The following is a 144,179-nucleotide window of genomic DNA, read 5'->3' as shown; positions in this document are numbered from 1 at the left end:
TCTTCCTGTCCTGTACCTCAGTCTGAGGTAGGCAGCATTCTCTCCGCTACCACTGCGCCTCCGGCAAACCTCTCCAAATCCCTGGTTTTCTTGAAGGTGCCCCTCAAGCAAGATACCATGAAAGGCACCTTAATTGTTCATTTAGCACTTAGTATATAGAGAGCATTTTTTTATATTATGGAAACAAAAGTTAACTCCTTTTAGAAAATCTTGAGATTCAGGGTGCAAACTCTTTACTGCACTTACTTTTCACAACTCAGTGTGGTTAAAATGTCCCACGACAGCTGCAAATCAAGCGAGCTCTCCTCTTCCTGTACTGTCTATAAAGATTAGGTAGGAGAAGGAGTCCAAGTCAGTAAGGATCCGAAGAAGGGAATCATAAAGTTGGAAAGACCCACAAAAATCATTCATCCAGTGGTTTCTAACCCTGTCTGAGCTTTTAATAAAATGCCAATGCCTGGGTCTTATCTCAAAGGAATCTGACTTAGCTTGTCTAGTGTGGCCAAGCAATAGTATTTTTGGAGTTCCCCAGATGCTTCCAATATGCACCCAGGATTGAGAACAACTGATATAATCCTACTCCTTCATTTCATTTGATGAGGTTAACATGACAGGTAAAGTCACTTGGTTGGGTAGAGAAGAGACAAAATGAAAATAACCACAGCGCCTCAACATACAATATAGTTCTTTTTCCACACCCTTAATAATAAATTATTTCTGTAAAGGTGAGGAAATCAACCCTGTAAAGTCTAATGATACTACATGATTCATTAGAGAAAGCATGATGAGGAAATCAACAGATGTGTAAGAACCCGCTTGCTTAAGATGAACACTATGGGTGAATTAGCTGGACTGAAAGTAAATCAACCACCAGCTGCGTGTGGTAGCACTTCAAAATAAATGTAATGAGAAGCAATTTGAAGCAAGGAAAAAAAAAAAAAAGATTCCAACTGCCAGGCAAAGGCAGATTCTGTGCGGGAAATAACTTGGCTGAATAAACAGAACTAGCTAAGACTAGATTATACAAATATGATTTATTTCTAATTCAGACAAAGCTGAACTCTACAGCAACTCTATCTACTTATAATTTCCTCTCTGTGTAAATCTGTTGCTGGTAATAAGCATGTATATACAGCTTTCTACAAGCCTTATCCTTGACAAAGAGAAATGAGAGAGGGCTTTCAGGTTCGCGGGAACTGAGAATGAAAACTACATAGGTGCGAGAGGTCAAATTTCTCTCGGATTTATCTTCCAAACTTAGAGTATTTAAAAAGTTAAACTGAGAATGACAACGAGGAAGGTCAATGGAGGAGACAGATTAATATTTATTGGCAGAGGAGCAAGGGACAGAGGGAGCAGGTGGTGATGTTTTGTTTCCCCACTTCAGCTCCCATTTCCATCCTCAAGTCAACTCTATTTCCAGATGGTCCTTCAGTTCCAAGACTTAAAGAAGTAGTCTTCTCCAGGATAAAAACTGCTTGCCTTATTGCTTGAGTTTTATTTTCATAATCATTTTATACTATTTATCAACTTTTTAAACATATCTTTCTTCTTTCCAATTTTTAAAATGTATTTTCTTGAGAAAGAGTGAGAGCAAGGGAGATCACAGGGAGAGAAGGAGAAGCAGACTTGCCACTGAGCAGGAAGCCCAGCGTAGGCTCCTGAGATCATGACCAGAGCCGAAGGCAGATGCTTAACTGATGGAGCCACCCAGGAGCCCCAAGCATAAATTTTTTTTTAATATATGGTCGTCCTTTCTCAGTTTGTGATCCTGATCATATAGCAAGTAATATAATTTTCTGATCCATACAAGCTTTTAGAATATTTGCCTTAGCTTCCTATTTTTATACACACACATACATCATAAATTTCCATTTTTCATTTCAAGTTGAATTTTAGGGCTAAGGATATGTGATACTTGGCCCAAATTAGTAAAACTCAAGAACTAAAAAACATGCTATAGTCCAGGAAGGATAATGCCATTTGGGTTCTTATCATGGTCTAAACTAGTACAAAGATCCATATTTAGCCATCACAAACAGAAGGATAAAACAGTGTAACATAAAGACTGTTATAAGAAAATAGGTTATATATATCACAGATAAGTTGTAACCTTTATTTTCACTGTATTAAAGTAACTTCTAGTTATTTCAAAGGTGGCTGGTTACTATGTAGGTTGTGAAGACCCTTTCCAGATCTGCCTCCTTTCAGTTACTTCTTCATGAGACAAACAGGAATGGAAGGAAAGAGGAAGTAAATCTTTAACCCATCTCAGATGTCTCCTTTTAGCAGCTTTCATAGATATTAGAGTAATTTGGATGAAGGATACTAATGCTTGAGACTTAGAAATTATTCATAGATGTCAGGGCACCTGGGTGGCTCAGTGGGTTAAAGCCTCTGCCTTCTGCTCAGGTCATGATCCCAGGCGCCTGGGATCGAGCCCCACATTGGGCTCTCTGCTCAGCGGGGAGCCTGCTTCCCCCTCTCTCTGTCTGTTGCTCTGCCTACTTGTGGTCTCTCTCTGTCAAATGAATAAATAAAATATTAAAAAAAAAAAAAAAAGAAGAAAGAAATTATCCATAGATGTTACTTATCCAGGTTCTCATAATGGAAAACTGCCAACTTTAAGAACAATTCAAGTCAATATATTTTGTTACTGAGCCATGTGTTTCACAAACTCAGATCTCAAAGCTACAGTTCCGTTTTAGATCCATTTCAAATGTCAGCCACGCAGAAATACCCCCCACCCAACGTGACATCCCAGACCCTTCATGATAAACCTGTGAGAAAACAGAGGCATAAAAGACTTGCAAGATTTTCTGTACTCAGTCACTTAAATATTAATATTTAATTAATGAAAACACAACTTTTATGGTCTAAATAAATTTTTCTTAAATAAAAAAAAAAGACTTTCAATCCCACTATCTACCATCCACTTATCAGTTTGTTTTGAAAAATTCAAATGGTTCCAGTTTCAAAGTGAATCTGATGCAGTGATAGTCAGGGAAACTCACCACCAAAATGCACTCCTTCACTTTTATGCCTTAATCCGTAACTTTTCCATTTTTTCCTAACAGAATCCAAGGAAAACTCTTAGGTTTGTTAACACTTATCCTCCTGTAATCTCCCCCTTCCATTCACCCCACAAGTTACAATGGTACCTAATAATGAATTGTGAACTTTTTTTGTTATTTCCCTTTTTACGTATTTGGAGGTTTTTTTTTTTTTTTAAAAGATTTTATTTATTTATTTGACAGATAGAGATCACAAGTAGGCAGAGAGGCAGGCAGAGAGAGAGGTGGAAGCAGGCTCCCCACTGAGCAGAGAGCCTGATGCGGGGCTCGATCCCAGGATCCTGGGATCATGACCCTAGCCGAAGGCAGAGGCTTTAACCCACTGAGCCACCCAGGCGCCCCATTTTTGTTTTTGTTTTTGTTTTTAAGATTCTATTTATCCAGAGGGAGAGAAAAAGAGAGAGAGCACAAGTGGAGGGAGCAGCAGGCAGAGGGAGAGGGAGAAGCAGGCTCCCCACTGAGCAGGGAGCCAGATGTGGGGCTCCATCCCAGGACTCTGGGATCATGACCTGAGCCAAAGGCAGACACCTAACCGACAGAGCCATCCAGGTGCCCCCCCTTTTATGTATTTGAAACTTGTAGGACCTTCCCAATTACTAATCTTTCAGCAAAGTTTACACCTTTAAAGTAAGTATATTCACCTCTGACTTGTAAAATTGTCAAGATCTGTGATAAAGTAGGCAGAGAGGCCTGACTATATGAAGCACCAATCAAGTGTTAGCTATTATCTTTACTGTTCTCCCTTATGTTCTCTATATTCAGTGTCTAACACAAAGAGGCTCAAGGAATTAAGTAATAAATGAAAGCTTCAAAAGAGTAGTAAAAAACAAATAAACAGGTGTTCATTTCAGTACTTCCTTTCTAATTAAGCAGGATCCTTAAGCCATCTTCTCTGAACCTTGATTGCACTGCACTTTTAGTTTGTGAAGAGGTGGCTTAAATGAGTCCATTTGAACTATTAAACTTACACCAATTGAGAAAATTCATAACCCTAGAGAGAGCTCTTACAGGCATGAACTAACATAGCAAGGATGTCCTCAAACTCCAGGGGTGTGAAGTCTCGTTTGGAAGAAAGTAGAGGGTCTCTCCCGCCTGTGGTGGAAACACCACATGGGAGGAAAATTAAAGCCTGTGTGACAAACAAACAAACAAACAAACAAAAAAATCGATTTGTAAGAGGGTCTGGAAATCCACTATTCCAAATCTTCATTTAGTTTCTAAAACATCTGGGAGCCACTGAAGACTTCAGAGAACAGTGATGTGATCAGAATACTATCATGAATAAATGTAAGAAGGTAAGCCTTGTCTCTTGGAAGAGAATCGATGGAGAAGGTAAATGATAAAATGTTCATTACTTGAACTACTGCTAAAGCTGTTCACTGGTAGCTATTACATGTCTCAAATTGTTGTAGAAAGTGTAGCTTCTAATAGGAGATGGAAAACCAAGTGTTTCATTGATAAATCAACTAAAGAATAAAGAATTTACGGAGACATAACACCCAATTGAGAATGCACCAATTTTTTGTTCTCACACAAACACACTATCTCCCAAATGCACAATTTTTTAGGTGAAAAATACTTTTTAAAAGATCTTATTTAATTGAGACAAAGGGAGAGAGCAAGAGCGAGCAAGCATACAAGTCGAGGGGGGAGCAGAGGGAGAGGGAAGAACAGACTCCCAGCTGAGCAGGGAGCCCAACTCAGGGTTCAATCCCAGGACCCTGGGATCATGACCTTACCCGAAGGCAGATGGTTAATCGACTGAACCATCCAGGTGCCCCCAGATGTAATATATTTAAAATTCATTTTATTTTAGGTATTACAGACCCTGATCTAGGACTTGGGACTGTGTGACTGACTTTTTGAGTGACCTCCAGCAAACGATGTAATTGACTTTACTCTAAATCTTAGGTATTTCAGAAACAAGCTTTGAAATCACTGGCACACGCAAACGATCTTTAATCTTTAGGATTCTTGCTATGCTCCAAAAAGGTTTCTCTTGATTCATTCTGATTCGTTGTACAATTAAATGTTGTTTTCCCAGATCTTCGAGGGAATTTTTTTGTAGATTGCAGTGCTCCAGATAATTGTATGATCATTTCTTTAAGAAATACCAATTTTTTAAAAAGTTTTATCTATTTTGTATAAAAATATGAGTTGCATTAACTACTTCCCTGCTTTCTTTTTGTTTGTTTGTTTTAAAGATTTATTTATTTGAGAAAGAGAGCAGGAGCTTGTGAAGGGGGCGGGCAGAGGGAGAGAGAGTCTTAAGTTGACTAGGTACTGAGCACGGAGCCCTATGTGGGGCTCAGCTAGATCTCACAACTCTTGAGATCTTGACCTGAGCCGAAACCAAGAGTTGGATGATTAACTGACTGTGCCACCCAGGTGCCCCGCTTCCTTAAGCAGAGTGTGCTGAATGTGATTTAATGCTTTATTGATGACTCAGAACCATAATAAACACCTTCATTATCATGGCGAGCTGAGATTCAATGATGTGTGACCCAACCACCAAAGGAAGAAAATGTAAGAAAAGCCTACATACACATACACATAAGAGATTGTTTGCTTTCCAACTATTCATTTCACCACTGAACAGGATGTCTCACTTGAGGAAGAACAGCAGCAAAGTAGAGCATCTAGGGAAGCCAGGATGGTGAGTGGCCTTGAAATAGGGTCAAGTCAGGGGAATGACTGAAAGAATTAGAGACTTCACATACAGAGAGAAAATTAGAAAAGATAAATATTTAAATGTTGGTAGTATTATGAAGAAACCTTAGCTATAAATCGCAAATACCTCAATCAGAGAACCAGGACCAATGGGTAAAAATTATTACAGGGGAGCATATTTTGGTTCAATATAAAAGGAACTCATCGGGGCACCTGGGTGGCTCAGTGGATTAAGGCCTCTGCCTTCAGCTCAGGTCATGATCTCAGGGTCCTGGGATCAAGTCCCGCATCGGGCTCTCTGCTCAGTGGGGAGCCTGCTTCCTCCTCACTCTCTGCCTGCCACTCTGCCTACTTGTGATCTCTCTCTGTCAAATAAATAAAATCTTTAAAAATAAAATAAAATAAAATAAAAGGAACTCATCTTTGTAATTTGTTTTGTTTCACAACTTATATGCAAGATCCTATTTAGTTTCACAGGTAACGGAAAGATGAGCTACATAATAAGCACCGGCTTCCCAAATGAGGCAATAGCCTGCTGCAGTTAGAACACAGAATATGTGAGGTGGGAAGCAAAGAGAATGGAAAAGTAAATGGAACCAGACAAGGAGGAACCTGGAAAGCTAAGTTGAGGATTCTAGATTGTTTTAAATAGGCAACTTGGGGGGCGAGGGTGGGGTGGGGGGTGGGGTCGTGGTCACCTGGGTGATTCAGTCAGTTAAGCATCAGGCTCTTGATTTAGGCTTAAGTCATGATCTCAGGTTAATGAGACTGAGTCTGGAACTGGGCTGTACACTCAGTGGGGAGTCTGCTTCTCTCCCTCTCTCTCTCCCCATTTCCCTCTGCACCTCCCCACTCCTCGTACATGCTCTTGCACATTAGTAAATAAATCTTCAAATAAATAAATAAATATGCAATTGGGAGTGATAAAGCATTTTAAAATCCTTTATAACTCAAATTTTATTTAGAAAAATAATTATAAAACAAGTTCATTATTAAAAATTCGAAGACAGCAAAATATGGTACGTAGAGAGTGAAAGCTGACCATCAAACCCAATTCCCAGGGGTACACATAAACAATTAAGCTTGTATCTTTACTTAACCTTTTTGTGGCTCAGGTTCTTCTTCTACAATAACAGGTAATAATAGTAACTACTTCACAGCGGTGTTATAAGGATTAAATAAATAATAGCCAACTCCACGAAGGCAAGGATTTTGTCGAGGTCAGGGATTCTCAACCTTTGCACTACTGGCATTTCAGACTGACTAATTCTCTGATGTGAGGAGCTGTCTTGTGTGTTGTAGGGTAAGCAGCAGCAGCCTTGGCTTCTACCCACTAGATGCCAGCAATCCCCCTCTACATACATTCTCGTGACAACAAAAAATGTTCGCAGACATAGCCAACTATCCCCTGGGGGGCAACATCACCCCGAGTCAAGAACCACTGGTTTCATTTACTGCTGAATGCCTATCACTTAGCACAGCATGTAACACATATCTCCTGAATGGAATGAATGATACATGTAAAGATCCTTAAACAGTGCAAGCACATAGGAAGCCCTCAGTTAACTGCCAGGAATGCTAGCTATTTTTATTATACCATTTTCCTGTAAGACTATGCCACATATAACTATTTCAGCATAAATGAGGTCATATTATGTGTACTTCACTGCAATTTGCAACTTTTCACTAATGATACGTATCAGACAATATTTTATGTCACCATGAACAAATATGGCTCTATCTCAGTCATTTTCTTTTTTAATTTGAATTCCAGTATAGTTAACATTGGGTGTTATATTAGTTTCAGGGGTACATTACAGTGAGTCAGCAGTTCTACATACTACTCAATTCTCACCAAGATAAGTGTACTCGTAATTGCCTTCACTTACTTACCTCAGTCATTTTCAATGAAGTTATAGCATTCTCATGTATGGGATATATCCTATCTTACCAATTCACTTGTTTAATTCACTATTGATGGATATTTAGGTTAATTCCAATTTATTACTATGATAAATAATGCTGCAAAGAACTTTGCCATCAAGAATTTTTAGCAATGTGATGATACAATCTGAACTATGCAATATATTATGTTCCAATTTTAAAAGAGGTTCTGCATTTAGGATTCTCCAAAGAAACAGAAACAGAGAGAGAGAGAGGCAGATTTTAACAAATTGGCTCATGTCATTATGGAAAATGGCAAATCCAAAATCAACAGGGTGGGCCAGTAAGCTACAGACCCTGAGAAGAGCCAATGTTTCAGTTCAAGTCTGAAAGTCATCTTCTGTGGAATTCCTCTTGCTCAGAGAAGGTCAGTCTTTTGTTCTAGTCTGGTCCTTCAACAGATTAGATGAGGCTCACCCACATTCTAGAGAGCAATCTACTTTACTCAAAGTCTACCACTTAAATGTTAATTCACCCACAGGGTGCCTGGGTGGCTCAGTTAAGCATGTGACTATTGGTTTTGGCTCGGGTCATTATCTCAGGGTCATGGGATCAAGCCCCACATAGGTCTCTCCCCTCAAGGCAGAGTCCGCTTGGGAATCTCTTTCCTTCTCTCTCTGCCCCTCCCCCTGCTTGTGCTATCTCTTTCTCTCTCTAAATTAAAAAAAAAAAATTTAAATAAAACATTAATGCATCCAAAAACACTCTCACAGAAACATCCAGAATAATATTTGACCACATATCTAGTCACCACCGCCCAGCCAAGCTGATAGATAAATTGTTGACAGATTCTTGTCAACCAGAAAGAATCTCCTAAGTGGCAACATATAAGTAGAGGTTACCTAAGAGAAAACAGCAGAGATGAACCATGAGCTGACTAGGGTGCTGGACTGGATGGCGTGAATGCTCATCTGGGGTTCTGAGTCAAGACTGGGGAGATACCTGCTAGGAAGAGTAATGCATGTCTTCATGGCCGTAGACTAGTGTATTCTTGCAGTTTACGTGCCTACTATTTAGAATTCTTCTATCGGGAGCCTGGCTGGCTTAGTCGGTTGAATGTCCGTCGGAGGTAGATCCCTGATGGGGGGCCTGGGACCGAGTTCTTCATTGGGCTCCCTTCTCAGTGGGGAGTCAGCATCTCCTTTTCCCTCTGCTCCTCCCTCCTGCTAGTGCTCTCTCATTCTCAAATAAACAAATTCTTTTAAAAAAATAAAAATAAAAATAAAAAATAGAATTACTGGGGCGCCTGGGTGGCTCAGTGGGTTAAATCCTCTGCCTTCAGTTCAGGTCATGATCCCAGGGTCCTGGGATCGAGCCCCGCATGGGGCTCTATGCTCACCAGGGAGCCTGCTTCCTCCTCTCTCTCTCTCTCTCTCTGCCTGCCTCTCTGCCTACTTGTAATCTCTGTCAAATAAATAAATAATATCTTTAAAAAAAATTTAGTTCAGATTCATGAATTAAGTTTAGATGTGCAGGGACAGGAAGAAATCTACTATTTAAAAATGTACCACTGTTTATTTTTAGCTACCACTTTTTAGCATCTAGGCATTAAACTACACTATGCTTAGGAGTTCAGGGTATTCTATAACCTGTCATCATTCTCTCACTGCAGGAGGCCCATCATTAACCTTTCCATTAATTCTATATCTTTCAGGTCTTTCTAAATCAACACCTACTCTAAATTACTACTTAAATTAAACCCTACTTTTACATCTACATTCTCTCTGTTTTAGTCTGAAAAGCCTACAAGCTTTTCTGTCTAGGCCCCATTTCTGCCTCACTCCAGGATCTGGCTCGAAGCCTGGACTTTCTCAAATCCAATCGCTTGCAAGCAAATCCTCTATCAAACAGCTCTCTCACATGTCTGTGTATTAAAAATAGCTAATATGACTCACCAACACATCTTACTTACTCAAACTAAAGGGCAGCTCTTGTGCCCCAGGGATGGAAGACTGGAGGAGGGAAATGTGTGAAGAAGAGCACCCAGTATTCCAAAACAATTTTCTAAATTTTATACTGATGTTGAATTTGTCCCTGGTATTTCCATCAGGAAACATATCTACAAGTGATTTAATGTGGAATTATTCTTTTTTTAGCTGATTTTCCTGGAGAGTTATATTCTTCTTAAACGTCTGGTTTGGCTAATAGGGCGCTGGCATGTTTATTCATGGATCACCCTGTTTAGACTAATATGAGAATAATGGCCTTGGCTTCAAAAACGGCTTTTGTCAAGCTCTCTTCTGTCTTAACATTCTGAGATAATAACCTTGTCGTCTGTTCATTCCTTCATTCAAGAATCATTATTGAATACTTTGTATGGTGTGCAGGGATGCTATGTTCCCCAACTCCAGAGAGCACCATCCTCAGACTCTCTGGAGTTGAGTTTGTGGGAAGGAGGGCATTCCCTGCGGTTGTATATTTACTGTAGGGAATAAAAAAGGTATATATGACATAGTCACCTAGCCTAGGCACCCCACGAGGATTAATAAATCTTTTTTTAAAACAAGTAGATTAGTCTGCATTCATTGCATTATTTATTCATATAGGTTGGTCATTTGTTTTTCTGTTTTTTTTTTTAAGATTTTATTTTATTTATTTGACAGACAAAGATCACAAGGAGGCAGAGAGGCAGGCAGAGAGAGAGGGGGAAGGAGACTCCCCGAAGAGCAGAGAGCCCTGATGAGGGGTTCTATTCCAGGACTCTGAGACCATGACCTGAGCCGAAAGCAGAGGCTTTAACCCACTGAGCCACCCAGGTGCCTTAGGTTGGTTATTTGTTAATGAATAGTCTAAGTTTTGGTTTTCTTGGTGCAGAAGCTCTATCCCTGATGCAAAAGTACATATAGTAATTAACATAAGCACAAAACAGGCAGAGATTTGAAACTAACTATACACTAGGCAATAAAAACGCTGACTTTCACATGAAGTTTCTATGTTATAAAGTGCTGATAACTCTATCAACCAATGGAATAAAGTCCAGCCCTGTCCAGCTAACATAGCTGATGGCGTGACCTTCATAAATGACAGCTGATGACGTGACCTTCATAAATGACAAAAAATCAAGTTTGATTGTCATTTTCATTCCTTGTATTTTTTTTTAATCAAGCTATAACAATAGGAAAGTTGCTTTTCTTTAATACAAACAAGCTGGGAAGGTCATACAATCTAGTCATGAGAGATTTATTTGTAATCATTTGTAAAAAAAAAAAAAAAAATTCCTTCAGTAAGAAAACTTTTTTTCCTTATAGTAACTGACCTTTATCTTAATTCTTTTTCACCCCTGTCAAACATTGCTAAGACTTAACATAACTACTTCTGTTAGTTGCATCAAAAATACCTTGTGACTCAGGTAGAAATAATTCTTCAAGCAGAACCATTTATATGACTTGCCTTTTACCATCCATTAAAAAGCTTTTTATGTTGGACCTACTTGTAATGTGTATTAATATCAGCTTGTAAGAGGAAACGACATTCAGCATTTTCACTGATTTATAAGAAGAAATGACTCTTCATGGAGCACCTAGGTGGCTCAGGGGGTTAAGCCTCTGCTTTTGGCCTGGGTCCTGGGATCAAGCCTCACATTGGGATCTCTGGTTAGCGGGGAGCCTGCTTCCCCCACCCCCTCTGCCTACCTGTGATTTCTGTCAAATGGCTCAGTGAATTAAAGCCTCTGCCTTCAGCTCGGGTCGTGATCCCAGGGTCCTGGGATCGAGCCCCACATCGGGCTCTCTGCTCAGCGGCGAGCCTGCTTCTCTCCTCTCTCTCTGCCTGCCTCTCTGCCTACTTGTGATCTCTCTCTGTCAAATAAACAAATAAAATCTTTAAAAAAAAAAAAAAAGAATAAATAAAATCTTAAAAAAAAAAAAAAGAAATGACGATTTCAAATAACCTTCACTCAACACTGGTCTGTACTGAGTGCTGGAAGGAGGTGAATACAAAGATGAACAGACCTTATCTGTTCTCTCTATATGCACACTCTGGTGCCTGACACCCATGTAGGCTCAAAAGCCAGTCTAACAGGGGTTATAACCACGGATTAAACAGGGAGCCTTAGGCACCTGGGTGGCTCAGCGGGTTAAGCTTCTGCCTTTGGCTCAGGTCATGATTCCAGGGTCCTGGGATCAAGTCCTGCATCAGGCTTTCTGCTCAGTCCCTCTCACTCTCTCTCCCTGCCTCTTCGCCTACTTGTGATCTCTCTCTATCAAATAAATAAATAAGATCTTTAAACCAAGAGCCTTGAGACTATGGGAAGATTAATTCCAAATGGGGGATTCAAACGTGTGTGCAGCAACCACGTGGGGATATCAGAGGAAGGAGAAAACAAGGAGATTAGAGGATGAAGAGAAAGTTTTGAGAAATTTAAGAATGGAAGTCTGGTTGTGGCAGTCAGACTTAACCCACGTAAATCTTGTATCCCCTTGGTACAGTTTCATGCAGGTTCCTCCTGTTTCATACAGGGTACAATCTAAATTGTATGATTTCAGTCTACAAAAACCTCCCCTGACATACCTTCTGTTGCTGGTCCTCTTGCCCATTCCATTCCTGTCTGAGGACTTTACTTCCACCAGACTTTCACCCCGACCTCACAACATGCCTACCACCTTGATTGTTTCCCATAAATTCTACCACAAAGCTGGAATCCTTCCCCATTCTTCTCCAGATACGCAATTCATACATTCAGCATTTATTCAAATTATGTGTGTTTGCATGACTTACTTTTTTTTTTTTTTTAACTGTAGGCCTAGTGTGTATTAAGCAGTGTGTAAGATACAAAGTTACACCAGATCAGGTCACTAGTACTCAGGGAATTTATAATTCATTTAAATCCTATCTATCCTCTGAGAGATCTCCAGACCAGCCTGGCTCCTGAAATTCTATATGTTCAGAAATGTCACTACCAGCTGCCTGGGTGGCTCAGTTGGTTAAACGTCTGCCTTTGGCTCTGGTTGTGATCCCAGGGTCCTGAGATCAAGGCCCACGTTGGGCTCCATGGCTAGCTGGGAGCCTGCTTCTCCCTCTCCTTCTGCCCTTCCCCCTGCTTGTGATCTCTCTGTCAAATAAATAAGTAAAATCTTAAAAAGAAAGAAAGAAATGTCAGTACCAATTACATGAAGGATTTAAACTGTTTCCAACAGGTCTCCTTTTTCTTGAAATGTTATATGAAATATTTATTGTTTACTTTTCATCAGTTAAATAATTCTGAACTCTTTCAGAAGGAGCATCTGTTTCTTTAGTAGCAATAATTAAAATATTTTCTATATTATAGTTACTTTTTTAAAAAAAGATTTTATTTATTTATTTGACACAGAGAGAGAGATCACAAGTAGGCAGAGAGGCAGAGAGAGGAGGAAGCAGGCTCCCTGCTGAGCAAAGAGCCCCATGTGGGGCTTGATCCCAGGACCCTGGGATCATGATCCTAGCTGAAGGCAGAGGCTTTAACCCACTGAGCCACCCAGGTGCCCCAAAATATTTTCTATATTATAGATGCTATAGGTGCTCAACAAATAATTGGCACACACAAATGAAATTAATGACCACAAATATTCTATATTATAAATATTATAAGTAAAAATCTATATATTACAAATACATAGAATAATATATATACATAAACATAATGAACTAGTTAAGATATAGTGATTTTATCTACATTTCCAATTTCATGAACCAGTAATTTCTTTAATGCATATGTGTATGTATATATATAACAAAAGTCTATTTTCCTAATTAAGATTCCTTCAAAAATCCATCGTTATATAAACTATATTGTCATGAAGTTGTGTGAAAAATTTGTTAATCTGCCATCAGATTTTCATAAAGCTGAAAAAGAAAAATAAATTTTCCTTAAAGTGGAAACATTATCTCAGGATAAAGAATAAGCTTTTAAATTGAATAAACATGGAAAAAATCACTACAGCTTCTTAATTACATTTATTTTGCCATTTACTTTTTAATTTTACCATTTAAATCATGTAAGAAAACTACAGAAATTTGGAAGAAAGTAAAAGCTAGAACCAAAAAGGTCAGTATTATGGGTTGAGTGATTATTTTAATATTCCTTATAAAAATCCTATACAGTAGGTCTCAGTAAGCTCCAGTAAGACTCAGGGAAGTTAAATAACTTGCCCAAACAAGGTCCCTAAAATACAATATTTAAACCCAGGGGTTTGTGACATCAAAGTCACTGCTTTTTTTTTTCTTCCTCCCCGATACCCCAAGTAGTACCCCATGCCCAGCACAGAGCCCAACACGGGGCTTGAATTCACAACCCTGAGATCAAGGCCTGAGCTGAGATCAAGATCCAGAAGTTAATCGACTGAGCCACCCAACTGTTCCAGAGTCCAGGCTTTCTGTCTGGTAGCAGAGCAGTACAGAGAAACTTCGAGAAAGTGGTGGCATTTTAAATTGAGCCTCTAGGGAGTGCTCAGTTTCGAGGGACAGACAGGGTCAAACACTCCTGCGTAAAGATGAAACTGTGCTAAGACGTGCTGCAGAGAATATGGTGGTTGCTGTGGTTAAGTATCCCCTCTCGAGACTGGAGGCATTCATTCCCGAACAGCTGGCAGGTTGGTGGGTGATGGCAGCGGGGGATTTGTTATCAGAACCACCTCACCCAGGGGCAGCTCACACAGATAACTGCTTACTTACTGCAGGGTGAAGGCCTAAGGCTCTTGCCTCAAGGTGGGGAAATTCTAAAGGGTCACCCAGCTCCAGAACTCTGTTATAACTGCATCTCCCCCATTTTCTGCCCAACGCTATTTCCTTTGCTCCTCGATAAACTTTCTACATGCAAGTTCCCATCTCAGGGTCTATTTCCCAGGAAAGTAGGCTAAGGCAGTAGGAAATAACAACCATAAACAAACACAGTATGGTATATAACAACGGTAAGAGGGAGATCAAGTTCTGCTTGGAGAAAACCTTGAATTTCACGCAAAGGAATCTAGACTTTATCCTGTGGAATACTGGCTTCCAGAGTGGGAAGGGGTCACACAATGACCCCTCTTACTCTTCCTAACCAGCTGATTAAGAATACTCAGGGGAACAGGAAGAAGATATTCATTCATTTATTTACTTATCTGAGGGAGAGAGAGAGAAGAAGATAGCAAGAGCAGGGTGTGGGGTAGAGGGAGAAGCAGGCTCTCGGCTGAGCAGAGCCTGATGCAGGGCCCAGACAAGGGGCTCAACCCCAGGACTCCAGGACCAAGACCTGAGACTAAGGCAGATGCTGAACTGACTGAGCCACCCAGGCACCCCGAAAATATTTATGTGGAGGCCGAGAAAAATCAAGGCCATTCCACCTCAGGTTTAGCCTTAGCTAAGTACAGCCATCTTAGCTCCTGCAGCCATCTCAGACCCTTGTGCCCTAGGGCTGAACTTTCCCCCACCCTGCTTTAGTAAGCCACACCCCACTTTGGTTCCTGAGACCCCCACCCTGCTTTGCTTCCAGAGACCTCCACCCTGCTTTAGTAACAGGAACCCATAACTACCCCTGCCTTAACTAAGCTCGGGGTCCAAGTCCCTACTCCGCGATGCCGGGTATACTTGGGCCCAAACTTAAGCTTGTCAAATAAACCCTCGTGTGATTGCATCGGTGCTTGTCTCCTTGGTAACATTTATTTACTGTTAGTCCTATTTTTATGAATGTCTATTCTTCTCTGTTTTATGATACAGATGTATTAGTAAAGTAGTACGAACACAGATACTTTGGTATGTGCTCTAATTTTTTTTTTTTTTTTGTCAGAAATAGAGGGAGAGAAAGTGAGCGAGCACAGGGAGACAAAGAGGCAGGCAGAGGCAAAGGGAGAAGCAGGCTCCCTGCCAAGCAAGGAGCCCGATGTGGGACTCGATCCCAGGACCCCGGGATCATGACCCGAGCCGAAGGCAGCTGCTTAACCAACTGAGCCACCCAGGCGATGTGCACAATCAAAAATTGAAACCAGTTATTAACATTGGGAATGTCAATGAAGTTTTGTTTTAGTTTTTGTTTTTTGTTTTTTAAAGATTTTATTTATTTATTTGACCAGCAGAGATCACAAGTAGGCAGAGAGGCGGGCAGAGAGAGAGGGAGAAGCAGGCATCCCACTGAGCAGAGAGCCCAATGTAGGGCTTGATCTCAGGACGCTGAGATCATGACCTGAGCTGAAGGCAGAGGCTTTAACTCACTGAGCCACCCAGGTGCCCCTCGTTTTTGTTTTTTGAGTTGAATTAGAATAGTGGGTCTCAACCTCCAACCCAGCAGAATTACCTGGGAACTACTAAACAATTAACATGACCAGACTCCACCACAAACCAATTGTGTCCTTCTCTGGGTGCAAACAAGCATCAATATTTTTCTTTGCCCTTGATGATTCTGAAAAAGGACAACTACCTCTGTGTTGACTTCAAACTCCCTAATTAAGTTTTTCCTTCCAGCTTATCTTCCAACTCAGGCAAATGACCCAATGTGCAAAGTGTCCTCTGATGGGACTCAAAGCTACCACCTTAAGCAGTAAGAACTGCCCTGAACCAGCAAGACCCAGGTGGACTGACCCCAGGACAGTGATGGATTTGGCCTTTACTGCCCACCTGCATGTACCCACCCACCTACACCACACATTTTCCTTATATAAACCTGGAAGTGTCCTCAGCACTTTGGAGACAATCTTTGAGATGCTAATCCACTGCCTTCCTGGTGTTGGCCTCACTGAAATAAATCTCTTTCTTGCTTCACTAGCACCTGCTTCTCTGCCTTTGGATTTTGCCAGAGGCAAGAGATGGAACCTGGTCTGTTTGGGAACACGCCCCCCACCCCCACCCCTGCCCGGAGCCAGGTACTCCTGCACCCCTGCGTCCCAGCTACAATTCTAATGTTCTGGGGTTAAGAACCACTGAATCAGACCTACAATCAAGTTTGATGTGAATTAGCCAATAAAACATTATAGTTACAATTTCAAACTGTTAAAGATCCTAAAAAATCACCATCTAGTTACAGAGGAATACAAGCTGAAGATTTAAGGAATGCTATCACCTTAAGTATAAGGTCTGTATTGGAAATAAATGTGGTTATTCTCTCCACATTTTATGTTTACTTCCTTATAAAGCCCAGCAGTCCTGCGAGTGGAAAGAAATGAGTAACACCTATTAAGAGACCTTTCACGTTCAACCACTTTCTTATCTGCCAGACTAGGAGTGAGTTCTCAGCCTCTCAGCTTGTTTTCCGACTTTACACAATAATAAAATACACACAATGACCCCTCTTACTCTTCCTTACCAGCTGATTATTTAATACTGATTAGCTTTGAAATGCAAATAGCCCTATCAAATCGCAAGCTACTCGCCCTTGCGGGGACTAAAGCCATATTAGTGTGAAAGCTAAAACCATTTTAGGCAGACAATATAGTCCGGCCAAAGGCTCCTCAGAGATCTCCAATTTTTTCAGGATTATATTCAGGATATGAAATTCTTTGTACTGGCTAACACATAATCTTTTCTCCTAAATGCATTAACCCTTCGCTGACCATTAGCTGAACTTTCAAAGCAAACATAATGCTTTCAGCATTTGTGTTTACATAAAAAACGACGGATTCCAGTATGAGAGAGAATTTGTACTGAAGAATCTTATCTAGGTATTACCTTAGGACCACCACTTGTTTGTCCTAAACAGAGAGGAAAACTTGAAAGCTGCCATCTACCTTTGAGATTACCTAATTCGCCCTGTTCAGTTTACAGATAAGCGCTAAGGGCTAGCCTGCCTTTACTAGGTCGGTATTTGGGCCGGAGGAAACAGGGTTGGGTTGCTCAATGGTAAATTCCTGGTGGGGTGGAAACCGAGCTGGCACGGGCAGGCGGGTGTCAAACCAGCTGGAGTCCCTGGCCTGAAATTCAAGGCTCCAAAGGAAGAATGAGAGGCTGAGCAGGGCCTAAAATAGGATATCAAGACTACAGCTGATTTCTCAAAGCCCCAGGAAGGAATGAGGCTGTTGCCCGGTCTCTGGGCGGCACACGGAGAGCCCTTGACTGTCCCCACCCTGCCCCCCACAGAGTCAGGTGCTCAGGTCAGACTGGGCATTCCTCTGGGGCTACCCGTGCCAAGAAACCAGATTAACATCTCGGTGGGATAGCTTAGAAATGACATAGGCTTGCGGTAGAAATGCAATGCCTGCCACACACTAGGGAAGCCCCATTCTGGTCCTTTCTCCTTAAAAATATCTACTATCGGGCGCCTGGGTGGCTCAGTGGGTTAAGCCGCTGCCTTCGGCTCAGGTCATGATCTCAGGGTCCTGGGATCGAGTCCCGCATCGGGCTCTCTGCTCGGCAGGGAGCCTGCTTCCTCCTCTCTCTCTCTCTGCCTACCTCTCTGCCTACTTGTGATCTCTCTCTGTCAAATAAATAAAATCTTAAAAAAAAAAAAAAGTAATGGTTGCATGACACTCTGACGGTACTTGCTGCCACCAAACTGTGCACATAAAAAATGGTTAAAATGGTAAATATTATCTATATTTTACCACAATAATAATAAAAAAAAAATCCTGCCATTAGTTCTTCACTCAACAACATGAACTTTTGAATAAATTTCTTATTGTTGTTTATTTAATTAAAAAACCTCCAAGAAATTCAGGAATTCTATGTTTGAGGAAATCATTAGCAGACTGAAAATCACTTGATATAGAGAGTCAAATCGCTGAGAAAAATCTATTTTTTCTTTTTTTACATTTTGTCAGAAGCAGTTGGTAAACAAAGAACAAAAGAACTGTAAATTTCAGAGAGCTAAAGTGTTCTCACAACCCTGAATAAAAATATTAGTTCCTAATATTTCCCAAAAAGATTTTTAAAAATAAGTAAATAAATAGCAAGGAACTGTCTTGTAAGTTTTCAAAACTTGCCAAAGAAGGGAGAGGGGGGAGGGCTGCTTTTTTGTATTTCTTGCTGGGTGTCATTTAATTGTCATTTTACAGCCAAGGAAACTGAGGATTAGAGAGGTTAAGTATTTTGCCCAAAGTCACACAGTTAGGAAGAACAAGGTCCAGACTAGAATCTAAAGCAATCAAACTCCAGCTCCTCACTGTTACCGATTGGTTCTTCACATGCAGATGTATGTCTTGCTTCAAGCTATGTGATAATCATAAATAATGCAGTAGGGATGCGGGCAAGGCAACGACATTGAGTAATGCCCCAGACAACTGAACTAAATTGCTTCTGAATAGTGGGAGAGTCCTCATGAAGCACTCCATCTGGAACTCCCCTCTAAAAGCAGGCCATGAATAAAACCCTCCCACCACAGCAGTGGAAACAAAGGGAAACCACGTGCAGAGAGCAAGAGACTCATACTACGTACACAGAGCTGGCTGGAGCAAATAGAAACAAATATCTAGAACAATCAGCATGTCCTGGGTGTAAACTGAGTGTTTCAGCTTGAACCTTGAACAGCTGTACACAGACAGCATTTATAGTTTCTATTTCCTGCCCCCAGCCCCGTTCCAGGAAGTTCCCAGCCTGGCGTGAAACTATGATACAACCCAGGGTGAAGACTGGTATGAGAGTTTCAAAAGGATCAGCAGGTGGATGAGAGCCAGATCGAGAGAGCAAGTAGAGAGCTGCTTATCTTACTTTCAGCTAAGGCTTTTCCAACACCCTACTGCAGAAGGGTTGAGTCAACCCTTTGTGACTAGACATAGTCTAAATAACTTCATTCCGCATATATTTACAATTAGGTGAGCCGGGCCTCGGGTAGAACTATGGGCAACAGCAGCCATAAATTTGTATTTCCCCAGATCTGCTTTTATTTCTTGGGGAAGTCCAGTTTTCTCATATTCTCCAGAATTCGTCTAAGGGGAACTGGAGACTATTCTTCCATAAGCAACTCGGTCAAGTTCTTGGGACCCTGTTTGTCCTCTCCTTCTCCACTTCACTGCCCGTATTAGACAGGACTCTGGTCACTCCCCATCTGCTGAATGGCAGCAGTGATGCCGGTGTTTGCTGAAGGTGCTGTCATTGCTACTGAGTGTGCAGCTGAGAAACCGACACCTGGATGTAGAAGACAACATTTTGCTTTGCCCGATCTATGAAGTCAGAGGGCCTGGCTTCAAATTCAACTCTGCCATTTACCAGGCATATTAATATGAATGCGTGTTTGTGCATTTAACAAATGGGAATTTTAACAGCCCTTACCTGATTGAATTGTGACGTGATGCATATAAAGCCTTTAGTTAACATTACTGAGTGCTTATTAGAAACTGTCTCAGTCTGTTCAGGCTGCTGCTCTACCAGAACGTCATCGTTGGGGTGGCTTATAAACAACACAAAATTACTTCTCACAGTTCTTGGGGCTGGGAAGCCCAAGATCAAGGTGCTGGCAGATTCAGGATCTAGTGAGAGCCTGTTTCCTGCTTCAGAGAATGCTATCCTCTCTCTGTGTCCTCGCGAGCTGGAAAGGGCAAGCGAGCTCTCTGGGGTCTTTTTTAGAAAGGCATTAGCCCTATTTCATGAGAGGCTCTGCTCTGATGACCTAATCTCCTCCAAAACGACCCACCTTCCTGTACCATCACATCTCCTCCAAAACGACCCACCTTCCTGTACCATCACGTTGGGGTTTAGGATGTCGGCAAAGGAATTTTGAGAGGACAGAAGCATTCAGTCTATAGCTTGAGCTAAACAAGGTACTAAGATTGTTTTTACTGGTAAGAAGCAAGGGGAAGATGCTGCTTTCTGCACTCCATACAGTAAGTAGCTCTGCCCCTTTTTACCTTCATCTTGAAGAAGAGAACCCAAAAACGAAAAAAAAGTTTTATTCAAAGATCTGATTTAAAAAATATCCCTGAACTGAAACAAAAGCTGAATCTCCAGGAAAAAAAAAAAAAATCACCTCTAAGAAAATCCGATATAGAACATTCAACTCCCAAACTAAAGAGCTTCAAAAATAAAGATTTTTTTCTAGCCATCTAGTTTTTATAGGTAAACTACTAGCAAGGGAAGGAATTCAGGCTGCTTTCTAACTTCTCTATGGTAATACTCAACCCCAGAAGGAAAAGAACAGTATTAGCCAGCTTCCAAGATGATCTTGCATGATCCCCATTCTCCTGGTGTGCAAACTCTTGTGTAGTCCGCTCTCTCACATTAGCAGGGTTGGACTGTGTGACCAATAGAATCCTGCAGAGTTAGTGGTATGTCACTTCGAAGACTGGGTGATAGAAAGGCACTACGGCTTCAGTCCTGGGTGTACTCTCACCTTCTCTTGGGTAGCGCATTCTGGGGTAGGTTATGCAAAGGTGAAGGCAAGGAGGAACTGATGTCGAGTGCTACCAGTCAGGGAACAACCAATGAGAGAGCCATCTTGGAAGTAGATGTAGGGCCTGTGAACCCTTGAGATGACACAGCTTGAACACATTATCAGGAGATCTGAGCCATAACGACCCAGCCAAGTCACTCTCTGATTCCTGACACTCAGAGACTGCATACCACAACAAAGGGGTGTTGTAAATAGCTCAAATTTTGAGTGACTTGTTACACAGCCATAGATAACTAAAACAATCCTCAAAAAGAGCAGTAAAGTGTGACCCAAGAATAATCGATTCAGAGAAGACAGTATTCAAAAATAGAAGTAACAGAGGGGGGCCTGGCTGGCTTAATCCGTGGAGCAGGCGACCCTTGATCTCGGGGTTGTGAGTTTGAGCCCCACTTGAGTATAGAGATTACTGAAAAATAAAGTCTTAAAATTTTTTTGAATTAAAAGCGAGGAACAAAGTAACAGGCAGATATTGTTGTAAGTCAAAAACATTAGGCAACACAACACCCGTTAAAAGAACTACTTGGTAAGAAAAATTAGCCAATTATGAGACTGAAGCAAGGAGCTCAGAAACAAGAGAAACTGGTGAAGAAAATGACAGTGAGAACTGGCTCTGTTAAAACGGAGAAATGACACTAAGTCACTATGGAAATTTTGCTAGACTGGACAATAAACGTTAAAATCATGAAGTGTCTAACTATGATAATAATAGCCTAATAAACAACACTGGGAGGATTCGCAGGAGTGCTAAGGTTCTTGATCTTCTCTGAGCAAGATGCTAATTACTGTCAGCTAAAATATAAAGATTTTACTAAAAAATAAGCACAATTCCAACCTTGTTATATTTTTTGTAAGTTCTTTTCACAAGTCTTTTAAAAAATATTACCTCTCGAGGTACCTGGGTGGCTCAGTTGGTTAAGTGCCTTCAGCTCAGGTCCTGATCCCAGGGTCCTGCAATTGAGCCCGTGCTCCAGCTTCCTGCTCAGTGGGGAGCCCGTTTCTCCCTCTCCCTCTGCCCCGTTGTACTCTTTCTCTTGCTCCATCTCAAATCAATAAACAAAATCTTAAAAAAGAAAAATATTATCTCTTGTTGTGAAGAGCTCTGTCCTGATGCCCAGTTTCAACAATTCCTTTAGTTTCACTTCTTTCGTTTTTTTTATATTGCATTTCGGAAGTAAATGCTGCTTAGAAACGGGACTTAACATTATCTCTCTTCTTTCACTGAAAAACATCGTAAGGTTCACTACTGTGAACTTCTGGTTCAGGACAGACTTGAAGGGCCAACTTCTCCCAGTCCCGCTTCCCCTTTTGACTGAGGGTCAAGCCAGAGTCTAGCTCCCACAGTCTCATTTCAGGGCCCCCCGCTGCATCACTGGCACCTGGGCCTCAGATGGTACTACCTAGTCCAAATCTATGAATCTACCTGAAACCATCCTCGGGTAGAAAACTTGGGGGCAAGGATTGGGGCAATTTGTCTCCCTTTTCGGAAGACCTCTGGGCTCCTGATGTAAATGTTTTCCTTCTACTTCTCAGTTCAAGAGCCGGCTTTAAACTAAACGCCTCTTTTTACCTTTCTCCTATAGTCAGTCCATGCCTTCTAGGATACACAAGGTATAATGGTTTGTTCAAAGATGGTCTTCCATCTTTATCCATACAAAGACAGAATGGCAACATCTTTCGCATAAAAAGAGGAAAGAAATATTCATGTAATCCTCCCATGGCATAAATTTGACAGATTGTCCTACTAGACAAACCAATAAAAGCTTATATTCATATACTTGAATGCAGTCGAACACTGAAAACAGTGCTGAGAATTATCATAATAATGTGATACGCTAGCAATCTAATACATTTTAACTAGTGGTGTTTCAGGAGAATATGTATCTCTATTGTTTGTCAAGAGTATTCCCTTGGGCCATCTGTACCCCAATGTTTATAGCAGCAATGGCCACGGTCGCCAAACTATGGAAAGAACCAAGATGCCCTTCAATGGATGAATGGATACGGAAGATGTAGTCCATATACACTATGGAGTATTATGCCTCCATCAGAAAGGATGAATACCCAACTTTTGTAGCAACATGGATGGGACTGGAAGAGATTATGCTGAGTGAAATAAGTCAGGCGGGGGGGTGGGAGGTTGGGGTACCAGGTGGTGGGTACTATAGAGGGCACGGATTGCATGGAGCACTGGGTGTGGTGAAAAAATAATGAATACTGCTTTTCTAAAAGTAAATAAATTGGAAAAAAAAAAAGAGTATTCCCTTGGTAGTTTAATAGTGGTAATTCTTGATTAATCCTGGTGTTACATGTTGAACGCTTGTCAAAATGTCACCACGGAAAGGCAACCATAATGTGTACATCTTTCAAGAGGAGGATACAATTTCTTCATGCTTTTTAAAGTTCTTTGAAATTATTATTATTTTTTAAGATTTTATTTATTCATTTGAGAGAAAGAGAGCACAAGCAAGGGGAGAGGCAGAGGGAGAGGAAGAAGCAGACTCTCTGTGGAGCTGGGAGCCTGACATGGGGCTCCCATCCCAGGATCTGGAAATCATGACCTGATCGAAGGCAGACGCTTAACTATCTGAGCCACCCAGGTGCCCCATCTTCACACTTTTAGGGAAGACAAAATGAGTCTGTATTTTTATTTCTTTTATATGCAGATAGCATATGTAAAGAGGACATTTTTACTGCTTAGGATACAGACTCTATGCAATCACACTGTAGAAGACTTTAAAAAAAACCTTTATTATTTTTATTACCTCTGTTTTTTTCTGATTAGAGAATATTCACTACAGAAAACTTGGAATATATAGAAAAGCACAAAGAGAAAACTAATAACCCATACTTCTTCAGCCAGATTTAAGCCTATTCACATTTTTTTAAGTTTATTTATTTATTTTTTTTAGTAATCTCTACACCCATCATGGAGCTTGAATTTATGACCCAAAAATCAGAAGTTGCAGGCTTTTCTGACTTAGCCAGCCAGGCACCCCAAACCTGTTAATATTTAATGTAAGATATATCAGTTTTGTTTTTTTTTTACAATATATGTATATACCATTTATTTCAAAAACTGAATTCTTTGCATACATTTAATTTTATATTTTGATGTCTTTATGTACCATATTGTAATTTTTTTCATCCTATTCAGTATTCTTCTGTGATGTTTTTTAATGGCTGGAGAAGCTATACTCTGTTTAACCAAACTCCTATTTCAGATATTTTAAGTTATTTTTTGTGTTTTACTATTATTTACTTCAAGCAATTTCTAGAAATAGAATTTTATGGCAAAAGTGTCTAGGGGTGCCTGGGTGGCTCAGTGGGTTAAAGTCTCTGCCTTCAGCTCAGGTCATGATCCCAGTGTCCTAGGATCAAGCCCTGCATCGGGCTCTCTGCTCAGCGGGGAGCCTGCTTCCTCCTCTCTCTCTGCCTGCCTCTCTGCCTACTTGTGATCCGTCTGTCAAATAAATAAATAAAATCTTTAAAAAAAAGTGTCTATACATGCTGCAGGCTCATGGTACCTACCTACTGCGAACTGCACACAACCACTGTCCCTTCCCCTACCCCACAGTAACACTAAACTTCACTCGTGCACTCACTAGAAATGCATGCAAAGGCCTATTTCCAGCACCTTTTTATCATGGGGTGTGATGTTTTTAGTATAGCCATTTTCTTTAATTCCCAGAGAAGGATATTTTTTCCCCTCATATTGCATTGCCTCCTGTGTACTTTATTTTATAACTAGGGTATTCAAATTCCTTAAAGATTTTTTCTTTGAAAACAATTAAATATTAAGGTAATTAGCCTTGTCATGTATTTGCAAACATTCTTCCAGTTTATCACTTTCCCTTTTAATTCTGTTTGACATTTTTTGACATACAGATGTTTTAAATTATTTATGTTGTCAATCTTATCAATCATTTCCCTTATGCTTTCTTCCATTGTTTTTATGTAATTACACAGGAGTGTTCACTCAGTGAAAATTCATCCAGCATACTTATGATTTGCATCCTTTTTTTGTATGCATATTTCAATAAGATTTACCCAAAATAAGTCAAAAGTAAAGGTCTTTGAATTGGATTAAATTTCTAGCCCCTAAATATGTATAGGCACATGTACACACACATAAACACACATATATATTCCTTTGGTTATTTTATTCATTTTTAAAAATTCTTTAATCTATTTGGGTATGTTGGCTATAAGTGAACTAAATATATTATTCTAAACTGTCAGCTAGTTTTAGCAAAATAATGTTCCTCTGACTATGGATAGATTAATACCTTTTACCCCCCTAAAACTCAGCATCAACATTTGCAAAATGAGTAAGATGGACTGAGCTCTTGGCTTCTCTCTGTGTCTACCTCTGATGAAGTTATATAAATGTTAAATAATAATCAATAGTGATTTAAAACCATTAAGGGGGGAGAACACTGAATCTAAATATACCAACCGGGCACTTCATCTAACAAGTCCGGGCAGACATGAATAAACAACCTATTAATGGCAACTGTGTTCATACAAGCAAAGTTCAACATATTAAAAAAAAAAAAAAAAAGATGATGAAAATGAAGTACAAAAGCTGTTTCTTCCAGACTTGTAAATAGTCTGGAGAAGAAATTACCAGAAGCAGCAAATCTAGCCATATCCAGAGCTGAGTGCCCTCTTCCACCTTCTGTAATGGGAGATCCATTTGGCCCCATTGTTCCTGCACATCCATATAACCCTCCATCACCTCCTGATATTGATCTTGGAAGCTTTACAGACATTGACCTAGTTAGGTACAGACTCAAAACTGAATTACCATTTTCATGTTCATAAAAGTCAATTATCATTTGCCCCTGAGCTCTTCAGGAATTGACACATTCAGTGAGTAAATTTTGGTATTGAAGATTTTTTTTTTTTAGGATTTTAATACCAGAAACTGGACCTAATTGGGTTAGCATAGGAACAAAAAAAAAGGTAATTCTATTCATTATTACTGAATCACCATTCTTTCTAATGGTTCTCATAGTCTCCTCTTTGGAGAAGCATATGTTGCCATCACCTAGCCTAGCAACTATATTCTAGAATCTTTAGCTCTTGCTGTCACTGTCATGACCCCCCTACTGCCAACTAGAGTAGGAAATTCATGGAGGCACCTATGTTTCCTCACGATTATGAGGACCACCACCCACCACAGTAACCTGAGGTACTCTCTTAATTCTTTGGTCTTTAGTACATAGGGTTTCATAAAATCAGAATATATCCCCTGTGATTCAACATCCAAGTGCTCTTGGAATTCTGGATATTAATGTTCATTAAAGGCTCATAACAGCTATTAACATTATTGACAAGACAACCCATGTTCATTGCTAAGGGCAGGGGTCAGTAATGAGTTGTACTTTGTACTTACTATCAGGCACAGACTGCCATTATCAATTAATATTTGTTTTCTGTCTCTTTAATCTCAGGACATTTGCCTGGGGCACCTGGGTGGCTCAGTTGGTTAAGCGCCAACTCTTGATTTCAGTTCAGGTCATGCTCTCAAGGTCATGAGACTGAGCCCCATGTCCTGGCTCTGTGCTCGGCAAGGAGTCGACTTGAGATTCACTCCCTTTGTCACTCCTCCTGCTTGAGCTCTCTCTCTCAAATAAATAAAATAATCTTCAAAAAAAATTCTAGGGGTGTCTGGATGGCTCAGTGGGTTAAACACTCTGCCTTCGGCTCAGGTCATGATCCCAGGGACCTGGGATTGAGCCCCACCTCGGGCTCTCTGCTCAGCGGGGAGCCTGCTTCCCCACGCCCACCCCCACCACCTGTCTCTCTGCCTGCTTGTGATCTCTGTCTGTCAAATAAATAAATAAAATCTTAAAAAAAAAAAAAAATTCTAGTATGCCTGGTTTGTACGTCTGCTCGTACCTCATTTTGAGTAAGGGAAAGTCAGGAGTGAAAAAATGAAAACTGCCTTCCACTTTAATACTGACCATTCAAACACAGTCATGCCATTTTGACTGTGTTACACTCCAGATATCTTATAATGAGTTTTATTTTCTACTAAATCAAGGCCTGATTTACTCCAAGGCTAAATCTTCTCCAAGAGCAGAGAAACCTGTCTTCTTGCCTGAAAACTATAATGGTATCTATCACACATTCATTAGAAAAACAGAGAGTATTTTAAAATCCATTAATTTTTGAATAGGTAATACATTCATATAGCACGACTTTCAAAAGACATAAAAGGATATAGAGTAAAAACTTACTTTTCCTCCTATTTTCTCTTAGCCACCCAAAAATCCTCCTCAGAAGGAATAACTATTCTTGCTTTTTTCCTTTATCTTTCCAGGAATAATGATCATATGCGTACACATAAATATTTCACACAAATGGTGGTATATGCTAGATATAGTTTTATATCTTTTCTTCAATTAACAAAATATCCTTATTTAATGAATAAAGATATATTAGGGCAACCTGGGTGGCTCAGTCAGTTAAGTGTCTGCCTTGGGGCTCTCTGCTCAGCGGGGAACCTGCTTCTCCCTCTCCCACTCCCCCTGCTTGTGTTCCCTCTATTGCTGTGTCTCTCTCTGTCAAATAAATAAATAGAATATAAATAAATAAATAAAACTGTGAGTGCTAAAAGCCACATGTAGAAAGCACCTACCAAAATTAAGCAGACCCAAAGGAGTTGACTCATGCTGTGGTCATCTGAACCTCCGGATTCAGTTATGGGTCAGAACTAAGGACAGGCAAGTGAGGCACTCATCTCAGGAACAAAATTTAAAGGGATGTGAAAAAAAGAAAAACCTGTCATTAAAAAAAAAAGTATTTTAAAACACATTTTTAAAAAATCAAAATTAATGTAAAATAATCCATGATCGAAAAAAATATTGACTTTTAAAATAAAAATAGGATCCTGCTGTGCACTTACATCACCTACCTCACTTGCCCCCCTTTAATCCTAGCTCTGAGACACCTTGGTTATGAGAGCAGATAAATTCTATACATTTTTTCTTTTCCCATCCAGGTAAATTTTAGGTCTGTCATTTCCAACTGAGAGAGCTCTATCTACTACACTACTTCACAACATCATCACAGCAGTGCATGATTTAATGCATGTATAGCACTTAGCAAGAACTTGATGCACATGTAAATATTGGTTGTTTAGGCTGCTGTTATTCTCACTGAAATGTCACCACCCCTCCCCTACAATTTTGAAATATTCCAAACTCCCACACAAATTTTTGCAGGTATCTTCAAAATTATAAAAACAGTCCTATCTCCATGAGTCCCGGGGAACAACCCCAGGTGTTGGGCTCTGAATCCCCCACAACATGGGTTCCCAGGTCAAGCTGCCCATTAGCTGCTCCTGGCAGATGATCAGGTATGGCAGGGAAACAAAGGCAGGCTCGTTCGTCACTAGTGACTTTGGCTTGAGGACTCCTCATTGGAGTCCTTGCTTGAAACATTTAGAACTGCTCTGCATTCTAAGCCTCTTCCCAGCCTCCATTCCTTCCTTTCCTCTCTCCTTCACAGGTGTCAGAAGGGTGTTGTGACCTGAAGCTCTCTCAGCTCCTCTATTCCCTCTCTCTCCATTTATCCCCAAAGGCATTTTCCCCAGGAAATTTCATGTACTTCTAATCCTGTCTTGACATCGGCTTCTTGAAGGACCTGAACTAACACAGGTCATAATTATCTTTTCGTTCCTGCGCGCACTTCTCTCCCTAAATGACTCAGACCATGTAGAACTACCAGCCTGTTAAAAAAAATACAGACACAGAGAGACAGACAGACACACACACAGAACCCAAGACCAAAACTTCTTGGGCAGCAAGTTAGTCTTACAGACTTGGCAGTATTCCTTAGGGGAAGCTGGGCTGTGGTGAAAATCACCAGAATCACAAGCCTGGCCAATAGGCAAGAAGCTCAATCATGGACAACCGTTTCTCCTCTTCACCCACCTCCCCACTTTTTTTTTGGGGGGGGGGGGCATCATTTATTTATTTAAATTACTTAAGAAATGGAAATGATCCCAGTATTTTCTTGCTTTATTTTCTGAAACACCTATATTCTTGCCACTCCAAAATTGGAGTTTTTGGCACAAAAACCACAGTTCCCCTTCCCCACTATTCCCAATGATTCAGGCAACCACATAAGAACCATGTAAATCAAAGATGTTGCCACCACATACTCTCTTTTGAATTAATAGGTCCTCTTGGAAAATAAACAAAGGAAAATAATTCTCAGGCCTTTACGAGTTGCTTCATGATACCTACATTGACCAGCTTCTGTTTAAGAGAGAGGCTCTGTCTTGGTAACAGACCAGACTGCTGACTGTCTTGACCCACAACATGGGCAAGAACCAAAAACTTTCACACTACATCCCCACCAGGGAGTTACCAGGCATTTTTTAAGACATAACTCAGTCATAAGAGCTATCCGGTGACTCTAATCCACCACAATGAGAGAAAGTATTCAGGTCAAAATATAAAAGGTCAATGCCATGCCAGAAATCTTGATAAGCCAAAACCAGTAAGCCAAAAAGCCTCCTTCTCAAAGTGGAGCAGGCCTGGGGGACTATGATGGTTTTTTGATACTGCTTTTGTTCCAAGGTCATGATGACATCATGGTAATTATGGCTACTGTTTCAATACTGGTTAATTTTCCTAGCTACTGTTAATCTCTCCCACAACCATCAACACTCCTGTGCTAGAAATTGGTAACAGTTACTGCTTCTGGAGGAATTCAAGATGACTGGCAGGCCATAAGGAAAAAGTATATATATATATATATTTATATCCTTTACTTAAACTGAAACCATACAATCGCATTACCCACTCAACAAACAAACAAAATATAAAATAAAACAGACTGTTTTGAATTTTAGATGGCCTTACCAGAATCAAATCAAAGTTTGTAATTCACCTAATTAGGGAAGATACTTATCTTAGGCTGTTCAAGCTGCTATAACAAAAATACTACAGATTGGGTGTCTGAAACAATAAACATTTCTCACAGTTCTGGAGACTGGAAAATCCAAGAAACAGGCACTGGCAAATTCAGTTCCTGGCAAGGAACTGCTTCATGGATAGTCTTCTTCCCACTGTGTGTTCACATGGTGGAAGACACTAAGGAACTCTAGGATGGGGAGCTTTGGTGTCTCAGTGGGTTAAGCCTCTGCCTTCGGCTCAAGTCATGATCCCAGGGTCCTGGGATTGAGCCCTGCATTAGGCTCTCTGCTCCAGGAAGCCTGCTTCTCTCCCTCTCCCTCTCCTTCTCCACCACCACTAACCCTCCACCCCCACCCCTGGGGCTTTCTCTCTCTCTCTATTTCTCTGAAATAAATAAATACATATTAGATACATAATTTTTTTTTAAAAAAGGAACTCTAGAGTGTCTTTTATAAAGGCACTAATTCTATTCATGATGGCTCAACCCTCATGACCTATTATTTCCCAAGGGCCCACCACCAAATACCATCACATCAGGAGTTAGGATTCAACATAAGAAATTTGAATGTCACAAACATTCAATCTCCAGCGATACTATTCTTCACAACACTTTTACAATGGTATATTAGTTATACCACCTGCCCCAAGAACACCTGGACTTCTCTCCTTCACATCCCTGAATCCTAATAATGTCACCATTCCTCCATCAGGAACATGGTATTTCAATACAACTATGGAATCTCTTTCATAATACTTTCTTCCACAAGGCTGTCTAAGACTGGGAACTCCCCAACTGGCCTCGACCAACCTGTACTCACTTTCCAGCAAAATGGGACAAGGTCAAAATTTCCCATAGATCTCGAAAGACAGTGGCTCTTTGGCACTTCAGGTGTTAACTTTAAATTCCAATAAATTCAATACAAAATCATATATATGTGCACTTATTGTTTTCTCTAGTGTGACAATCTATAACTTTAATCATATTGTCCATGTAGTTAGTAGATAACCAAAAAAACTTAGGAACCATGTAGCAGATGTTTTGATGCCAGGCATAGATTTACTCAGCATTTACTGTTCCCATATTTCCTGTGGGGAAAAAATCAGTGACTGAGTGATGATCCTGTCTGAGGGCCTTCCCAATGGCATGAGTGTGCTGGACCCCTGAAGGACAGATGGAGAATGCTGGGGAGTTAATACCCCAGGCACAGCCTCCAGCCATCAACAGATGGGAGTTGGTAAATAAACACCCAGCTCCTTATCCTCAGATTCGAGAACTCAAAGACTTAATCTGTATAATCTACCAGGATCTCCCACTGGGATTGATCCATTGGGTCATTCTGCTCATCAACATACCTTCTGTTGGCCTTTTTCCATGGTTGTCTCACTTCCCTATTTCCTCACTTGTGTTTCCTGAAATCATATTCTAAATAAAAACTTGCACTACATCTGTACCTCAGGGTCAGCCCAACTCAAACCACTACTCTACTGGTTCCAATATAGATCATCCATTCTGGCTATCACTTGGTTCATCTATACTCTAACCAACCAATAAAATCACAATGCTTGCTAAATGGGTCAAGTTCTATATTCCTCTTTGGAAACCAGCTATGTTTTACTGATTCCCCCCTGTAATGATTACATTAGACCCTCGTCAACAAAAAACATCCTGGAATGCAAGGATTTCACTAGACAAGGAAAAGCTTTATTGCCATGCAGCTTACAAACCAGGGGAAGGACAACCTTCAGATGCAAACTGAAAGTACACTCAAAAGGGGGAAGGATTAGGCTCAGGGTTAAATGGGCAAAAATTGCAAGTTCTGTGCCCTTTATGACTTAAGTCCCAAACTGCAAGTATCATGAATGGAGTAACGAGGATAGAGTTCATTATTTCTGGTAGCACTTTCAGGATGTGGCAGGCGTTTGAGAGCATGACAGGATGTGTTGCAGAGGTCATTTTGCAAATTTTGCTGAATTTTGTGCAAGCTTGCCACCTTAGGTTGTGCTGACTAGTTTTGTTCCACGTGGTCATTCAACCTGTTTAAAAATTTTGTCTATCCGTTGTATTGTCTAATTATTGGGGTCTTTTGTTCTAACCTGACTTTGTATTTAACCTCATTACATTCCATATTGCACTAGAGGTAGCTGATGGAGAAAATACAATATTCTTCCTAAAATCTTAGGCTTCTGTGTCTAGCACCACACCACATATGATCATCTCAACAGATGCAGAAAAAGCATTTGACAAAATTCAACACCCTTTCATGATAAAAACTCTCCACAAAACTGGGGATAGAAGGAAACATCCTCATCTGATAAAGAACATCTATGAAAAACTCAGAGTTAACATATTTAATGGTAAGACATATTTAATGGTTTAACATATTTAATGGTAAGAGACTGATTATTTTCCCCCTAGCCATCAGAAACAAGAGAATTATTTCCACTCACAAATTCTGTTGTAGTAGAGGTTCTAGCCATGAAAATTAGAGAAGAAAAAGGAGTAGTATCTAGATTGTAAAGTAAGCAGTGAAACTATCTCTATTTCCAGATGACATGATCTTGTATATATGAAATCCCAAGGAATCCACTAAACAAATAAACAAAAGACAGCAACTACTACAACCAATAAATGAGTTCAACAGTGTTGCAGAATATAAAACCAACATACAAAAATCAGTTGTATTTCTATACCCTAGCATCTTTGACCTTTAGACAATATTTCTGAGCCACTGGTTCCTCAATCAGAAAATGAAATTAAGAAATCAATTCTATTTATAACAACATCAAATATAATAAATTTAACAAAGAAATTTAACACTTTTATCACCCTGAGAACTATAAACATTGTAGAAAGAAATGAAAGACCTAAATAAATGGAAGCACACCCCATGTTTATGAGCCAAAAGACTTAGTAATAAGACAGCAGCATTTCCAAAATTGATTTAGAGTTTCAATGTAATCCTTGTCAGAATTCCAGCTAGTTTTTTTAGAAGAAAATGAGAAGCTGAATTTTTAAAATGCGTAAGGAAATGCAAGGAACCTAGAATATCCAACCCAATCTTGAATAGAAGAACAAAGTTAGAAGACTCAGACTTCCTGATTTCAAAATTTATTAGAGCTATAGTATATAAGATAATATGATACTGGCATAGATATGCCTTTATTAGAAAAAAATTTAAAACGATAGACTTCTAGATCAATGGATTAGAAAAGAGCCCAGAAATAAACCTTTACATTTTATGGTCAATTGATTTATTTTTATTTTTTCAAGATTTTATTTATTTATTTGACAAAGAGAGAGAGAGCACAAGCAGGGGGAGCAGCAGAGGGAGAGGGAGGAGCAGACTCCCAGCTGAGCAAGGAACCTGACATGGGCCTTGATCCCAGGACCCTGGGTCATGACCTGAGCTGAAGGCAGACAACTGACTGAGCCACCCAGGCACCCATGGTCAATTGCTTTTCAACAAGGTGCCAAAAAAAATTATATGAGGGATAAACTGACTTTTCAATAAATGGTGTTAACACACTGGCTATCCATATGCAAAAGAATTTTGCCAGCCTGGCTCATAAACCTAAGTGCAAGAGTTAAAGCTTAAAACCCTTAGAAGAAAATGTAGGAGTAAATCTTAATGAGCTTGGATTAGGCATCGGCTTCTAAAACACAGCACCATAAACACAGGGAGAAAAGAAAATCCTCAGCAGCCCTTTGGGGCCTGAGGGGAAAATGAAAAGGGTGTGAAAAGGAGCTGACCTAGGACATCAGGAGGCCAAATGTTTATTTCCTCATTCTGTTGGAGATTATAACCTACTTTGGTTTATTTGTTTTTCAACTTGAATTGAGACCCTTTTTCTTGCTGCCTTTACTGAGTTCTCCACCTTGATAAGGAACTGGAATCTTAGTACCCCTCGAAGAAGGTAGCCCCTGGAATCTGCAGGCATGTCTTTGGGCAGATGGTTTTTTGCAGTCCTGCAGACCAAACCTAATTACCCATTTTGAATTGTCATCTGAGTTTCTATTTGAGTTGCCAATGTTTGTCCATTTGATTCTTCTCCTGTCCATTAAGCAATTTTAGTGCATGAAAGAGCATCTAAAAGAATGTCAGGAAACCAGCAGCCGTTTGTTGAGAGCCATATGGGATATCCTGGCACTAGTCACCAGAAGTCCATTTCTTTCCTTAATCAAGCAAGTAGGAAATATATACTATTGGAATAAAAAACTCAAAAAAGATAAGGCCTACCACATCTGCAGAACAGTCTGCAAAATTCCTATCATGTTAATAGAGGCCAACATACATAGTGAATGCAATTCTATTTGGTCAAGAAGGAATGTACTTAATCTCTATCAGAAATTACAGAAAACTAAAATACCGTGAATTGGAGCTAATAATTTTTTAATAAATAATTATTAAATCAAATATGTTTAAACATTCTTTCCTCAGTTTTCTTTTTTAAAAAAATTTTTAAAAAGATTTTATTTATTGATTAGAGAGAGGGAGAGAGAGCGAGCACAGGCAGACAGAATGGCAGGCAGAGGCAGAGGGAGAAGCAGGCTCCCTGCCGAGCAAGGAGCCCGATGTGGGACTCGATCCCAGGACGCTGGGATCATGACCTGAGCCAAAGGCAGCTGCTCAACCAACTGAGCCACCCAGGTGTCCCACTTTCCTCAGTTTTCTTAAGTTTCTACAAAGGGTCAAATTCCACCCTAACTCCCAGAGCTACATAGCATCTCTTGTCAAATGTGAGATTTGTCTGATTCAACAACAGAACAAGAAGTTGATATCCAGTGATACTCCTTATATTCCCCTCTTGTTTAGCAATAGCAACAGAAGGGAAATCAAAGAAATCAATCAGCCAAAGTTTATTTTTTTACATGCAATAAAGTGTTCATAAAAGTGAAATCATAATGTTCAGTGACAAGAATGCTTTTTAATGATGGAGCTTCTTCAATCTTTTAAGTGCTTTTGAATCAGGAATGAGTAATGGACTTTTTAAACATATAGAAGTAGGGGCAGGTAAGAGTACCTTGATAGCAAGTAACCATCTACACAATAGTAAAATTCTTCCTCTATTGAAAATTTACAAGTTTCCTAGTCCTTTAGAGCTTGGGATATGTTCGCACTACTAGTGATCTGAAATTAGAAACATCCAACGTACCTGTGAAAGGCTGTCCTAGACAGGGAGTCACCTGGTAGCCCAAAGAATACCCTTTCCTCGCCCACTGCCACTGCCCCTGGGGACCCCCTCCGTTTCATCCTCCTTCTCTTCTTCACCACTGATTAGCAGAATGAATGGCTGATTAAGGTTCTGCTCCCCAATTTTTTTAAAAAGATGATTTCTTTACTTTTTAGGTTTTTTAAATGTTAATCTCTACTCTCAAGATTAAGAATCACACGTTCTGACTGAGCCAGCAAGTCACCCCTTCTGTTCCCCAATTTAAATGTGTGTATGGGGGAGTGGTTCTATCATGAAACAATTCTCCAACACCAGCAGGTGTCCTACAATTCAACCGAATTCTGACTCGCTCTACCCAGAGACTGCATCAGATTCCACAGGTTGAGGGCTCAGTTCTACACTCCTCCCCCACATTACCATCTATGCTCTGACCAACCAGCTATAGATTGGGGGCTCCAAAAACTTCCTCCTTGAGCTTAATTTACTAGCGTGGACCTCTGACACCAGGTATTGAGTCTAGGTTGTCATCTGTGCTTCTGACTGGACAGCTGTAGACCAGAGGTTCCCACAACTCCCTGTTTGGGTTGATTAATTTGCTAGAGCTGCTCACAGAACTCAGGAAACCCATGTATCCACTCAAGTAGGAGTATATTACAAAAGATATTAAAGGATAGAGATCAATAGGCAGATGAAGAGATACAGAGGGCGAGGGCACAAACAAAGGGGTCATTGTGGAACTAGGGGCCCAGCATGGTAGCACATGGAAGCGTTCTGGGTCACCAACAAAGCAGCTCTCTGATCCTACCTTTTGGATTTTTATGAAGGTCATTACATAGGCATGACTGACTGAATCACTGGCCACTAGTGATTGAGTCAACACCCAGCTCCTCTCCCCTCCCCCAAAATCAGAGGGTGGAACTGAAAACTCAGGTTAGTTCTCTTGGCAACGAACCCCCCAAAGTTAGGGAATTTCCAAAAATTATCTCATTAACAAACTTAATGGTGATGGAAAGGGGTTGGTTATGAATAACAAAACATCATTTCATCTTTATGGCTCTGTAGCATTTTCGTGAACCAAAAAGACCAAATATTCTAACAAAAGAAGTTCCCATTGCTCTTATTGCTCTAGAAATTCCAAGAGTTTTGGCAGCTATGGGCCAGGAACTATACGTGAAGATCAAATATATATGAGAAATATTTCTCATATATATTTTGTCATTCAGATGAACAAAATACATATTTTTTAAAGCTTTTATTCACTTGACAGAGAGAGGGAGAGAGAGAGAGAGTATGCACAAGCAGGGAGAGCAGCAGGCAGGAGAGGGAGAAGCAGGGTTCCCAATGCAATGCGGGGCTTACTCTTAGAACTGTGGGATCATGACCTGAGCTTAACTGCTTAACTGACTGAGCCATCTAGGTGTCCCTAAAATATTTTTTTCCCAAATGACCAAATACATATATATGTATATATGTATGTGTGTGTATATATATATCACACATCTTATAAATCACAATATCACAGCTGATACCTTCCCAAACTTATTACTAAGGTTGCCAAAGTTATCTGGGATCTGTGGTCCAAGATTTCTTTCTTGTTGATTCAGCACACCTGCTACTCACTCACTCACTCTTTCAACTCTAACCAGGGTCCTTTATTCCAATTTTCCACAGTATCTCCACCAGCATCTATCCATGCTAGATCACTGAATAATCTACCAATTCTCCCCTTCACTTCTTGGATACTCCCTTCTCCCTAAAACCATAAACAATATTAGTTCTGTACCCTAAATATATATAACCTGCCCTCCAACACTCTGTGCTCCATTGTTCCTGGGAAAATAAGGTTTGGCAAAGAAGTCTTGGCTCCCAGTCTCTGTCTGATGGACAGAAGTTGCTTTACTGGAGTGCAGAGCAAGCCTTGTGAAGGCAAGTCCCTAAAGAAACATTTTTATGAAGGATATTTCATCATGTTGTCAGGAAGACCACAGGCTACGGTGTTTGTCTGCTTCCTTGGGAAATACACATTTACAGCATGGCTGCTATGAGATTTGCAACTGATACAAAAAAACAAACTAATTCCTCAAAGGAGTGTAATCTAGGTTCCAAAATCTGGCTCTCCAGCCAGGTCGTCTTTCTTTCTGGCATCTTCACTTGGATGTCCCCCAGGTGCCAAAAACCTAACATTTATACTCCACTAAACCTGCTTGTCCTCTATTCCCTATTTAGTTAAGAGCACCCTTATCCACTGATTGCCCAAAACTAGAAACCTGAGCTGGCTTTGTTTCCTGTTCTTCACAGCCCACATCTAATTGGGCTCAAATCCTCCTAGTCCTGTCTCTAAAATATCTATGATTCCTTCACCACAACTGGAGTTCAGACCCCATCAGTTTTTATTGTAACTATGACAATAACTGTCATATCAATTGTCATGTCAACGATCTCCTCCCTTGTTTCTTCCTACTCTCTTCAGATCTAGCTTTGTACTGCCTCTAGAATTTCTTTCCAAAACAAAGACAGAACTATGAAAAGCCCTCTTTATTTTTTTTATTGTGTTATGTTAGTCAACATAAAATAAATACATCATTAGTTTTTGAAGCAGTGTTCCAAGATTCACTGTTTATGTACAACACCCAGTGCTCCACGCAATACATACTCTCCTTTATATCCACCACTGGCTCACCCATCCCCCCACCCCTCTCCTCTCTAAAACCCTGTTTGTTTCAGAGTCCACAGTCTCTCATGGTTGGTCTCCCCACTCCAATTTCCCCGATTCACTTTTCCTTTTCTTCTTCTAATGTCCTCCATGTTGTTCCTTATGTTCCACAAGTAAGTGAAAACATATGATAATTGACTCTCTGCTTGACTTATTTCACTCAGCATAATCTCCTCCAGTCCTGTCCATGTTGATGCAAAAGTTGCATATTCATCCTTTCTGATGGCTGAGTACTACTGAAAGGCCCTCTTCAAAAAACAACAAAATAGGGCGCCTGGGTGGCTCAGTGGTTTAAGCCACTGCCTTCGGCTCAGGTCATGATCTTGGGGTCCTGGGATCGAGTCCCGCATCGGGCTCTCTGCTCAGCAGGGAGCCTGCTTCCTCCTCCTTCTCTCTCTGCCTGCCTCTCTGCCTACTTGTAATCTCTCTCTGTCAAATAAATAAATAAAGTCTTTAAAAAAAAAATAACAAAATAACAACAACAACCAACACATACACACACCCACCGCTTGGATTGCTCTTCCTGCTAAATTAGGAAAATCTAACTTCAAAAGAAGAAGTACATCTCAGGCTTCTGCCAGCAGGAATTCCGCAAGTCTCACACGTGAGCACTTCTGTAAGGCCCGGGAAGAGACAACCTGAATACAGCTGTCCTATCAGTCTTTATCCTCAGGTGTCCTAGAATAATCTACAGTCAGCCCCTCCTGAGCACTCAGATTAACATGTGAAGATGACTGGAAGCCAAAGAGAAATAGAGAAGTCCATTTTCTCAAGTTCAAGTGGGGACTCCTGCTATAGAAAAAGTCCATGGGCTTTCTGTCTAATCTCAGAATTCCAAAGACCAGAGAAAAATTCTGTCTCAAATTGTGGTAGCTCCCCCTAATCACTGATGTTAATAATGAGCACCTGACTTTTCTCCATTTTCCTAATTGGGCTCTTGTCATCGTACTAGTTTAATAATTTTAGCTTGAATGAAGTTGTTGAGGCATTCTAAGTATTTTCCTATTCAAATACTAGTCTATTTTTTTAATTAAAGACTTTATTTATTTATTTGACAGAGAGAGAGATACAGTGAGAGAGGGAACACAAGCAGGGGGAGTGGGAGAGGGAGAAGCAGGCTTCCCATTGAGCGGGGAGCCCGATGTGGGGCTTGATCCCAGGACCCTGGAATCATGACCTGACCTGAAGGCAGATGCTTAATGACTGAGCTAGCCACCAAGGTCCCCCTAAATATTAGAAAAATAGTTTAGAATGCCAATTATTTCCTTACTGATTATAATTCCAAACCAAAGTTTCAGGATCTGGGTTCAAATTCTTAAAGAACACTTCTCCTAAAATCTAAAGTAATTCAGTCACCAAATATATTTTGAGCCCATATTTAGCACAAGCACTAAATTAAGTGTTGGGGCTAAAATAGTTCAGAAGAAATGGACACGTTCCCTGTGCTCATGGAGCCTACAGCTGCATGAGTAGGATAGGTATCAATCAATCAATCAAATAATTTACACATTTAAGTATAAAATCTTAACAATGGCAGGTGCTCTAAAGGGGCAGTGCTTGGTACTTTGGGAAACTATTTTTCTGGAATTTCATTTAATCAGGGGGTCTTTTTAGGAGGAGACACTTAACTCTAAAATGGGAATGATGACTAGGAGCTACTTGATAGGTCAGATGTTCTGGTCACAGTGACAGTATCGCAGAGTGCCTACAGCTATGGGAGGGGTCTAGGAAGGGTAGGGATAAGGAGATGAACTTGAAGAAGGAAGTAAGATCTAAAATCTTCATAGTTGAGAAGTATTATCTCTAAAAAAGGAAAGTATTATCTTTATCATAAATACAAGTGAAGTCCTTGTAGAACTTACCTTTATGGGGATGGAATGTTAAGGTCTAATCGAAGAAAGGGGGACTTACCTGAATTCTATCTCTGACTCCTGAAACACCTTGTTAACACGTTCATGCCTCCATGACTCTAGTTTCTTTATCTCAGTAATCAGTGTACCTCAAAGCATGTCATCTCAAGTTTTGTAGCGATATTTTAAGGAACAATGAGTCATAATTGCTGAGTTGTTTGAACTCCTTGGATGAAAGATGTTATATGGTCTATAAATGTAATAGCATTGCTATTATCTATCAGACAGAAAGCTGTCTCCAGCCGAAAAGAAACCGGCAAAATACAAAGTATGAGTCTCCGTCCACTTCTGTCAGAGTTAAATATAGAATCTGGGTATAAATTAAATGGGCTTAATGCTAGGTAAGCTCAGCATCTTTGATCTAAAATGCCCAGAGCATTGGGCAAACATGAAGTCATCTGTTCTCAAAATGCCCCATGTACATGTCATAAACACCAGCCATTAGACTTCTTCCTAGGATTATGATAGAGTTCACAAAGTTTAATTTTCTTCCCAAAGGTCACTAGCAAGGTTAGTGTAAAATCCCAGAAAGAGGATATAAGATCCTGATTTATTCTGCCAGTCCTACTTATTTTTACCTAAACAAGCAAACAAACATAAACACGTCAAAGCCAAAATATAAACTACAGAACATGGAGATGAAGAAAGAGCTTAAATAAAACAAGCAACATATTTTTATTCTTAGGTAAATATTGTATCTCTTTCTTATCTTTAGTACAGGACAAATTTAGTACTTGGTGGATTGCTTTGGCATAAAAAAAGTAGAGAAAAGGGACTGAAAATGAACACATTTTTTTTTTTAAAGATTTTATTTATTTATTTGACAGACAGAGATGACAAGTAGGCAGAGAGGCAGGCAGAGAGAGAAGGGAGGAAGCAGGCTCCCTGCTGAGCAGAGAGCCCGATGCGGGGCTCGATCCCAGGACCCTGGGATCATGACCTGAGCTGAAGGCAGAGGCATTAACCCACTGAGCCACCCAGGCGCCCCTAAATGAACACATTTTAAGGGACTTTCGGCAAGAGGTGAAAAGAGACAGGGATGGGGCACCTGAGTGGCCAGTCAGTTAAGCGTCTGTCTTCAGCTCAAGTCATGATCCCAGGGGCCTGGGATCAAGTCCCATATCGGGCTCTCTGCTCAGTGGGAAACCTGCTTCTCCCTCTCCTCCCTGCAGGTACTTTCTCTCTCCTTTTTTCTTTTTTTAAAAACATTTTTATTTGTTTATTTGACAGACAGAGATCACAAGTAGGCAGAGAGGCAGGCAGAGAGAGAGGAGGAAGCAGGATCCCTGCCGAGAAGAGAGCCCTATGTGGAGTTCGATCCCAGGACCCTGGGATCATGACCTGAGCCGAAGGCAGAGGATTTAACCCACTGAGCCACCCAGGCGCCCCTGCTTTCTCTCTCTTACTCTCTCTTTCAAATAAATAAATAAAATCTTAAAAAAAAAAAGAATGCTTTAAAAAAAAAGAGAGAGAGAGGGATGAGAGGAAAATGTGTTAAGTTCACCCTTTTCCTTCCCTTTCCCATTAAATCTTTAATATTATTGGTACAAAACAACAAACAGGGGAATTGTGAGGGAGAGACAAGCAATGCTCAGATCTAGTTTATCTAGGGTCTTTTTTTTTTTTTAAGATTTTATTTATGTATTTGACTGAGATCATAAGTAGGCAGAGGGGCAGGCAGAGAGTCAGACAGAGAGGGGGAAGCAGGCTACCTGCTGAGCAGAGAACCCAATGTGGGGCTTGATCCCAGGACCCCGAGACCACGACCACCGGAGCGGAAGGCAGAGGCTTTAACCCGCTGAGCCACCCAGGCACCCCTATCCAGGGTCTTTAAAAATATTTTCATTTCTTTTTAAAATCAGATGAAATAATGCCACAATCCAGGCTGGATTAAATGTCTTTATACCAGCAGAGTTGTAAAAGATAATTTTATTTTTATTTTTTAAATTCTTTTTTATTTTAAGTTTTTATTTAAATTCTAGTTAATATATATGGTAAAATTGGTTTCAGGTGTAGAAAAGACAATTTTAATGATCTTTTGTGGTGGGAGGGACCCACAAAGACAAAAATAAAAAAGTGCACCCAGGGCCCCTGATGGTCAGAATGTGGCCCTGGAAACTTGGATATTTTGAGGAAAACCTGCTGAGGAAATGCTTGACAAGGATTTGTTTACTCCACCCGGACAGCAGAGAATCCTGCAGAAGCAACTAAATAGAATGTTTTTCGAGTGATTCAACAAACTGACAGGAGAGAGCTAAATGAAAAACCCTGGGGGGCTATCAATACAGGAAGATGTGGTTTGATTTCTTCATATAGCCCGCCGTCTATAGAGCACAGGAATGTTGTTTTATTTAAAAGGACTAATGAAGATTTGAGAATGATGAGCCTCCTCTGAGCATTTATAATGACTAGTATCCTCTCATGCTGGTTTCTGATCCGAATTTATATTAACTGTGTCATTTGGGAACTTAATCCCCAAAATTATTATTATTATTTTTTTAATATATATTTTTTTCAATTTATTTATTTTCAGAAAATCCCCAAAATTATTTTTAAAGTCTTCCTGTATTGGTAGTGCCCCTGGATCCTGGCAGAAGTTAATACAAACTTTCTCTCAAGGAAAATACTTAAAGGTCTCAAATACTTCACACAGAGAAAGTTCCACAAAATGCACTTGCAATTAAAAAATAATCATAAAACATGAAGAGGGAAACCTAATGTTAAGAACCTGTATAAACGACAAAACAGAAAATATGAGGGGTGCCTGGGTGGCTTTGTTGACTGAATGACTAAATACTGGTTTCAGCTCAGGTCATGATCTCAGGGTCCTGGGATCAAATCCTAGGGGAACTCTGCACAAAGCCAGAAATGAGCTTGGAATTCTGCCTCTGCCTCTGCCCCTCCCCTGGCTCACATAAGCAGTCACTCAGTTTCTCAAATAAATAAATCAGGGTTTGATAGCATCAGGCATATCTGAGAACGGATGAGGGGAACCAAAACAGGGTGATTGGTTCAAAGTTAGTTTAAGAAAAAGTTAAAAACTGAGATTCCCACCTTCACCCCTTCTAGCTGGCCTAAGATTGGGTGAGTAAAAATGGATCTTTGGACCAGATAACAAACAGAGATCAAACAGATAAACTAAACTGTAGTTATATATGAAAGTTGATGCCCTCCGTGCTATTCCAGTCATCCTTCCAGAAAGCTGGCCCAGGGGTGCCTGGTGGGCTCAGTGAGTAGGGCATGCGACTCTGGATCTCAGAGTTGTGAGATGAAGCCTCACGTTGGGCCTGGGGCCAGTTTTAATTAAAAAAGAGAAAAAGGGGGTGCCTGGGTGGCTCAGTGGGTTAAAGCCTCTGCCTTCAGCTCAGGTCATGATCCCAGGGTCCTGGGATTGAGCCCCACATTGGGCTCTCTGCTCAGCAGGGAGCCTGCTTCCCCCTTTCTCTGGGCCTGCCTCTCTGCCTACTTGTGATCTCTGTCTGTCAAATAAATAAATGAAAGCTTAAAAAAAATGTTTAAAAAAAAAAAAGAAAAAAGGTGGCCCACCATGTGTTTACACTCAAGTGTTAGATAGCAGGTTGGTTGGTTTGTTTGTTTCTAAAAGTAGGGGCGCCTGGGTGTCTCAGGCAGTTAAGTGTCTGACTTTGGCTCAGGTCATAATCTCAGGGTCCTAGGATCAAGTCCTGCAAAAGGCTCCCTGCTCAGCAAGGAGCCTGCTTCTCCCTCTTCTTCTGCACCCCCAACCACTTGTGCACACTCATGACGTCTCTCACTCTCTCAAATAAAATCTCTAAAAAGAAAAGCAATTAAACTGGTGATCGCCTGTGACTGACCCAATCACCAGCAAGCCCAGAACTTTCAATATGCTTCTTTTTCTCAGCCCAATTTTAACCTTTGAGCAGAAAACAACGAACTAGCAGAAATCGGAGGAAAGCAAACAGTATGAAATGACAGTGACGAAAACAAAGAAACAGAACAAATAGAGACTGCTCTTGGATAAAAAAGCTAAAAGGCCATCAATAAAATCTTCATTTTGGCCTGTATAAACTAGTCATCTTTAAAAAGATTTTATTTGTTTGACAGAGAGAGATCACAAGTAGGTAGAGAGGCAGGCAGAGAGAGGGGGAAGCAGGCTCCCCACTGAGCAGAGAGCCCGGCGCCTGGCTTGATCCCAGGACCCTGAGATCATGACCTGAGCCCAAGGCAGAGGCTAAACCATGAGCCACCCAGGCGCCCCTAAGATTTTATTTTTAAATAATTTCTACACGCAATGTGGGGACTGAACTCACAATGCTGAGATCAAGTCGCCCACTCCACTGACTGAGCCCGCCAGGCACCCCTAAACTTATCACTTTTGTGTATTCATTCTGGAATCACATTATTAGCGATAAAGGATAATTGGAAGGAAGGCAGACAGGGACAAAGTGCCACCCCCACAACCAAGACGAAGCCACCCTTAAAAGATTTTTACACCACCCTGGAAGGTGGCCTCCAACCTATTCCAAGTGATACATGACAAAAACCTGATTGGATGACAGGCAAAGGAAGGGTTAGATTAAAACAGCTCTCCAACAAACCCATAAAATTCCCTAGACATAGAACCCCAATGGTAACCCTCTCCAATCCCCTCCTTCCTCGGGAGCCTTGTACTATCACTCAGTAAATCTTGCTTTGCTGCCCACCACTCTTTCTGGTCTACCTCTTCATTCTTCAAAGTGGCATGGCCAAGAACCATGGGCACTGGTGGAGAAAAAAAATCCTATAATATTAGGAATCTAAAAAAATTCTAGGTCACTGCCTGAGAGTTGATTCCAAATATTATATACACGGCATAAAACTAAAGTACTTATAAATTCACTTGCACAGGGGTAAATAGATGACTTCGATGGTATTAACCCATGAAACCCATGCTCTTGGTATTGTAAGTAGAATACATTGTGAGAAAACTTCTTCTTCCCTTTCCTTACTTTTAAGTAGGCTCCATGCCCAACATGGGGCTTGAACTCATGACCCTGAGATCAAGAGTCACATGCTCTACTGACTAAGCCAGGCAGGCACCCCAGAAACTGTCATTTCTTAAGAACAGCATTATCATTTTCCAGAAAGTATAAAAATCAGCAGCGTCACCTATGAAAAAGTTTCCTGCTTTACATGCCTTTATATGCCAGACTGTGAAGAAGTAAAAATCCTTTAATTTTTAAGAATTCTTAAGAATAAGTCAATCTCTGAATGTGATCACAAGATTTTAATCATCTCTTGGTGTATTAGCAAATCCATTACTGCTGAGAAATCCTTGTAAGAACAAATGCTATATTAAACCATTGTTGTTTGTGTCTCTAAGAGTATCACCTTCCTGACAGACCAAGAATCACCTTTCTGCTGGTTTAGAAGCTATACAATGTGGAGTGCTTGGTACTTTACTAAGATAGGACAATTCATTTAAAGGCTGTGCACTACTGTTAGCTTGGTTTAAAAATATCAATCAACTTGCAGGATCCAGAATTAATGGGATTATTTCATTATAGCTTTCAGGAGACTTAATTTCCAAGCTAACTATAGTCACAAAGGCTTTTTAAGGTATCATTAAGGAGTTTCAGAAATTTGCATAATTTTAGCTGCTGTTTATACAAAATAATGTAGTTACAAACCAAAATCTAAAGATGACTCCATTTATTTTTTTTTCTTTTTGCCCCAGCTTTAATAAACCCAAATCTAACTTTAATATAATTGTATAAAGAATTACTTTCCCAAAGAAGATAAATTGCTCCTTTCAAAGTTACTTAAATCTTGGAGATGATACAGTTGGAAAAATTTGTGTTCGGTAATCTAATGAGGTATAAAACATTAATTTTGTAGAATTTACATTTTTAAAAGTATATCCTAAAGAGATATACCAAGATGCAATGATTTGTTATTGTATACATATTAAACGCTTTTTAGTAATATGTCAATATATCATATATGAATTGAATATATTCAGTTCAACAAATACTAGAGAACCTACTAAAGTTGGTTTCCAAGAGTGACAAAGATGAATAATGTGCCTTTTTGGCCTTCCAGAAATATTGAGAGTAAGGTAAGTGATTGATAGGTATGAAAATGCCTACCACAGAAGGAAGCAAAAGCTAAGGATTGCAAAAAAAAAAAAAAAAAAAAAAAAGTACTACAAGCAAAGGGATTAAGATAAAAATCCTTCTGAATAATTTCAAAAGATTTCCTGTAGTAAGTGGTTGAGATAACCCATGAAGGTTGAGTTTAATTTCTCCTAGAGGAGACACTTACAATAAATGTGTGCTGCTTTTAAGTGATTAATAGTAGAAAAATATTATGTAACAGTCTGAAATAGATATGAATAACTTTAATACTTACCTTTGTCTAATTTCATGAAATATAATGTGTTGAGTAAAAATTTAAGTTCTAAATATTTTATACCTTTAGTTATATCCAGGAGAATTTTTGTTTCCTTAATAGGAAATACCTAGCATTACTCTGGACCCTCCTTAGATCAGTCAGGATTCCATTGGAGACAAGTTAAATCAGGATTCCTGGAGTGGGAGTTCAGATACTGGTATTTTGCAAAAGTCCTCTAGATAATTTTAATATTTTAGAAAGATTTTATTTTTAAGTAATCTCTATACCCAAGATGGGGCTCAAACTCCCACCCAGATATCAACAGTCCGACCCTCCACTGACTGAGCCAACAAGGCACCCCTGTAGGTAATTTTAAGGTGCGGTCAGGATAGCAGACCACCAGGCTAAATTTCAGTTGAGAGACTTTGGTCTTACTAATAACCGATTTACTTTCCTTTGCTGGTTCAGTAAATAACAAGAATATTCCCAATAACACTCTTTTATTAGCTACCACTCAACTTAGTATTTACTCTGCGCCAGGCACAGTGCCAAAATTCTTTTGTGCATTATCTTACCTAGTTTTCATAGCAAGGTGTATTTCCAAATTACTTGCCCAGTTAACCGTACCATTCCGGGACCCAAGAACTTACCCACTGCACCACACTGCTTCTCTCCTCTAATTCACTCCTGATATGGAACTGTCCAGAACACCAAAGTCTATCAGCAGTTATAAATAAATGTTATCTGCAAAGAGCGACCAAGAATGCAAATGACACAAGAAAGAGTATGGAAGATACCAGGAAGTGACACTGTAGGCTGATGAGGCGATCCAAAATCTCTAGTTCCCAGGTCCTCCCAATACCTCTTCCAGCCTTCAACCACCCCTAAACCCCACTTTTAAAGCTCACTGGTCCTTGATGGCCAATGTTAGGGCGACAATAACCTTTGAATACAAAGGGTCAAAAAGCTAGCCCAGGCATTTCCCAAACCCGAAGCTGCAGTCTAGGGGTTCAGTCATTACTGGTGATGGGGAAAAGCCTTCTGGAGCCTTCCACAGCAGCCCACCAACTTAATGAAAAGGGAGGAAATGCGGGGCGGGGGGCGGGGGGCATGGAGCGGAGGCGGCGCTGATCAGTTCGCTTTCCCCAGAGCCTTAGGTGGGAGACCTCGCAGCAAACCGCCGAAGGTGGGACGCTTGGCTGGAAACTAAGCACCCACCCCTACCCCGCATTCTCTACTACCGCGAGGGGAGAGCCGGGTGAGTGCGCGCCAGGCCACCCGTATTCGCCGCGCTTCAGGATCCCAGGGCAGGCGGGCGAGTATTGTCCCGTGCCGCACCCTGGAGCAAGGGCGCGACCGCGGTGTCAGTTGTTTGGGGAGAGGGGCTGGCCCGACCCTAGTGCACAAACCCGGATTTGACTGAAGGCACTGAAGCAGGGACCCTGGCTCTTGCTTGGGGCGAAGGGCTACCCGCTCACCGCAACGCGGAGCGCAGCTGGCGCGGGAAGCTTCCTACTCCGGAGGATCCCTAGGGCAGCCCGCGCTGGTTGCCGTGGCAACCCCACGCTCCTGGCGGAGCCGGCGCGCGCCGCGGGGCTCAGTCACTACCGGAAGTGACGTGTTTCACCTGCCAAGCGAGGGTGGGGTGGGACGGGGGTGCTGAGGTGCCGCCGCCGCCAGCCAGTCGGGAGCGCGCAGGCACCGGCTGACTGAGACCCCGGGTGAGAGCCGCCTACCTTCAGTCACCGCCCACGGCCGGGCCGCCACCATGGCGCTTCTGCTGCGCTTGGTCCTCTTGTGCGGAGTCGCGGGTGAGTAGGGGGGCAATTTGGTTCCAAGGGTTCCTATTGCCGGCACCGCCCTGGGGCGCTCTCTGCCTGCGGCCACCCGGGAACAATGAGGCGTGGGGGAGGGGACGGGTGCGATTTGGGGGCGCTGCGGCAGTGGTGGCTGTGCGGGCGGTATTGCACCGGGGTGGTTTTGCGGAGCCCGGCGCGCGAGCCGGGAAGGTGGAACGCCTCGGAATGGAGCCGTGCGGGGGCGTGAGGTGCGGGGGCGGGGGGAGCTGGGGGTAGTAGGGACCGATCCCGGTGATTGAGGGGCGGCGGTGGAGGGGCTCCCCGGGCGCGGCGTGCCGGGTGCGCCCGGCGTCTTTCCCGGACCATTCTTCGCTGCGGGTGCGAGCTTTGCTTTATTTGCTCTTGCCCTTTCTCTTGATCGCTCGTGTCGAGTCCGCGCGGGGTTACTCGATTTCAGGAGCCTAGGGCTGCGACTTCCCAGGTGTTGAGCAGTCCAGGCGGGGAGGCTGAATTACAAACGCCATGATTAAATAGACACTGAGCTTTTCAGTGCCGCCGTGCGTCCGAGCGATCTCTAGGAAAGAGGCGCTGAAGGAACAGTAGCTTGAGCATTCTTGGTCTCCTAGAAGAGGCGAGCCCAAGCACGAGACGAACAGTCGTCGCTTGAGCATTCTTCATCTCTAAGAGGCGAGGCCAAGCACAAGCTGTTAACTAGACGGTGGCTCGACGGAGTAGACGGTTGGAAATCCAAACTAGGTTCCTGTAGAAATGCAGTCGTGTAATTTCTGCAGTCCCGGAGCGAAGTGCAAAGAGGAAATCGTAAGCTCGGTTTGCGTTTATGATGAGTTAATTCATTTCGAAGATAAGAGGGGATGACTTATACAGGGTAATTCCTGAAGGATTCGCCAACTACATTTTTTGACTGCGCCTCTCTCAGGAGGGGAAAAAATAGGCATTTAAAAAAATGTGTGGACCATTAGAAGGCATAATCATTTGACGCTTTAAAAAAAAAAAGATCAGTTTTCATGGCAGTGTTTTAACTAACTGATCTTGTTTGTCAGGATAGGCATATGTCACGTTTAGAACCAAATGGCTAATTTTTAAAAATCCAACGGTGCGACCCTCAGGAGGCATACTCTGTGTAGTCTCCGGAAGGACTTTTTTTTTTTTTTTTTTTTTTTTGAAGTGTTGGAAAGGAGCGGGTGGCCCTTTTTGTTGGGATGGCTCTCTGCTTCCTGTTGAAATGTTAATTCCATTGTTGGGTGCCACATCTGTGAGCATTACTCATGGGATCAACATTCTATTAACAAGTCTAATCTTCAATATATAGCACCACCTCCACCTCCACCTTTTTGATACATATCATTTAGACTTGGGTGAAATTTCCAAAGTAATGCTTCTGGAAAGGACGAAGGGTGAGTAACCAGTTTACATGGTACATTCCCACCTTTGTTTTGTCAAAGACTAAACTGAAGTTGAAGTGGGTAACGCATGTTCTCTCTGGGAAAAATATTTGAAGCTACATCTAGAGCAGAAAAGTGGAATAACACATGTAGAGGATCACCCCCCCACCCAATGCCAACCCCCACCCCGGGGATTTCCAGATAATTGTGTGGATTTCATTTTTTTCTGGACACCTCACTTTGTTAGGAGCAATCTCAACAGGATATTTTTGATACAGAGTCATTCTACTCATAAACGGTATACTAGGATAGTGAACTTCTCGTGAAAGCACTGTTGTCTTTAGCTTAACAACTATTTTTAGGTACAGTTTTCCAGCTTAGGGAACAACTCAAAAAGCTATGTAATTGATCTATGGCTTTGAGTAGTTCTTCAGATAACTCTTGCCATTTTAGGCATTCATTCCTATGAATTTGATTTGAGTGGTAACATGATTGACTTCTACATTTGGCAAAACAAAGTGGAGGAGACTTACATATTAAAAATTGCAGTGCTATTTTTTCTCTAGATCTGTTTCCATATGGGTTGTAAAGAGTTTTGTCATATATTCTGGTTGCTAGTGGAAGTCCTTTTGATGTATTTTATTACCTATCCAGTATCAAGTCACACTACCAGTAGCAAAAGTGGCTGTAGTAGAACAGCTGTAGCAATGGTAGTAATATTAGAGCCTTGATTGAACAGTTATTAAATGCCAGGGCACTGTTAAGAGCTTTATATATACTCCATCTACCTAGCAATCTTGGAGGGTATGTATTGTAATGATCCGTGTTGCACATGTGAGGAAACTGAGGTGCAGAGTAGTTATATAACTTAATTTGCTAAGGTCACAGATTTCCTCCTTAATCCTTGCTCTTACCATTTGCGATTTTTGCCTCTGAAACAGCCATTTTCCTCTTTGATTACCTCTAATTGACCTCCTAAATTTCTTTTTTTTTTTTTTTTTTTTAAAGATTTTATTTATTTACTTGACAGAGAGAGATCACAAGTAGGCATAGAGGCAGGCAGAGAGAGAGAGAGGAGGAAGCAGGCTCCCTGCTGAGCAGAGTGCCCGATGCGGGACTCGATCCCAGGACCCTGAGATCATGACCTGAGCCGAAGGCTGCTGCTTAACCCACTGAGCCACCCAGGTGCCCCAACCTCCTAAATTTCTATCACTGGTTATCTGTCATGTAGTAAGAACCTGCTGTTGGTTTGACTATGTGCCAAATACTGAAGACTTTCATTTTAGCCCTTTATTTTCTTAATCTTAGTTCATGCTCTCAGACACTATTACAATAACACAAGGAACCAGGGCTTAGGCGGGTGTTACAAACTCATGTGGCCCGTGTATCAGCATCAGCATCACCTGAGGATCTTGTTAAAGTTCGGGGTGCTGTTGTTTCTCACACACTGTCAACATGAGTGAAGCTAGCCTCTGTCTTCAGCTCAGGTCATGATCCCAGGGTCCTGGGATCGATTCCCGCATCTGGTTCTCTGCTCAGCTGGGAGCCTGCTTCCTCCTCTCTCTCCCTGCCTGCCTCTCTGACTAGTTGGGATCTCTGTCTATCAAATAAATAAATAAATAAAATCTTTAAAAAAAAAAAGTACTTGTCTTCCCACTACTTGTTAGCCATTTGATGGCTGCAGGCCTCTGTCCTTTCTGTGTGCCTCAGTTGCTTTGTGTATCAAGAATAGGGTTCCTACCATCTCAGAGTCATTACGGAGCAGAGTGAAATGTTTTATCATTTTGCTTGCCGGAGTCTTCCTTTGCATAAAAAATATGAAGATTAAATGTGAACTTGATCCCCTCCATATACCTCTCTTACTGTCTACATTTTTTCCATTATACCAACCACCTAAAAAAAAAGCTGCCCCTCCTCCAAGGCAAGCCACTTTATAATGGCTTCTTACCCTATTTGTTGTGGGGTGTCCATCAGTTACTCAGTTTATCTAATTGCACGAGGGGCATTGAGGGAAATTACTTGTGTTCTTATTATAGTCCCAGTGTTAGCTTATGGTATGTGGCAGAGAGCAAATGTCTTATGACGGAAGGTTTGCAGCTTTTTAAATCGCTAGGCCCGTGCAGATGCTGTAGCTGTCATCAGTTCCAGCTCTCTCTCCCCTCTCATCAGATAAAGACGGTCCTTGGCAGTGGTCATTCCAGTTGCCTTGTCTCATTCTGTTGTTAGTCTAAAGAAGTTCTAAGCTTTTGCTTTATCTTTGATCTCATTGTTCTATTCCACTTCAGTTGCCAGAGAGAACAGTAACCCTTTGGCAAATCCATTCATCTTTTCGGAGCTCCTTGATACCTGTTTTGGTTCTTTCCACCCTGCTAACCTGCTCTTCATCAAATTCATAGTAGGTGCCTTAAATACCAGCCTTCCCCATGATTTGTCCCATAGTCTTCTTCTCTCAATCTTAAATGTGGGTGGCCTCATTTATCCATTACTATAACCTCCAAATAGTTGTTCGTGACTTCCAAGTGGTGCCAGCTCAGCCCACCTCTCCTTTGAATCCTGCGCCACTATTTCCAACTGCCTAACATTCACATTCATCTAAATGCACTTTAATACCTCAGAACCTGCATGTCTGGAGCCAAATTCTTCCATTAATTAATTGATTACATGATTTAGTCATTCAGGTATTACACTTGATCTTAGCCAAAAGGCCGAGAAGTGATAGTCATTCAGGTATTTATTGCTTACTATGTTCTGTGCTGGGCGAGGTACCCTTACAGTAGTATAGAACTTAGCAAGGTGCAAATTTTGATAGGACACATCCAGCAGATGATACAGGTTTTGCAAAGGCATGGAGATCTGAAAAGGGTAGAATGTGTCATGCAAGGTGAGAAATTCAGTTCATTAAAGCACCTAACCAGCACTTCTCAAACTTTTGATGTATCTGAATCATTCTCGTAAGATAGTTGGGTGAGGCCCGAGATTCTGCTTTTTAGCAAGTTCCTCATCATGACACTGCTGACCACACTCTAGGTGAGTGAAGCTCCAAGGCTGTGCCAAGAGCTTAGTAGGAGATGAAAGATGATTGACATTTGTCAAGTTATACTACTCTCCGTGGTGGCACTGAAAAGCTTGTGGAGCCATTAAAGAAGTAAGATTATACGCTGAGATTATTCGCTTAAATGATGAATTCGGCAGCAGTCCTGGAGGCAGGTGGAAACAATGAGTCCAACGCTAACACAGGAAGCTGTCTAGGATGGTGTACACAGAAGCAGCCCCTATGGAAAAACAGTGGTGTTGGGCCTCCTCTCTGATCTAAAAAGTTGTTTTGAGAGAAATGCACTGAAGCCTGATATCTGGTTAGTTGCAAGAAATTCGTTGGAGAGAAGCAGTAGGATTCCTGGCTTTGAGTGAATGGGGAAGTCACTGACCTACAGAGGAAAAAAAGAGGAACGTTTTAGAGGGAACAACCAGCAAGTTTGAGTTTGGACAGGTGGTGTTCGAGGCATCTGAGGGGAATGGAAGTATAAAAAAAAAAAGTGTCTTGTAGGAAAATTGAAACAAAGGTCAGGATCTTGGGAAAGACAGATTGGTGGTAGAGAATTGAGAATCGCTGCTGAGAAGTACCATCTGTGTCGGGTTAGCCTGGACAAGCGAGTGGGACTAGGGAGGTGGTGCAAGGTGACATTGGAGCACACCAATGGGAACAGTGGGAAGTGTGGGGGATGTAAGACGACTGTGGGAGGAGGGTGTCCCAGAAACTGGTGCAAAAATGAAGTCAATAGGACTTACGATTAGGAAATTACTGGGAACATTCAGGAAGTTCTGAATTCCACAGGGAAGATGGTTTCCGTAGTGGGTGAAGCTAGATTTTCATAGATTAAAAAGAGCGGGCATCGGGTAAGTAAAGAAAGAAAAACATACTAGCATTTGCAGTTGGCTTGACAGTGAAGCGTTGCATATATGACTTTCATCCCAAGGTACAGTAGCAGACCGAGGGGATAAAGGTAGAAGCCAGCAGAGAGGGACTCCTGTAACTTACAGCCACCAGACCCAGAACCTTACTTTTTCATTTTTCTCCTCCTTGCACCTTAAATGTTGGGGTTCCTCAAGTTATGGCTTCAGTTAGCATTTATGTCTTGACAGCTTCCAGTCTATTTCTAGTCTGTCTACCAAGCTTCTCCCCATCATTTGAAACCCCCACTTAGCATCCCCTGCTTAGACTGCCCACAGGCGCCTCCAGTTGAACCTGTCTACGTAAGCACTGCTCCCTCCCATTAGGTGGCTTTTTCAGCCATCAAAATGCCCAGGCAGAAATACGGGCACCCTACCTTCCTATTCCTCTCATCGGCTTACATCCATCAGTTTCTGAGTCGCTTGTATCCCTCCAGCCACCACCTAGAGCCCGGGTTGTGCCAGCAGCTCTTAAGATGGTTGAAATCGCTTTGTTGGCATCTGATAAGTGAATTTTCCCCGCTCTGAACATATTACATTACTGGAGCGTGTTCTAACGGTTATCAAGTGGGCCTTTATTATAATTGTTTTTCCTCAACAGGCTGTACATTTCATGATGTGTCAGGGATTATCTGTTTATTCCTTATTTTGTTCGCAGTGTGTGCACAGTGCCTGTTAATGATATAAATGGGGAAAGTGTTCCAGACAGGAATTGATGTATATTGACTTGAGGAAAAGACCCAGAGGGAAAGAGCATTTGAAGGTCAAGACTAGGTACATCACAACAGCAACAACAAAAAAGAATAGGTACATTATGGAAGAGGTGAGCAGGGCTGGGCTCAGTATTCTGCCCAGACCAGCTTGGTGTTTGGGGTTTGTGTCAGCTTTGCTCTGCATTCAGTAATGGAGTGCATTCGTGTTACAGTCAGTCTCATTTTAATTTCCTGTCGCAGCCTGTTCTCCCAGTCCCCTTGTTTCTGTCTGTCCTCTCTTAGGTACAAATCATTATCAGGTGTAATTAAATAAAGGCAAGAATTGTTACTGGGAACTTTTAATTTGGTTCATTTGTTCATTCAGAGGCCAACAGGGAATGGATGTGGACTTTAAAATGATAAAGTAACCCAGACATAATTAAAAATTATCTAAGGAAAATGAACTTATGACTTTATCCTATTGTTTTTCATCCATCTACTATTTTTTTTAAAGAAAACTAATATTCTAGAATAATTGTTAGATTGGTATTGGAATTAGATTGGTTTCTGTTAAGAGTGTGCTATGTTTCAGTAAAAAGCAGTAACCTTTTCTGTTGCTGGTTCCCTATCTTATTTTCTACCCAACTCTTTTGGGGGGCTGAAATGACGAATTGTAGAATGGGAGGGAGTTGGGAAAACGTCACCCCAGCATGATGAAGTGATCTGTTGCAGAAGCTGATTCGAAGTTCATGGTTTGGTTTGATGATCTCTTGGGGCTCCATTATTGGCATTGCTTTGTGGTCTGTTCACTCTGTTGAATCCATCACTGTCTCTGTGTAAAAATGTAAAGGAAGCTGAAAATGTTTTTACATTCAGTGGTGAAATGGTGACTTAAAGAGACAGTTTCTCTTTTGTGCTTTCCCACAGGCCTTTTCATTTAAAAAAAAAAATCTTTTTTTTAAGATTTTATTTATTTGACAGAGAAAGAGAGAGAGAGCACAAGCAAGGGGAGCAGTAGAGGGAGAAGGAGAAGCAGGCTCCCCGCCGAGCAGGGAGCCCGATGTGACTCGATCCCAGGACTCTACCCTAGGATCATGACCTGAGCTGAAAGCAGAGGCTTAACCATCTGAGCCACCCAGGCGTCCTCCCACAGACCTTTTCTGTCACCTTTCTTCCCTCGCCTCATTGACTCACTCTTCCAGGTTTCTAATAAAGAGTTAGCCAATTAGAGTTTAAGCATTAAAGGCTTTAACTTTGACTCAGGAGTATTTGCAGTGTATTTTAATTGGCAGTGTGCTGTAGAAGAGAAGACTGTGGCCTGTCCTGTTGACAAAGAGAAGGTAGGCTAAGGGAGGAAGATAATAACAGTCTATTTTTAGGGTAGGTGTGAGATCAATGGCATGGTTTAGTGTGTCTTTTGATAGTTGGTGAGAAAAAGGATTAACAGTCAAATTAACCAGTGTTAATTGGTTAACTGAGACAATGCAAATTTCCTTTGAAACTATTAAATCACTTTCATTATTCAAAGGCATTTTACAAGTTGGAATGGGAATGACTTTGATTTCATTTACTTGCAAGAAATAAAAACAAACTTCGATTACAGGTAACCAATTTTGGTTACTTTTTCACCATCCCATAGTGTAAGTGTATGTTCTGAGTGAGTTTTAAATGTTTCTCCAGAGGACCGGTAGTTTGGCTGCACAGATCACATGCTCTCAAGGAATCTCAAGAAACACTCAGAGTGAACCAAATTCAGCCACATCTCTGTTGAATTGTTAGAGGACTGTAGCTGACTTTCAGTCTCACTTGGATTCCCCAGTGAACAGAGCTTTGAACTCTTGAATACCAGATGATTCCCATGGGGGTTTTCCCTGATGGGCCAGACAAAAACTTTTGAGAGTTGGTGCCCTGGGTTGTTGTACAGTAAGAATTGGGAGGAATTACTTGGTTGTACAATGTGAAATCTGATACTTTTCGAATGAACCTGGTAACTCTTGGCTAGAAAAGTGAATTGTACCTTTTTCCCCCTTAACATATGTGTGTGTGTGTGTGTATCCCCCTTAACATATATATAACATATATATATAGTTTCCAAAAAACTCAAGAACATTATACAAGTTTTAAATTTGTATTTTGCCAAAAGTATCAATATATGCATTATTTATATAACTTCATCAGCGATGGAATTTGAATCAGTACTATAAACATGTTGCAGTCACTAAATCTAGATCATCACAGTGAACCAAAATGCACAGTTGTTACGATGTAATTTGCATGGGGTGGAGGGGGAAGCCCTCAAGTGGTGGGAGACTAGCCAGGGGACAAGCCAACTTCCCTGCTGAGATCATGATGGTAGCTGAAACCAACAGTCAGATGCTTAATAGACTGAGCCATGCAGGTGCCCCGATGTAACTTATTTTATAAGTGCCGCATTTGAATCTGCTCTTCTGACAGCCTCTGGGTAGGAAGGAGATTTTGTATTACTATCATTTATAGGAATTAGGGAACACAAGCACGGGCAGTGGAAGAGGATGAAGCAGGCTTCCTGCCAAGCAGAGCCCAGTGTGGGGCTCGATCCCAGGACCTAAGCCAAAAGCAGGTACTTAACCACTGAGCCACCCAGGCACCCCGGGGTGATGGGGTGTAGATGGAATTGGAGATCTTGGGCTCCTCAGCCCCAGCAGGTTGTACCTTGTAGAAATATTTGAGTCTAGAGTTGTGAGACATTATAGTTCTTAAAGAATATTTTGTTTAGCCCAGTATATACAAAATATCATTTCTATATGTGATCAAATGAAACATTAATAAGATTAAATTTTTTTCCCTCATACTAAGTCTGGTTAGCCATGTTAAGTGCTCAGTAACCATGTGTGGCTGCAGCTAACCTTTTGGTCAGCAGAAGTCTAGAAATTGGGGCTTTAGTTCCAGTCACCTTCTAACATATCTAATCTCTGAACATCCTACTAACTACAAAGTCATGAGTGTGATGTGCTCACGAGATAATTATAATTATTTGTATTACACAGTATTCCTGTTGGTAACAAGTTAAATACGGTCTCTTGTTTCTTAGTTTCTTGAATTATCAGATCATTTGTTATTATGTACAAAATTATGTCAGTTGCCTTTATACAAGCTCTATACATTTACATTATAGGTGTGAGGGAGAAAAAAGAAATAGATGCACAAAAAAAATCACATTTTTAATTTGCCTCTGAGGGAAATAAATGCATTTATGGGAAGGTAGAAAATAAGGACAGACTGGCCCCTGTTGATGGTTGCTAGGGAAATTTGAATTCACTTTGGGATATTAGAAAGAAATTACTGGGAGACTGAGGCAGTCAAGTTAGACATGCTTACAACAGGGGTGATTTTCTTATTGTAATCAACCCTTTCTTTATTACCTTCAGAATTTTCCATAAGCAGGTAATATTTACTCATTTTGCTCTTTTATCTATTTCTTTGCTTTCTAATTTTCTGTGATCTCATCTTTATAAGACACTTTTCCTGAGTTTTGTTTTGTGTATGTGTGTTAGCTTTGCTTTTTGCCAGTTACTTTTACTATTCCATGTTAATTAAAGGAAGAGAACCTGAGGTTTTTATGAGCAGGGACCTTTGGGCCTCACCACCCTCTACCCCTCTTCTGGTTACTTAAAAACCAGAATATCTTCCGGGGTTCCCTGGTCAGAGCTCAGTTCTGTCTCAGACATGGATTTATCTTACAGGCCAGTTTCTTTGCTCCTGCTCATGGACTGTGGTATACAACTGTGTACATTGGCGAGACTTTATTGTCCCAAATGTGGCTAGACTTTTTTTTTTTTTTTTTGTAAAGTCCATTTATAAAACATTGGGACATTATATTTTTAACAAAAACAGGAGTAACCTTTGTCTCTAACTCCTTCAGCTCTTTCACATTTCTTTGAAAGTAAACCTTTTAGGAGCACTGGCTGGTTCAGTGGGTAGAGCATGCAACTCTTGATCTTAGGGTCATGAGTTTGAGCCCTATTTTGAGGGTAGAGTTTACTTCAAAAAATTTTAAGAATTAAAGAAAAGTAAACCTTTTCTCTGAAGTATGACATACATAGAGAAGCACAAAGTTGAAAGCATTATTTACAAGTAAACAGGTAAGAGAGTTTTCACAAAGCAGAAACATCTGTTTAATCTCACCCTGATCAGGAAGTAGAATATATGCCACATTTCTCATTTGAAAACAATCCTTCAGGGGCACCTGGGTGGCTGGGTGAGCCTCCTGGGATTGAGCCTCTCATTCCTGCATTGGGCTCACTGCTCCCTCACTCTACCTGCCTGCTTCCCTTGCTTGTGCACACTCTCTTTGTCAAATAAATAAGTGAATCTTTAAACAAACAAAAAAACCCTTCCTTGACCACACATCACACTTATTACTTTCCTTCTACCCTTGAGACCCAGGTTCCTCAAAACAGTGGTCACTTCTGTTTCTCCTCACACATCTCAAGTTCATAGCCTTTCCTAGCGACTTCCCAACTCTCTTCTGATTTCTAACTATGTAGATTCATGTTAACACTATATAAATGGAATTATACAGTCTGTGTTTTTTGTCTTTCACTTACCACATTAGAAAGATTATTGATTTTGTGTAGCTGTAGTCTATTCACTTGCATTGCTAGATGGGATTCTGTTGTGTGACTGTATCACAATTGATTTACCCCGCTTATTACTAATGGACTTTTCCCCAATTTTTTGCTATTGTGAAAAATGCTGCTTTGTCATTCTCATTCTTGTGTTTCAGTGCAAATGCGTACACATTTCCCTACCTGTGAATGGGGTCCCAAAGGTAATACCTATGTTTATCTTTAGTTGAAATTGCCAAGCAGGTTTCCAAAATTGATGGTGCCAGTTGATACTCCCACCAGTAGAGTATGAGAGTTTCAGTTATTCCACATCCTCCCCGGGGTGTTTTTTCATTCTGGCTATTCTGGTGGGTGTATAGTGCCATACCATTTTTTTAAACATCCTAATTATGGAAGTTTTCAAATATATAAAATGGAAAATGGTACGATAAAGCTCAGCTTCATCAACTATGAACTTGTATCATTTGGATTCATGATCCCATTCTGTAATCTTCCACTTTCTTTCCCATTTGTCTTCACAGATATTTCAGACTTGAAACTGTCTCTAGAAACCCTCTACCTATGTTTTTTCTGCCTCTTTTATTCCAAGTAAATGCTGTATGCCTCCTTTGTTAGAGAAGAAAAATAGAGGCTATCAGTTACAAATTCCCTTAATTTCTTGTACCTCAGGCTATAAGCTTATCCATAATTGTACCAGTCTCTCGGGTCCTTTCCTTCATTCTTATTTATTAATTAGTTAATTAATTTATTTTATGGTTCACTTAGTTATTTTGGAGAGAGAGAGAGAAAGCACATTTGCACATGAGCTGGGGGAGGAGCAGGGGGAGGAGAAGAGAGAGAATCTCCCGCAGACTCTCCCATGAGTGTGGAGTCCCATGCGGGGATCCATCTCACAACCCTGAGATCATTCGTGACCTGAGCCAAAATCAAGAGTCCGACACATAACTGACTGAGCCACTCAGGCACCCCCCTCTATTTTTTTTTTTTGTAAGATTTTATTTTATTTTACTTATTTATTTGACAGACACAAGTAGGCAGAGAGGCAGGCAGAGAGAGGGGGGGAAAGCAGGCTCCCCACCAAGCAGACAGCCCATGCGGGGCTCCATCCCAGGCCCCTGAGATCACAACCGGAGCTGAAGGCAGAGGCTTAACCCACTGAGCCACCAGGCACCCCCACCCTCCTCTATTCTTATTTAAAGTTGTCTTGTTTACTATTTTCTAACATCTTTCTTTTGTGGGGTGTTGATCCTTCAGTCTCTTGAGTTTTCTGCTGTGGGTATTTTTAAACCTCTTTCATTCTATTTGCTTTTTTCTTTTGACTCCTATAAACATGCACTACATTTCTTATTTCAAAACAACCTTTCCTTGACCCCCAATCACCCTGTACCACTTCCCTCCTATACCCTTGAGAGCCAAGTTCCTCAAAAACAGTAGTCGCTTCTGTCTCTACTCACACATCTCAACCTCTGTAGGTAGATACTCCCCAGAGCCATCACTAAATCAGATTTGACCTAGGTCACTAGTTGTTCTTTTTTTTCAAACATAGTAGATACATTTCAGAGTCATTTGTTTACATAACATATTTTGAGTTTTTCTTGTATGGAAGGCACTGCTAAATGTGAGGGATAAAAGATTAAAAAATACCTTTCAACCGTCGTGGCTTCTGTCCTAGTAGAAGTGATAAGCTTGTAAGATGACAGTGAATTGCCATGTTAGATACTGTTTATTGAAAGATGATACCGAGGGGCACCTGGATGGCTCAGTGGGTTAAGCCTCTGCCTTCAGCTCAGGTCATGGTTCTGGGGTCCTGGGATCGAGCCCCGCATAGGGCTGTCTGTTCGGTGGGGAGCCTGCTTCCCCCTCTCTCTCTGCCTGCCTCTCTGCCTACTTGCGACCTTTGTCTGTCAAATAAATAAATAAAATCTTTAAAAAAGAAAGAAAGAAAGAAAGAGAGATGATACCGAGTTGTGTTGGAACTGTTCTAAAAGCTTTTCATACATTCTTTTATTTAATTCTTACACTGGAGTAGGCATTATTACTGTTAATATTAGGAGAAAAACACTGATTTAAAAAGGCTGGAAACTGGCCTATAGCTAAGCAGTTAGTAAGCTCAGTATGAATTTGAACCCAGATCTGACTTTGGAGCCCATGCTATTAATGGATAGAACTGCTTCCATAATTCAGTATGCTAATGTGTCAGAAATGAATGTCTGCACGTGTAAGGGAGCTCCAGGAACTGCTGCTTACTGCCCTTGAGTTGTGGAAGAAGGGGAGGAGATGGATGTCAGGGAAAGACTTCCTGTTGGTTGATTGTCTAAAATTAGGACTTAGATCTGAAATAGATATTTTAGTTCAACACCCTTCATTTATGTGTGAGCCCTAAAGTAGCAACAACATGTCCAAAATGATAGTGGGTTTTGTTGTTGTTTGTGACAGATGACAGATTCTTAGTCTGGTACTTATTTTCCTCTTAAAAAAAGTTCACCCAGGGGCGCTTGTCTGGCTCCGTCCGTAGAGCGATGCTGCAGCTCTTGTTCTTGGAGTTGTAAATTCAAGCCCCACATTGGATGTAGAGATTACCTAAAAATAAAGTTAAAAAGCAAAACAAAAACAGATAAAGATTCACCCAAATACCTGAACCAATGTGCTACCTAAAATTCCTTCTCCTTAGAAGTTGAGTACAGCAGAGGAAAAGTGTGTATTCCAAACCCTCCTCCACTCAGGGTGATTGGAGTAGGGTCTACAACCTCCTGGTGATTCATAGTGCTATTTATTTATTTAGAATTTTTATTTATTTATTTGTCAGAGAGAGAGAGCGCACAAGCTGGGAGAGCAGCAGGCAGAGGGAGAGGCAAGCTCCTCCCCACTGAGCAAGGACCCCATATACTGGCCTAGATCCCAGGAGCTGGGATCGTGACCTGAGCAGAAGGCAGGTGCTTAACCTACTGAGGCAGGTGACCCCATAGTGATTTTTAAAACAAGATCTCTGTGTTCAAGGGTGTTTACTGGTGAGCTTCTACTTACAGGATCAATGTGGCTTGGCAGTCTTGTATCTTGCTCCCCGTAGTGGCTTAGATACCTCTCAGTAACTCTTTCTTCATTGTAAAATGGGGTAATGGTCATACTTCCTTTAGAGTTATGAGAATTTAGAGTTAATATATATACACTTTGGAAAAGTGCCTGGCACATAATAAGCACCCAGTCACTGTTACTGTTTGTTGTTAAGATAATGATTTCCCCGTTTCCATCTCTGTTTACTTCCTGGACGCCTGTGGGGAGCAGGGAGCTTGGAATTTGCATTTAAAAAACTGCATAGAAAAGCATAGAAGTCCATTTAATGTCATTTCTCATTCTTATTAACTTACCTAACTATAAGTATTATTTCCTTAGCTCTGAGTACATATTAACCCACTGTACTGGGTACCCCACATGGGAATTAAACAAGCAAAACCTCTAAATCAAAGGGCATAATCTACTTTCCTCTGAGTGTTTTTCATCTCTCCCCCAGCAATATTGAAAGGCCTAGTTGGAGTACTTAACTATAACATTAACATACTTAAAATTTTTTTTTTTTTTTTCCTTTCTAGAAACACTCACTATTTAGGTGACTTTTATAAATTGCTAATCCCAAAGCAACTTCCTGGTGAGAAGGAAAGTTGCTGCAGGTTGGAGGGAGGGTCCAGGAAATGATCTAAATAGCATGGCAGTTGCATTTTTTAAAAGCATTTCTATTTCTATTATTTTTATATTTTAAAGTAAACTCTGCACCCAGTAGGAGGCTCAAATTCAGACTCTGAGATCAAGAGTCGCTTACTCTACTGACTGAGCAGCCAGGTGCTCTGGCAGTTGCATTTTTGCGGTTATTGGAATATCCTAGAGACTTGATGGCTAACACAGGCATCTGTAGTATTTGTTATCAGATATACACAACAGAATTACATTTGTCCTGATCAACATGTCCCTTAAACGGATCAGTTCCTGATTTACCCAATTTGTTTCTTAACATTAAAACAGTAATTCTTATGACACTCTTTGACATTTCTCAAAAGGAATTAGTACCAAGTAAATTATAACCACTGATGGTTAAGGTCATCATAATGTAGCTGTTCCCAAGAAATCAAAGAAATATGCAAGACTTTCGGAATGCAAATTTAAATTTTTTTTTTCCCTAGTCTTTTCCCCCCTTTTTTGTTAATATCTTTGGAATGACTCCAGATATTTTGAGAAACCATGCATCAGTATGTAGTATTTTTTTATTTTTGTTTCGTGTTTTAAGGGTAGTTGAAAAAATAGGACAAGTAAGTTTTCTTCAGCTACAGTTGTGATTTCAGGATGTTTACAAAAAGGTTTCTTTTTTAATTTTTCTTGATGTTCAGTTTCTCTCATTTTAATGTAACTATATGTAAAGTTGTTTACATGTTAATTTCTTAATCAGATTTGCTAATATTTCTTGTAATGTGAGTATTAAATTAATAAACATCAGTCTTTGCTCCTATGAGTACATGATGAGGTTTGTTCAGCTTTTTCTGAGCTCTATCTTCTGTATGGGATCATTGTTCCATTCCTTTGCTCTCCTGGATTCATGGTCTCCTGTGGCCCTCCTTCTTAGGCTTTTCCCACAAGGACTGCTAGGCTTTGTGTCCCTTTAATCACCACCTCTTTCATACAGTTCCTTCATCTTCCCTCTACTCTGAGCTCTGCTCTCTACTTAAAGTCTATCAGTTTTGGCCAATGCCAGGTCTGGGGGGGGTTGTTTTATTTTTAATATTTTAATAAATTTAATTATTTCTTATTTTAGAGAGAGAGTGGAAGAAAGTGTGAGGAGAGGGAGAAAATTTTCTAGCAAACGGCCCGCTAAGTGCAGAGCCTGCCTCTGGGCTCCCATCTCAGGACCCTGAGATTATGACCTGAGCCAGATCAGGAGTTGGGCTATTAACCAGCTGAGCCACCCAGGCTTCCCTCCAGGGGTTTATTGAATGAGGCTTGGGACATAACCCTCCAGAGATGAAGCCCCGAGGCACTGACAATGGAGTGAAACTTTAGGATGAGGCCCCATAAACAGCTCCCAACAATAGAGGAACATCTTGTGCAACGGGGAGGAGGCAATTAACACTGCCTGTGAAGAAAAGGGAAAGCTTCAGAGAGAAGGTGACAGGTAAGAGGTACTTTGAAAAGTGGCCAGAGTTGCTCTCAGACAGAGAAGGTGGAGCAGGGGAAGAAGTGGGCAGCTGCACATACACAAGTACTCCACCAGCAGGACTTAAAACCTTGTTCTCCTCAGCGCGTCCTCTCATTTCTTCCATTTCCTATGTTTGATTGGCTCTAGATGCTTTGTTGTAGTTCCGTCCTTTTTTTTTTTTTTTTTAACATTTTATTTATTTATTTGACTGAGAGAGATTTGTGAGAGAGGGAATACAAGCAAGGGAGAAGGAGAAGCAGGCTTCCTGCAGAGCAAGGAGCCTGGAGCTCCATATGGGACTGGATCCCAGGACCCTGGTATCATGACCTGAGCCGAAGGCAGATGCTTAATGGCTGAGCCACCCAGGCTCCCCTTTAGTTTCATCTTTAATAGAGAAAGGTCTCAAGTGATTTTCGCCTACTTTTAGCTGCATTAAAACTTGTTAATTTTTCTCTATTTTGAAATAAACCATCTTTCATCTGTGTTCCTTCTCTGATAAGAAGGAACTTGTGCCTATGAGTTGTGGTTTTTTTTTTCTTTTCTTTCTCTCCTTCCTTCCGTCCTTTTTTAGCTGCGTCTTTGACTCTGAAATCAAATGTGAAATGTTCACAGGAGGTACAGAGTAGGAAGGACACACGGTAAAGTAGCAATTTCAGTAAAGCAGGAAAAGTGCTTATGATGAAGTCCTCATCAGCTGCACGAGGTGTACATGGAGGGCATCTAATTCAATTTTGGGCACAAGGAATTAATCCATGTAATTTTGGGCACAAAGAATGGCTCCCAGAAGAAGTGCCTGGACTCAGTGATCTTTAAAATCCCTGTGCATATGCCATCACTGGTCAGACTTCACATTTAGTACCTTTTGTTAGAGGTAAAAACATGAAAAATAAGTTCGAGCTATTCTGTTTTGTTTCCCAAGTGATAGAACAACAGAAAACCTTCCTCTTCTCAGCAAGTTTGTTAAAAGCTTCTGGTTTTCTGACCTAATACAGTTAAATTTGTGGGTTTTTTCCTCCCTAGCTTTGATGTTCTCTATTTTTAAGACTTTACTTACTCAAAACATAATTGAAATTTCTCACATTTACTTTTTTCTCTCTTTAAGTCAGCCATAAAGTTTCATGAGCACTTTCTATTTTCCAGTGATTTTAAGATTGCGAGGAGGAAAAGATACCTGAAGACCATCCAGGTCAATGGGTAACTTAAACTTGAAGGAGTCTGTTAGAGAGATCAAAGCAGGTCCTTAGTTCAAAACGTTGCCTTCCTGCTAGAGGAATAGAGTCTTCAGTTATCTTCATTTCTCCTTCGTTCTTAGGGCAGAAACAGATCTTCCATGTTTGGTAGGAGATGACAACATCAAGGCTAAAAACATACTTTGATGAGCTGATGTCATTTTGATGCTCCAGTAGATGTCAGACTGGGCAGAAGAGAAACTTTGAAGATTCAAGTGTTTGAAATTTGAAGATTAAAAAAAAGCAAGCAGAAAACTGGGAGATGTTATTTCACTCACTGCCATAATTAGTTGTGATTTAGTGTGTTTACTTGCATAATCCAGTGCTGAGCACTAATTAACTGGATTTTGCAGACTGGGAGTTCATGGTGTTCTACGTATTTTATCATACTGAACATAAATTTAAGTGAAATTATAAGATTTGTTATTTGATTTAGTTTTCAGGCCTTGTTTGAACCTGCAAGTAGTTTGCAGTTTAAATTCTCACTTAATTTGCTGCATAAATAGAATTGGGCAGCACCTATTAGGAAAGAATCCCCAGAGACACTGCATGGAACTGAGTGTCAGCCTTTTGTCTCCTACAATTTGTGACTGTTGCTTACTTCTACACTTGAAAAACTACCCCTCTGTGCAAAGAGCCCCTTTGGTGTTGCTAGGAAACCCAACAACTGTTTTGTACAATCTTGAGATTTTAATTCATTTCTAGTGCAACACTTTGAAGAGCAGTTGAATGTTTTAAACATTTTTTTTTATTTTATTTACTTATTTATTTATTTTTTAAAGATTTTATTTATTTATTTGACAGAGAGAGATCACAAGTAGGCAGAGAGGCAGGCAGAGAGAGAGAGGAGGAAGCAGGCTCCCTGCTGAGCAGAGAGCTCGATGCGGGACTCGATCCCAGGACCCTGAGATCATGACCCGAGCCAAAGGCAGCGGCTCAACCCACTGAGCCACCCAGGCGCCCCTTAAACATTTTTTTTTAAAAAGAAATGTTGAAAGCCATTTAAAAATCCGTTTATTTATTTATTTTTTTTAGCAGCACACACATTAAAAGCAGAAATGGGCAGTCACTTTTCTTAACATCTCAGTTCTCAAAAACTGACTGCTCTCAACAGTTTGGGATATATCTTTGCAGATAATTTTTATACATATATAACTGTTTCTAAGGTAGTGTTTTAAGATAAAAGTAATTTTTATGTGTCAAACAAAGAATGAAAGATACTATCATGAAAATTGAGTTGCATTTTATTCTTTTTTTTTTTTTAAAGATTTTATTTATTTATTTGACAGACAGAGATCACAAGTAGTCAGAGAGGCAGGCAGAGAGAGAGAGAGGAGGAAGCAGGCTCCCCGCTGAGCAGAGAGCCAGATACGGGACTCGATCCCAGGACCCTGAGATCATGACCTGAGCCGAAGGCAATGGCTTAACCCACTGAGCCACCCAGGTGCCCGAGTTGCATTTTATTCTAATGACTGTTCAGTAGAAGTACAGAGAGCCTGGTTAGGAGTAAGTGAATATGTACACATTTAGATACTTGGTGTCATTTAACTTTTTTTATTTTATAAAATGAAAATTCAAAAAGCACAGAGGAACCAGAAAGTTTTAAATTTTTTTAAATAAAATTTTATTTTCTTGTGTATTCTGGTTTGATATTTTTGAGCTATGTCTTCATTCATTTTGGAATAGAATTTTCATTCTGGGGTTTACTCAGATTGTTCTTACCTTAATACATAAAGTATCAATACCCAGACAAATTAAATGGAAGTAACAACTTGTAGTAGCCACAGAAAGGAGGTCTTCAAGTAGCAGGAACAACTTCTGGTAGATTAATACTCTTTTTCAACCTTTATAAAACTGATCAAATTTATAATCTAGTCACCAGTTCTTTTCTACTAATGTGCATGGAACTACAACAGGAGATAGAGGTAGCCACAAAAATTTTCAAACCCTTTTGGAGCTAATGATTTAAATCAGGACATGGAATTTTAAAATTTACTTAAAAATACAAGGTATGGGAAGAAGATAAGCTCATCCACATCTAGAACACATGACAAAACCTTGGAGGCTACCTAAGTCAACTTCACAATAAAGCTTATAAAGTAAAAAAAAAAAACCCAAGACAGTATATACTAAGTATATAGTATATAGTATATTAGTATATGCTAATAAGTGCCAAATGGGTGATCGGGTAGCAGAAAGTAAAGTACTGTGAATATTTGTAGGAAAACAGAAAGAAAAATCACTGTAGGTTAGAGAGGCAGGAGAATGCCTAAGTGAATGAGGTAGGAATTGGAACTGAGTTTATCAGAAAGGATAGAAAGTATTTATTCAGAGGATTGGATATTAATTCAGGAGGAACACTTGAGATTATACACATAAATACCAAATTATAATTTTAAATAGAATTGTGGACATAAAATGGAGATTGGAATAGTAATGGACCTTTTTTAAGGATATTAAATAGTCCATTTGGGCTGAATCAGTGGGTTTGGATGGTCTGTCATCAGTCTTTGCTGTGTAACAAACCAACCCAAACTCTAGAGGCTTAAAGCAAAAAAATTGTGTGTTGCTTCATGATCCTGTGGGTTCCCAGTTTAGGCCAGGCTGAGATGGGAAGTTCTGGTAGCTCATGGGGCTACAGGCATCTGGTCTAGAACTGGGGCTGGAGATTCTAGGGTAGCTGTTGAACTCCTCCGTTCTCTCCTGCTTGGTTTGGTCTCTGTGGCAGGGGTCTGGAGAGGGCGAGGGTGGGAGCAGCAGGGTCACTTGAGGTCTCACCTTGGAACTCAAACAGCAGTACTCAGACTATATTCTCTTGGTCAGAGTTGGGCAGCCTCTGATTTAAGGGAGCAGTCTTGTGTCCAGTTTCGATCCGCTATTTGAGAAGTGCACTTACATGTGATTAAAAGCTTATAATAGTGCTTGAATTATAAATGGTTTGAATGTAATTTCTTTAACTCTCAATCTATTAGCTTCAACTTTATTAACATTTTATTACAAGTGCCAGTCAATATGTATTACCCTTTCTTGAGGATAATGAAAGGATCTTGGGATGGCTAATCATTTAATTCTTCATTTTGGTTTGGTCTCTTGGGATTTATTATTTGAAAAACAACCTCAAAATCATCATTATGGAGAATTAGGACTTGATTTACTTACTCTTAATTTTTCTGCAAGATGTTAGTATTTTGGTGGCAGCAGGGGAAGGAAAGGGGAGAGAGACAGGTCCTCAGTACCGTAGTCTCAGTGCTTAGGGCCTCTTCCAGGCCATCCTCTGGCTCTGCAAGGCAGTGTTGGGTGATGGGGAGGACCAAGTGAATGACCATTTGAGACTAAGGTTCTGCATACAGAAAATGTTGGATTATCTCAAGGAAAACAGATGTGGCAAACAAGTGCTATGCAAACCTTCTAGTGTAAATAGTTAAAAATATAAGTTTTGTGTGGTAGTTTATTTACATACTAAATTTACATTTTATATCAAATTGTTGACTTTTTCAAACTTTCATCTTATAAGATATACATAGTAAACCTATTTTTACATGTGAATTGATATGAATAGAATTGCTTTTCTCTTGAAGAACAAAATGTGAAAGAATTATAAACTATTTTTTCTCTGATATATCCAGAAACTACCATTATGCCTGTACCCTACTCTTACCTTTTTTTGCATGTAAATGATACTAGTTTTGTTATAGTAAACCATTCGCAGCAAAGAGGAGGCTTATTGTTCAGTTCTTATAAAGATACAGTGGATTTAAACCATCTTTAATAGACTCAGTCAGAAGAATCTTGGAATTTTTGGGCCTTAGGACATCTTATTTTGGTTTTTATTTACTTTTCAAATATTGCCATTCAGCATTTATTCTCTGTGATCTAAGTAGAAATTTTATAGAATACAGATTCCAGAATAAGTAACGGAATTTTAAGATATCTTTTTAATAATAATATGATGGACTTTTTCATAAGAGAGATTGGAAGGGATGAACAGTAAGAAAAGTCTTAAAGATAATAATTAAAGTCAACTACTTGATAAATTCAAAAATACCTAAATGGATGGCATTTTTTCTCTTTGAGTTGTCATCAGATTTATTGCTTAGAAATATTTTTAAGGGGCAACTGGGTAGCTCAGTTAGTTAAGCGTTTGACTCTTTAAAAAAAAAAAAAGGCATCTGACTCTTGATTTCATCTCAGGTCATGATCTCAGGGTCCTGAGATTAAGAAGATAAATCCCAGGTCAGGCACTGGGCCTGAAGCCTGAGTCTGTCTCTCCCTCTTCCCCTCCCCATCGCTCAGCTCTCTCTCTCTCTCAAAAAAAAAAAAAAGTATTTTTAAGCATTCAGTAAAAATTATAGAATCTAATAAAGACTTATTTAACATAGGCTCTTTGCTCAGTGTAGAACTTGAACTCATAACTCTGAGATTAAGAGCCTGTGCTCTATTGATTGAGGCAGCTGGGCCCCTCTAATTTAATAAAAATTTAGAATTAAAGAAACCTGGGTAGAAAACCCATCAAGGTTCCAGATGAATGGATAAAGATGGTGTGGTGTGTATACACACTCATACATACATACATACATATATCTATACAATTTGCAATGACGTGGATGGAACTAGAGGGTATTATGCTAAGTGAAATTAGTCAATCAGAGAAAGACAGTTGTCATATGATCTCACTGATCTGTGCAATTTGAGAAATAAGGCAGAGGATCATAAGGGAAGAGAGGGAAAAATGAAACAAGATGAAACCAGAGAGGGAGACAATTTCTTAATCTCAGGAAACAAATTGAGGGTTTCTGCAGTGGAGCGGTTTGGGATGGGTGGGTGGGTGGGTGATGGACATTGGGGAGGGTATGTGTTGTGATGAGCACGGTGAATTTTGTAAAACAGATGAATCACCCACCTGCACCCCTGAAACAAATAATACATTATATGTTAATAATAAAAAAAAAGAAAACCTGTCAAAATCCATCAGCATGTGCCCCAGCAGAAAGAGTTACCAGTGTGTCTGGCACTGTGACAAGTAGGAATTAATGTAGCCCTGAGTTAGTACAATATAACTGACCTTTTTGAGACTCTAACTAAGTTCAGTTTTAAACATCTGCTTGGATATAGGATACCCTCTACTAATAGAAACTTGTATCTCATATGATGTTGGGAGATTCACAGTGCTCTTAAAGGAAATTGTATCAAATAAGATGATACTAATATTGGCATTCCATTTCTACAAAGGCACAAACTGAAAACTGGGGACCGCTGAGCTTGAACCTCATCACTCTGGACACAAATCTCATCCTGTTCTACTGAACAGCCGGGGTGCGGTGAGCATGCTGCCAGCCTAACAGTGGATACTTAGTCCCTGTGCGTGTTTCTTTCTGCAGATTTCACCAGCAGTTTGAGTATCACAACTCCTGATCAGATGATTGAAAAGGCCAAAGGAGAAACTGCTTATTTGCCATGCAAATTTACCCTTAGTCCAGAAGACCAGGGACCACTGGACATCGAGTGGCTGCTATCACCAGCTGATAATCAGAAGGTGGATCAAGTGGTAAGTTGGCTAAATGCTTGCTCACTTAGCAGATGTCTGTTGAACTCCTTAGGTGTCCGTCACTGTGCTGGTCACACAGGCAGAGGTGGGGACTATATAGAAAACCCCAGGCTTCTCTGGCTTGTGGTCTGGGTGAGGAAGGCAGTCACTGTGATGTAAAGTGAGGACATGCGCGTAATGGATGAAATGGTTAAGTGGCCTAAGATTTTTTTAAGGTTTTATTTATTTGACAGAGAGAGATCACAAGTAGGCAGAGAGGCAGGCAGAGGGGGGGGGTGGGGAAGTAGGCTCCCTGCTGAGCAGAGAGCCCGATGTGGGACTCCATCCTAGGACCCTGGGACCATGACCTGAGCCGAAGGCAGAGGCTTTAACCCACTGAGCCACCCAGGCACCCCTGGCCCAAGATTTCTTAGTGAGGGCTTTAAGGAAGAAGAGGAGCTTAGGAATGTTCTGAAAATCTGGAGTTGGACATGTGAGGGAGTGGTAGGAGGAGGGTATGTGGAGAAGGCTTGATAGATAGCATGGTAGGAATATGCGTAATGTGTTAGGGGACAGCAAGTAAACAAGACTTAGTGAAGAATTAGAATTCAACTTTTTGTTTTTTGTTTTACTTTTTAATTTTTTTTAAAGAATTCATTTTTTAACACAAGGATTCTCTTACCAGTATAAGCGTCATCGAGTGTAACAGTGTAATGCAAATACATATTTACAACAGTCTGTTTTCCATATTCTTCAAGTTAAATATCCTGAATAATTTTTTAAAAAGCAAGACAAAATCTTCATAGCAAAGCAATTTATAAAGTATTTAATCTTAAAAATGAAATAGCAAAATACTGTTATAGAAATTTTCTTAATTATGAAGTATTCAGTATTATTAAGTATTATTTTAATTTAGTTTAATTTAGTTAAACTAATAGTTGACTGTAGCAGGGGACTGGGCTGGAGAAGTTAGCCATCCTTGCTCCCTGTGTGATCTCTTTAGTCAGCAAACAGTGACCATGTGCTATGCACTTAACATATGCTGGGAAGTGTTTTATAGATTTTAATTATATATTGTTTTGTAAGCCTTAAAACACCCTAAAATGAGAATTTTTATGCATGTGAAGAAGAGGAAATGGAGGCGCAGGGTCACACAGCTGGCAACAGATGCAGATGGGGTTTGAGCGGAAGTCTCTGTAGCTTCCTACTGCACTTTATGATCCGTGGCTCCATCCCATGCTGCCTCATACACCTCTGTCTTCCTGTAGAATAGGAAAAAGACATCTACCTCTCATGGTTGTGATGAGAATGCAGAAGGATTTTAGAAGCTTAAAAGTCCTGTAAAAATTAATTCAGTGCCAAGTCCATAAACATACCAAGTCAAATAGATGTGGTTTACATCTTCGCCGTGGGGCTTTGCAAAAGTCGGTGTGTGAGAGCCACTGCTGTCCTGAGCTGCAGGGCGAAATGCGGACGGCGCCGCACCATCCCTGCAGTGTTGTGAAGAGGAATCAGAACCGCCTGGTCGATGTTAGTTCTCTGTCGCATGACTGCATTTGTGGTACCGTTTTCTTGGGAAAATACTAAGAGAGTTTACAAAATAACTAACGGTGAGGACGCATCTTGTCAGACTCATTAAAAAGCTGCTAAAGTGTGTTTATAGCACAATGAGGGATCGAGTATAGAAGGAGGAGGATAGGACAGCCTCGTTTGAGTCAGCTATGGACCTTTCAACTGCTGCTTTTATTTACTTAGCAAACTGGTATTGAGTGCAGACATTTAATATATAAATTTTAAAATCTAGTGGACAAAGGGTGGGATTAGCATCACAAGGGGTGATGATACCAAAAAGAACCCAAGTCCCTGCCATCAGGAAATTCCTGCAGAGGACACTGATGTCCTGGTTATACTGCCCATAATTAACATCTTAGATAAAAATTACTTTCAGGATATAGACTAGTCATGTTCTCTGATTATTACTTGAGTTTGGTGCCGCTGCTCTTTGACCCTTAGGTCAAAGATGACCAGATGACCAGAATGAAGGATTTCATTAGCAAGTGTGAAAAAATTATCAAGTATGTTAATTTGGGTGATAGAGATGACTATTGTAATTCTCCTCCAAGCCAAGTTTAACACAGAATTTTATTTTCCCTCTAAATCTAGCCTTTAGTTATTTCCATTAAAGCTTATAACAGGGGCCCAGAAAACTCAGTGGAATTAGAAAGGGGTCTTTGCTCTTTGTCTCAGAAGACTAGTTGAAAGGTCCTGTTACCCTGGGCACATACATCCCCCGAGGTTTAAAACTTTGTCTTTGAGAGTCTAGAACCCTCAAGTGCCTCTGACTTTGTATTAAGATTAAAAAAAAAAAAAAAGTTGTCTTTTTTGTTGTTGTTAGAGTTCACCTGTAAATTATCACAAGCATTTTTTGGGGAATAAGGGTGGTGGTATTTATCTGATTTTATACATTTTGATTGACATACTGTAAGCTCTGAGACTGCTAAAAAGCAACGTGCACAGGAATTCACACACCTGTGTCTTGTCTGGTCTGACTAAATTACTCTCTTATGTAGGGCTCTATTACTTACATCGGGTCTGGGCTTTCCTATTTATTTATTTTTTCTTGTGAATTTGTCTTTATTGGGATATAAGGGATGGGTTGGGGGGTTATGGCTTACCAGGTAAATGTCCACTCTGATCTGCTTGGGAGAACTTCTGGAGCTTTTTCTTTTCGGAGCTGCTGCTTTTGCTGCCCGCAGCCCCTTCAGGTCCGCTGGCGAGTGGCTCTTGGTTTTCCATTTGCAATGAGAGTGTGTGACCATACTCAAGGAGGCCATTGATCTCTGTTTTCCTTCTTTCTTTTTCTTCCTCCTTCTTTATTTCTTTTCTCCCTTCTTTCTTTCTTTCTTAGATTTTATTTATTATTATTTTTAAAATTACTTTCTTGAGAGAGAGAGTGCAAGTGGGGTGAGGGCAGGGGGAGGGGAGAGAATCTCAAGCAAGCTTCATGCTCAGTGTAGAGCCTGATGTGATGCTCAGTCTCCGGACTCGAAGATCGTGACGAGTAAAATCAAGAGTCAGATGCTTAAGTGACTGAGCCACCCAGGGCTCCAAGATTTGATTTGATTTTTTTTAAAATTTATTTATTAAAAACATTATTTGAGAGAGACAGTGAGAGCACAAGCAGGGTGGGGGCACACACAAGTGCACTCTCCACACAAGCAGAAACGGGGGGACAGAGGGAGAGGGAGAAGCAGGCTTCCTGCTGAGCAGAGAGCCTGACGCAGTGCTTGATCCCAGGACTTTGGGATCATGACCTCAGTTGAAGGCAGACGCTTAACTGACTGAGCCCCTCTAGTGCACAGCCCTCCCTGTGATCTTTACACCCATAATGGGATTCAAACCTAGAACCTGGAGATCAAGAGTCGTGTGTTCTACTGACTGAGCCAGGCAGGCACCCTGTGATGTCTTCTTTTCTTAATACGTGATTTGAATAATTGTAGTTTTCCTGGTGATACTGTGTTTCTATTCTTTTTTAGATCCTACAGAAAGTACCATGGTGTATCCACAGCTCCTTTAATGAGACAGAGGGTTTGCTTATTTGTTTTTTCCTTGTCTTATTTTGGTTTTCTTTCAGATTATTTTATATTCTGGAGACAAAATTTATGACGACTACTACCAAGATCTGAAAGGACGAGTACATTTTACAAGTAGTGACCTCAAATCTGGTGACGCATCAATAAATGTAACAAATTTACGGTTGTCGGATATTGGCACATATCAGTGCAAAGTGAAAAAAGCTCCTGGTGTTGGAAATAAGAAGATTCAGCTGACAGTTCTTGGTAAATTGTTTGTATTAATGTTACTTGTTACCAGAGTAATACAACACGGTTCTATAGTAGCAGCATTTGAAGTAATCCTAATGTCCTCAAATAACAAAACCAGCACAATTTTTTGGATTAAAAATATAAGAGGTGATCAGCTTCTTTGTGAAATTCCTAAAAGAGTTTAAAGGCAAATGAAAGAGTTTTGTGATACAGAAAAAGAACCCCAAGCCAGGCTTTAGGAAATCCAGGTTTTTTGTTTTGTTTTGTTTGGTTTGGTATTTTTCTTAGATTTGCCTTGGCCTCAGCCTACCTTTTGAAACACAAAAAGATTTAATTATCCTTAAATCTCCATCCTATTCCATTCAGTTCAGAAGTGGTTGTTATGGGCGCTTCAAGCTTTTTCAAACTATGTAACTTTAATAAATGAGATTTCTATGATGAATACTTGGAGTATTTAGAACAGAAAAGATGGAATATAGTAGAACAAATATTAAAGGGATAAGGCCACTAGCCATCAGATAATCATTTATTATTTTTTATTTTTTTAAAAGATTTTATTTATTTGACAGAGAGGAAGAGAGGGAACATAAGCAGAGGGGGTGGGAGAGGCAGAAGCAGGCTTCCCACTGAGTGGGGAGCCTGTTGCAGGGCTTGGTCCCACAACACTGGGATCATGACCTGAGCCGAAGGCAGTGGCTTAACCACTGAGTCACCCAGGCGCCCCATCAGATAATTATTTTAACCTCTCTGAGCATCACTGTTTTTCATCCTTTAAGGTAAAGGGATTAGACAAATGATCACTAGGCTGTCTTGTTTTCTCTGTGACAGTTAAGAAGGAGATTAGTAAACTGGCAAAGACTGCAATGTTCATTCTTTCTCTAGATTCTGTGGTTTTGCACAAGCAGTCTTAATTCCTTCAAACTGAGAAACTGAAAGGTTATTGTTCATAAGTTTACTTGTAAAGTCTTAACATGGTAGACTTTACCCAGAAGTACAGTGGCTGCCATGTAGAAAAACACAATTGTCTAGCTCTGGTTTATGATAGGAAATTCCCCCGTTTTGTGACCTAAGGTGTCCTGTTTTGGGTTACACTTGGAGACCCATTTTTGGAAGGAAATTTGGGTCTCTGGAGCCACCTGGCACACCTCTAGAAGTAACCAATCAAGGCAGTTCTCCCCCCACATCAGCTCTACCTCCTTCCTTTTGTTTTAGAGAACTGATTGGTGGTGGGGAGGGTGAAAAAGTTAGAGGTGTTGCGTTCCAGACTCCTTTAATACCTCACTGTTTTCTGAAGCATGAGTGTAAGAGCTGGTGGCGACTAGGAGCAAGAATGTGGATCTTCGTGCACTACAGTGGCAACTTTAGGGGTTGTCTTTAGTAGGACTGCCTTCCACCGACAGCATTGTTGAGTGTGTACACAAGGAAGTCCTGGTAAAAGGCACTTCGTCCTGAATGGCCCTGGTTCAAAATATTTCCTGTGGTATGAAAGCCACTGAACCTGAGTAGGGAACTAGGAGAGAGAATATGGTAACATTGGGAATTCTAACTTCTGTGTCTTCATTTAATAAACACGGAGTTACCTTTCTTTCTCATAAATGTGAAAGCAGGTAGCATTTTAATAACTTGTCTGAACTCTTATCTCAGGCCCAGGCATACCTGGGATTATAACTCAGTGAATCTTCTTTTATTTAGAACACACGGTCCAGGAAATATTGAGTTGAGATAGAGATGGAATTTTAACTGGTCCGTAATATACCAGACTATACCTGTTATCAGAATTATTTGTTGTGGACCCTGGAGTGGACAGGTACAGTGGGAAGAATGCAGTTGGCTCACATTCCCAGAAATGGTGTGAACAAGCACAGTATGTGTGGGCGGGTGTATGTTCCCATGGGACCAGGTTCTGTATTGAATTTGCAGGTCCTGACTGAAGGGATCACGACAGCACAAGGCAGCTCATTTCCCAGAAGGAACCTGAGTCAGTGATAACGGTTGGCACATGATGTGGCTAAGCACACTCGTGACAGCAGCCATGACCGCCATGCAGGAGAGATGTCCCCTTTTCATTAAACCTCACAACCCAGCATTTCATACCTCAGGATGGATGAGGGAGAAGCACTGACAGTAACTCCTTTTGTTATGTCTGTGGGGGATCACCATGGCCTCACAAGCTGTGAATCCAAACCAGGGAGGGAGGAGGGGTGAAGTGGAGGGTAAGAGGAGAAAGGGAAGTGATTACTGAGGGCCAGTGGGGATGACTAATACTCTGATTTGACAAGCTGTGTCAGAGCTGAAGGAGAATTTCCCGTAGTGCTCTCTTCCATGTTCCCAGATGAGTCATGGCTGCTGCTGGGAGACACTCCCAGAATTTCTCTTGCAAGTGACTGTTGAATGGAAGCTTATCTGTTAGCTCTACCTGAGACATCTGCTTGGATAGTCTAGAGGAAAAACAAAATGAGGTGCCCTCTAGGGACCAGACCCAGTGTTAGTCCAGTGGAACTCAGTTCACTTGGAGGCCTTGCCTAATACCTTCATTCGCTTCTGGGGAATCTGGAGGAGATGCCACAAAGGCATTCACAGAGTAATGATGCTTGTTCTTTGAACCCTGTGTGCTGTGTGGACATGACCTGGGAAGACTGTTAGCTACCTGGGTGTGAGGGTGAAGTGTTACTGTAGCTCGCCCCATTGCCAGAGCCTGCCCTACTCTTCAGATGGGCCAAAAGTTCATGTGGATGCAACTCAGTAACAAAGGGAATCAATTGAGGGTTAATATGTGGCCAAACATCACTAGCACCTTCTGCCCCTTGACCTCTGAAGGGGCATATGATTGAGACCTTTTGATATAAACAGATTACGTTTTCTTGATGAGTAGAACAACAATTAATTGTTTCCTGGTTGTATACAGCCCAGTCGCATGTGGGGTAGCTCAGTGAACGCCGGCCCTGAGGGATTTGTAAGCCATCGGTAAAGGACAAGGCATTTATTTTCCCCCTTTTTTATTTTGAAATAGTTTCAAAATAAAATAGAAAAGTTTCTCTAATTGAACATGACTGTTTTCCTCTCTAGGAGTGCAAAAAAAGAAAAGTATCTTGGGACCCACTTTGAGACTATGCAATATCTTGTTTCTCCTCAAACTTTTGCCCGTGATTTCTGTGCACGACTTCACTTGGAGACGGTATTTTGTTGCTGATCATCACTTAACCCGTTTATTATAGGCTAGCGGTGTTTTAAATGGTGGAGCTTCTACTGGTCTTTCAGCTCCTTTAGTCACTTTACTGTGATGGCAGAAGTGCTGTTGATCCAGGCACCCTTGGCTACTATTCTCATGTAGGAGCCACAATGCCAGATGGCCACAGCTCGTCTTCATCTGGGTTTTGCCACAGAAGGAGCATGTGTACTTGGCATGCTGGCTCCTGTCAATCTTGCACCATTTTCCTGAGGGAGGCACCGTAACAGGTCCCATATTTGGCAACGATTCCGACCTTCTTGATACATTTAGCCGCGTTGCTGCAAACTAGTTCTGAGCCCAGAGCATGGTGTTTTCAACCAAGCAAAAATAGCGTTTCTGGGTGGATGATGTAATGTCCCTTATTGGAATTTAGAGTGTTTCTCCCACAGACTGATGCAGGCCATTAGTGTGTGTGGGGGGTGATGGTAGGGTACGTGTATGGAGTACAGCGTTCCTACACTGCTGGAACGCTGCCCGAGTACAAGTTGGTGGACATGCACCTTTTCTTGAGAAGGACTGTTGGCTGTGCTAATGATCGTGGAAGCAAATATTCTGGGGACAATGGTCAGGTATCCTGGAACCCCAGGCCAAAGAAACATTAGAAGATAAGACTTTTGTATCTGTAAGTCTTCCTTTGTGGTTTTTATCTTTCTTTCAGTATACCCAAGTGCCATGAATTACGTGTTACCTTCCTGTGGTATAATGGTTGGGGTTGGCATGTGAAAGACTTGCACTTTCTCCTCCCAGTGGAAAGCAGGCCCCTCCAGAGGGAAACCCAGAAGCCAGGGTTGGTAACCTCTTGTTCTGTTACAGGCCGAGTGTGTATCTCAAGCTCAGTGGGGCCTTGAATTTTTTCAGCAGCCACTTTAAGTTAACTGCCCGTTATTGGATGTATTTGGTTTATGGGAAAGGGATATTTTGTTAGAAAAGATGAAGGTTAGAGTTAGAACATTGTATTACCAGTAGATTTTTTTTTTTTTAAAGATTATTTATTTATTTGACAGACAGAGACCACAAGTAGACAGAGAGGCAGGCAGAGAGAGAGGAGGAAGCAGGCTCCCTGCTGAGCAGAGAGCCTGATGTGGGGCTCGATCCCAGGACCCTGAGATCATGACCCGAGCTGAAGGCAGAGGCTTTAACCCACTGAGCCATCCAGGTGCCCCACCAATAGATTTTTGATGTATGAAGCAATGCTTCAGTATCTCATAATATCTGCTAATTTATGTAGTAAAGGATATATTTGGTAGTTTGAAAGAATGAAGAAAAGAGCTTATTTCTTTGAAGATTCACAGGATGAAATAATTTGCAAAACTGATATAAAAGTTTTTCATTGATGTAGTTCCCCAGGGCAACTGATCAATCTGAAAAAGGAACATATTTGCTTAGGAAAGTAAACAGTGCAATTAAATGCTGTGTCCACCCTTGTTAAAAGGTACAGGCAGTAAGAAGAGTGGAGAAATGAAATCAAATTTAAGTATTATCAAAGAATGTAAAGATGTGAGATCATGAATGGCAACCTTTGTTAAAGATGCTCTGCAGTAATTCTTTTGGTCAACTTTAGAAAACAGTTAGAATGTTTCTTATTTAGTTAAACATGCACTTACTAGATATGATCCAGGAATTACCAAGAAAAAGGAAAATGTGTGAATATTTACGTAGTGTTGAAGCACCATTTCTAATAGCACAAAACTGTAGAACCCGTTTACATTTTCATAGCAGTGAAACAATAAAAGCCCATCTCCAGGACTGAAAGAATAAAAATTAGCTCCGACTGAAAAAGAAACAAGCAGGCCTGCTATTTACCAGACTGGGAAGACATGCAATAAAACCTGCTATTCATAGGGAACACTGTTCCTCCCAAGGTTGTGGAGTGGGGGTAAACTAGAAACTGCTGTTGCTTCCCCATTCTTGCCCCCACTTTACTCATCTTTTCCTGGGTTCCTTTGTTGCTAAATGGCCCTCATCTCCAGTGTAATCCCTGCTTCTCCTAATTTGCCTTGGAAGTAGCCTCTGATTTAGAATGGGTCCACACCGCTCTTAGCCCATACTCAGAATCTTTCAGGATCCCTCCTCTAATGGTGAGATCCTCCTCTACACATCTTTTCCCTTGGAGTTTAGCTGATTGAGCTTTAACACGAGCCCTAAAACTGGAAACCATGTTTGCTGGTGGATGAATGGGGAAGCAAATCTGTGTTCTAGTCCCTTGATAGAATACAGCTGAGCATTAAAAAAGAATGATCTAGTGAGTGCATGGATCAGCATCAAAAGACAGTGAATAAAAGGAGTAAGACTGGAAAAAAAAAAAAAGTAAATGGGTATTATTCCATTTATGTGATTCTAGAAGCAGTAGAACAAATCTAGTGTGTGCTAGAAATTTGATAATGTGGGTGCCTCGGACCAGGGTTGTGGCATCAGATCTCAGCATGAGGGAAATTGCTTGGGAGAGGTTAAGCCATGCTTCATGGTGGTGCTTACACATTTGTTCCAAATGATCCCCCAGAAGATGCAGTTGTGTTGATTTTATTGTATGTACATTGTGTCGTAAATTCAGCAGAAGAGTTTGAAATGCCAAGGTGTTGTTCCAGTGTTTGGAGTGAGTTACAAGGAATGGGTTTAGCAGCGGCTCTGAACAGTTTCCCAGAGAGACCTGGAGTGTACCGTCAGGGTGACCTTTTTATAACAGTGCTCTCTGGATGGTTTGGGGTTAATGTAAATGCAGAGTGTTAATTGGTCCTGTTATCAGCATTATTTGTTATAAATCCCCCAAATGGTAAGATAACAGCACTCAGAGGGGTATGCCAAGGCCCAGACTCCCGGAGTGCTGCCTTCATGTCAGGCACTGAGGAGAAGAACAGGTAAGGACTGGAGGAGAGTGGAAGCCACCTGCACCCGTTGGAATGAAGGAGCCCAGAGCCCCTGCCTGAGAGGCCTGAGCTCATTCGTGCCTGCTTCGTGTTGCGTAGTTGAGTAAACTGGTGCTGATGCATTCTTACTGTCTTTTGGTCTTGTCACCCCAGAACTCAGGACCACATGATAATGAGTCAGTGGTTGTGCAATGTACTGTGTGTTTAATCCTTGCAAACATAAGTTCTGTTGTCTTGTGTAAAGTTACCATTTACTCTTTTCTCAGTTAAGCCGTCAGGTATAAGATGTTACGTTGATGGATCAGAAGAAATTGGAAATGACTTCAAACTAAAATGTGAACCTAAGGAAGGTTCGCTTCCATTACAGTATGAATGGCAGAAGTTGTCCAACTCACAGAAACTGCCCACTTTGTGGTTACCAGGTATTGGTGATATTACAGATTGTACTATATGCCATTAGTTTGGACTTAGATCTAGTAGTGGGGTGTGTGTGTGTGTGTATGTGTGTATTTTGAAATTACCAGAATCCTCCCCTTTTCTGTATAAAACAATCAGGATTCCATGAGAATTATTCAGTGTTTTACAATGACAACTTAGCGTCATATTGTGTTAATGATAATATTTTTATAATCTCACTGCTTAGGATATTATAGTTTCTTTGTTGTAGATTTTTTAATAGTAATACTGGTGGAAAATACAATCGTAATGTAGACAATGGCTTAGTTATAATAAGAGTAGGCTCTTGAATGCTTTGCCTAGATTTATGATGAAGTAGGATTTCTCTCCACCTCTTCCTTTTCTCAAACTAAGAGGCCAAAACTAGATGACCCCTTCTGACTCTGAAACATCTTTCTTCCACCTGCAGGGATAAAATAGGTTTTGAAATCTTCTGCACCAAAGAGCCTTTGTGGGATGGAATTTTTGGTTTTGTTTTTTAAAGTAAGCTCTGGGCCCAGTGTGGGGCTCAAACTCCTCACCACCCTGAGACCAGGAGTTGCATGTTCTACCAGTTGGGTCAGCCCGGCGCCCCACTGTTTTTTAGAATCGGTGTGCCTCTGCTTCAGCTGAGGCTGTATGTGGCTAAGGCAGTCGTGGATACTCTGGCTTGTGATACAAATGAACTAGAGGGCAGTAACAGCTGGTCCTTGAACAACACAGGTTTGAACCGTGAAGGTCCATTTATACATGGATTTTTTTACAGAGCGTACTGAAAATGTATTTTCCTTATGATTTTCTTAATAGCATTTTCTTCCAAGCTTACTCATTGTAAGAATGCAGTATATAACACAGATAAAATGCAAAACATGCCCGTTGGCTGTTTATGCTACTGTAAGGTTTCCAGTCAAGAGTAGGCTAATTATAGTTACATTCCAGGGACACATGGGTGGCTCCACTGATGGAGCGTCGGACTCCTGATTTCCACTCAGGTGCTTATCTCGGGGTCACGGGATGGGGCCTGTGTCAGGCTCCGGGCTCAGTGCAGAGTCAGTTTGAGATTCTCTCTCCCCCCCTTTCCCTGTGCGCCCCCCTGCTCGTGTGTACACTGCCTTGCTCTAAATAAATAATAAAATCCTTTTAAAAATTACAGTTACATTTTGGGGGAGTCAAAAGTTATACCCTGATCGTTAACTGTGCAGGAAATCAGAATCCTTACACGCCTGCCCGCGGCGCACCCGCCATTGTTTGAGAGTCAGCCGCGTCTGTGTTCTAGAGGTGCTCACATGTCTCCATAGACATTTGTTCGTACCCAGCTTCTGTTTTTTTTTTTTTTTTTAAAGATTTTTTATTTATTTATTTGACAGAGAGAGATCACAAGTAGATGGAGAGGCAGGCAGAGAGAGAGAGAGAGAGAGAGAGAGAGAGAGGGAAGCAGGCTCCTTGCTGAGCAGAGAACCCGATGTGGGACTCTATCCCAGGACCCTGAGATCATGACCTGAGCCGAAGGCAGCGGCTTAACCCACTGAGCCACCCAGGCGCCCCCGTACCCAGCTTCTGTTTGTCTCACTTTTACCTAGATTGTCAAGCTTAATATGGTTTGCCTTTACTAAAAACTTAGCAATGCAATATTGTGAAGATGGGTTATGCCATATACTTCCTTTTTTCCCCATAGACATGAAGTCACCTGTTATATCTGTAAAAAATGCCTCTACTGAGTACTCTGGGACATACAGTTGTACAGTCACAAACAGAGTAGGCTCCGATCAGTGCCAGCTACGCCTGAATGTTGTTCCACGTAAGTACCTTCTTTCTGTCTGTTGTGATGACGTTTGTTTGTGTCGTCTTCATATAGCTTCCTTTAGTTCAGTCAGCAAGTGTGTATTGAGGGCAAGGGGATGTTAACCTGGCAAAGCACTCTGTGACTTGGTTATTTGCTATTTGAAGTCCTGGGAAGGGGAAAAAATATATAGCCTTTATTATTGTAATGACATTAAGAAGGTAAGAGTTGTCAAATTGACTCTTGTATTTAGACATTAGAGGTATAAGCTATTTGAACATTCTTCTATGCCAACCAAGGTAGCTATGATATTAAAATCTTTTAGTCTAGTTTCATGATTTTTATGCTTGAAATAGATTATATAGTCCAGAAGAAAGTTCTTCCAGTGGGTCTTTTCCACTAGACCAAAAAACTAATAAATGTGTTCCTTAAAGTTATTATATGCAATATGTGCAATGAAATCCGTCCATCGCTATGTACCCTTAACCTTCAGTATGACTAGATAAGGATACAGATTTTTTTTTTACTATTAATTATTGTCTTATTAATGTCTTATTCTAGCTTCAAATAGAGCTGGAACAATTGCAGGAGCAATTGTAGGAATTTTGCTTGCTCTAGTGCTCATTGGTCTTATCGTCTTTTGCTGTCGTAAAAAGCGCAGAGAAGAAAAATATGAAAAGGAAGTTCATCATGATATCAGGTAATTAAGTGACACAAGAGTTGACTGATAGAAATTAAATTTTTATGTCTCTAAAGCATTAATTCTCTTAACCATCTGAAGCATTTACCCCGCTAGAACTGGATAAAAGCTCTTTCCCTCAACACATGTGAAAGCGTTTACTTTCAGTTTCAAGTGCGCGGAACCGACCAACCTCTGTTGTGCCCTGCCTCCGGACCTTATTTTGAATCCGATTTTAAGAGCTACTGCAAATGCTTAAGACTGTCTGCCTCCTCCCAATAAAGTGCAGGCATGAAGTTTTTCAAAAAATGAGCAGATGTTGAGGTTTAGAAAGAAAGACCTGATAGTATCAAGTAACATTGGTAATTTATAGAAATGTTAGTAACTGTAATTTTATTTTTTAATATTCTAAACTAGTAGATCTTAACTAGAAGTGTGCATTGCATTATAGAACTTTAAAAGACTAACATGCGACTTAAATAACATCCAGCAGGTAAATTGACATTTGGTAGGTCTGGCTTGGAGTCTGGACACTTGTCTTTTTAAACTGCACCAGAGGTAACTCTGGTGTATATTCTTTGTCATTGCTTGGCATGAAAATTCTTATGCATAAACTCTGAGTTTTTGTAAATTTGAATCTGCTAAGTTTTCAGCTAAGGTCTTAGAGACCTTACAAAAAAAGAGACGTAACAAAAAAAAATTTTTTTTTGGTAGAAATATTTCTATAATGTGTTGGCGTGTTGGCCGACCATAACTATAGATTGTCTTATCAGTGGTAGTAGAGTATGAAGAAATTTAAGTTTGTTCCTTATAAGACAGCATTATAGAATCAAGTTTTTGTAAAACTTTCATTTTATTATGTATGAAGGAATATACTCTGTAAATGATAGATTTGGGACGAATACACAGTCCATAACATTTTACCTTACTGCAATTGCTTTTTTGTGTGTCATGCACACTTTTATATACACGATACTTAGAGGATCTTTCTTCACCCATATCCATTTTTCATAGCTTATGTAATTGTGGGTTTTTAGAAACTTGTTCTTTGAACTTGTGTTGGGATCTTTGCTTTCTAGGGAAGACGTGCCTCCTCCAAAGAGCCGTGCGTCCACCGCCCGGAGCTACATCGGCAGCAATCACTCGTCCCTGGGCTCCATGTCTCCTTCCAACATGGAAGGGTATGCCAAGACTCAGTATAACCAGGTACCAAGTGAAGACTTCGAACGTACTCCTCAGAGCCCGACTCTCCCACCTGCTAAGGTAGCTGCCCCTAATCTAAGTAGGATGGGAGCGGTGCCTGTGATGATTCCAGCACAGAGCAAGGACGGGTCCATAGTGTAGAGCCTCTGCACTTCCATCTGTGCTTTCCAGGTTTCTTTTCTCCTCTTCGGGTAGGAAGACTATTCCGTTCTAAATTCTGCTACGGGCCTCAACATATATCAAGAACTTAACCAGAACCTGAAAATTATGCTTTAAAAAGTTTTGTTTGGTTACTGAAATAGTAAAGTTGAAGTCACTAAAGACAGATTCACCAACTGAAAAATATTTCCTTTTAAGAGATTGATTTGATAGATTTCTAAATATCCACACTTAAAAGATATAGCACTTTGAATATGAAATCCTAGGTGAAGAAATTGGTGAACTTACATGCACCCTAAGTTGATACTTGAATCATGTGTAACTGGTACTTCCTATTTTCTACCATTTATTTTTAGGTTGCCTTTCTCAATTAATTTGTGATCTGGTATCCCCTCCAAATTGGTAAAGAAACATCCATGGCAAAAATACTTACGACACATCTGTGTTTGTTCTTTTTGAAACTTCTTTGGAAGCTCATTTAAATATGAGTTTGAAACAGCTCTCTAAAAACATAAAAAACACTACAGTGTTCAAGAAATTACTAGTTTTCCTTCCGAATCATTTATAGACCTTGTCTATGAAATGATTTCTTAACTATTTAATTGATAGACTGCTATAGGCAACAAGGACATAGTAAGCTCCTTTACATGCTAAAATAAAGGAGCATCTCTCTGATTCATTTAGAGATACTAGTTAGCGGTGCGGTAGTGAATATGGGTTTTGTTGATGAGTGATCTGATGCCTTGAGGCCTGTGGCCGTCTGTAGAACAATGACAGTCAGAACAAGGATGGAATATTTTGCAGTTCCCAACTAAATACTAGCCCTTGAGGTGATATTTTTCTAATAAGAAAATTATGACTCATTATTTGACAGTTACAGTTTGAAATTCCCCAATCATTGGTTCTAAATTTAAAAACATTTTTTCAGTGTTTTAGGGGGGGTGGATTATGTTGGTGTTGCACAATATATGTTTTAGAAACATGTAATCCTACATTTACCACTTGAATGTGGTTCCTGGAGGTTATTGTCTTCATAGACTCAGAATGATGAAATACATTTTCAGCTCGGAGGTGTCCTCCATCGATTCTGTATTTCAGACTTGGGAGGATGTATAGCTCTTTTATGGTCAACATGTCCTTGTGTAGTTGCAGAAAATCAAGGTGAGCTTGGAAAAGAGTGAGTCTTAGTTTTGTGAAAGTGATTTATTCTTAAAAAAAAAAAAAAAAGAGAGAGGGAAATGAAAGGAAAAGGAGTAAAAGGTATACTCCTAACTGCCAAATGTGTTAAATACTATTGTAGTAGAAGAAAGTGAGTTTATTGTATTTCCCTTAAGATTGTGAGGGAGTGTGGATATAGTAAAATGAGCCAACAGTTTCTTTATAGTAAATAAGGTTTGCAATAAATTATTTCACTAGCTCTAAAACCTTTTCCCTAGATTTTGATAGGGAGTCGGTTTCTGTTGATCTCTTCGGGTGCTGTGGTGGTAAATGCTACATTATAAATTAATGTTTGTATGAATTTGAGGTTAGGCAGAGTATTGTGTATACTTTTTAATGCTGAACTTAAGCTGAATGTCTGTGTAATGGATTAGTGTATAGTTTTATATATTTGGAAGCATTTTTTAGTAGGTTTTTAACCCTATATAATATTGCTTTTATACTTGCGTTAACATTTTCATCTGTGCCTTTGGGTAATTTTAATTTTTATTATGAATTTCTGGTGCCTATGAGCTAGCTATCACCTGAAAGGTGCTTAGAGGTGAAGGTACTGTTAAAAACACATCACTGTGACACCTTTCTCTTTTCATACTTTGATTCTTGCCTCTTCTTCCCTCTTCTTTTTGGGTGCAACTTAACCGATTGTGTTATTCATAAAGTTTCTAAAATTTCAACATCTCCAGCACTCTTTGACTGTGTATGATTTTGTAAAAGTAGCTATTTTTGAATGCCAGATGTTTGGCCTGTTTTATATAATAAAATTTATAAGATAGTGTAAGAATAAATAACAGATCACAGACTTGGATAATAAAAGCATTTGATCCTTCCCGTCCCCAGTTTTCATACAGTGAAGATTCCTCTGTCGATCTAAGTAGGAACCACGGTAAAAGGTGGATGTGTCCGCCTATCTAGGATGTGGCTCTGAGTAATCCGACCCTCCCAGAAGCGCTTTCAGGTCCACACCGCTTACAGCCCGAGAACAGAGCTCATAGAACGTCACTTGTGTGATCTGAGAAGACTGGCTGGGTAGGATTAAGTTTCGAGGACAGTTTTAGACTGACTTCTCCAGCTGTTCTCATTGTAAATTTCAGTTGATCCAAAAGTCAGATCGGTCAGGTACTGATAACTTCCCAAATAATTCTCAGCAATCCTTCAGTTGAGCTGGAAGTATTTCTTCTAGAATAACTTAGCAATCATCAAGCAATTCAACCAAAACTGGCTATTCAAAGCATTACCATGAGAAAGCCAGTCCAGGCCGCTCCAGAACAGCCCTGCATCTTTGAGGAGAATCCATTTGATTCTGTTTGACCCCTGAGACTTGACACCGTCTTTTTGAGTTACACAGGATCATTTGGAGAGAAATGGTGCTGGAGAGGATGAGTTCTGTGCTTAGAATATGCAGTTCACTGGTGTTCTTTTTCTTACTGGCAGTTTGACCAGTATTCCCCTCTTTGAGAACCCCCCCAAATTTCTTATCAATTATACTGATGGCCAGTTTATTCAGGCAAATAACTTTCTTTAAATTTGGGCTATCTGCCATGGAGTGGTTCCTTTGGAAACACAGTCTGAGTGTGTCTTGGGAGGGTTTAGTTGAAGAAATGCAGTTAGATTATGGATATGAAGAAATACCTGATTTTGTTAAAATGCTAATTTTTAAGATTGAGTTCTGGAAATTTGGAGCAAGTGAAGGGGCAAGTAAACATTTTGATTAAATATAAAGAACTCATTGCATGAAGTTGGATATTCAATTCTGTAACGTATGGCTTCTTAAAATAACTACTCTGTCTTTCTGTGTGCGTGGGGCATGTAAATTTGAAGTTCTATGAATGTTTAAGGTTCTTTCCTAATCTGTTCATCTCCACAGTGTTTAGGGCTGTCAGATGCCTTATTCCAGTGTGAACAGAAAAAACAAACATTTTATGTAGTTAATGCTTTGATGTGTCACGTAAGGAGTAGTTTGTAGAAAATGTTGGCACAACTTTAACTTTTTAGTGGCTTGTGACATTATATATATGTATATATATCTTCATAAAATTCTTGTGTTTGGTAGTATAAATGTTCTGGGCAAGTTTTAATATATCAAATGCCTTTAGATAGTCTTGCGATAGAGGCAACACATTCTGCAGGTAGAGTTTTTACTCGTTTGCCTATTTTGACACTAAAAAAGGTCCATAACTGAGCACAAATTCTACAATGTTACAGAAGTAAGGAAAAATAATGAATAAACTTGTAAATTGTGGTTCTGTTTATCTTATATAGGGTGACATCACTAAACAATTTCTTCATCTAATCTCTTACTATTATTTAAAAAAATACTCTATTTTTTTAATTTTAAAAGTATGGTGAATATCAGTTGGATTTGGTTGTGAACACTAAAAGCTCCAATCAAGGAAGAACTCTGGATTTTCTGCTAACTTAATGCCATAAGTGTTAAAAGAACCACAATTTATTCACTTATTCTCATTCCTAACTGTGAACTTTTGTGATAAATACACTTGTACTACTAAGAAAAAATATTTTGACACCTGACATATGCAAGTAGAGAATTGGTAAGTGTCAGTTTCAAAAATGATTTTGTATTTAAAGTTTCTGGCTTACGTATCCAATGGTGCAGATTTTGAAATTTGTAAAAACAAAATTTGTTTTAAAAAAAAACAAAAAAACTTGCTCTAGTTTTGTGACCTTGTGTACTTTTGAAATAAAATCAAGAAAGCAGTTTTCTGCCTCATGGTGTGGCTTATTGTGCCTTTTTAAAAATGTCTACTTTATAAAACTTTAGTATGCTATTCATCAGCGTTTCCTTTTTTCTCCCCTTCTTGCATCCTTTTAAACAGAAAAAAATCAAACTGTCACACATCAATGAAAACATGTCAGACATTCTTATATTTCCCCACTCCTGTGCATTTATGTGACACCAAATAACATAGTATTGGGGGTTGAAGCCGCCACAAAGTTGTGTGATCTGTTCACAATTTATAGCGTTAACTCAAATTTGAGTTCTTGAAGAGTAGCCTTGAGTACGTAAATATCTAGTTGTGGTTTCAAGTTTTCTTGCTGATTCTAAACAATGATTTCAGAAAAGAAAACGATGAGGTCGTAATACCTTTGTAAGAGGACATTTTTAGGGGTGTTTTATTATGATAGGGTTTTTCAGGGTTAGCACCTTTAGAGCCTTTGGGCTAGATCTAGCCCTTTATTGTGAGGGACTGTCCTTTGCCCTTTAGCGTGTTGAGCAGCAGGCCTGGCCTCTTTCTTCCTCCCCAAGGTGCGACAATCAAAAATGTCTCCAAACGTTGCCACGCGCCCATCGGGGTGGAGGGCAAAATTACTCTAGTTGAGAACCCCTGGTTTATACTGAGGTGAAATTTTCTCCCCAGAGATGAAGAGGATTGGCCTTGCCATCAGACTTGTCTAAATTCTGCTTATGACTAAGTGCTTTCCTTAGCTTCACTTTCCTGGTGTTTGAAATGGGGATAAAAATACTACATCCTGGGGGATGCTGGATGGTTCTAAGAGTGAAACTACTGAGTAAAATTCAATGCCCCTCATTTAGACCATATTTTAACCCTGTAGCTCTAAAGGCCAGATCATATTTCTGGTTAAATAAGTACCAGATGGCAAAACTGATGAAACAGAGATAAGATTGAATATAAAATAATTTGTTTTTAGTTAAAAATGGTCTAGCTTTAAGCCTAAGGCGTAATCAAATGTAATTTCTAAATGTAATAAAGGCAGCAGTGAAAAGATCATGAAGCCAGTCCTGGGAACTCAGACCAGTTTTTCATGCTGGTGTTTCTGAAATCGAAATCAAGTGTGATGTGTTGTTTTGTTACTTAAGTGATTTTTCTAAATTTGAGAACTATTTATAGAAAGAGTTGTTCCAGGAAAAAACAAAAAACAAAACTCTAGAGTGATCGAAGAACCAAGAAGTAAATTTCAGGAAAAGTTCCTTGATGCATCAGTTTGCTTCTCGTTTTACTAGTGAGCTGTGAAAATTCTAACTAATGGAGAATGAAACAGCGGGGAGAAGATGCAGGAAATTACAAGTAAAAACCAATCCTCTTGACCTGATATGAAAGATCTTTCCAGGTGCATTCCATGTCCCTGTGTTTTATTTTCTACATGCCTTCAGGTGTGCCTTGATGCCGTAGCCATGCTCCATAGCTAAGGGGCCACAGTTCCATACCTTTGTGAGTGTGGAATTTGTTCAGCCGGAGAACAGCCCCACCTTGCTTAGCTGCCCTGCAAGTGTAAGTTCAGTCGTTTTTCCTGATTTCCACCCCTGCCCCTCACTTATAAATTCGGGGTGCATCTGGGCCCTCAGCTTCCCCAGTAAAGTCTTTTAGGGCCCAAATCCTTTGCATTCCAGTTGTTTAACCTGCTTAATACGCCCTTTTACAAGTTTGAAGTGGATTTACTCCCCTCTGTCCTTAGTGCCTAACTCTCACTTGCATATTGCTCAATAAATGTTGAGTGAATTTTTAAAAACAAAACTGAGCCCTTGGGGCAAGTCTGCATTGATTTCGTATGTCTCTTACGTTCCACAAGACATCTGCCCTGGTCGCTTCCAAAAAGACCATGTCTGGAGAGAAATGCGGAGTGAGTATGTGTGGGGAGAGGAATGTACACTCGGCTCAGAAAGTTAACTTGCACGGGGCTTCCTGAGTGGCTCTGTTGGATACGCGTCAGACTCTTGGTTTCGGCTCAGGTCATGATCTCACAGCTGTCGTGGGATCGAGCCCCGTGTCCGGCTCTGCTCGGTGCAGAGTCTGCTTCAGATTCTCTCTCCCCCACTCCTGTGCTCCTCCCACTCTAGGAAATAAATAAAATCTTTAAAATACAGTTAACTTGCACAAACACAGAAGGGGGTGACCTGATCGAATAGGAGCAAACCTGGAGAAGTAGAGAAGCATTTTAGAAGGAAACTTGTAAAACCCTACTGAGAGATGCGGAGTAGTCTGGAATGAAGTTAGTGACCGTTTTCTCTCCAAGGTTATTTTGATAATTGCTTATGGGAACCTCTGAATTGTCAGGAAACCCTTTGCAGATGACTGGTTTCCATGCTAAGTCATTAATGGTGGTATGCTTTTTTTCTTGGGTTTCACAAACTTCCAGAAATATTGGAGTATGCCTTTAGAGAGGCCAAAAAAATTACATGCTTATTATCATTGCCTACTTGTGGTATATTAATATTTCTTAGTATCAGAATTCAGGGAGATGTACTTAGATAACTAAGTTACCATTTCTTAGAAGATTTTAAGACCCCCACCCCCACTTCAAAAAAAGAATTTCAACTCTTCAGGTCTTTTAAAATAGTCCTCTGAAATGACTAGTCATTTATCATTAATTTCTGTGTATGATTGTATTAGTTTGCTAGGGCTGCCCATAACACAGTGGCACAGACTGGATTAAACAAATTTATTGTCTCGTGTCCCGGAGGCTAGATGTCCAGGATTTGGGTGTTGGCAAGATTGACCACTTTTGCTTTCGGGGGAAGATCTGTCCAGGTCACTGTCCTTAGTTTTTAAGGACACGTTGGCTGTCTTCTCTTTGTGTCTCTTTACATCCTTTCCTCTATGCCCACCCTGTTGACTTGACCTGATTTTAACTAACTGTAACTACAAGGATCTATTTACAAATAAAGTTATATTCTAGGGTGCTGGGGACTAGGACTGCAACCTAGTTTTGGGGGCACACTGTTCAACCCACATCAGTAATAATGATTGGGAAGTATAAAGAAGAACAAATAAAATAGTCAAAGTGGGCATGGAACGCATGCCCAGAGAGTTTCTTAGCTTAATTTTTAGTGGTATAATAAAAATATCAGCACCTAAATAACCGTGCCAGCAGTTATTTAATGCTTGTCCGTCTCCCCTCTCACCTCCCCCAGAAGTGTACTATTTCAAATCTGTATACAGATACGTATCTGTATCAAATACGGAGTGACCATATGTGCTGTTAACCTCATATCTTTTTTTTTTTTTTTGTCAAGGGAAAAAGTAGTTGATGACATGGTTATGGATTTGGCTTTTCTTTTTTTTTTTTTTTTTTTTTTTTTGGCTTTTCTTATGAATCTTGATGACAAGATGAAACTGTTTTTCTGGGGAAATAGTTTTTAACCTCAGGAAGATGGGAGGAGGTGATATGGACCACTTTGGCAGGGGACTGGGTGGGGGGGTGGGGCATGGAGAATCTACATTATTGTGGAAGCAGATTCGTGGTCGTGGCTCTACACTCACCCATGATCTAGACAAGAGTTGATTAAAACTCTTCATTTCTAGGTGAATTTTCTTAAAGCATTTTGGCTCACTCTCTTGCTCAAAAGCTTTCTTGGACAACCTCTAACTTAAAAGTTCAAACTCCAGCTTGATTTTAGACTGTCACAACTGGCCTTCCAACTGCCATACTTCTGTGCTTACACTTGCATACACATGTTTTGATTTTTAAATAAAGCTTTATATGAAATTTTTATTTTTTTTAAGATTTTATTTATTTGAAAGAGTCAGAGAGAGAGCAGGAGCAGGGAGCAGAGAGCAGAGGGAGAAGCAGACTCCCCACTGAGCAGGGAGCCCCACGGGCTGATCCCAGGACCCTGAGATCTTGATGTGAGCTGAAGGCAGCCACTCAACCAGCTGCCCAGGTGCCCCTATATGAAACTTTTAATTTAACAGATCCTCTCAGATTATTCTGCCTCTTTTTATCTTTTGTGTATCTACCTACCTAGAACCCTAGTCTTCAAAACTGTATGTTGCATCATAGTGATACACTGTAACTTAACCAGTCTCCAACTGAGGACCATTTAAATGGATACCATCCTTTTGATATAAGGAGTAAAATTATAAGCAGTATATTTGTATATACATTGTTTGTCTTTCCTTAAGGTAAATGTCTAGAGGAGGAGATGCTGAGTAAAAAATATTCTGTTAGCTATTACTAAAATACCTTCTTGTTACAGCAGCTTATGCTTGCAACAAATGAGAGTGCTTATCTTGGCCCAAATCCTCACTCATACCCTTAATCTAATTTTGTGATCTTCTCGATTTCTGAGAATAAAATTATCTCATGGTTTAAAATTTTATTTCTATGTATTCACTTGATTATCTTTTCCTATGTTTAAAAGCCCTCTGTACTTTGGAGAACTGTGTTCATATGCTTTACTCATTTTTCTTTTGTATTATTTTGCTAATTTGGCGGAGTTCTTAAATATTAAATATTAATAAAATTAGCCCTTGATGATACGATTTTTGGGAGGCAGGGGCCAGGTTACCCTTTGTCTTTCACTCTGTTTATGGTCTTACCCTTTTCCGATCATGTAATCCTAACCCTTCCTAAACCATCCTCCCTAAACCATTCTCCTGGTTCAACTTGACTTCTCCCTAAGCCGAGGGTCACTTCTTTCCATGTTTATCTCCTCTCCTTAAGCAGATGTCAGGCCTTTCAGAGGTGGAACATCTTTACATCCAAATGATCAACACATAGATTCTCGGTGATCTCTGTTGATGAGGATAATTACAGCAGCTCTGGGTATGTTCGCATCAAGTCATTGCCACACATACTCTATCCCAGTGTGTTTTTTTCTCAGTTGATCTGTGTTTCTTCACGTTGCTGGTGTTTGGGCTCACAGCAGTTGCATGGTGTCCGCACAAAACTACATTCATGAAGAAAATGAGTTAGCTGGCACTTGGAAAGAAGAGTTGTCTAGGCCCTGGGTTCGGTCAGCTCTCACGCACTATTCCAAGTTGAATGTTGGCTACGGGCACTGTGTCTTTTAATGTTGCTAAGTAGGACATTTTCCCTGTCACGTAGTCCCAGAACTGTCAACAGTGAGAACATTTCTAGGGAACAGTAGAATGACCTTGCAATTTTCTTTTTAAAGATTTATGTATTCATTTTAGAGAGAGCACGAGGTGGGGAGAGTAGAGGAAGCAGGAAGCCTGATGCGAGGCTCAACTCACAACCCTGAGGTCATGACCCGACCAGAAATCAAGAGTCAGACCCTTTACTGACTGAGCCACCCAGGCGCCCCGACCTGGCAAGTCTAAGAGGAGAGTGTGGTTATAGAAGATCCCAATGACTGACCCAGAACCTGTTGGAAAAATTACAGTCCTCTGACATTCAGCCTCCACTAGTTTTTTGTTTTTTTTTTAAAGATTTTATTTATTTATTTGACAGACAGAGATCACAAGTAGGCAGAGAGGCAGGTGGAGAGAGAGAGAGGGAAGCAGGCTCCCCGCTGAGCAGAGAGCAGAGAGCCCGATGCGGGACTCGATCCCAGGACCCTGAGATCATGACCTGAGCCGAAGGCAGCGGCTTAATCCACTGAGCCACCCAGGCACCCCTCCACTAGTCTTTTGATCTAACAAGAAGGGGACCCTTTATGTGTTCACAGAAACACAGAACACAAAGTAAAATAAGTACATGGAAAATAATCTACTTTACCAATTTAAAGATAGTACGTGCCATGCCCAGGACAGGGGAGAGATATACACTGGATAGTAGCCAACTTGGCTGGTAGCATGTTTATATAGGTTTGATTTAAACTTTTTGCAATATGGGCAAAAGATTTGTGATTTAGTTAAGAAAATTGACATGGCAGTTTGTTTTGTAAAAACAGAACAACCCAAAATATCCATAGGATATATTATCTAGTTCAGCATTATTTTATGAAAAAACCGAGATTCAGAAAGGTTTCAATTCCCCAAGTCACATAGTTAGGAACAAAATCCAGGTCTCCTGACTCCTGGTCTAGTATTTTTCTAAGAACCTCCGGTGCTTGGCAGTCTGGGCCCTGTGAGAACCATATGAAAGGAAAGAAAATGGAAGAGTGTGTGGCTCTCTCTCATCGCTCACTGCTCCCAGCCAGCAACATCACGCAGGCAGAAGGCCAGTTGAAAAGAGCAGACTCTGGCCTAACGAGGGCTTTCTGGCCCTTGCTAAACATGGTCACCAGTGCCCAGGGCACACTGAGCGTTGACAGATGCACTCTTCTTCCAGATGGAGTGAAGCTCCTGCTGGGGGTTACGACTGGAGGGCGCAGTGTTCTACGGGAGCCCGTTTATGCTAATGTTGCGTTGCTGATTACATAATTGAAGTAAATTGTACATACCAGCTGTACTAGATATGGTGGAGACAACTTACTTAAGGAAATGATTCTGTTGGCACAGAGATTCCAACTATATTTTCTTTCAACTACAGAGAAACTAGTCTTTCAATTAGGGTCAGTATATTATAGATGTAGGTTATAGGAGAAAGAAACCATAACTCCTAGCAATAGACCCATGTGTGTATTTTTTTAAGATTGTATTTGAGAGCTTGAGTGGGGGGTGGGGCTGGAAGGAGAGGTGCAGAGGGAGAGGGAGAAGCAGGCTCCCCACTGAGCAGGGAGCCCAACGAGGGGTGGGGTGGGGACGGTGGAAGGGTGGAGGGATGGGGGGCTCCATTGCAGGACTCGGGGATCGTGACCTGAGTGGAGGTCAGATGCTTAACCCACTGAGCCATCCAGGTGCCCAACAAACCCATAGTCTAAGAAAAATTATAAATTTGGTGACAAAGTATATTTATATATTTTAAGCATTTTAAAATATATAAGGGATACACTATTTTTAATGGTTTTCCACTTAAAGCTTTTTGATTGGCACTCCTAATTGTGTCAAGGGAGAGGTTTTATTGTAAATCTGAATGCCAAATCCCTGTCAGATCCTGTATTTTAACTTTTTGTGTATTCCCTCAGATTTCATAGTATCAAGCATCACAAATGGTATCTTCAAAAAAAATTTTTTTTAAAAGATTTTATTTATTTATTTGACAGAGAGAAATCACAAGTAGATGGAGAGGCAGGCAGAGAGAGAGAGAGAGGGAAGCAGGCTCCCCGCCGAGCAGAGAGCCCGATGCGGGACTCGATCCCAGGACCCTGAGATCATGACCTGAGCTGAAGGCAGCAGCTTAACCCACTGAGCCACTCTCACTATCAGATTTTAAACACAGTCTGTCTTATCACTGGGAAACATGAAATAGATTTCACTTAGGTGACAAAACTAAATTTCACATTTTTCATGTTCCAGTCATTTTAGACAAATTTCAAAAATTTTAAATACTTTCATTTTTAATCAGTAAATTTAATTTCACTTCTTTAGTAGAAATGCTTGATGGATGATTTATAAGATGCAGAAACATTTTTTTCTACCGAACTTAGGGAAACAATCACAGGCTTATTACTTACTAACTCTAAAAAATGATCATCTATCCACTTCCTATATGAATTCAAAAAGTTAGCAGTTCTGGTACATGATCAAATTAAGCTCTAGGCCAAAGGTGGGGGTTGAACTCAGCACCTGGAGATAAGAGTCAGAGGATCCAACAACTGCGCCAGCCAGGTGCCCTTCAATTTGTCCATTTATTCCTAAACTTGAAAGGAATACTCTGCTACACCAAAGCCCACTCCAACAAAGCTGGTATATATTTAAATATATGACTGAAGACATTTCCAAAAGAGATCTGTAGTTTAATATCTAATGGTAAAGATCGGTTGAGTCACATACATGTGAATACCATGAAACCACTAAAAACCATGTTTTAGAAAAAAAAATACACAAGAAAATGTTTCACATTTTCAAATTGTGTGACCATAAAATGAATGTGTTTTGTAATACAGCAGTATTGGAGTATACAAAGTAAAAGCTCCTTTTTTAAAACATCCCCATCTATTAAAATATTAATATTGGTTAACTCTGTGGGAGGATTATAGGTGATTAATGCTCTTTCTCTGTGCTTTTAGGTATTTTTTTTTCTTAAAAGTATATTACTTTTGTTGACAGAAAAATAATTCTAATAAAGAAATGTTTGAATAAGTATGGCATTCTTAGAAGTCCCCATTAGCAATGACAATTCTACATGAGGATCCGTAGGAAAAGCAGTGGTTTAACTTGAAAAAACTTAAAAAGTTTAAAAGAAAACACTTTAAAAACTTGTAATCATTAAAAAACTAAACTGTAGGCAGTAGCACTTTTCATGGAAAAGGGAGATGAACAACAAATACAACCTTCCACGGCTAAGTTGGAAAAGAACATCTGATGCCCTCTTGTGGCCAATAATTTTAATGATAGTTTTTTCTTTTTCATTCAGATCAGTCTAAGAGAATAACACCAAAATGTCTATTCAGTTGCTTTCTAAATGACAAATAATGCTCTCATACTATTCTTAACAACTTAGTCTCTCTTCCCAACATGTGTCCTGGAGTTATACTACCAGGATTTGAAACCCTGATAATTTAGGTCACCTGAGGCAACATACTTGAATACTCTCAAGACAGTTTCCTCATGTGTAAGATCTCATGTGTAAGATGAGAATAGTAAGACATACGTAGGTTTATCTTAGAATGGACTGGTAGTACCTGTCAGACAATATGGTGAACATCTACCCACGAGTAGACACAAATCGTTCTCTTACTGGTCTCCTGTTCTTATGTAGTATGAATGAACGATCATCTTTTATTATGGCAAATGCTGCTTGCTGCATCAATTGTACATTTTTATACATTTGCAAAAGTATTTCCATAGGTTATCTTCTAGGTATGTAGAGTTTGAATTATGGGGTTAAGAGAATATATGCATTAAAAAACGTTGACAGTATCAAATTGTCTTCTACAAAGAATGCAAACCATAGTCTTTCCTGTGTTTGTCAACGTGTTAGTTTTCGGATTCAACTTGTTTGAATGGATTCAACTTGTTTCCCTTGTCATTAGTGTGCCATTAGCACATTTTCTGTTTTTAGCCATTTGCATCTCTTTATATTTATTTAGCCCTGCTAAATAATTGTATGTAGGGTCACCTGAGTGGCTCAGTTTGTTGGGTGACTTCGGTTCAGGTCATGATCCTGGAGCCACGGGATCGAGTCCTGCATCGGGCTCCCTGCTCACAGGGAGTCTGCTTCTCCTTCTGACCTTCCCCTTCTCATGCTCTCTCTCTCTCTCATTCTCTCCCTCTCAAATAAATAAAATCTTTAAAAATAATTAGTTAATTAATCATATGTAGGAGCTTTTCATATTCTCAGAATAGTAATTCATTTTCTTTTAAAGGCGCTGTAGGGGGCACCTGGGTGGCTCAGTGGGTTAAGCCTCTGCCTTCAGCTTGGGTCATGATCCCGATACTGGGATCGAGCCCCACATTGGGCTCTCTGCTCAGCAGGGAGCCTGCTTCCTGCCCCCCACCTGCCTGCCTCTGCCTACTTGTGATCTCTCTCTCTGTCAAATAAATAAATACAATCTTTAAAAATAATAAAGAAAAATAAACATGCTATGGAAATTTTCTCTTTGGAGTTACTTTTAGTTTTATGATGCCTTTTATATGCAGCTTACTTTTTTAATTCCAAACCACCAATGTTCCTGTTAAAATTGGGAAAAGTTTCGTAAGCTAAAATTAGTAAATATCTCCCTTTATATTTTATATTACTACTTTTACAGTTTCATAATTAACATTTTATCTTTAACCTATCTGGAATGTATTTTTATAGCTTAGGGTAGGAATTTAGTTTTTAAAAAATGCATACAGGGGTGTCTGACTGACTCTTTTTTTTTAAAGATTTTATTTATTTATTTGACAGAGAGAGATCACAAGTAGGCAGAGAGGCAGGCAGAGAGAGAGGAGGAAGCAGGCTCCCCGCCGAGCAGAGAGCCCAATGCGGGACTCGATCCCAGGACCCTGAGATCATGACCTGAGCCGAAGGCAGCAGCTTAACCCACTGAGCCACCCAGGCACCCCGAAACATGTGACTCTTGATCCTGGGTTGTGAGTTTGAGCCCCATGGGTGTAGAGATTATTTTAAAAAAAGACTTTGAGGTGCCTGGGTGGCTCAGTCAGTTAAGCCTCTGCCTTCAGCTCAGGTCCTGATCCCAGGATCATGGGATCTAACCCTGTGTCTGACTCCCTGCTCCATCATGAATCTGCTTGTCCCTCACCCTCTGCCCTGCTCATGTTCTCTGTCCTCTCTCTCAATTAAATAACATCTTAAAAAAAAAAAAATAGAAAATTTTGACTTAAAATTTTTTTTTAAATGCATAGCCAAATAATTCACTATTAATTTTGTATTAGTGAATTATTTTCAATTTGAAAAGTCACATTCACCATATATTAAACTTCTGTTCCTGGTTGTGCTCTTCTAATAGTTTCACTGTTCATTTCACATATATACTTTTGAGTATATATTGAGAAATCATGTAAAAGGAAAAACTGAATACTCCCTGTCCATTGTTCTTTAAAAAAATAATTCTTGACTATTTTTGAGAATTATTCTTCCATGTAAACTTAAAATTAGAGTTTCATGTTTGATTACAATTTTATCAGACTTTTAATTATGATTTATATTGACTTTTCATATTAACTTGAAAAGTGAAGTTTCCATAATGTTGAGTCAATTTAGAAATACAGCATATTCTTCTTGTTGGTTTTCTTTTTGTAAATTTTTATAAATTCTTCTCCGTTTGACTGACTCACTCCTTTCTGTTGTTAATTTCCAGGTATTTAGTACTGTTTCTTAATTATAGAGGTTTTCTCTGACAAAGCAGTATTTTAAATTTTTCTTATGAAATTAGTATTAGTTACATATAACTAGGAACAGTGGAGGAAAAGTATATAAAACTACCACTCTATTACAAGCATTTATTATTTTGAAATATTTCCAAAATAGACACAGTATGATCGACAAACAAAATTTTTAACCACACTGCAATCCTTTAATTCAGAAATGTAATAGACTGCCCATGAAACATACATGCAATTTGGTTATCAATGATATATTTGTATTTGCTAAAAATAAATCCACCAAACTTGTCTTAAATTAAGTACTCATAAAAAATGTTTTGTTTCTCTGCCTCTCTAGTTTGAAAGTAATAATGCTCAGTATAAAAGCCTTTTTTAAAAGATTTTATTTATTTTATTTGACTGACAGAGATCACAAGTAAGCAGAGAGGCAGGCAGAGAGAGAGAAGGGGAAGCAGGCTCCCTGCTGAGCAGAGAGCCCAATGTGCGACCCATCCCAGGACCCTGGGATCATTACCTGAGCCAAAGGCTAGAGGCTCTAACCCACTGAGCCAGCCGGGCGCCCTCAGTATAAAAGTCTAAAGACTGATATGTACAACCTAGAAAAATAAAGTTCTCTGTATCTGACCCTTTGCCCTGCCTCTGAGATCACTAGCTACTGTCAATTTGGTATTTTTTTCTAGATAGTTTTTGGTACCATCATAGAACAATTTTTCTTCTCCAATTTGCAGTTATGTCCAGTTTTTAACATTTTATTCTCTGTCATTACCATTTTTTTAATAGCTACATGGTATTTTCCACAGTATTTTCTTGAATAGATGTTCAGATTTTACTTAACTGTTTACTTGTTGGCTGCTTGGAGTTTAGTTGTTTTGGCCACTCACAATTTTGCAATAAATACTTTTACGTAAGTAATGGCCCCCTTGTTTGAGTATTTCTGAAGACAGATCCCTGGAAGTACAGTTTCTTGGTCAAAAGATACGCACATTTTTAACTGCCCTTCAAAAATGGTGGCACTTAAAAGCCAAATTATGGATGTCTACATCATAATCCTTGGCATTTTCAAGACCTGTGAAATTTAAGCAAGGCTCCAATTAGTAACTTATGGGAGTCATTTCTGTAACAAGTAACTCCTTTGAGGGTAAAAACAATGAAGTTTAGCACTTCTATCTATGCTGATCATGTGCTTTAAGGAAAAACATCAAACCACCCTAATTGCAGTGGTGTATTTGCTGCAAGTACTAATGGTGAATTTGCTTCTGACAAGGATTAGATGGCATTTTCATGTCATTCCTTATGTTATCCTTTAAATTATGTGAAAGAACAAAGCAATCTGGAAGGTGCCTAATGCTATAAATTGGGAGACAGACCATACTTTCTGTGGCGAATAAAGTGTGTACATTTTTAACAGGAATCACTGAAGCCTTTTCTTGAATTAGTGCTTGCATGACAATGTCACAGTATAATAAGCCGATGTTCCATCAGTAATGGAGGGATATTGTTTCCCTTCAGACCTCAATATTACTGCCTTTCACAACTGGAATACAGACTCCTAAGGGTATTATGAGAACACTGAATTCCACGTTAACTCACCAAATACTTGGTAACTAAAAGAAGTTAAAGCCTGTAATAAACTTGGGCCTTAGTAATACCATTACTTCTCTATGAGTGATCTTTCCCCTGGATCTGTCATTGGTAGTTTGCTTTGTCATCTCAGACCTGTCAAGTACACTGTTATTTCCTATTGCAATTTGATTTATAGTTTCAAACAAATAAAATGTTATTAGTCCCTTTTCAGAAACATCTGAATGGTTTGTAAGAACTTTGTCAAGGCTTTATTGTTAATAAGCAGATATTTTAATGTCTTATATCCTCACTTGCTTCATCTAATCTTTGCATGTTACTCTTTTTCAAATCTTGGCTTGATACTAAAACTTCTCCCAGTATTGTAAGCAATGAACTGAACCTACGTACCATCAACCAGGGGCTTTACAAAACCCAGGTTGGTTTGAGTCAAGATTTCATTTCTTAGCTTTCTGTTGTCTTGGGCATTTTTAAACTCCTGAGAGTCCTTACCTAAACTGGGGTAATAATGGTACCTACCTCATGGGGTTATGAGGATTAAATAAGTTATTGGCACATAGATGTGAAAATTTTTATAACTTATTTAATGTTACCTGTAAAATGGAGAGAATGGCTGCTCTGGCAAAGGAAATGTAAACACATGATAGTGTTTAAGTTTTGCTTCTTTCCAATCATCCAATAAGAAATCGCTTTCACAGTGATAGTTGAGTAGAAATCAACATAAATACTTTATTAATCTTAGACTGAAATCATTAAGTTTGCTTAAAAGTTAAATATATTAAGATAAATATTACACTGAAAAACTGGAAATAAGCACTTTAGTATTGATATGGTAGAACTTACCAAAAGAATTTGTATTTTTTAACTATTAAAATTTTCATGTCCAAGTTTTTTTTTTTTTAAAGATTTTATTTATTTATTTGACAGAGAGAGATCACAAGTAGGCAGAGAGGCAGGCAGAGAGAGAGAGAGAGGAGGAAGCAGGCTCCCTGCTGAGCAGAGAGCCTGATGCGGGACTCGATCCCAGGACCCTGAGATCATGACCTGAGCCGAAGGCCGCGGCTTAACCCACTGAGCCACCCAGGCGCCCCTCATGTCCAAGTTTTATCTCTGAATTCAGAGCTTTGCAGTTTTACTACAAAGTTAAGATGGAGAATTAAAACAAATTATCATCATTCAGTCACAAATCAGTTCTGTTTGAAACAGCCTGAAAAGGAACCTGAAATTATGCAGCAGTATTGTCTTCATTAGAGCAGCCCTACGTTGTCTAAGGGAGACAGACTTGGAGATGTCCTAGAGTCCTAAATACCATTAAGAGTTTGACAAACGGGGCGCCTGGGTGGCTCAGTCATTAACCATCTGCCTTTGGCTCAGGTCATGATCCCAGGGTCCTGAGATGGAGCCCCACATCGGGCAGGAAGCCCGCTTCTCCCTTTTCCACTCCCATTGCTTGTGTTCCCTCTCTTGCTGTGTCTCCCTATGTCAAATGAATAAATAAACCCTTGGGCACCTGGGTGGCTCAGTGGGTTAAGCCACTGCCTTCGGTTCAGGTCATGATCTCAGGGTCCTGGGATCGAGTTCCGCATGGGGCTCTCTGCTCAGCGGGGAGCCTGCTTCCTCCTCTCTCTCTGCCTGCCTCTCTGCCTACTTGTGACCTCTATGTGTCAAATAAATAAATAAAATCTTTTAAAAAATAAAATAAAATAAAGCCTTAAAAAAAGTTTGGCAAAATTGTACCCCATGCTTACTAGACTTAATTTAGGACTGATACAAGGATGGCTTTTTTTCATTAGGAATGGATTGGAAAAGCTGTATTGATGAGTTTTCTTTTGCTTTAAATAACTTTTCTAACTTCCCACCTCTAACAAGGTGGGAGGCTGGATAGTCAATCAAAGGGCAAAATCTACAGGTATTGTCTAATCACAGTCAAATGCGAAATTAGTCTTTTTCCCAAGGCACTCAGCCATTTAGCTGTAAGCACTACTGAATAAGAGATTTAGGTTTTATAGTAATCAAATGTGGAAAGAAAAATCTGGTTACTAGATGTGTGCCAAAAATACTTCCCTTCTTGACAGTACGGCTATTATGCTTCTAATTTTTCCAACAAGCTTCTAACTACAACATGAGCAAACTAAAAGAACAAATGCTGACTCCATGATAAAAATACTTGAAACCTGCCACCTTTACAACTGCACACAATCTGTCATCACACAAAACTCTCAACATGTTAAAAACATTTTCAAACTTAAATAAAACTAATCTTCCTGTGATGCCAGTTACCCATAGAAAAATATGCTTGTTTGAATAGGCATTCATTATATACTTCAAGAAAAAGGATTATCATGGTTTGAAATATATCAAAAGATACATGTAGTTTATCAAAGATAATACTAAAACTAGAAAAAAGTCTATAAGGTTTAAAAAGTTTCCTACTGAGGTTGCAGAATTTAAATTCCACATATTCTCAAACCTTTGGGCTATATGCATCCTTATGATTTGTGCACTTCTCTGGTACTCGATACTTAAATAGAAATTTATCAGAAAAAATGACAACAGGAATATTTGGAATAGCCAAGGCCTTCTAATGACTTACTAGGGAGCTGTGATTTTTCTGACAAGTCAAATAACTTATGACTAGAATAAAGATATGGGTAACAGGAAAAAAAGTATCTTCTTTTTTAAAAAATTTAATTTGGTGGGAAAAAATTCCAAATTCTTATATATCTCTCTCTCTTTTTGTAGTTCAAGTATGCTTACAAGACTGATGGCATTACGGTGGTATAAATATGAAGGACTACTGAAGAATCTGAATGAAGTACTGTACTATTTGGCTTTATTTCAGACATCTATTAAAGACTTTCTCATATGTTGGGAAAAAAAGCACAAGAATAGAAATGTAAGATAATTTCTGCTTTATGCAGTGGCATTAGGAATGTAAGTCAGATGCCATATCAAAATTGATACAGGCTAAATTCTTAGGAAAATCCTATCTATAGCAACTTTGATGGCTGAAAGATGTTTTATTGTATTTACATTTTCAATTAGTACTACTAATAAACTATAGATTTTTATATGCACATTTTTGATAAGGCGGACTTGGGGAAAGTTACGGCTAATAAAAAGTTGGTTTTTTAAAATAAAGTTTGATTTTTTTTCTTTGCTTAGTATTCAAACACATTAAAGTGAAGTAATTCCCTTTGCTATTTCTTCTTTTTATGCACAGAAAAGAAGCACACATTGTCATGCCTCAAACTACTTTTTATTTGCAACTACATGATTTCACGCAATTCTTCTAAACAATGACATAAAATAGATTTCCTGTGTATAAATAACTTACATACTCTCCATAAAGTAAATGCTCAAAGGTGCTAGAACAGATCGTCTGCTGCTACAGTGTTCTCGTATCCAACAGAGTTGATGCACAATATATAAATACTCAAGTCCAATATTAAAAACTCAGGCACTTGACTAACTTTAATAAAGTTTCTCAAACTATATCAATATATCTAAAGTGCATATATATTTTTTAAGAAAGATTATTATCAATAACTTTTCTATAAAAATAAGTTTGACGGTTTGGCCCATCTAACTTTACTACTATGAGTATGAACTTTTAACTTTTAATGTGGTCAGCCTTATTCTACCTTCTCTCAACACTGACACCAACAGAATCAAAAGCAGCTAATGAGGTGCTAACATGTGAGGATTAATCCAGTGATTCCGGTCACAATGCATTCCAGGAGGAGGTACCCATGTTACTGGAATTGGGCGGTAAGGTTTATTCTTTCTTCCCTGATTTGGATAACCAAATGGAATAGGAGGAGGATAGTGATTCTGATGACCATTCCCTCGGTACATTCCTGGCTTTTTTCTGGGCAAAGGGTGCCACAATGGAAGAGGTGGGAACATCAATTCTGAAATCTGCATGAAAGAGAAAACAATTAAGTTATTAATTCAAAGGAAAAATCAGCCACATTATATGTAAAAACAAGGTGAATTTCCAGACTACCATTAAAGAAAAACAAAATCACTCAGCCACACCCTTAAGAGTAGATCTACGTGACATTCCTATGGTTAGATCTAAGTATATTAAAAACTAAGAGACCGATTAGTTTTCTGAATGAATGAAAATGAATAAACTCAAAACAACCAGAAAAGATCAAAACAGAAATGAATGGAAGCTTGAAAGGACAATCATGCTTTATTTTTTATTATTATTTTCTTAGGACACACGTTTTAGACCAGTAGTTTCCACAGCTGGCTGGTTAATAAGGAGACACCTAAAAGGCTTTTAAAACACAGAATATTCATGCCCTAGCCCTGGTCTACTGAACAGTAAGAATAACAAAAATTTTAAAAAAAGAAGCCAAGTATTCTGACCACAAGTATTCATTAACTTCACAGTGTAGGTGGTGATTCTGATGTAGCCAATTTGTGTTTGGGAACAACAGTCTTAGATTATCCCCTAAGTCTTATGGGACTTAAGTTCACATTATTCAAAAAGTTATTAGCAGTTTTGGACCCTCTTGCTCAGAATGCTATACCATGTGACTATGAGTTTCTGAATTCTCTGGTTTCTAATCTGCTCTTTTTTAGTACAGGTATTTTAAAATTTGTATTTTATATAAAACTGTATTCATATCATAGAAAATACAAAAGATATATAAAAGTATATACGGTAAAAAGTCCCCTTTATCTGATTACCAGCTACCCAATTACCCTCTCTCAGAGGCAACTGACACTAATTATTATTTTTTTGTGTGTATACACTTAGAAATATTTCATGCATATACTTGGGTGTACATCTATGCACACATTTTAAAAAACATGCACATACAATTTTGTTTACTCCTTTTTGCCCTTGATAAACATATCTTGGAGATATTCGTATCAATACATAAGGCCCTTTCTCATTATTCTACAGCCAGATGTAATGCAAGGAATATGCCGTAACTAAATTAACTAGTGTCCTACTGATGGAACAGTTAGGCTGTTTTCAGTGTGTTACTACTAAAAAACAATGCACAACAAATAAAACAACACTTTAATGAATAACCTTAGTATAATTAATCCTTGATTATATAAAATAATGAAAAAATAAGGAAAAATTTAGAGTTCCAACTAATAATTGACCTATACTACAAAACAGGTAGTATAATGGTTTTCATTTCTTTTTATACTAGGATGCTGAAAAGGTTTTAAAACTGTCAGAAAGAAGGATGCCTGCCTGGCTCAGTGAGAGGAGTATGCGACTTTTAATCTTGGGGTTGTGAGTTCAAGCCCCACTTTGGGTGTACAGATTACTTAAAAATAAAATCTTTATTAAAACAACAACAACAACAACAACAAACCTATCAGAAGACAAAATTCTGGAGCTTAAAATACCCCTTCCAGTTAATCCTCATACCCCACAATCAGCCACCGTTCTGATTTCTATCACCAGACTGAGTTTTCCCTGTTCGTTAACTTGACATAAATAGAATCATTTAGCATGTGTTCATTTGTGTATGGCAAAATTCTTTGCCCAATTAAATGTTTTTGAGGTCTTTCCATAGTGTGTCTATTATTAGTTCATCCTATCTTATTGCTAGTATTCTACTGTGTGAAAACCTCGTAATTTTTCTCCCATTTACCTGTTAATGGACATTTTGGTTGTTTTCCATTTTATTATTATGAAAAAAGCTGCTATAAACATTCTAATACATGACTTCGGAAATACTTATTTTCATTTCTCTTGTTAAATACTTAAGGGTGTAATTGTTGAGTAATAGGGTAGGTGCATATGTAATAAGTGCCAGAGTTTTCCAAATTGGCTGTACCATTTTACATTCCCACCAACAGTTTATGAATCTAGCTACTTCATATCCTTGCCAACAGTGGGTGGTGTCAGACTTTAATTTTAGCCATTCTGGAAGAAGTAGTGTTTCACTATGGTTTTAATTTGCATTTCCCAGATGACAAAAAAGGCTAAGCACCTTTTCATGTGTTTACTGGACATTTATATAACTTATTTTGTACAGTGTTTATTCACATCTTCTGCCCAGTTATTTTTAATTGGGTTGTTTGTCTTTTATTATTGATTTATAGGAATGATTTATAAAGTATATTCCGGAAACAAGTTCTTTGATGTATGTATTGAGAATATTTTGTTCCAGTCTATGTTTTGCCCATTCATTTTCTTAATGGTTTGTTTTGATGAGCAAAGATATTAAATTTTGATGAAGTCAAATTTATCAAGTTCTTTTCTTGTGTTTTTTGTATCCCCTGGAAGGAATCTTAGTTTAGGGGCGCTTGGGTGGCTCAGTGGGTTAAAGCCTCTGCCTTTGGCTCAGGTCATGATCCCAGGGTCCTGGAATCGAGCCCTGCATCGGGCTCTCTGCTCCGCGGAGAGCCAGTTTCCCCCTTTCTCTCTCTGCCTACTTGTGATCTCTCTCTGTCAAATAAATAAATAAAATCTAAAAAAAAGAAATCTTAGTTTATCTCAAATAATAAAGCTATCTCTCAATATTTTCTAAAAGTGTAGGAGTTAGCTTTTATGTTTAGGTCTATGACCCATCTCAAATTAAATTTTTTGTGTATGCTGTCAAGTAGCAGTTAAGGTTTCTTTTCCTGTATAGAGTATCCAATTGTTTGTACCAGTTCTTGAAGACTTTCCTTATTGAACTGCTTTGAGACTTTCCTTACAAAAAAAAAAAAAAAAAAAAAGACTACATATATAGGTTTGTTTCTGCGCTATTTTGTTCCATTAATATATTTGTGTCTTTAAATCTTTACTACACTGGGGGTGCCTGGGTGGCTCATTTGTTAAGACTCTGCTCTCCAGAGATCTGGGATCGAGCCCTGAATTGGGCTCCTTGCTCAGCAGGAAGCCTGCTTCTCCTGCTCCCACTCCCCCTGCTTGCCCTCTCTTGCTGTGTCTCTCTGTCAAATAAATAAATAAAATCTTAAACCTTTACCACACTGTCTTGATAGACATAATAGGTTTATATAAGTATAAGGCCTCTAACTTGATTCTCCTTTTTATAAATTTTAGAATCAATTTGTCACTTTCTAGAAAAACCTTGTTGGGATTTTGATTGATATGTAGTTGAATCTATAGATCAATTTGGGGAAAAATGACAAACTTCACTTCTTAATTAGTAATCTCTGGGGGTACCTTTAAAAAAACAGACTCCTAAGACAACAAAGAGCCCAAGCGAGGAACTTTGTATCTTTACTTTGATAAGCCCCCTTTTAAACCTTTTAGTAATGCTAGGTTCAAGATGAAAACATGGATAGGAAGAAAACATTAAAGTGGGCCACTTGCACTAGCTTTCTACACGATGGCTTTTAACAGCCATGCTTTTCTGTCATAAAATGTTTTGTTAGTGAATATAATGTCAAGGAAAAATGTTTTATTTTAAAAGCACACAAAAGACATTTCAATTTCCATGCCTTTGTTATAATTTTGTCCTAACAGTTTCTCAACATGGGGGGAAATAAATACAATTTAAAAGGAAAATCTAAAAATTAAAGGTCAATTTACTTGTAAAATATCAGCAGCAATCAATTCAGTTTGAGACTTACTTTCTTGCTTTGTTGAGTAACAATAAAATTCTGAGATAAAATTGCAACATGTGAACGAATTATAGGCAATTTAACAACAGTAATTTAGAGTTTGTAACACATTATGTATGCAGAGAGAAAAAAAGCCCAAAATTTATGACAAAAATCTTAAAAATGATCCCTAAAATACAAATATAAAGTTTACTTATCTATATAGAGAATCTCTTAGGAAGAATACAAAAATAACTGGTAATGAGTACATCCATGGAAATGTACAGGACAGGACTGGTGGTTGGGGACTGGTGAGGGAGGACTTGGTTACTATTATGCTCTTTTACACTGTTTAAAGTTGTTTACAAGTGCTTGGTATCTTACAATATGCATATATATACACACATATATTCCTAAAAATGATAATCCTCAGACTAATCTTCCTCATAAGCCTAAAAAGATAATTCAACAAATGAAAAAAAGAGAGAAATGAAAAATTAAGTTATACTGAAAGCATGTTCATTATATAAATTTATGGTGAAAATAAAGATTTAGTTTCTCATACTTGAAACTCTCATTTCTTACTCATTAAGGTTTAAATTATTATTATTATTTTTGTTTAAGTTTTTACTTATATTTTTGACAGAGAGAGAAACAGCAAGAGAGGGAACAGAAGCAGGGGGAGTAGAAGAGGGAGAAGCAGGCTTCCCGCTGAGCAGGGAGCCCAGTGCGGCCTGATCCCAGGATCTGGGATCATGACCTGAGTTGAAGGCAGACTCTTAACTGAGCCACCCAGGTGCCCCAAGGTTTAAAATCTTATTAAAGCCCAAATCCAACCCTACCTTGAACCTGTTATGTTTCAGTATGTCTAAATAAGACCAAATTAATAAAAAGAGATATATTTTAAAATATACTCAAAATTAGAAAAAAGTACATGCACGGAATAAGGCTCAACTCAAAAGATTTTTTCAGGGGCGCCTAGGTGGCTCAGTGGGTTAAAGCCTCTGCTTTCGGCTCAGGACATGATCCCAGAGTCCGGGGATCAAATCCCAAGCCTGCTTCCCCCTCTATCTCTGCCTGCCTCTCTGCCTACTTGTGATCTCCGTCAAATAAATAAATAAAATCTTTAACAAAAAAAGATTTCTTTCATTTTTTTGACTTATCTTCTCTGCCAAAGAGGAGTACTGTATTAAGAATTTTTAAAAGTATATTAAATATTCTTTGGTATGTGGGGTGTAGATAATAAATAAGTGGACAAATTTGTAAGCCTGGTTGCTATCTAACTCCTCAACTGTTGAAGTAAAGGAGATAATGTTTTAACTTGAGTGAAAAATTAACTCATATATAATTCAGTGAAGTTTCTTTTTAATCGTGGAGAAAAGAAAGTTAACCCCAATGGTATGAATTAGAAGTGTCGAAGACTACAAAAACTGAATACTTACTTTTTTTTAAAATGTGAATCTTTTTTTTTTTTTTAAGATTTTATTAATTTGACAGAGACCACAAGTAGCAGAGAGCCCGAAGTGAGACTTGATCCCAGGACCCTGAAATCAAGACCTGAGCCAAAGGCAGAGGCTTAAACCCACTGAGCCACCCAGGTGCCCCTCAATACCTACTTTTTAATACAATAAAGATTTAAAAATATCAGGAATATTTCATCACCATGACTTTTTCTAGTCTTTCCCACACTTTTAAAAATATATTTATTATAAATAAATAAAATGTATTCATTCTACTTAACTGAGTAGTAAAAGCAGACCCTTGATAAAGTGACTCAGGATGCCCATTTACATCTCTAAAGAACAGCTTCCTTTTATATGGAAAAGAATTGGCATTCAAAGTCTCAAATCAGAAATCCTGGGCAACATGAGCAGGACTACCTAGAATGACCTGGCAAGCCCTGCTCACAACATTTAACAGAAAGCCATTACATGGTTACCTGGTACACAGGGCTTGGGGTCGCAGTCATGGAACTGGGTTTCACTTCTACTTCCTTACTTGTTTCTTCATCTGAAGAAGAGGATCCTGAATGATAATCAGAGGTAACCTTATCAAGGGCCCTGGTAACTTTCTTGGAGATTTCATCCTTATTCTCATCCTCATTTTCAAAGCTGGCAACAATGAATGCATTGTTTTTCTCTCCATACCTAAGGATTAAAAAAACAAACAAACTCATAAACCTTTAAGTACCATCAACAAAAGCAAGATATTGTCTATAAAAACAAACAGGCTTGGACATGCCATTGGTCCAAAGCAAAGAAGGAACCCTCCCAGAACATAACCCGAAATATATAGTATCTTAACCCAATTCCATGCCAATAGGCAGACCACGACTTTCTCCCCCTGCCTTATTTAAGTACAAATAAAAATGATTCCATTCTCTTTCCCAATTTTCTTTCCTACTTTCCTATTTTAACAAAAATAGTTACTTAAAACACCAAAGAGAAATTCAGTTTACATTTTTTATGTATCATTAAACTGGTTGTACAGTGAAAATTTCTCATGTGTTTTTAACTAATCACTGTAATGTAGATGCTAGTAATTCAAGTCATAAATCAACGAGTCATTTCCTTTGACCTCCATGATTAAATAAAAAAGGGACCTGGTTTGCCTGTATCCACACTGACAAAAATGAGAACTGTGGCAACTGAAAAACAAGTGTGGAAAACAAAGGGGTTTTACTTGAATTATATTGCTTATCTCATGCTAGGAAAACTGCTTACTTCTCATCTTGATTTTTGTTTTTAGAAAGTAAAATGAGCTTTTTAATTCTGCCAAAATACTTTTAGAGACTTGAGCTAGAAAAATAATTGTTAGAATATGTAACTTTGGCTGTTGGCTACTAAAAGAAAAAGGAAAATAAATTATGCAATGAGGGAAGATAGCATAATGAATAGTAAAACCAGTAGTATTTTTTTTTTTTTCTCAGAGAGAGAAAGAGAGAGCATGAGAGCACGTGTGCAAAAGAGCACATGGGCAAATGGGGAAGGGGGGTGGAGGGGGCAGGGGAGAAGGAGAGAGAGAATCATAAATAGGTTCCATGCTCAGCCTATAATAGCCCAGTGCAGGCTTGACCTCATGCTGCATAGATTACGACCTGAGCTGAAATCAAGAGCTGGACACTTAACCAACTGAGCCACTCGGTGCCCCATAAAACTAGTTTTCATTTGGAGAATAGGAGAAACCCACAAATCTATTTGGATAGACTGCACAACATAAACACTATGAAATAATTTCTAGTTAGGTCGAAAGAAATGAATTGTTAACAAGTTCTTACACAATATGTAATTAAAGTTAGACAACATGATTTTAAGCTTTAAAAAAAAAAACCCAAAAACAACCTTAATAGAAAAGCAGAGTTAATAATAACTGTATCAATTAATTTCATTTTAAAGTAAGTCTTGTCTCAAATTATTTCTGAATCAGGGTATGTATAATAAAGTAAAAGGCCAAACTATAATAAAGCCTTTGAAAGTTTTATGGAAATCATGTAGCCTCAAAGGTGAGTTCTACTTCTTCATATAGTTGTGCTGTCTTCCACTCTCACACAGGCTGAATGGGGCCATAAATGCTACCTAAATATGGGCCATAACTCCCTTTTCTTTTCTTTTCCAGTTTATCTCATAAAAGGAATTACTACAGACGGTAGAAAGAACACTGAACATCTTTCTGGTTCTGGCTCTCCCACTAACTAGCTCTGTGACAAGGGGCAAGTCATTTAATGTCTCTCGGCCACAGTTTCCTATCTGCTAGGCAAGAAAGCTGGAACTGGCTGGATATTGGTTTGTCTTCAGCTAGTGATTCTTCATGCTAGTATAAGATTACTGAGCAGGTTAGGCAAGTTCTTCACAACACAGAACTCCTGTACTATAATTTCAAATTTACTTAGCACAGAGTTTTAGCAATGGAAACATACCATTTCATCCTGCCCTCGGTTTAAAGACTCAACAAATTTCAATACAAATGTTAATTAATTCACATGTTAATAAAGTCAGCAATATTAACAATGGGTTTAGGCCTACCTTCAGTTTTGCCCATTAATAGAGTCAAAATTCAAGTAAAACAGAAAGGTAGGCAATTTGAGAAAAATCCCTACCTTTGTAGAACAGAAACCTACATCAAGGACAGACATCAAATGATTGAAGGTCAAACTTTATTAACTCAGATTTCTTTGACATGCAAGTTCAATTAGGTTCTCCATCTTTCCCTTTCTATTATTTTGGTATGAATATTCTTTTCATGGTAAATGAAGTGGTTTACTATATTACTGTAACATTAGCATGTGCAGTTCATGTCTTAGAATTAGTAATGGACAACTTTTAAACCGCATTTTTCAACTACACACTGCTAAAACATTAAGTCCAATTTAGTTAATTTGAAACAAATCAATAGTATCTAATGCTCTATATCAGGAAAAGAATTCTAGAAATTCCAAAAAAAAGGGTATACAATATGTTGGACAGATAAGAAAGCTCAGACCCTATCTCAGGCATTCTCTTTATGGGAAGAATGTATTATCTATTCCATATCTCCTCACACAGTTCACTAAGTGATAACCTTTCTAACTACGTAACACTCTGTACACTTCAAATATTTTATCCTGATGGAATAACTCAATCATACTATGAAGAATGTTCCCTTGAGTGCATTTCAATTTTTTTATAAGGTTAGTCTCTAGTGTACCAGTAAGTTATTATTAATGACTCTCAGATATTTGTTCAATTATGTAACTGCTATATCAGCTTTATTTTAATTTTCAGAATATTTATCGTTACAGTTTTGGTCCCAAAGCACTAATCAATACTGCAATCTCCTCTGTTAACTTACAACAATTACCTCTACTCAATTGCTAGGATGCCTTTTTTTCTTTGGAGTTCTATTATCTCAGAATGAGTACCCCACATTCTGAAGGTGATTTCTCTGAGCTGTGAAAATTATCACATCACAGCCAATTTTCACCAAAATTTTAATTTTATGTAAAATTATTAAGAGGTACTGAATGCAAAGATTTTCATAGATCAATATGATGATTATCTGGAATCATTAAAGTCATGAAGCATCCACCTAAGTAGAATGTCTATTTAACTAAAGTTTCTATCTTCAAGTGCCAGGATTTAGTTTAAGCCATTTCAAATAAATATGTCCAAAATGTTTATACAATTACCCAACTTCTTAAGCATCTTTGAACATAGAAACAATTCATAATGATTTAAGATCGTCATATTAAATAATCATTATTTGACTGGATGATAACACAGTTTGCCAACTCTTTAGCTTTTTTGCTCCTGCCTCCACATAAGACTACATGATATATATATATATTTTTAAGATTTTATTTATTTATTTGACAGAGACATAGAGAACAAAAGTAGGCAGAGAGGCGGGCAGAAGGAGAGAAAGAAGCAGGCTCTCCACTGAGGAGAAAGCTCGACTGGGGGCTCAATCCCAGGATTCTGGGATCATGACCCGAGCTGAAGGCAGGCACTTAACTGACTAAGCCACCCAACCGCCCCACTACATGATATTCTTTCAGTAGCTTTATAACTACATGAAAAAGCCCCTTTCAAACACTACTTGTAATTTTTTATGGTTGAAAAACTACAGAACTAAAGAACTGTGTGTCAAATAATAGTGAGTCAGGATCTAAGTGCAGGCCTAAAGAAAAAGTAAGCAATTCAATATAGTAACTTTGTGATAGCTATTGCTTATATACTGAGGTCTTCAGTAGGTGTTCAGTGGCCAAAGTCTGTGAAGTATGACCTTAGTCCTAAATTAGTCCCAAAATCTAAAAATGTTTGACGTTCTCGGACCAAAATTGAGATGTCTTGCTCTTTTTTCTAACTGAGAAAGAAATGCTGACTAATCTAGCACCTCAGTTTCCCAAAGCAAGAATCTTACACAAACATACCAAGAAGCTCCAAGGTAATCCAGAATAATTCAGTGGAAGAATTACTATGGATTTTTGTCATGACATATCATCACCTCTACTTTTATTGTTGGAGATCAGGTCAAAGGCTATGACCACCTTTGAAATATACTAGGATTGCATCAAAAAGCATCTCTACTGTATTCAACAGGTGAAATGTACTTAAAAACCAAAGAGAAACACCGTAAAGGAACAGCTGTAGGAAATCACTTGCAGGGGATTCCCTTCATCTATTATTCATCCTATTCTTCCTGCTTGAAAATATCTTTCCCACCTTGTCATCTAATCAACTGCATCCTTCCCCATCCAGCTCTAGCATCACTCCACTAGGTAGTCTTTTCTAATTCCCAGCAGAAGCAGTAACTTTCTCCTTTGTGCCACCAACCACTGCATTTTGTACATATTTCTATCACAGCATAAATCACCCTGCTGTCATCTGCTTATCCCTTCTTCTCCTTTATTATACTTTGGACACCTGACAGCAAAATGTCCTTTCATTTTTTAAAACCCCACAACTAAGAATGCCTATACCACAATGAATGGAATGAATGGAATTCAATTAGATATCATACCTAACACTCCCCTTTTACAATTCTGCTCATTAGGAGATGAGAAATAATCTCCATTATAAAAACAAGACCATGAAAATACTTGGTCACTTAAAAGTCAAAAGTGGGGAGGGAAGCAAGAATAGAAACAAACAGAAACCAAGCAAAAGTTGTTATTATCCATTACTATTTAGGCTTAACTTCTTTCCCAACTTGAAGAGGAGAAAGACAAGTGCACCACCGAGAGACAATAATTGACCTACAGAAGTCTAGGTACCTAAATTCTGCTTCTTGGTCTATAAAAAGCTTCTTGGCAGAGCCCTAGAAAAACCCTACCCAATTAAGTTTTTAAGTTTCTTTAGCTGTAAAAAAGGAATGTAACCAGTCTTTCACCTTCAGATTACAAAATTCACAACTACGAAAGCCCAAACAACAGCTTCTGGCCACAAAGACACACAAACAGGCAGTAACTGAGAGATTTTCATAAAATCACTTCCAGCATGGTAATCCGTTCAGCTGGCACACTCAAGAACTCACCGACAGCACACCTCACATGGATCCACCCACAGAGTGAGTTCCTTTGGTAAGCCTAGATCACTGTACAAGATGCAGCTGTTCTCACAGGCTTTCAGGACATCAGGATCAACTCTCTGAAACTTATTGACACGAATGCATCTGCAACGAAGTAGAGTAATTTTAACAGCTTTAATTGAATCTTAATCATAAACCATGTCATATTATTAGTATTGCCAATGCGAATTTAAAACAAATAAACCCTGATGGAGAACCCAGGGGCATATCTATCCTAAATAAATAATAAATGTGAACTGAAGGCAAAGAGGCAGCATCATCAGGAAGACTACTCAGCCTGGTGAAAGAGAGGGCATTCATCCGAGCCCAGGGAAATCATAAGAACTGGCTTTGCATCATTTTAGCCAGAAACTACTCAAGCTCACATGTATATTAACAGACCAATGAGCATTAAAGCTGCATGAAATTACCCAGAGCTCTAAAGGTAGAAGTATTAATAGGCCAAGCTACTATAACAAAATCTAACTAACAAAAGACCTTAAACAATGTTTGAAATATTTTGAAATTCTTGTGATGTTCTGGTCATTTCCTTACTTATAAATCCTAGATAGTGTTAAGAAGGGTGTCCTTATCCTCACTTTTAATTGTTCTATAAATACAGAATCAGTCCAAGATACAAAACCATTCATATCACATAGTTATGATTAAAATATAATCCAAAGTATTACTGGCTTATTTGTTACCAAAGGGTTTTTTTAATTAAAAAAAAAGTCGTTAAAATAATTGGGAAAAAATAAAATACCTAAACCAATAGAGCCTCTCTGTTCCATTTTTTAAACCTAAGAAATACCACATCTACCTAATGGAATCTACCTAATCCCAGAATGAATGCAAAAGTAGATGTTAAAGTAAGCATCTTGCCTACGTACAAAAATGGTGGCTACAACAGAAGTATTTACTGCTTCTACAATTACGAAATCAATCAAAAGTACCCAGGTTTAGGGGCGCCTGGGTGGCTCAGTGGGTTAAGCCGCTGCCTTCGGCTCAGGTCATGATCTCAGGGTCCTGGAATCGAGTCCCGCATCGGGCTTTCTGCTCGGCAGGGAGCCTGCTTCCTCCTCTCTCTCTCTGCCTGCCTCTCTGCCTACTTGTAATCTTTCTCTGTCAAATAAATAAATAAAAAATCTTTAAAAAAAAAAAAAAAAAAAGTACCCAGGTTTTAGTACTAATCCTACTACTTATTTATTGGGTGAATTTAGATTAAGTAGTTTCACCCTCTCCTCAGATGCAAAGCTCTCAAATATGGACAACACAAGTTTAGTGACAAATAGTAATTATAACATTAAATACAATGACATCAATAGAACATGATGTTTAAAATTTTTTTTAAATTTTATTATTCATTTCAATTTTCATTTAGAACAGTGAAAAAGTTCTCAGTAAGTAACAGCTAATACATATTTCTAAATAGTAATAATAACTTTCTGAAGGTTTACTATACAATGGACAGTTTCTTAAGTGCTTTACATGTATTAACTTTTTAACAATTATCCTATAATTTATATATCACTTCCCCATTGTAAGAAAGTAAAGAAGCAGAGTTGCCTAACTTCACAAATATAAAGTGGTGAGTATCTGGACCACTGGACTCCAAAGTCTATTTCATTAAATATCCTATTTTGTCTGTGCTAATCTTATCATGACCACTAACAAGTAAGCAATTCAGAGTAAAAAAATTATTTTACAGCATGTAAGATGCCATTTGTCCCATTCTTTGAGATGGTCTATGTTTACAAATTCTAGTGTTGTGTAAGTTGATTCAAAAGTCCCATATGCCCCAGGATCAAAAGCAGTTATAGGTAAGGAGATAGATTTTTAGAAGTACATGTTTTTGTTATCTAAAATAAGGGTGATGTAGTCTCAAACCTTAAAAAATATGTATGTAAATAAAGATGCTTAGAGACTCTGCTTCATTTGCATATCTTATATATTTTTGTGCTGTTTTTTTAACTCTATATACTGTGACTACTTATCCATTAAGCAGTCTTCAAAAACAGGATTTTAAAAGCTGCATAAAAATAGTCTATCATTTACTTAATGTTGACAGTTCTTTCCAATTTTTTGCAATTATGAAGTGTAAGAAACATCCATATTCATACATATTTATCTGCATTTCTGATTATACTTCTAGAATAGATTTTAAGAAACTTACTGTTCAAAGAGTAGGAATATTTTTACAGATCTTGATAATATTGCTAAATTGCCCTTATTTGTAGATATTGTGAAGAAACAATTTTAATTTATAAACAGTTTAGAAGAAAAAGAACACTTCCAACTTACTACATGGATTCAAGAGTCTCACTCTGGCTAATCCTATATTCTATTCACTTTTATAACAGTAACAACCCATCATTAAGTCTAATAGTTTTCTACTTCAAAGACAGCTTCAAAATGACTCAATAATGATATTTCTGATCATATGCCAATTTAATCCTGTTTAGCTAATTTTTTTCCTCAAGTTTTTAGAATTAATGGAAATGAAACTGTACACTGTCTGACCTTTAAGCATTTACTTGACAGTGTCTTCTTTTCTCAGTAATAGTAAAAAGTTGGTTTGGCACTTCCAGAAGCCTTTGTCCAATGTCAATTACATCAGTGTAAAAGCCTCAATAGCTCTAACTTACTAAAGCTGTTCACTCTATCAAAAATAAAAATGTGCAGGAAAAAAATTAAGAGAATCAACTGAAAAGATAAAAAAATAACTTGAGTCTGCTTTATATGGAACATCCACATTTCTACTTTAATTCATCACATTTTCCAATCTACCATGAAACATCCTTGGATAAAAATGAAGAGAAAAATACATCAATAACTTTAACTTTTGTTTTCAATACACATATTTTCACTTCCTTTGTAGACTCCCTGAATAATCTTGCACTTGGAAGAGCTAAGTGACTGAAAGGAAGTCCTTTTTACATCAAAGCACAGAAATGCTGATTGAGAAGGAAACTTTGGGGGCAACAATATGCATAAATAAAAGAATTTCTTTAGTCACAACTGTTCTACTTTCATTTTTTTTGGAGGCCACCTCCACAAATGGGGCAAGGTTTGACAGCTGAGTTATTTAGCAGAACCCAGGCTCTCAACACAGTGATCACATAAATACTAGGGAATGAGCATGCCAGAACATGTTTTGCAGGAGCCTGTTCTTCTTTACTCTAAGCTATAAATGTAACTTATAAACCGGAGTACAAAAAGACAGCTGCTAGTGAGAGTTACTTACCCTCTCAGAGACAGGGCAGTGGTCAAACTGTGGTGTGCAGAAGCCCATAAGAATTTAGGGTCAGTTAGTTAGACCTGAGCTCAAACTGCAGAGCTAATATTTACCACTTGTAGGTTGTAATAAACTACCTTCATCAAGAAAACAGTTACAGTGTCTTCTACCATAAAGAAGTACGTATAGGGGCGCCTGGGTGGCTCAGTGGGTTAAAGCCTCTGCCTTCGGCTTGGCTCAGGTCATGATCCCGGGATCCTGGGATCGAACCCCGCATCACATGGGGGCTCTCTGCTCAGCAGGGAGCCTGCTTCCTCCTCTCTCTCTGTCTGCCTCTCTGCCTACTTGTGATCTCTGTCTGTCAAATAAATAAATAAAATCTTAAAAAAAAAAAAAAAGAATTATGTATCGTATAAATGAAATTATTTGTGTCAACAATGCATTAGGTTTCTAATATTCTTAGTTCTTGTTTGCCATAAAATTTACTTTTTCCAAAAACATATAACAAGTAATCTATTTATACAAACAGAGACTCATTTCTTTCAACTCTTGCCATGCCCATTCATGGGTAAGTTTTAGGGGTCCTCTAGAATTGTGAAAACCTTCAAGTACTTGTGATACATAAAGAAATGCATTCAGTCAGAAGCCAAACTAAAACCACAAGACTAACTCCCACGGGCTGACAATATTGTGATCCCAAGTCTAGGTAGTGGGGCTCCATCAACAAATGTTTCTATCTTAAAATGCATAAGGAAAGAAAATACCAAAGACACCCCAGAATTCTGTATGTTGTAGTTAAACTGTGAAAGAAATGGACTGGACACCCTTTAGTCCTCTGGCCATGCACTCATTTTCAGGACCTATCAGCCTCTTAGTCCAATCCAACTGTCCAATCTAATCCTTTACCTGTAGGCCTGTCCTTTTGATGGTTTTTCTGGATACCAGTGATTTTTATATTTTTCTTGAAGTATAAGAGTCAATTTCTCAGCAAACCTCTCAACTGCCTCTTTTTTCAACTTGTCATGTTTTCGAACTAGCCTTGTGAAAAAGAAGACAACAGCAGCAATTTCGTTCTTCATCTTTCCCTGCAAAGAAAAACAGTTATTCTTAAAAAAACCAAAACACAAAAACTGGAAGATAAAGCTCTGCAAAATATCCCTCCTTCATAGCTCCCTTCCTTCAATTTTATCTTGTGTTTCATTGGCTCATATCTGGAAAAAGGAACAAATAATCACTAATTTAGGCCACAAAGACCTTACTATAATACTGTCTAAAAACCTTATCACTTAGCTTTGTGAAGAAGTTCAGTAAAGAGGGCACACCAAAATGCTCCTGGTTGGCTAAAATAAAATCAGAGCTATCACTCAAAGAGAAGCACTACAATGATACCATTATATACTTTTTCTAAATATGTCAATGTTTAGCTACAATAATTTAAGTTTAAAATTTTGTGAAATAATTTGAATTTTAAAACACAATATTATATAGCTACTATAGAAAACAGTGGTAATTCCTAAAAAAAGTTTGAGTTACTAAAAGACCAATCAATTCTACACTCATAGCCACATACCCAAAAGAAATGAAAACATATTTCTACACAAAAACAAGTACACAAGTGTCCACAGCATTATTCATAACAGCCAAAAAAGTAGAAGAAATTCAATATACAACTGATAGACACTGACATTTATCAACTGATGAACAGATAAATGTGGTATATACATGCAATGGAATATTCTTCAGCAACAAAGAGGAATGATGTACTGATACATGCGACAACAGAGGTGAACCTTGAATGCACCATGTTAAGAGAAAGAAACCAGTTACAAAAGACCAAATATTGTATGATTCCATTTATATGAGTTTTCCAGAACAGGCAAAAACAGGAAGTAGGTTAGTGACCTAGGGGCAGGAATTATGGGGGGAAAGGAGAGACATCAATGAACACAGGGTTTCTTTTTAGGGTGAGGAAAATACCTTAAAATTAACTGTGGTGATGGCTATGTAACTTTGTGAATATACTAAAACTAATGAACTGTAGATTTTAAATGTGTAAATTGTATGCTGGGTGAATCCTATTTGAATAATAAAGCTGTTACACATAAAGAAAAAAAATGCAGCACTGAGATTCTTCTATAAACATTCTTTCAAGAACAGAGATATATTTACCTAGAAGATATGCCCCAAGACAGTGCCTCTATCAAAATATTTAAGAGTAGAAATTCAGGGTCATCCACAGAAAAATCAAACCAAAAGAATAATCAGAGATACAGCTGCATTGTGGAACTGCCTCAAGACTCTTTAAATGGCAGATCTGACTTATCATTGATTAATCCATAAAGGCAAAAACCTTATCCTGGGATTGTTTCGATGTATATTCTGTCTTTATGTGATGAGCTCATTCATTTGGCTGCTTTAAGTAACTTGGGAGTTATTCAGATGCTACATTTACTAAGCAATATCATCCTTTCCAGAGCCAATTATCAAAGACATACCGCTTCTGCTATGTTTAGTATAAAAACCAACTAATCTAGCTGATAGTTGTTTTCTCACACATTTGTTTTCTCAAACCTCTTAAAGTCTCTCCTAATGATTCCTTAACTCCTTGTGCAAATTCAGACAAGGGATCTCACTGTGAAATAAATTCTACAGTCATCTGAGAGGTGTGCTGGCAGCCATACCCACTCTGATCTCCGATGGGAAGACACCCAAACCTTCCTCCTGGAACCCTAGAATGCCAAATCCACCTTCTCTGGCCAGCTACCAGACAAGAGGAACTGGGTTGCATATAAGAGTTGCAGAGGTACATACAACCCCAGTCTTCCACAACTGCTATGAGGTATCCTCCTAAGAAAAATGTTGAGCCTGTTCCACTTTATAAAGCCATATTTATATCCTACCCCGTTTATAATGGAAAAGAAAGCCCACTGCAATTTAATAAACAGTATGGGATGAAAATTGCTTGCTGATGGAACTACATTAGCTTCCATCTCACCAAAGAAAACAAGGAACCACACTAAAGAAGAGTACTGAATCCTTAACTCTCGTCATTCTCCTCATTCATTTAATTTGTCTACGGTGCTCTACATATCTGAGTTTAGGGTTTTGTTTTCCTTTTTGTTTTGTTCTGTTTCATATCAAAAAAATAAAAGAAAGGAAGGAAAGAACCACTTAGTGGTTTCTATTGCTTGTAACACAAGATGAGTCATATGGAATTACTTTTTTTTTTTTTTTCGGTTTGAAGGAATGATGCCTGGAATAGCAAAAAAACGAACCCACTCCCACCAGTTAGAATTCTGAGAGTGTGGAAAGGTAAAAGAGGGAGTTCGAAAGTCTGAGAGGGAGAAACTAGAAGCGAGCTGGGCCAAGAAGACCTCAGGCGTCTTGAGTAAGTGGCCACAATTCCTCCACCCACACTCGGAGCGAAAAGCTCCCATTTTAAATATCGCACGGTGACGTCATCCCGGGACGTAGTCACCGCGGCGGCGGCTCCTCAAGTTCTACTTTGTTCCACAGGCTCCCCTGCTCCCAGCGGCGTGCGTAAAACCCAAAGGAAAACCAAGCCCAACCTTCCAGGAGTTTATAACTTTGTACTTTTCCCTGCGTTGTAACGAAGGGCTAATCGCGACCGTTTCTAGGCACAAATATTTCTGATAGACGTTCCCAAGGTTGAGGAAGCGGGGATCCTGGCCGTGAGGCTGAGGAGCCCCGGACCAGCCTCACGGGCGTTACAAAGCGGGCTCTCCGGCCGCTGAGGAGACGGGATTTCCCACGGGGCCGAGACTTGGACTTTGTAAGCCATCAAAACCTGCTGCTCGGCACTCACGCCGGGGTTCTAAGAGTGCTAGGTGAGTAGGCATCACGCATCTCCACCCACTCTGGAAAGAACGGCCTGCAAGCGCGTCCAACTTCTGCAATCGCGGTTTTCCCCGAGTTAAGGGGGAAGGGCCGTGGAGCCCCATTTCCCTCCTCCCCCCAAACAGCCTCCCTCGCAGGGTGCGCCTTCCCGTTCGCCCGCCGGTCCGCTGCCACCGGGCCCACTCCAGTCTCCGAGTGGTCCCGGGTTCCAAGACGGGGGTCCCCTCGGGCGTGACACCCCCACCCCCCGGACAGCAAGCCGGGTCCCCGGCTCCAGAAAACACACCGACGCGGAAGGCGGGTGGGTAGGCGCAAGGCTGTCGCCCACCGCGAGCGGAGGGTAACGCGCGGTGTAAACGTGGCAGGAGCCTTGAGGCGGCGTCTCCCCCGTCCCCAACCCACCGAAGTCCCGCGGAAACCCTCTCAGGTCACCTCTCTCGGTCCATAATCCTTCGTTCTCGCCGGGCCGGGGCCGATGCAACCCGGTTGGATCCCACACTCCTCCCCCTTCCCCCGCGCGCCGCCTGCCGCGAGCTTTCGACGTGGCCTCAGGGGCGCCGGGACCACCCTCCTCCCGGTGCCCTCAGTTCCACCATGTCCGCCTCCCCCCGGCCCGGTCTCCTCACCGCCGCCGCCGCCGCCCTGGGGCCGCAGATGTGGCGGTCCCGACCGTCTCCGGGCCGGGAACCGAGGGCGCCGCCTCAGCGGGCCGGCGCTCGGCGACAGCGAGCGCAGCGAGCCTAGTTCTGAGCGTGTGGCTCCCGCGTCGTCGGGCGACGGAGCGCGCGCTGAGAGGGCGGGCAGGCAGGCAGGGGAACGCGCGCGCGCGCGCGGGCGCGCACAGCCCAGAAGAGACGCGCGGGGGGCTCGCGGCCCGGAAGAGAGGAGGGGCGATGACCCGGGAAAGGGTTGGCGCCGCGCGGGACAGGCTAGCGCGCCTTGGGGGGGTGGGAGGGGAGGAGCCGGAGGGGCGGGGCCTCGCCGAGAGCCTGCCCCTGAGACCGGGGCTGAACGGCGCGTAGACCCTTCCAGTCCGACGGCTAGGCCTACAGAACCTCGGCCTACGTTCCTCCGTCGAGATCCACGTGGGAGGCCTAGCTGACCCCCGCCAGCCTCCCGCCCTACCTGCTGCATCGCCACTGGGGGCCGTGCTTGGGCCTCCTCTTACCCTCTGGTCTCTCCTTGCCAACCTGTCCTCTGACAACCTCTGGCCACGAGTTCTAGACCTAGCTCTGCTCCGGCTCTTGAGAGATGGGGTGGCGATCCGTATCAGATGGAAGGGAGACTTTGCATTTATGGACTGATCCTCGTGTGGTAATTTGAGGCACGTCCACTGTGTAGCTGCGTTGTGATATTTCAGGTTGTTTTTTAGAACTGGTTGGGCTGTACCCTGGCCAGGCCGGAAGCTCTCCTCAGAGCAGGGGCTGCTTCCTGTTAACCGGTGTTCCAGCCTGGCATCGAGTACAGTGTCTTGCACAAAGGACGGGCTCCAGGGATGTTGGCCGAATGAATGAAACTTTGAGAGTCCAAGCTTTGCGTTACTGAGATGTTTCTACTCCAGAGCTTCCGCCATACAAAGCTTAATCTTTGAGCAAATACAGATGTGGAAAGGTACGTTTCTAACATTCTGAAAAAAAGAAGCATCATTCCAACGTTTTTAATTGGCACCATGTTAAGGTTTTACGAAAGCACTTTAATACCTCAGACCAGGAAAATACAAGACATTTCTTTTAAAAATGATTTGTGAAAAGATAGCCAGTTTTCATTCTTTCCACCTAAAACATGTAAATTTCTCAAGCACTGATCGTTCAAGCTGTAGATTGACCGGATTCTTCACTGCCTTCTAGGCCTAGGAGGATGTTTTCAACCCTCTTCTTTGCATATTTTAATTTTTTAAAATTACGGTATTATTTTTATTACCGATATTGGTGATTATAGCTTATTTACAATTCAAAGCGATTTTTTAAAGTATTTATTAACAGGCAATTCCAAAAGCAATACAATAAGTTTTATTTGTTAAAAAAAATTATATAGTCACTTATGGCTACTCATTGGTTGATTTAAAGAGAATATTGTTATTTACACCCTGGACTGTTCTAGGAGATATGAGGGTATTTTCATCGTTCTAAACTTCTAATAATCTGATTGATATGATTTTACTGATAAAGGCTTTTATCTCCACAATTTCATAAAATAGCTAGGTAGCCACAAACATTACTAAGAATTTGTCCAGAAATTTCTATAGCTTGAGATTAATATTTTGTGTGATATTTATAAATCTGTGATCCACTTGGTCCAGTCTTAGAGCAGGGCCATATTCAAATACACAGGTAAATACCTGAAACCCAATTTTGAAATAACTCTTAAAAAATTCTCATAGCCCACACACCGTGAAGCAGATAAATAACAACATATCTTAAATATCTCTTTTTGCTCTCATCCACTGTTCTCATATAAGATAGCTGCTTGAATGCATTTGTGTTTCAAAACATGCCTTAACTCTTCTCCAGCCCTGGATGTGTACTTCAGATCTTTCCCCAGCTCTCTTTCTTCCTGATTCCTTATGACAAAAGCCCAGAAGAATTGGTCTACAAAGCAGGACCCTTTTTAGGATGCTGAAAGAGGGAAGCAGAGCTGATACAATTACCCATTGATATGTATTTTTTTCCTTTCATAGTTGATTCCTTTCCATAGTTAACTTCAGTGTTCAGTAATACTGTGTGTTAATGGGTATGGTAGTTTTACAATAAGTTTTAAGGGAAGAGTGTGTGTGTGTGTGTGTGTGTGTTTTGAAAATGAGCCTCCATAATAGGTCAGGGGGTCTATAATCACACATATCTTGTGGTAGTATCCCAGAGTCATAGAGAACATGACTCACTCAGTCACCAAAATCTATGAATTGCTTTCATAATCAGGACTTATTTTCCACTAAATAACTGTGTAACTCTTTAAAATCTGTTATTCCTTTGAGCTCAGAGAAGTTCAGCATTGTAAACAGAACAGTTTCAAATACCGTCATCTCAATCCACACGTCAAGTTTAAATTGAAATACCAAACCCTTGCTTTTATAGTGGACAGAGAGAGTTCCGTTAGGTAACGTTGAGGAAAAGTGTGCAGCCTCTGAGGGCCATTGGAGGTCTACCAAGTGGGATCTAAGACTTTTTAATTCTGAAAACACTTTAATAAATTTCTTCAGAAATTTCTAGGACCTAACCATCTGGCTAAATTAAAAGAAACTAAATCAACATTTTTTGCTTCAACTTCTTAAATGTCCATAAACTGGCAGTGGTTAAGAAAACATAAGCATAAAGAAAATTTGTAATCTTCATTATTTTCTCCATTACATCATGCAATAAAACTGACTTCCAAGAGTCACAACACAAACTCTCCTGATGAATGAGGCAATGGAAACTGGGCACACTAACCCCCTATTTTAAGTTGCATTAATTGTTGAAACCCTCCTTCCCTGCCCCAGCCATGCCCCAAAAGTGGCACATCTTTTTTAGAAGAAAATGTTTCTATCAAACTACTCAGACTCTTTATTGGTAATTGCTTAAGATTTGTTGATTTGTATAAAACAGTTTAAGAAAATGTTCCTAGCTTAGGGAATAGGGTATAATATTTAGATAGGCGGCACAATCTGGGCTCAAATAGAGCTTCATATTTGAAACCTCTGGTGTAAAATTTCCCTGGTTGGCAAGGACATGTGCCATTGTTGTTGAGTTCCTTTCACAACTCTTTTGTTCTTTGTACTAACAGAGAAACTGATTTCTATTAGTAAGTAATATATAAACACTGACTCTTATTCCATGTAGCAAAATTAAGAATATGGTATATGCAATTAGCAAAAGGTTCAGAAGTATTATAAAAGAAAGAACTACTTTGAAATGCATTGTTAGTCAGGGTTCTCCAGAGAAACAAAAACAATAAGATGCGTTATGGAGAGAGAGATTTATTTTAAGGAATTGGTTCATGCTATAGTGGGTGCTGGTAAGTCTGAAATCTGTAGAGCAGCCAGTTGGCAGGCTGAAAATTCAAGCAAGAGTTGAAGTTGCAGTCGTGAGTCCAAAATCTATTGGTAGGTTTTCTGTTATGATCTTGAGGAAATAGTATTTATTCTACTCCCGGAAACCTCAACTTTTGTTCATAAGGCCTTCAACTGATTAAGGCCCACCCACATTATTTAGAGTAATCTCCTTTACTTAAAGTCCGCTGATTTAAATATTTTTTTAAAAGATTTTATTTATTTGACAGACAGAGATCACAAGTAGGCAGAGAGGCAAGCAGAGAGAGAGGGGGAAGCAGGCTCCCTGCTGTGCAGAAAGCCCGATGCGGGGCTTGATCCCAGGACCCTGGTACCATGCCTTGAGCCGAAGGCAGAGGCTTTAACCCACTGAGCCACCCAGGTGCCCCCACAGATTGTAAATATTAATCACATCTACAAAATACCTTTCCAGCAACATCTAGTCTACTGTTTGACCCAAAATTGGCACCATGGTCTGGCCAAGTCAAGACCCAAGAATAACCATCACAGTGACCTCCATTCAATAGTATTTCCTCAAAGGCACGATGATAATTAAGATTTAAAAAGTTCCCTTAGTGAACAACATAAGGCATGTTTTCATTAAGAAAACAAATCCCCATGTTTTTTATTTTCTTTGTTCTTTTCAATCAGTTGTTTTGTGGTGAAGATGGGGAGGAATGGGGGAGGGAGGATCAGATGTGTTCTCATGCCCTCTTTGTATAACTTTGTCAAATATTTGTGCTAGAGCGTTGAGAACACTGTGTCCGTTAGAAAGAACCAAAATAGGGCAAATAAGTTACTCACAATCTAGTGGAAGTTAGAGATATGTAAACAATCTACCTTACATATTACATATTCCAAGTTATGTTTCTAAATTCAGTGTCTCCAAAAGGTAAAAAGATATGTAAACAATCTACCTTACATATTACATATTCCAAGTTATGTTTCTAAATTCAGTGTCTCCAAAAGGTAAAAAGGCAATAGTATTGAAGGCATATCAAAGGGTTTGGATGTGATTGGGCTCCCAGCTGAAAGGAAGTTTCACAGACGTATAAGGGTAGCATTGCAAACCTTCCTCACAATTTTTCAGTATGGACAGGTAGAAGGGGAAAGGGCATAGCATAAGGAAATTGTTTGTTTCTAAGGTGGGGTCACTCCTCAGTTGCTCCACAGAGACGGCTAGAATTAATCAAATTCACACAGCAAGTCCTGACATTTGATGGCGTAATTAGAGTGATTATGGGTACGCTTTAAAAATATGCTTTGTCAGCAGATGATCCAATGAGATGTTTCCATAAAGAACATGTTCCCACTCCACACCTGGACCAGGAGCAGCTCAAAACATGGAACTAAAGTTAGTACATTAATAATTGTTTGTGATGTGGTTGGCAAAAACACTTTGTAATTGTGCTCACAGGAGTGCTTTAGGGAGATAATTGTAGCAGGTCAGTTTTTTCTCTACCTGGTAGGATGTTTCAGGAACTTTTTTTGTGATAAAAAAAAACCCCTTTCTATGTATGAAAACATATATATAAATGTTTATAATATCATATATAAATAAAAGCTTTATCTTTCTTTGAGAGGGAGTGAGAGAATGAGAGAGATTCATGACAGAGATTTGTGACACACATATATATAAAATATATATAGGTAACATGTACTATATATTGTGTGTGTGTGTGTGTGTTTATACTAGTCTAAAGTGCTCACAAATACTTTTTTTTTTTTTCCTCAGAAGGAAAGTTGACGAGAACAATAAACTAGCTAAACTTCTGTATATATCATGAGCAACAACTGAAACACAATGGGGGGCAATAGGTGTGGAAGGAAGCACACAGTAGAACAAAGTTGGTAGGTTGGTAATTTTTGTTTTGCTTTTGCTTATAACTGCAGCATGTAAATACTGAATTCTCATAGTGTTGAGGAACTGAAATGGAAGAATAATACTTCTCACCAGATATTCAGCAGATATTCAGCAGGAACGTTATATAAAAATGTAAATAATTATAGGATGTGAAAATGTCTCAGAGCAACAGCTATTGAGGGAATATAATTCACTTGTCTTTTATATGGGTGTGTAGTTTATGCTAATTTCAGTAGGGTTTTTTGACTATGATCTGTGTTTAATACAGAAGTCCCGAAATTAAGTGATGGCTCTTTATTTTGAATTTTCTTTAATAGTACAGATATTATTCAATTTTATTATTTTTAAAGCAGTTTTGGAGAGGGAAAAATTAACTTGACCCTTCAAGTTTCGTCTAGCTGGTCTAAAAATTAAATTGACATGAGACAGATTAATAGGAGAAAAAAAACAAAGTTTAATAATGTGCGCACAGAGGCCCAATAATAAAATTGAGACCTAAAGAAATAACCAAGGCATGTCAAGACCAAGCTTCTATATTTTTTGGACAAAGAAACATAAATCTGTGAGTAGTTGACAGGACAAAGTAAATGTATGTTCAGAAGCTTCAATTAGTAAGGAATTCTAAATAGAATTTGGTCCCATTAGTAAATTAGTAAGAGTAGCAAGGTTTGTTTATATAGGCTTCTTTTCCTGAAATCCCTATCTTTGGTGATAAGGATGTCTCTTTACCTCTTGGTACAGGGAGGATACCTTTCACTTGGAAGATTTATTTCCCGCTTTCAGGAGACACAGGAGGGTCAGAGTGTCCATCTTGCCCTGGGTATTTCTTGAATAACTTTAATTCAAAATAATCGATATGCCATTGTGGCACATTTTGGGACAGCCTGGGTCCCTTCAGCAGATAATTCATTAACTACATAACTAAATATTTAAAAAGTATTCCAGGGGCGCCTGGGTGGCTTAGTGGGTTAAGCTGCTGCCTTCAGCTCAGGTCATGATCTCAGGGTCCTGGGATCGAGCCCCACATCAGGCTCTCTGCTCAGTGGGGAGCCTGCTTCCCCCTCTCTCTCTTTGTCTGCCTCTCTGCCTACTTGTGGTCTCTCTGTCAAATAAATAAAATTTAAAAAAAAATTTAAAAAAATAAAAAATATTCCAGATTGTGAAATTATTTATGTATTTGTATTTACAAGTCAGAAGAAAAATGACCTAGGAAAGACTTTTAAAAAGGAGTAAGCCAGGAAGCACCACTCTCTTTACACTAATTTCCTGCGTGTTTGAACCCTTGATCTCATTGCTTTGAACACCGTTGTTGTGAGAGGACTCCCTAATTAATAGTTCCAGCTCAGACAGCAGACATATATAACTAACAGCTTAATGAACATCTCTTCTTGGAGTCTGATAGGAGTTTCATGTACATAACATGTCCCAAGATGAATCCTTGCTTGCCCTTGCGCCTCAGCCCTCAATAAACTTGCCCCTCCTGCACTGTTTATCTCAATACAACTCTTGTACCCTTGGTTTAGGCCAATGATTTTGGAGTCAACAAGGACTCCTTTCTTTCTCCAGTACCCCCTAGGCCATCCATGAACAAATCCTCTTGACTCATCCTTTGATTTTGGGCTGTTTTTGAGCCAAACGGCAAGTTTATATGCTTCAACCTAACATACCCAGAATCTGACTATTTTTATCACCTTTATGATTTCCCTAGTTTATACTGTTGTGTGAATTATTGCAATACCCTTATGCAAAGTAGTTCAGAGTGATCCTTTTATAATGTAAGTTTGATTATGTTATACCTACCCCCAGCTCCCACTGGCTCCCATTTCATCCGTGATTAAAGACAAAGTCCTTACAGTGGTCCAGAATGCCCCACAATATCTACCCTCTTGTTTCCCTTCTTCCTGTAATCCATCCTCTACCTCTCCTGTTTCATCTCCTATTGTACTCCCTACCTGTTTCTAGTCTTCTTCTTCTTCTTCTCTCTTTTTTTTTTTTTTTATTTTTTAAGTAGGCTCCAGGCCCAGCCTAGAGCCCAATGTGGGACCTAAACTGGTACACCCCCAGAGATGGTGACCTTAGCCAGGATCAAGATTCAGACACACAACTAATTGAGCCACCCAGGCACCCCTTCCTACCTATTTCAATCCAGTGTAGTCTAAATCAGTTTTCTATTGCTGTCAAAGCAAATGACCACAAATTTAGCACTTTAAAACAGTACAAATTTATTATCTCACAGTTCTGCAGGTCAGAAATGGGGTTGGTTTAGCTGTTTTCTCTGGTTGTTGGCAGAATTTTGTGCTATGTAGGACTGAGGTCCCTTTTTTCCTTGCAGTCTGTTAGCTAGGGCTTGCCCTTTGCTTCCAGAGGGCTCTTTCTTGTCCTTGCTCAGGGGACTTTACATCTCTGAGCCAGCAACAGTGTATAGTATTCTTTTTTTTTTTTTTAAGATTTTATTTATTTATTTGACAGAGAGAGATCACAAGTAGGCAGAGAGGCAGGCAGAGAGAGAGGAAGGGAAGCAGGCTCCCTGCAGAGCAGAGAGCCCGATGCGGGGCTCGATCCCAGGACCCTGAGATCATGACCTGAGGCGAAGGCAGTAGTTTAACCCACTGAGCCACCCAGGTGCCCCAGTGTATAGTATTCTTTTCATACTTGGAGACTTTCTAGTTTACTTTTCTGCCAAATCTCTCTTTCTATAGCCAGGAAGTTCTCCGCCTTTCAGGTTCATGATATTATGTGAGACCCACCTTGACAGTCCAAGATAATCTATTTATTTTAAAGTCTGGAACTTTAATTCCATCTGCAAAGTTATTTTGTCTGAAATATAGCAGTGTCACAAGTTCCAGAAATCGGGACATGGACAGCTTGGGGATACTATTATTCTGCCTACCATTGGGTCTCTTGACCAAGTATGTTCCCATCTTAAGACCTGTATGCTTGCTGTCCTACTATCTGGAATATTCTTCTGCTGCCTAATTACACAGGTGATTCCATCACTTCTTTCAGGTTTTTGCTTAGTTATCACCAGATTCTATCAGCCTTTTGGCCAGCCTTTAAAAGAAATATCCATTTGCCATTGCTCTTTTTTTTCCTTTAATCTCTCTCTCTCTTTTTTTTTTTTTTAACTTTCTCTTACCATTGCCTGACATAGAACATATCTGTTTACTTGTTTATTATGTGTCCCTCTACTAAAATTCCTGGAGATCAGGGACTTTGATTTATTCACCACTGGAATCCCACTACCTACAGCAATTTCTGGCATATGGTAAAATGTTCAATAAATATTTGTTGAATGAATGCAAATCACCAAAAAAGCCCTAGAGCCCTTACTCCATTAATCATGTCTGAAAAAAGTGAGTCAACTAAGTATGAATTGACCTAATAGAACAACTTTTAAAAAAAGAAACTGTTACTCAAAAGTTAATTATTAGTTTGTCAAATACCTTGCTGAAGTCTTTAGTGGCAACTTCTATAGCATAGCCCAATCTGTCATAAAAGAAAACTGTTTGGCACTTCTTTCTTTCTTTCTTTCTTTCTTTCTTTCTTTCTTTTTTTTCTTTCAGACATACTGATTTATTTTAGAGAGGGAGGGGCAGAGGGAGAGAGAATATTGAGCAGACTCCCTGCTGAGCAAGGAGCCCAATATGGGGCTCTATCTCATGTCCCGGAGATCATGACCTGAGCCAAAAATCCGGAGTCCAATGCTTAACTGACTGAGCTACTCTGGTGTCCCCCAGGGTTGGCATTTCTATCCTTGGCATACATAAAGTAGCTCAAAGTTTTCATCTCTTTTCTCTCTAAGTGTTAACAAGCTTTTTAATAATCTGTTCTAAAACTTGAGCTCAAATCTGTAGTTTTGAGAATCCATTTTTTCCATTTTTCAAATTAAGGATATATCTCATTTGTGAATTCTTGGTATTTCTCTTATTTAAAATATTTCCTCAAAGATTATTGACCATGAACCCTAAATCTATAAATGACTCTAGAATTAGAGCTATTAATTCCCTCAAAAGTTATTATTCCTTCTTTTTTTTTTTTTTTAAAAGATTTTATTTATTTATTTGAGAGAGAGAGAGAGTGTGAGAGAGAGCATGAGCGAGGAGAAGGTCAGAGAGTGAAGCAGACTCCCCATGGAGCTGGGAGCCTGATGTGGGAGGAGAAGGTCAGAGAGTGAAGCAGACTCCCCATGGAGCTGGGAGCCTGATGTGGGACTCGATCCCGGGACTCCAGGATCACGCCCTGAGCCGAAGGCAGTCGTCCAACCAACTGCGCCACCCAGGCGTCCCTCCTTCTTTTTCTTTAACTCCCCTCCTTATGATGTTTGTTTTGTTCTTTCTTGTTTAAAATTGCTTTGCTTGCTGGGTGTGGTGCATAAACAATGAATTTTAGATCACTGGAAAAAAAAGAAAAAAATAATAAAATTGCTTTGCTTGGACCAAAGAATGAGCACAAAATGAGATTTTTGAAGATTTTGCTTTCTATCTCCATATATACTACAAAGAAATCTGAACACTTTTCTCTGACTTTAGCTAAACAGTCCCTTGTGGGAGTATCAGCTCATCCTGACATTTAGCCTTCCCTTCACCATTGTTAAGGGGTTCAGCCTGGGTCTTTGTCATCTGTAGCTGATCTGTCCAGTAGCACCTCATGCAGTCTCTTTAAGTCCCTATGCATGTTTCTCTTTTCTTTCCTCCTGGGTAATATCTTTAATAATGTGGGCAGAATATTTTAGAGTTACCCATCCCTCCTGAGCTATTTTCTATTTAAGTATTTTCTCAATTCGGAGCTCAGTTTGTTGAGGTCGTGATCTCAGGGTCCTGGGATCAAACCCATGTTGAGCTTCCGGCTCAGCGGGGAGTCTGCTCAAGGATTCCCCTCTCCCTTTGTCCCTCCCTCCACTAGCATGCATGTACTCCCCCTTCTCTCAAATAAATAAATCTTTTAAAAAAGAATTTTCTCAGTGCAAGCATACTTATCCTTCTGAATTAAAACACATTTAAAAAAAAGAAGTTTTTGAACCCATGCTAAGTGCAGACAAGAAAAACTATGATACACAGCAGTGCACTTTTTTTCTCAAAGTGTGGTCACTGGACCACCTGAATCAGAATCACAGGACAGGAAGGAGTACTTATTAGAATGTAGATTACCAATTATGGAATCAGAATTGGAAGGAGATAAATGAGAGGCTTGGGAATCAATGCTGTTAATAAGTTTCTCAAGTATACTTTTTAAAGTTTGAGAACTTTATTTGTCAAGGATATATGCAGAAGCATAAGCCCGCTGCTCTTAAGGAGACAAAACTATATTTAAGATGATAAAGCCTAAAAATAATAGGTGGCAAATTAATGGCATAGAAAATAAGTGCACTTGAGTCAGCAAGTCCAGCTGTTAGGGGTGGGGTGAGGGCTATTCAGGTTTCATAGAGCAGGTGTACATTGGTTATAAGAGATACTCAAGAACTATTGAGTTAATGATGGAGCTGTGCTGGTAGATGAAGAAAACATAACTTTTTTTTTTTTAATTAAAAAAGAACTAAGAACCCTCTTGTCTTTCCTCATTATCATACAGATAAGGAAATTGATTCCAGAGAAGTGATTTGACTCAGTTGTCCCCTGTCACACAATATGGTGCTATTGGAAAAGACTAGACCCGAGGTTTCCTAAATCCAGACTTGGTGCTTTCTCCACTATTTCTTGAGAGATTTGGACTTGCCAAGAGTAAGGAGGAAGGCATTTTAAGAACTGGACTAAATTTATTTGAATGTATATAGAAGAGTTGTGTATTAACCAATAGAGCAGGAAGGGTGGAGGATTTGCTTCAGAGTCTAATGAAAAGGTGAGTTGTGATTGGACTATGAGCTATTTTGAACACTAGAGTGAAGGATATAGATGGTGGAGAGCTGCCAAAAATTTGGGGATAAAATTAAAAAAAATGTATTAGGCAAATTAATCTGTAGTTGCCACTGGGAAAGATAAAAGGGATGAAATGCCAGAGCCAGGTAGAAATGGGAGAAGTTAGTTCATGGTCCATAAGGAGAAAATTCAGACCCAAACTGATAAAAGAATGGATGTGTGATCAAATTTAATGACTAGATCAATAAAACACAGAGAGTAGTTTAATTCTAGTCTAGTTTAGGACTTTCCTTCTTCCTTTGTTTTTTAAATTTTTTTCAAAATTTTTAAAAAGATTTTATTTATTTATTTGATAAAGAGAGATCAGAAGTAGGCAGAGAGGCAAGCAGAGAGAGAGAGAGGAGGAAGAAGGCTCCCTGCCGAGCAGAGAGCCCAATGCAGGACTTGACCCAGGACCCTGAGATCATGACCTGAGCCGAAGGCAGAGGCTTAACCCACTGAGCCACCCATGTGCCCCTTAAATTATTTTTTTAAAGATTTATATATATATATTTTTGTGGGGGAGACTACGGAGTGAGGGAGAGAAAAACGTAAGCAGACTCCACCCTGAGCATGGAGCTCAAACAGGGTCTTATGACCCTGAGATCATCACCTGAGCTGAAACCAAGAGTTGGATGCTGAACCAACTGTGCTACCCAGGTACCCCAGTTTCCTCCTTTTTTTAATTGACTAATATTTTAGATGCAATTTTTTTTTAAAAAAGCAAGGAACTCACTCTTATGCCCTTATAGGGCCCAACATTTCCCATTTTTAAAACTAAATAACTAATAAAATATAAGTTTTACATTTAGGAGAACATTAAAGCACTATATTAAAATACTAGTTAATTAAACAAACCATTAAAAGAAGCATCCATGTGTTGTAAGGCACTGTGCCAAGTTCTAGGTCATTAGAAATGCATAAGATATGGTTTCTGTATTAGGGTTCTTCAAAGTAATAGAATAGGATGTGTACATATTGAAAAGTTTATTGAAAGGAATTGACTCATGTTATTATGGAGGCTAAGAAGTCTCAAGATCTGTGGGATGAATTGGTAAGCTGGAGACCCAGGAGAGTTGATTTCTAATCCAGTGGTCAGCAGGCTCAAAACTCAGGAGGACTAATGTCAGAATCAGACAGTTCAAGTCTGAAGGCAGGAGAGGGACAGTGTCCCAGTTTGCAGGCAGTCATGCAGGAAGAATTCTCTCATACTTGGGCAAGGGTCAGCTTTTTTGTTCCAGTCAGGCCTTCATCTAATTAGGTGAAGCCCACCCACGTGATAGAAGGCAATCTGCTTTACTCTGTCTTCTGATTTAAATATTAATCTCAGGGTGCCTGGGTGGCTGAGTGGGTTAAGCTTCTGCCTCCAGCTCAGGTCATGGTCTCAGGGTCCTGGGATCGAGCCCCGCATCATGTTCTCAGCTCAGCAAGGAGCCTGCTTCTCTCTCTCTGCCTGCCTCTCCACTTACTTGTGATCTCTCTGTTAAATAAATAATAAAATTTTAAAAATCTGAAAAAAAAGGAGGGGGTGCATGCGTGGCTCAGTTGTTTAAGCAACTGCCGTTGGCTCACGTCATGATCCTGGAGTCCCGGGATCAAGTCCCACATCAGGCTCCCTGCTTGGCAGGGAGTCTCCTGCTCCCTCTTGACCTCTCCCCTCTCATGCTCTCTCTCTTTCTCTCTCGTTCTGTCTCTCTCTCTCAAATAAATAAATAAAATCTTTAAATATTAATCTCATACAGAACCCCAGAATAATCTTTGACCAAATATTTGCTCAGCATGTGGCCCAGCCAAGCTGACACAAAATTAGCCATCATAGTTGCTATTCTCAAAGCGCTGACAATTTACTGGGGAAGACAGACAAGTAAAATAATCATAGCTTTAAAGCTTCAATATAGATTTTTTTTTTAAACGTTTCATTTTTTATTTCTTTTAAATTTTTATTTATTTATTTGACAGAGAGAGACATAGCAAGAGAGGGAACACAAGCTGGGGGAGTGGGAGAGGGAGAAGCCGGCTTCCCTCTCAGCAGGGAGCCCTATGCAGGGCTCGATTACAGGACCCTGAGATCATGACCTGAGTGAAAGGCAGACACTTAATGCCTGAGCCATCCAGGTGCTCCAATATAGACAGTTTCTTTAGTAATATGCAAACACAATGAGGAGAATGATAAATTCTGTCTGTGGAGGGAGGGGAAGTCAATGAAGTTACAGAAAAAGTAGTTTTTGTTCAGAAAAACACCTGGGTGGGTTGTTTTGTTTCTCTCTGAGCAGTGTGAGAATAACTCAGGATATCTCCACACCACTCTGGGTGAGAAATAAATGGGCATTTGAGTGTTGGATATAGCCAGGAGATTAAGACCTAGAACCCAAGAAGAAATCAAAGCAATCCCAAAATATATTGCTTTCTGAGAGGGTGGTGGGTTGTGGAAAAGAGAATGCAAGTACAGAAGTTGAAATGGATGGCATAGATCAAGAAGACAAAGGAAGCAGAAATGGATAGAGAGAAAGCTGATGTAGAGAAGCAGACCTCTCCCGGCTCCCTCACAACAGCCAAAGGAAGTAAACCAAACTTGGGAAAAGGGAGACATCAAGTGTAGACTTTAACGTAATTGTAGAAAGACCAGTATTATATTAAGAGGATGATGGAAATCTAAATAGTGAAATGTATTAAGTCCCCAGACTAGGTTTTTGTTGCATTGACATTGTAGATTCTTTAACTTAAATATAGAACTGGCAATTTTATCTTGAGGAAAGGATAGATTATGACACTTACTGTAGAATTTTATAGAATTCAGTGGTAAGTGGTTTAATAAAGTTTTACAGTTTGTTGCTTTTATAGTCTTAGACTATAAAATAAAAACAGTTGTACTGAAAATGTCTTTCTCTTACCCAATTTCATCTCCCCACTGCTTTTCATGCTCTCTTGCTTTTTGTTGGCCAGCACACTGCTGCGTTTTAAGCCAAGCATTTGAAAGTGTCAAGTACAAGTACTATTGCAGTCAGGCAACAGCTGACTTTGTTTTTACTCAAGTGTGAGATTACGCCTACGAATGTCAACTTGGATTCTTTTTTAATGAAACAATTTCTGTGAATTCCAAATACACTTAAACATGCCAGAATTACCTTTGAAAATGTAGTGTACAGGAATCGGTTTAGATTCCAGCAACAACTCAAATATACCAAATATTCATTCTCATAGAGACCTGGTGAGATCGATACAGTAGTATTAAAAATATTACCTTTTTGGAAAAATTCACTCTTGAGAGCCTTTTCATTTTAGACATTTTTCTACAGATTCTCATTTTATGTTTCTCCATGTTACTGCCATCTAAGACAGGTTGGTAGCCAAAGGCACGTTTGTGCTGCCTAACCACCCCTAAGTACAGTCAGTGAACTTGATATTGGATGATGAAAGGAAGGTGGGAGTTATTTCTCACTAGTTTAAAAAAAATGTCTGAATTTGGGGAATTTCAATGGGAAGCAAACATGATTGAGAATTTGTGTATAAATAACTTATTTATTTGCAGTTTCAGTTCCACATAGTAAAAGATTCAGAGTGAACCATTTGAAGTCAATAAAATACTCACATTTTTTTCAAGTATGAAGGGTTTTATCATCTGTAGGTTAAAATTGGGGTCTGAGTTAAAAAAGTCTGTGAGATACAAAGTTTAAACATTCAAAAAAAAAGTTTAAGGGTTCAGAGGGAAACTCAAGAGAATACAATGTGAGTTAACAGCTTTAGGAAAGATCAAGGATGGGAAGAACTATAAAAAAACATATAAAGCATGCAGAATAATGGAGTTGCACATTGTTATGGAGGCTCAGTTAAAAGAAAATTAGGACCATCTGGTAAAGGTTTCCAAAGGGCAACATCTGGGAGACACAAGGGAATAGACTTGAGTCAAAGCCTGTGTCGAGAGGTGTAAAAGATTTAAAGGAGTGAATTTAAATTCTGGCTAGATCTATGGTCAAAATGTTCCCAAAGTTTAAGTCTAATTCTTTAGACCTATGCTTAGGTAATTGTAGAACATGAGACCACACTTGCAATGTTCTTTAACTATATGGAACTTGTATCTCAGAATGGCCTCACATATACTAGTTGAGATTAGCAGGTCTTTTTGGACCAATAGTAAGTTCCAGAGTAAAGTGGAACAGAAAAAGAAAGAAAATCTCAAAAGATTACGAACCCAGGAGTATGATCTTTAGAAAGGAGATTTCATCTGGAACTCTACATAATGGAGGTGACTTATATGGGAGGTTCTACCAACTGGGCAGAATAAGGCAATGGTACCTCATGCTATCCACAGCTAAAAGACAAAATGCTTTTTAAGACTGCAGAATTTCATTCATGTTCCTTATCTTCTTGAATTCTGTCTTTATGCACTAAAAAGAGATAGCTTAAACAGGGCTCTTTGGACTACAATCCTTCTGGCACAATAGCACTTCTAGTAAGTAAGGAATTAGACATAAAAATATCAAAGGGAGCTTTTCAGACGTATCTAGAGAAAGATCAGTTGGTGCACTTGAACTATTTATTTCCGTTTAGAACATTGAACCTCTTAGTTTACTTATCTATCCTCCAATACTCTGGCTTGCTCTGGAAATCAGTAGAGAAAAATTATGATCGTATTTCATGCATGTGGAGTGTCAAAGACTACATTTTGGAGGACTGCAGAAAGAATTAAAAATAGAAATATCCGGGGCGCCTGGGTGGCTCAGTGGGTTAAAGCCTCTGCCTTCTGCTCAGGTCATGATCCCAGGTCCTGGGATTCAGCCCCACATCAGGCTCTCTGCTCTGCAGGAAGCCTGCTTCCTCCTCTCTCTCTCTCTCTGCCTGCCTCTCTGCCTACTTGTGATCTCTGTCAAATAAATAAATTTTAAAAAATAGAAATACCCATAACCATTGGTACAGACATGCTAAATGCCTACTTTACTGGTCCTGGATGAAAGAAAAAACCATTTTATAGCCCCTGATTCCTTCAAAACAACCACAATCCCATAATAACGTTCTCTAACAAAGATGTAAATTACAAGGAGACGGATTCCATAGAGAAGAAATGAACAGAAGTCATCTCAAGGTGTAGGAATGCTAAAACACACACACACACACACACACACACACACCAGAAAGGTCTAAACAAAATTTTTAGTATAGATCTGGGAGGAGCCCTTAGAAATTATGTCCCTCAATAACCTCCTTTTGAAAATGTCAGTACTAAGACCTAGAGAGGTAAACTTACCTGTCCAAACGCTGGATAGTGATTGCTCTAGGACTAAAGTTTTAGGTCATAGATTCTCAGTCTAGTACATATTCTCAAGTTTCTAAAAATTGATATTACTATTCTTTGTTCTATTAAGGCATAATTATAATCATCAAATATTTGGAGAATATCTTTTATATAATGGAATATCTTTTTATTTGGTAGTAATTTTATAACTATTTTAATTTATTTAGTAAGTTAGATTTTTTCCCTCCAGTTCATAATATATTTCACTAGCAAGTAATCCCACGCCATACCCTCAACCTATCCCATTTCACTCTCACTTGGTGTTTGAAGGATAGAGTCACTCACGCATTTCTTAAGTGCATGACAACTACTAATATACTTTTTAAATGTTTCAAATATAAAAGGGTTTTGAGCTGCAAAAGATTGGTTTTTCTTACAGATATTTCCAGACTTTTATCTAGAACTATACTCCTAGAATCAGCTCCCTACGAAAAACTCAAAATGTTCTCTGTGTTCTTTTTTCCTTAAGTTGTTTCGGCAACTCTAGATCTTTTGCATTTTCATATAAGTTTTAAAATCAGCTTGCCACTTCTACAAAGTAGTCTGCTGGTATTTTGACTAGAATGTCTTGAATCTGTAGATCATTTTGACAAGAAGTGATTTCTGGACAAAACTGAGCCTTCTAATCTATGAACATTATATATCTCTCCATTTATTTAGGTCTTCTCGAATTTTTCCTCAACAGTAATTTTTAGTGAATAAGTAATAAGCATCTTTTAACAAATTTATTCTTAAGCATTTCATGATTTTGATGCTATTATATATGGTAACTTTTAATTTCAATTTCTGATTGCTCATACAAATATATAGAAATATAATTGGTTTTTGTGTATTGACTTTGCAATCTTACTAAACTCGGTTTTAATTCTTATAGCTTATTTGGAGTTTCTTAAGGATTTTTACAGAGATGATCACGTCATCTATGAATAAACAGAGATTTGTGTCTTCCTTTCCAATCTGTTCACTTTAATTTCTTTCTTCAACTTATTATGTTGTTAGAACCTTCAGTACAGTGTTGAATAGAAGTGGTGGGAGTGGACATCCTTATTTTATTTACCATTTTAGTAGTGATTTGTTTAGTTTTTCACCATTAATATAATACTAGCTATAGGATTTTCAAATATGTCTCTTATTAGGTTGAGAAGATAACCCTTCTATTCCTATTTTCTGAGGTAACACGCAAACTGAAAAAGTAATTGTCAGCTTGGCATAATTTTGAGTAATTAAAATATTGCATCTCAGTTACATTTTTCAATCTTGATGTATATCATCTTTTCAATAAAATTTTCATCTGTAATAATATTAGCTGAGGCCGAACTCTTTCCTTCCTTTGGATTGAAAACAAACGAACAAAACCCATGTTGGGTGAAGTAAAAAGGGGGAAAGTCATGCATGCTAACCTGTGATGCTGTCAGAGCCATGTCCCTCTCCCAGCATCTCCGCTCTTCTCCTTCTTTATGGCATTGTTTTTAGACAGACTTTCTTCCTATAATGGTAAATGGCTACAGCAGTTCCAGACCTTACATTTCCTCAGCCTTAAGGCCATAGAAGAGAGTGTCTGCCTCTGTCTTGGAAGTCTCAGCAAAAGTCTTGCTCATTTTTGCCCTAGATTGGGTCACTTGTCTAGGTGACCCAGCCTGGCCTGGGAAATGTGATGAGTTGAACAGCTCAAGCCTGTGTCCAGTGTACCACCTGGGATTGGCGTGAGGCCTGAGCCAAAAAAAACCCACACAGCCTAAGAGTGGCAAGAGGTCCTGTCCTGAAAGGAAATAAGGTTATGCTTATCAACTTAGAGGGAATAGATTATTATGACTAACCAGAGTCAGTTACAGTGCATTGTGCTAATATTTATTCAGCACACAATATGTATAAAACCCCTTAAATCTCATTTATGTCTCATCAAAACAAACCTGTAATGCGGGGACTATTATTATTCCAATTTTCCAAATGAGGAAGCTGAGGTTGAGATGTAACCACTCAGGTGGTCTGACTTCAGTGGGCAAGTGATTAAATCAAAATGGCTCTAGGGATTACATTTAAATTCTGGGCTATAAGATGGGAAAGGTGGAGACATAAGATACCTACTAACTGAATCAGTCCCTTTTTGTAAGGAATACAATAGCTTCCATGGAAGCCTTAAATAGTAAATGTCCACTTACATTCCATTAGCCAGAAGGAAGTCATATGTCAACCATTAGCTGAAAGACATCTAGAGAAATAGTTTTTTTTTTTTTAAGATTTTTATTTATTTATTTGACAGAGATCACAAGTAGGCAGAGAGGCAGGCAGAGAGAGAAGGGGGGGAAGCAGGCTCCCTGCTGAGCAGAGAGCCCGATGTGGGGCTTGATCCCAGGACCCTGGGATCATGACCTGAGCAGAAGGCAGAGGCTTTAACCCACTGAGCCACCCAGGCGCCCCAGGAAATAGGTTTTTATGACTGGTTATTTTACTGCTCCAAAGAAAATTGAGGTTCTGCGTTTAAGAGGTAAGGAGAGGCTATTGGGTAGGCAATTAGCAGAGATAATATTAACACCCATTGTTCCATTTATCCAATACTATGCAACCAACCACCCCAAAATCTAGTTACCTAAAACAATGACATTTATTTTGCTCACAAATCTGCATTTTGGCAGGGCTTAGCAAGAATAGGTTCTGTCTGCTCTACTCTGCATCTGTTGGAGTGGCTCAGGGCTGAAGGCTAGAATCATGAGAGCTCAGTCATTCAGTCACACATTTGAAGGATTATGGCATTTACCTGGTACCTCCACTGGGCAGTGACTGGAATACCTTCATGTGGCTCATTTATGTAGCTGCTTGGCTTCCTCACAGCATGGTGGCTGAGTTCTAATGATAAAGGCAAAGTTCTTTTGCCTTTTATGACTTAGCCTGGAAGTCATACGGTTTCACTACTACTGTATGCATAAGCCCACCTCAATTCAAAGAAAAGGGACCTAGCATCATCATATTATGAGAAGAACATGTGGGACGGGATTATATTGGTGCTACTTTTAGAAGATATAATCTGCCAGTAAGTGCTTATGTGTCATTATACTAATGTCTGAAAATGAATATTTCTTTTTTTTTGTTTGAATCATTAATTAAGTGTTTAATGCAAATGTTTCATTTTATTTTTAAAAGATTTTATTTATTTATTTATTTGACAGACAGAGATCACAAGTAGAGAAGCAGGCAGAGAGAGAGGAGGAAGCAGGCTCCCTGCTGAGCAGAGAGCCCGATGTGATGCGGGGCTTGATCCCAGGACCCTGGAATCATGACCTGAGCTGAGGACAGAGGGTTTAACCCACTGAGCCACCCAGGTGCCCCTAATGCAGATATTTTAAAAGAGAAATTGCAAACTAGAAAAAAACAATTCCCCTGAAAATATTTAATGTAAATAACTCCTTGAGATGGTGCTTTTTACAAAAGGTTTGTCAGAATATTTCATTTCCGCAAACATTAACCAAAGCATTCTTTTTCCTTCCTTCCCTTCTTTCTTTTCTAGAGTATTCTTTTTAAAAACAAAAGCTGGACCACGTTATTTGTCCTCTTATCGTGTCTCAATTCTTCTCATTATAACTTAAATGCAATAAAATCTTTTTTTAGGTTTTATGAGCTGGTTTCTTTCTTCAGTTTTTTCTTCCCTTCATTGGCTGTGCTTCTGTTATATGACATGTCAGTTGTGCAAACATTTCAGCTTCTTTTATTCTTCTGGTCCTTTGTACATGCTGTTTGTTTCCCCAGGAGCTCTCTTCCTTCTGTGCATTGAAAGAACCCCTGATCATTCTCCACCTTCTTAGAAGGCCTTTAAATAGGTGATCAGCTAAGACATTATATATATCAATGTTTATTTTTCCTCCTTTATTATTTATTTCTCCCTCTGAAATGAAGCTTCATAGCTGTGGAAACCTCATCGTAATCCAATGAGCTAGGTACTATTGTCATTGTCATTTTACTGATAGTAACTGAAGCCCAAGGACCTTTTGGGGAACAAGAATGTCCTGTCCCCTTCAAGATCCTTCTAGCTGGACAAAGAATCAAATTGACATGAGACAGATTAGCAAGAGAAAATAAAATGTAATAGTGTATGTACAAGGAATCCACACAGACGTGGAACTTGCAAAGAAAGGCAGTAAGACATCTTGAATTAAAGAGAAGGAATTAGGGATCTGGGACTTCAAAGGGAAGGAATGCAATTCTCATGAAGAATGAAAAAAGAGTAAATCTTTGGTAAACATGTTTGCTGGGCCACTCAGAGACAATGGATGAAGAAAGGACTTTGACCAAACAGACCTTGCGAGTTTCCTTCTTGTTTACCCTACCTAGTTAAAATCGTAATGTAGTTATCTATGATGATAGCTCTCTTTCTGAAACAGGTCCTCTACCTAAATTCTTTTTAAGCAGTTATAGGGGAGGTAAAGAACTTTTCCTGAACCTGCTGGGTCTTAATTACTTTTAACTCTAATTTTTATGGCACAGTGGCATATTTTGGGGGACCCATCCCAAACTTCTTCAGCCTGT

General features: G+C 39.5%; 2 protein-coding genes and 2 pseudogenes across 4 annotated transcripts; 1 reads left to right on the top strand and 3 right to left on the bottom strand.

Annotated features, from left to right (window-relative positions):
• Positions 1–47,691: 47,691 nt before the first annotated feature.
• CXADR (CXADR Ig-like cell adhesion molecule) lies at positions 47,692–103,996 on the top strand. Of its 3 annotated transcripts, none has more exons than XM_044251098.1 (8): positions 47,692–47,842; positions 70,267–70,433; positions 74,047–74,251; positions 80,596–80,751; positions 82,440–82,562; positions 83,106–83,244; positions 84,303–84,429; positions 103,662–103,996. In XM_044251098.1, exons 1-8 carry the CDS (start codon positions 47,800–47,802, stop codon positions 103,701–103,703), a joined length of 1,002 nt encoding a protein of 333 aa, XP_044107033.1. In that variant the 5' UTR covers positions 47,692–47,799; the 3' UTR covers positions 103,704–103,996. The 3 variants fall into 3 exon arrangements, with proteins under 3 accessions (XP_044107033.1, XP_044107032.1, XP_044107031.1); XM_044251097.1 differs by having other exon boundaries at positions 84,303–84,486; XM_044251096.1 differs by lacking the exon at positions 103,662–103,996 and having other exon boundaries at positions 84,303–88,520.
• LOC122910858 lies at positions 51,810–51,950 on the bottom strand (annotated as a pseudogene).
• LOC122908391 lies at positions 77,480–80,452 on the bottom strand (annotated as a pseudogene).
• A 166-nt stretch (positions 103,997–104,162) lies between the features above and the next one.
• Positions 104,163–123,400, bottom strand: BTG3 (BTG anti-proliferation factor 3). The gene is made up of 5 exons (XM_044251099.1): positions 123,219–123,400; positions 119,641–119,819; positions 115,467–115,604; positions 110,395–110,602; positions 104,163–104,840 (listed from the first exon to the last, which is right to left on the bottom strand). The coding sequence occupies exons 2-5, from the start codon at positions 119,811–119,813 to the stop codon at positions 104,601–104,603; spliced, it is 759 nt and encodes a 252-aa protein (XP_044107034.1). The 5' UTR covers positions 119,814–119,819; positions 123,219–123,400; the 3' UTR covers positions 104,163–104,600.
• Positions 123,401–144,179: the final 20,779 nt, after the last annotated feature.

The sequence above is a fragment of the Neovison vison genome, chromosome 6, assembly GCF_020171115.1.
Source record: "Neovison vison isolate M4711 chromosome 6, ASM_NN_V1, whole genome shotgun sequence".
NCBI classification, from domain to species: Eukaryota; Metazoa; Chordata; class Mammalia; order Carnivora; family Mustelidae; genus Neogale; species Neogale vison.
This window is presented reverse-complemented; position numbering and strand designations above follow the sequence as displayed.

What these genes read in the sequence shown, in the direction of transcription:
- CXADR (XM_044251096.1), top strand. Translation starts at nt 47,800, where the DNA reads ATGGCGCTTCTGCTGCGCTTGGTCCTCTTGTGCGGAGTCGCGG. An exon ending in GATTCAGCTGACAGTTCTTG is followed by an intron (nt 74,252 to 80,595) that starts GTAAATTGTTTG and finishes CTCTTTTCTCAG; the next exon opens with TTAAGCCGTCAGGTATAAGA. An exon ending in GAAGTTCATCATGATATCAG is followed by an intron (nt 83,245 to 84,302) that starts GTAATTAAGTGA and finishes TTTGCTTTCTAG; the next exon opens with GGAAGACGTGCCTCCTCCAA.
- BTG3 (XM_044251099.1), bottom strand. Translation starts at nt 119,813, where the DNA reads ATGAAGAACGAAATTGCTGCTGTTGTCTTCTTTTTCACAAGGCTAGTT. An exon ending in CCATGTGAGGTGTGCTGTCG is followed by an intron (nt 110,603 to 115,466) that starts GTGAGTTCTTGA and finishes TTTAATCCTTAG; the next exon opens with GTATGGAGAGAAAAACAATG. An exon ending in CCCCAAGCCCTGTGTACCAG is followed by an intron (nt 104,841 to 110,394) that starts GTAACCATGTAA and finishes TCTTTCATGCAG; the next exon opens with ATTTCAGAATTGATGTTCCC.